The sequence below is a fragment of the Cenococcum geophilum genome (assembly GCF_001692895.1).
Source record: "Cenococcum geophilum 1.58 unplaced genomic scaffold K441scaffold_30, whole genome shotgun sequence".
NCBI classification, from domain to species: domain Eukaryota; kingdom Fungi; phylum Ascomycota; class Dothideomycetes; order Gloniales; family Gloniaceae; genus Cenococcum; species Cenococcum geophilum.
In genome coordinates, this window is record NW_027137588.1 from 753,513 (window position 1) to 870,581 (window position 117,069).

Below are 117,069 nucleotides of genomic sequence, written 5' to 3' on the forward strand. Positions count from 1 at the left end.
CAGATAAGACGGAGAACGAAATCAAAGAAAACACTAAGCCAGCCATACCTTCGATAGCAGCAGCTCCTACAGCACCTGCAACAGCTCCTGCAGCTCCTGCAGCACCAGCAGCAGCTCCTATAACTTCAGCAGTAACTCCAGCGTCTACTGGAACAGCTACACCTGGGTCATCGAGTCAACAAGGACAACAAACTCCGCAATCTCTAGAGACACAGAGAATGCTCTTCGAGCTCTACAAGCTCCAACGACAGGACTACATAAAATGGGAAGAGAAGCTCTACACCTTTACAGCACTGTTGCATGCCACCATAGGCACCAACTTCTCAGGATACCTTAAGAATCTCACCACACCACATTCGATACTAAGGCAGCTAAAAAAGGTAGCAAAGCTATCACAAGCTACGCTACAGCAAATGGTACTAGACGACCTTAAGAAACGGAAACAAGGGCCTAAACGTTAGACTCTAAAATCTTAGCTTTAGCTATATATTACCATTATACAGAACGGCGAAGAGCTAGAGGAAGGGTTAATAGAGGTAACGGAAGGTAGCGTTGTACAAGCCTTTGTCCAGGACTATAAGGAGATCTGTCCAGCTCTATATTATGCCTTTATCCAGAAGGTAGCAAAGAGGTTAGAGAAGCTCGAAATATCAACAATAATTAAGGAATTTAATCTCCTCTACAAGCATCTAAATACGGGACGTAACGCCTATACTATACTCTTAGGGCAGCCAGCTGCAGATCCTACAACGTCTACCACCCTAACACCTTCTCAATCACCTAAGGCAAAGTGCTTTACTTGTGGTTTACCCCATAAGTTAAAGAATTGCAAGCAACTATTTTAGTCTCTTTAAGGTCTAAACTTTATACCAAATAATAAATGTCTATAGAGGTATTAGGAATAGCTCAAGGTCCTAACAAACAAGCAGTATTACAACAGGAGGCTTAAGCAGATTAAGAGGGAAGGCCCTAGGTCAAGGACGTCTCCGTCAGCTTCGTCTACTGCCAAAAAGATCAAGGATCTGGACCAACCTCAAGCTATAGCGGCGGCTGTAAAAACATCCTTTTCATTATTAATATCATCAACATCATCGCAGGATCATCCGGATCTGTCTTTAATTAACGCCTGGGGGTATAACACTATGGCAGACACCTACTTCTACAACAATATCCGGTACTTCCATAACTTTAAGCTAAGCATGTCTACAGCAACGGCTGGAGATTCTAGAGCAGAAATCCATAGATACGGTAATATTAACTTGGCAATTAAGGTGGGAAAACAACGCCTAACTTAGTATCTAACATTAAGGAACGCAGCGTACGCTCCCTATTTTTATACTAATTTAATATCCACAGCAAAGCTCCGCAGAGTTAGAGTAATTATTAACCAGTCTATAAATCATCTACGGTACAAAGACAACGGAAGCCTATTCGCCAACCTCACAGAATACAGAGGTCTCTACCTTATCAACGCCATCGCCACCTTACCACCTACTCCTACTCCTACTGCCTACGCTATATCCACTAGATTCTTTACAACGTCCGCATATAATAAGGTATAGCATTAACGCCTACTACACTGTGATATGGAATTAGTAAAGCATCTGCCGACTACAGCGGATGGGGTCAAAGTGGTCAAGACAGACAGAGGAAGAACTCCGTACGGTGTACCACTTTATAAACCATATATTCTTAGAAAGATAACCTAGCAGATATCTCGCAGAATATCCGTAAAGGGAACCTACCCTTTTAAACGTGTTTACTTTAATATCATTATAGAAGAAGACGGGTTTAATAGAGACATATATATAGCTTACTTTTGGTATAACTATATAAAGTATTATTATGCTTTTCCTATTAAGAACTATAAGCAAGAGACACTACTCCCACTCTTTAAATCAATAATAGTATTTACGAAGAAATTTAATGCTTAAGGTATCCGTATTTAGCATATGGATAAGAAATAAGGTATAGGTAGTAAGATAAAGAATCTTATCTAGCTTAACGGAGGTACTATTAAGCAATCTATACTATATACCCCAGCTTAAAATAGACCTACACAGAGGTTAGGGAGAGCTATTTCTAAATAAGTAAGGACTGCAGTCATTAAAGCAAAGTTACCCGTAAATCTATAGCCTGAGTTCGTACTTCTAGTAATATTCCTACTTAATTGAACTCCTATTAAGTCCATCAACTAAAAGACCCCATTTAAGATACTATATAAAAGGAAACTATAGCTTATAGGCCTTTGCGTAGCTAGATCTTTAACCTATATACTTATTAAATATAATATCCTAAGAAAGGCAAAGTTTAAGCCATAAGCCTAAATAGGTTATCTTATCGGTATAGAAGCCTTAAATATCTATTAGGTATAGATACTTACCACTAACTATATCATCCAATCTTGTAATATACGAATAAATAAGTTAAAGAGATATCAATCTTCTAAAACACTAAAACACCTCATTATCTCGCAGACTTAAAAGGATCGTTTTTAATAAGTCTAAGACCTATTAGATAATCTTTAAGATAGCAGCAAGGACTAAATAGAGAACTTTAATAAAAAACTAGATATAAGACTGCCGCATTTAGCAAATATTAACGTTACTCCTACGTTAAAAAGCATTTAGATCTCAACAGAAGAACTCTATCAGCTACCTACCCCGGAGCCAACTCTAGAACCATTTATACTATCTACGTCTACAGCGCCTTAACAATTACTATCTACTATAGTATCTACGCCACAGACATTATCTGCCACTTAGTCATCTTCTAAAGTCACCGTACCACCGATCGTAGACCCTATAACTCATTCCGAACCTCAGACGACAGCAGGCTCATCATTAGGGGGTGAAAGATAATCTGGCCGTGAAAAGCGGCCTACGGCAAAAGGGAGAGATATGCTAAATCAGGATCTACGACGACGAGCCTTTGCGGTTCAAATTAATAACGGTAATGATATCATTAATCCAGATACGATACCATTGGCTTACGCTTTCTACACTACTGCGATAAAGATATACGGACACTGAGACAACTTTCTACCGCCACCAAAGTCATAAAAAGAGATGCTTAACCATAGGTACGCTACAGAGTTCAAAGCAGCTGCTTACACCGAGATGAAGGCTTTAATAGGAAAACACACCTAGGACGAGGTACGGCTAGTTAGGAAGGCTCACCGACTTCCTACTATGTGGGTCTTTACCTATAAGGAAGATTCGGATGGCTATATTATGAGATTTAAAGCTTATCTAGTTGTTTATAGAGACCTTTAAGCAGTCTCTTAAGAGGAGGTTAAAGCTATAACGGCAGCCTATCGAACCTTCCGTCTACTTTACACTCTTATTACTGGCTTTAACCTTAACGTTATATAAATTAACGCCGTTAATGCATTTGTTAATACCTTGGTTAATAATAAGGTCTATCTTATTCCCCCTAAGGGTATAGACCTACTACCTAGATTCTCTTTCCGCCTAAGAAAGGCAATATACGGACTACGGAAATCTCCTAAATTATGGTTCCTAGAGATGTCTACTACTCTATAGAGTATGGGTTTAAAAGCGGTACCAGATAAGCTATATCTCTACATTTACCCTACTAAGCCTATCTTTATATTCTTCTATATTAACAATATACTAATTATCAGACACCTAAGCTGTCGATAGTAGATAGAGGATATCCTAAAGTAGCTATAAGACTGATTTGAGATCCGCTAAATACCTTAGTTTATATTATTCCTAAATACTTATATTATGCGAGATTAATAAAAGGGAAAGCTCTAGCTCTATCTAGATTAATATCTTAAGAAGCTAGTCTTAATATACTATCTAAAATATCTAAAGCCATTAGCTATACCACTATTGGGCTAGGAATTAACGCCGTATAAGGGAGAAGCTACGCTAAATTAGATAAAAGGATATTAATGTCGTATAGGTTTTGCGACATATCTAGCATCTACTATATAACTAGACGTTGCTTTCTTAGTTAGTAGGCTAGCTAAGTTCTTATAAAATCTATTACTAGCTTATCTTACGGAGATTAATAGATTACTTACCTATCTTTATAATACTAGATACCTCGCTCTTAAGTTCTCTACTATTACGCTATATAAGATAAACTAGGTTCTAAAAGCTGCTTCTAATGCCAGCTTTACTAATAATACTCTAACACGTTAAAGCTCACAGGGCTTCTTAATAAGCTTATTTAATAGGCCTATAGCATAGTAGGTAACTAAATAAAAGGTAGTCACTAAGTCTACTACAGAGGTAGAACTCTTAGCTCTCTTATACGTCGGTAGAGAGGTTAAGCATATAGTATAGATCTTTAAAGCCATTAGATTTGATCCAGAATAGGACGTTATTATCAATTATAATAATTAGCAGTCAGTACGGATCGTTACGAAAGAGACTCCTACGGTATCTACTAAACTACAACACATAGATGTCTACCAATTCTGGCTTTGCCAAGAGGTCCAAAACGGAAGCTTTGTCGTACAATGGGTACCTACAAGCGAGATGGCTGTGGATGGACTAACTAAAGCTCTCTCAAAGCAAAATCATCAAAAATTCGTCGAAGTAGTAGGGCTCCGCGATATCAGATATCTGATAAATTAACAATCAAATCACAGCAAAAGCTCACCACCAGCTCGTCTATCCCGACTACCTAATCCAGTAATTCAGCTCTGCCGCTCTACGTCAGATCTAAGGGGGTGTGTTGGCCACGGAGGTAGCTTTACTGCTAAGGTGTCGGACTCCGAACGACTACGGACACCGAAGGTTGAACTAGGGTCAATTCCTTATGTATATTAGGGCTCTTAGAGCCACCTTGAATCAAGCAGATCAATCGTTCAATTCTGTGTCTCTATCTACCAGCTAGCTTATGTCATTCGTGATACCTGCCTGGCTGAAAATACGTAGAGCTTCGTGTAGAGCCTCCGTATACAGAGCTTCGTGCAGAGCTTTGGTAGAGCTCCGTGCGCGGCTCTTGTTCCGCAGAGCTCTTGAAAGCTTTATATCTATATAATATTACTTACCCTTAGGATATTTAGATAAAAGTGGTACCATTTTAAAGCGCTTTACAAGCTCTATAAATCTATACTAATAGAAAATTTATTTATTTAATATTGGGAGGTGCATTACAAGTGTAGGCATATTAAGGGGATTTTGCCAAGACTATCCGGAGACTATCCGGATAGTCTCCGGATACTATCAGCTGATAGGCCTATTATCCGAGAGGCCTATCCGGCCTATCCTCCGCAGGTCTGAATGAGAATCAGTTCCCACCATAGAATCTACATAGCTTCGCACCGCTCTGCAAAGAAGGACCTTATTAGCAGAAACACCTTAAATTAATCTAATCGCGATTAACTCAATAATATGGCATATTTAAGATTTATTATAATAATTTGGGGCCTTATATTAATGGAATCCGAACTTTAAGTTTGCTATATTTTGGTGTTCGCGCACGGGCCACATCTATTGGACGCCTATCTTGACAGCGTATGGGATAGAAAGACTCGTACGCCTCTTTAAGGGTCTTTAGAAGATGGATAAAGGAGCAGATGTAATTCGGGAGGAGTGGGATAAGATTGTATAAGAAGATTTATACCGACTTGTCGCATCTATGAGGCGACGTAATTGCAGCGGAAGGGGGCATGACTAAGTGGTAGATTTAGGTGAGAACTTGAAGGAAGGAATTGGACACTCGTTTGCTAATTTGACAATTGCTTGATTGCTCCTCCATAGAAATTAGTATATACGCAAAATCCCTTACAATCGTTTGATTTGAAAAGCTTCATTTAATTTTAATGTGGGTGTTTTTTTAAGCACGCCGATCTTTCGGAGATTAACCCCATTTTAACTAGTGGGGCGTGCGGCGTTCTCCGAACGATTGACTAAAATGGCGCTTTCAACCGGATGCGCCAAGGTGGTGAAAGCACGGATCAACGTCAGATTGAAAAAGCTCCAGATTGCAACCGAAGAAGCCCTTAGTAATCTAATAATATCAATCTCCATTTCTAAGTCCCTACATCCTAATTCCAGTAGCTCGTATAATACTTCTGTTATTCATCCTCTACAACACAGATTTATCGCTCGATTTTCATACAATGGCTGACTCTCAGAGCATTTGTAGCCCAAGGCTTTGAGGTAATCTAAGTAGTGCCTCACTCGTTCTGTGCTCCGGAACTAAAATTTCTGCAATGCATGTCTTATTAAGCATTTGGTAACGTAGGTAACGGGGTTTAACCGATCCCTGGGGTTTGACCGATTTGAAAATCAAAGTTCGTCAAAACGCCGACTCGCCGACAAACAACTAGTAAAACTTTAAATCGGTCAAAACCCAGGGATCGGTCAAAAACCCGTCGTCGCGAGGAACGAATCTATACTAGCGAGGCTATCAGGAACATCCGGTGGGCCGTTGGTGCGCATGTAAGCATACTGCTCCTTATCCAACGAATTCTCCACTAAGAGTCTGAGAGCTTATGGGCGTCGTTTTGGTACAAACTGAATGTTTTGAAAATTAAATTTTATATATTTCTACGAACGACGTCCTAACTATAAGAGTTATTATATATTTTATTAATATAATAGATTCTTTAGGTAATTATATTTATACATTTATAGATTGTAACCCTACTAAGAATACTAAGGGGCGAGATATATTATCGTAAAACGTAAGTTAGATTTTAAAACGCTGTGACAAGCTCCGCACCACCCAGCCACAGCACAAACCTATAAAAGGTAAGCGAGTGACTGAACAATATATATAGGCGAGGTGACTTCGTCACCTAATAAACGCATCTTTATAGATTTAGAACTAAAACCAACCGGCTGCCTATACCTAACTTCTTATAAAATAGAGCTACGATATTGTCGTAATATAGAGGCGATAGAGAAGATAAAGAGTTTTTAGCTCGTAGTATTTTAGAGATAATTAGACGTAAAGTACATAAGGTATAACAGTAAGGCAAAATTATAATAAAACTGTTGGTATACTCGCTTTATTAATATGCACAAATATTACTTATAGTGGTACGTATGCGGTATTAAAGTTAGTAGTTGATTGATATCTAGAAATAGGGGTTTGCTCTAAGGTTAGATTAGCTAGTCTTGCTTTATGGTCTTATAACCACGTTATATAACTAATATTCCAACACTAAAGCAACTCTAAGAAGAAGGCTAATCTATACTCTAAAGCTAAGTCTATTTTTAGACTATTTGTAGTATATACGCAATAGCTAAAGATCTAATTAATACGCAATAGTTTCCACGCTCCTTTTATAGGTCCGTAATTATATAACTAGTATTACGGCTTATACTAATACCTCTAAATAGAAGCTTGTAGAATACTATATTACGGGGATACTAAGCTAAGGAAAAGAAGGAGAAGGATTATTAGGGGTAGCAGGTTAATATATCGCGAGGGCCACTAAGGCGCTAGTGGTAAGCAAGCTAATAGCGATTTTCTATTCTAGGGATAGAAAATCCTAATTGGCTGGTTAAATTTAGGGTCCGCAGAATATGGCAGGTGGCGTACCCTAGCACCGTTATAACTCAAAAACCACCTTCTATTACTCCTTACGCTCCACTTAACCTATAGCCTATATATCGACCTAGTTTATGTTAATAAGTTGCTATAGGGCGACGTAAGGCTTCCCCTTAGTTATCGTGTCCGTAGGGTTAGCTTTACTATTAATCTATTTAACCTTTATAATCTGCCGACGTTTATAGGCTTATTATAGGCATATTATATTAATTATTAATTGCTTCTCTTATATGGTTCCAAGTCGTATAAAATAGTTATATAGCGACTTAGAATTGGTATAAAGTATAAGCGGGAGGTTAATCTGTAGGACCTTATCTACCGTAAACTTAATAGTAACGGCGATATTAAAGCCGTAAGCTATTTTGTAGAGTTTAGAAGCCAAAACGCTTTTAGTAACTCTTTTACACTTAATTAAGCTCTAATAGATAACGTTAGCCTTCTTAGTTGTGTTAGCTAGTATAATAATATAGCCAATTTATAAAGAGAGGTTCTTATTATTGGCAAAGGAAGTATCTATAAAGACTAAGAGCTATAGGGTCTTAGCCTTTAATTTAATAAACTTAAGACCTCTATATAAGTTCTAAATCTACTAACTTAGGCGCTTATTTAACTCCTTTATATCTACCTTTTTAGAATTAGTTACCTAGGCAGTAAAGGATAAATTAAATAAAGCTTTTAGTTAATAGACTAAGGCAATATAGGCTCCTTTGGCGCGTTAAGCGATATACTAGTCCTTTAGCATAAGTAAGCCGCGCGTAATTCCTCTAGAGCTAGTGCTGTCTATTAGCGTAGTGTTAACCACACTAAGGTTCTTATACTGGCGCTTTTGCGTTAGTGTAATACTTTCGTCTTATACTAATTAAATAAGTCCTCTATTGAACTTAACTGGTATATTAGTAGTTAGTTACTCTCGCTCCTTAGCTATAAATTTAGCCTTATATAGTTCGCTTTGTTTAGCCTTTATAAAGGTATTATCTGCAAGGAATAACGTATTATTAGTCTATAAGCCAACGATTCTAAAAGGTTTATTGCTATAAAGTAAGCAAGGGTCGTATATAGACTGGTCTATTTATAGCTAATTAACGTGGTATAAATAGTAGGTCTTAAACTAGTAGTTTCTAGCTTTAGGCACTCTATAAAGTGGCTTTACAACCTTTAGAACGGAGTCCTTATTAATTCCTAATTATTTATTCAGCTTATATAGTGGTCGTATATAGAACTCGCGGTTTAGGTTTATAGTAGACTAGATATAGGCTTATAAGATATCTCAAAGGTAGAGTTATATCTATAGTAGCGTAGTAGCGATATAGAGAATTAGCCGCTAGCTAACTCGTTAAATTATTAGTAACTAAGTAAGGACTAGCTCTTTCTCTAAATTATTATAGGCCTATATAATAAGTCGTGATTTCTTAAAGGCTTTATTAGTTCCTTTATTCTTAATCTTATTAATAAACTATAAATTAAAGAGTCTAACCCCCTTTGGTATATTATATAGCTTAATAATCTTAAAAACGCCTTTCTTAAGTAGGCCTATAACCTCCTTTTACCGTAAAGCGCTAAACTGGGTATTGCCATTGTTTTGTAAATAAATAGTAGTGTTAGCTATATCTACGGTATCGTTATCCTATAAGTAGATAGCGATATCAGCTATGTCTGCAATATTACCTATAAGGGCATCTATATCTATTATAGCATCCATAATAGCCGTATCTGCGACGGCTATAAGTAATAGGTATTTACGGGGGCAACCTCTACCTCGCTTTGGCGGTAGCTATGGTTTAGCTTTAGGTAATAATTAAGGTTTAGCTAGTGTAGGTACTAGTTTAGCTAATTTAATAGACTTTTATAGTTTAACTAAGTTTTATAGGTCTAGTAGGTAAGGTTTTATAACCGTAAAGCGGAAGGTTATAGGCCTATTTAGTAGCTTTACGGTATAGGTCTTACCGTTAACGGTAAGTAGCATATATAGCCTGTCCTAATAACCGCTTTAGCTAGTATTACCTTCTCTCTAGACTAAAACAGGCGAACTAGGTAGGAGGCTGTAAATAGCGTTAGTTCGTTATCTATTTCGCGTATTAAGAGTATTAGTAATCTATTATTCAGCTTAAAGCTTCTAAATTTCCACTATTACTTTCTTAATGGCCGCAGCTCGCTATACGACTAAAGGTGATAGTGCGTTTAATTTAACTATTTAGGGGTAGGCTCTAAAGACTAGGAGTGTAGGGACTAGGCCTTCTGGGCTAGCTATGTTATTAATAGCTTTAAAAGCCATTTATAGGGCTATCTCCTTACTAATTTTAGGGATTTTAGATGTAATAATTTAGTAGGCTTATTATAGTAGACTATAGTAGCGCTCTACCATTCTAATAGAATTATATAATTCGACTAGAACTAACTTTATAGTTACTCCTATAGTAGCAGTGTAGTGCTTAAACTCCTTACTAATAAAGTTCTTCCTAGTATCTATGGTAATTAAGTCTAGTAGTCCTAAATAGCTGTCGATCTAGTATATTTATAGAACGTCCTAAGTATACTTAGCGCTAATATCTTATAGCCATTTACTATTATAGCTTGTATAAATGCCTCTGAACCAAAGCTTGTAGAATACTGTATTATAAAGATACTAAGCTAAGGAGTAGAGAAGGTCGAGGAAAGAATACGTCTATATATAGGCGCCAAGTCTCCAAGTAAGCCCCTAACTAGGGTCTGTAACGGTACCGTAATATCACCCCCTCCTTTAAGAAAGCCTACCCTCAGGCTTTGTATAAGCCCCTTATTAGAAAAGAAAGAGAAAAAAAAGAAATTTAGTATCTAGGCGCTTAATCACAATGCCGGTTAACCTAGGACTTACAGCAGTCCTATAGCTCCTACTGCTATAGAGGTATATTACTATACCTAGTTAACGTGGGGCAGGCAGCCATCCTATAGCTCCTGCTGCTGCGAGAGGTATATCGCTAGGAGCCCTCCGTTGGTTGTTATTCCTCCTTTAAAACTCCAGTACCTCCTAGCTCTACTATCCCCCCTTTTATTATAGCGCGCCCTAAGCCATAAAAAAAGCCCCCCCTAATCCCCCTCTTATAAAAAGGTAGGTAAAAAAGTTTTAATAAGGGTAGGAGGGTTAGGGAGTTATAGCTCGCATACATATCGGCACGAGCTCTTGTCCGTTCGGTAGCAGTACAGTGCTAGCAACGGGTTATTTAGGTGGCAGTACAATGCCAGCAACGGGGTCGTATTCTAGGGAGCAAAGCTCTACCTAGTTATGTTCGGGTTGCAGGCGTATTAGCGCGACGGGTTATTAGGGTATAGTTCCGTAAGCATATCAGTACAATATCTTATCGGTGGTGGTTCGCAGGCGTATTAGCGCGGTAACTTATCGGGATTATAGTAGTACGGTGCCAGCAATAGGCCGTATTTTAGGGAGTAAAGCTCTACCTTATATATAGGTGTTACCGCAGGCAGAGTAGCAAAAGTCGGTCGGCTGCAGGCAGAGTAGTAAGGGTTAGCTAGCTGCTAATAAAGCAGCGAGGGTTAGTTGGCTATAGGTAGAGCAGTAAGGGTCTATTATAATAGCAGGCATATTAGCGCTATTATTCGGTCAGGTTTGCATTTAAATTACGTTTAGGTAGCATTTAAATCGTATTTAGGTTATAGGCGGATCGTAGGCGTAACGGCACAATCGGTCTATCGGTTAGACTATAGGCGTAGCAGCACAGTCGTTATTAGGTCGTGATAGTAGGCATATCAGCGCTATCGTTATCTAGTCAGTTAGCTGCAGGTAGAGCAGCAAGGTATTATCTGGTTAGGTAGTAGTACGGTACTAGCGTTAGGTAGTAATAGTAGGTCAAATATTCGGAGCTCGATCTATTAGTTGGCCAGTAGATCATAGGCATATTGGCACAATTAGTCGGTCGGGTATGCATTTAAATCACGTTTAGGTCGCATTTAAATCGTATTTAGATTACAGGCGTATCGGCGCAATTGTTTAATTAGTTGGCTACAGGCAGAGCAGCAAGGTGTCGGTTCTTATGGCAGTGCAGTGCCAGCATTAGGTGGTAATAGTAGGTTAAGTATAGAGCTCGTCTATTAATAGGTCATAGTTCCATAGGCGTATCGGCGCGAAGCTTATCAATTTGGGTAGCAGTACAGTGCTAGCGGCGGGGTCGTATTCCAAGGGGCAAAGCTCTACCTTATATACAGTTGTTACTGCAAGTAGGGCAGTAGGAGTCAGTTATAGTGCTGCAGGCAGAGCAGCGATGGTTAAATCGGGATCAGCTACAGGCAGAGCAGCAAGGGTCTATTCATTCAGCTGTAGGCGGAGCAGTAGAGGTTAAGTGTGGTACTACAGGCAGAGCAGTAGAAGTCAATTATGGTGCTATAGTAAGGCAGTAAGGTATTAGTTTTAGCTGCGAGAGGTATATCGCAGTAGAGGTCGGGTAATAGTACGGTATAAGCGGCAGGGTCGTATAAGGGGCAAAGCTCCACCTTATATACGGTTGTTACTGCAAGCGGAGCAGTAGAAGTCGGTTAGCTACAGGCAGGGCAGCAAGTAGTCAATTAGCTGCGGGCAGAGCAGCAAGGGTAGTCAGCTGCTAATAAAGCAGTAAGGGTTGGTTGGCTACAGGCAAAGCAGCGAAGGTCTATTATAATAGCAGTACAGTACAAGCGTCGGGTAGTAATAGTAGTTAGACATAGAGTTCAGTCTATTAGTTAGTCGGTAGATTATAGGCGTATTAGCACAATCGGTCTATCGGTTAGACTATAGGCGTAGCAGTATAGTTATTATTAGGTTAGCGTAGGGCATGCAGCCGTCCTACTACTATAAGAGGTATATCCTAGCTCTCTACCCCCTCCTTTAATATAGCGCGCCCCAAGCCATAAAAAAAAGAAATATAGCTTATATACATATTGGCACAAGCTCTTATCTATTTGGTAGCAGTACGGTACTAGCATTAGGGTTATATTTTAGGGAGCGAAGCTCTACCTTATATATAGTTATTACTGCAGGTAAAGTAGTAATAGTTAGTAGTAGTACTATAGGCAGAGCAGCAATAGTCAAATTAGGATTAGCTGTAGGTAGGGCAGCAAGAGTCAATTAGCTATAGTAAGGCAGTAAGGTATTAGTTTAGCTACAGGCGAAGCAGCAGAGGTTAAGTAGCAGTGCGGTGCTAGCGTCCAATGGTAGATAGCAGGCGTATCGGCGCTATTATTAGTTAATTAATCGCAGGCATAACGGCACAATTAGTTAATTAGTTTGCATTTAAATTGCGTTTAAATCGCATTCGGATCGCAGGCGTAACGGCGCAATCATTATCTAGTTTGTCCAAATTAATTTCGTTATTAAAGCTTATACAGCTTAGTATTAACCTCGTTGTCGAAGTGTACAAATGCCTAAGGTAAAGCTTATATAACTTAGTATTAACCGTAGTTGTTCCTTAGTATGCGTAGCTTAGTATTAGTTAAAAAGGATTACCGTAGGTAGAAAAGAAGACGATTAAATTAGTAAGGGAGGTAGTTAATTGTTAACGAACTTATACGGTCGTTATTAAAGTCATAGTTCGTGTCGCAGGCATATCAGCACAACGGTTAGTTAGGTTCGCGTTTAAATCGCATTTAGGTCGCGTTTAAATCGTATTTAGATCATAGGCGTAACGGCACAATCCGTCTATTGGTTTCTTAAGGTCTACTATTAATCAGTAGGTAGTTTAAGACGTTATTAGTTATTTAAAGGTACGCTATAGAGTCAACAGGCGTATTCAAATACTTAGATTTAATTAAGGATATCGCTATAAATAGCAAATATCTAGGATTAATTAAGAACTCGTAGGAATACCGTTATAACTTAGCATATTAAATTGTTATTAGAGGTATTAGAAGAGGTATTAAGAGGTATATATTAATATTTTAATTCTTATTAACAAGTTAAAGGTATTAAAGAAAGAGTGCGTTTTAATATTCGAGTATAATTATATAAGGGTAAGCTATTATATAGTGTTTAATTTAACAAGATGCTATTAGAGAGTAGATTCACATATTATCATTTAAGGAGGACTACTGTTAAGTAGTAGGTAGTTTAAGGGTAGTTAACAAATGGTATTAAGAGGGTACGTATTAAGGCGTATATATCAATATTTCAATTCTTATAGACAACTAGTAAGATATACTTTTATAATAGTAGGCTGTCTTATTTATAGAAGGTTATATAAATGGCTATTAAGAGAAACGCGTTAATAGTTTATAAGAGGTCGTAGAGATAAATAGGCTCATCTATAGAGTTATTAGAGAGTGCTATAAATCGGAATAATTCTCCTAATCTATTCTCCTAATTAAGAGTGCTATAAATTACTTAAATTCTCCCCAAATTCCTAGTACCCCTATATATAGGATATAGATATATTCGGCCGTAAGATTAAGGGACTACCTAGGTTAATAGTAAGGTTTAGGTTAATTACGTACGGTAGTTATTAATAAGAACTTAACGGGTATCTATAAGGCGTTTATAGACAGGTCGGAGAGTTATATTATAGGCATATTAGCGCAACAGGTTATTAGGTTTACTTTTAAATCGCGTTTAAATTACATTTGAATTGCATTTAGATCGCATTCGTATCGCAGGCATAACAGCGCAATTATTCGGTTAGTGGGACTATAGGTATATCGGCACAGTTAGTAATCAGGTTTTAGGGTTTAAGGTGGTAGTATAGTACTAGCAAGTCCTTCCTAGTCAATTTCGTCTCTCCTTATACGGCTTAGTATTAATTAGGGTGGTTATCGCAGTATAGTAGCTAGAGGATAACGGGTAGGATTTATTCTAGAGGACTTCGCGGATAATATACACCTACCGCCTAATAGTATAGCGCGGGTTATAAGTTAGCTTATCTTAGCCGTTAGCCCAAACCTAATGCATACTAGAGGACTTCGCGGACAATATATACCTACTACCTAATAGCACAGCTCGGGTTATATCTTAGCTTATCTTAGCCAATACTATAGAATTAGTTCTAGGCTTAGTAATAGGATTACTAATTTTGTTCCTTATAGCGTTAGGCTAAGTCTTAACTAAGGTCATCTCTACAGCTTATACAACTCCGTATTAGTTAAAAAGGTCGGGAGGGTTCTAGAGAGCCGCGCTCGATTTAGTAGGGTAGTAGTAGGCTGTAAGCCATTATATTCTTAGCTATTAATTATAACTATAGGAGACCTTCTAGCTGCTTAAATACCGGCTCCTGGTTCAATAATAGCGACTTAACGCGTCAATGACGCGCAGCTAGGGGTGTTTAACGCGTGTCCTCTTAGAATACGCGGAATAGGGGTGGGAGATTATTTAGGCCTTCCTAGGCGAGGTAAAGAGGGAGCTCCAAACAAATGAAGTCCCCCCTAGGTAGGTAAGCTTAGTATAATATTACGGCTTGTATAAATGCCTCTAAACCAAAGCTTGTAGAATACTATATTATAAAGATACTAAGCTAAGGAGCAGAGAAGGTTGAGGAAAGGACACATCTATATACAGGCGCCAAGTCTCCAAGCGAGCCCCTAACTAGGGTCTATAACGGTACCGTGACATTTACCAGTTTAAAATTAAGTTACTTCGTTAACTATATATAGTAGGGGGGAGCCGCTAATATACATAATGTTAACGATAATATTATAGTTAAAATTAACATCGTCTTGTAAAGTAAAGTGAAATCTACTTAAAGATCTACTAAACTTCTAGCAGTAGTAGCAGAGTCTAGTTAGCTCTTTAATAGCGGATCTATTAGTATTATAGCCGTAGCCAGTCTTATTAAAAAGCTTTTATAGTCTATTAACTAATAGGTAACTAAATTAACAGTATAGACGTTATAGCTCTACGTTAGTTAAGTAGCAAGGGTTTGCATTAAAGGACTTAACTAGATAAGACTATAAAGAGAAGCTCTATATAAGAAACGGGTGGCTAAATTATCTAACTACTAGCACCTTTTTAGTGCGAGTAATAATAATGTCCTTTAGGTTATTGTATTTAATATAGAGTTTATTTATATCTGCTAAGCAAAGTAGGAAAGGAGTATCTGCTTTAATAATATGGAATTATACCTTATCTATAGGGCTATTAATGTCTATAGTTTTAATAGACGTAAAGGCTCTAATCCCAAATTAGATAGTTACTTAGCCCTTAGTTAACGTATTAAAACTTATAGACTTATCTATAGCCTATAGGGCTTAGAATTAGCCGTAGCTAGCTATAGACTTACGCAAAGCACCTATATTAATTATAATTCCCATAAAGACCGTTAAGGTGTATTATAACGCTATAATTATGGTCGTATTATAGGCGAATAGGTTAGTCTCCGTGTAAGGTTTTATAGTAGACTCTGTAGTAAGTTCTAAAGCCGTAAATAGGTATATATAAGCCTTATTAGCTAGCTCTACGCTTATAAAGGTTACTTCCTCTATAGTAAGTGTTCTAAAGGTGGTAATATAGGCAGAACTATTGTTAGGTTCTCCGGCATTACTTCTAGAGTTATTAGCGTCTTATATATAGGCTTTAAAGTCTAAGTTATCCTCTTTATCTCTTTTATAGGCGGCAACGTATTATTTAAAGTGGTTATTAAAGTTGCCCTTATTGCGGCCCTTAATATTAATAAAACGTCTCTTATAATCGTCTCTGGATTAATTACGCTCCTCCTCTATATATTTCTATAAACGGTAGTCCTCCTTTTTATAGATATAGCACTTAGCCTTTAGTCCGCCGTTAGTTCTATAGGGGCGATTACTACTATAGCAATTAGTATTTCAGTCTTGATTTTAGTTATTTTAATAGTAACGTTAATCTATAAAAAAGGTTTAGTAAGATGATCTTATTAAGGCCTATAGGGGGTGTTCTTTTTCCTATATAATAATGGAGGATTATAGCTTACTAATTAACTAAGAGAGGTTTTCTAAGGGGTTAGAGACAGTAATACGGCATACTAGCACTCCCTAGTAAGTAGTAACTAACTTATTTATAAGAATATGGTTCGTATAAAAGTCTAGGTATAGTCTATAACGTTACTTTAGTAGTTTATTTATAAGCAGTTAGAAGTTTTAATAAATTAACTTATTAGGGTTCTCGTCTATAACTCCTTAGAGGGTTATACTATTCTACTTTGTAAGGTTCTTGCGGTAGTATTCTAGCCCTTTAAAAAACTATTATATATAGTTATAGGCTTCCATAAAAGGTCTTAACTCAAGATTACTATTATAGTAGTGGTCCTAAGTAAGCCCTTTTAGTATATTAGGGAATGCCACTATATAGCCTTTTAGTAGTAAGCCAGATCTCTTACAGATATTATAGAAAATAGTTAGCTTAAAGTCAAAGCTGTTATTGACTCCATTATACTTTTAGTTGTCTATATAGATCTTTATAATTATAGCTACCTTCTTACTATATCTAGGTCCTTACTCCGCACTAGGCATAGCTGGTTTAGGTAGTATATATATTTATAGCTACTGCGGCTACTGCTTTCTTAGCTATAGTAGTTAGTTAATAAGAGTGTAGATTTAGTTATAGTTAGAGGATTAAGGACTAGAAGGGGTAATAGAGGTAGCGGGGGTAGTAATTAGAGTAGCTGGCGGTGTAGCAACTAGAGTAGCTAGTAGTACGGCAGCTAGGATGGCTGGTGGAGTTAGTAAAGTAGCTAGTAGTGGGGCTAGAGGTATAGCAAGCTTATCTAAGGTTGAATTAAGTCGGTTTTATAGAGTTATTATAATTATTGGTTTTACCTCTATAAGGGCTATAATAAGCTCCTTATCCGTCCATTTATAAAACTCTTCTTTATTAGTAATATCCGTCAGTACCTTACTAAGGGAGTATCTCTTATTTTACTTAGCAATATATACTCCTCTCTTAATTAGGTATTAACGGATTCCTATTCTAGTATTAGATTATACTTATTTAAAGGTCTCTAGCGTAAAGTTCTTAAAGTCTTCCTAAAATACTGTCTATAGTGCAAAGTCTATAAGGTTGGATCGTATATATAGGTACATCTTGGTCTCTATATACTCCGTTAGGTCGTCATCTATAGCCGTCTCTAAGTTAATTCCGTAGCTATATTTAGTAATTCTTTTCTTCCAGTTAATTTCTATATTGTTATGTCTTTGTGTATAAGGGTAGGTATAAGGGTAGGTATAAGGGTAGTCGTCGGTTTAAAGAAGTTAAGGTTTAAAGTGAGGATATAAAGGTATGTACGTATCCTATCGACGAATCTATAGTTCTTAGAAACTATAGACGATTCTTAGTAAAGATATGGTCCTTTAGGCGATCTAACGCGTTAACAGTTAAGTTAATACGTGGTTTTAAGCTTTAAGGGTCCTTTAGGCGATCTAACGCGTTAATAGTTAAGCTGATGCGTGGTTTCGAGCTTTAAGGGTAATATAGCTCTCTTTAAGTAAAGGTACGATTCTCTAGGCAATCTAACGCATTAGTAAGCTAATACGTGGTCTTAAGCTTCGAGGGTAACATAGTTTTCTCCTTTAACTAAAATAGGGCGATAGCTCTGCGATCTAACGCGTTAGCAGTTAAGCTAATGCGTGGTTTTGAGCTTTGCTATTGCGTATTTCCTAATCTATACGTCTACTAATCAGTGTCGGTATACTCGCTTTATCAACGTGCACGAATATCACTTGTAGTGGTACGTATGCGGTGTTGAAGTTGGTAGTTGATTGATGTCTAGAAATAGGGGTTTGCTCCAAGGTCAGATTAGCTAGTCTCGCTTCGTGGTCTTGTAACCACGTCACATAACTAACATTCCGACAAAAACTTACGACCAAAATTAGCCGATAAGTTTTAGATCTGATACAACCGACTGCCCATATCTAATATTTTATATAATATAGCTATAACGTCGTTATTTAATATAATAGATAGAGAAGTTAAGGAGCTCCCACCTTATAGTATTTTCATAATAACTAGACGTTATAAAATTGTCGAGATACGGCAGTGAAAAGGGCAATTTTTCGTGCATTTTGACTATCCGTTATCACTAAAGCTAGGCCCATAAGCTCTCAGACTCTCGGGAGATTTAGTTGAGGTGATAAGGAGGAGTAGTATGCCCGCCCGTGCGCGTAGTACACATACGAACGGTCCACTAGGAGTCTGATTTATGAGATAAGGATGTCCAACATATTTCAAAGTCCAGAACTTAGGCAAGGAGATGAGCGAGGAGAAGATGTGATGAGCAATACAATGACGGTGTGGTGATATGAAAGATACCGGCAATTACCTGGGGATTATTTGGAATAAAATAGCGAATTATTTGGCATGCTACAATAATATTTATATGCGTATGTTATACTTGTGTGGTCAACACCACATTAACATCTGGCGACACGGCTGCAACGCTATTTTCGAACGCGGAACGGGATTCACTTTAAGGAGAAGACTCGGCGCTGAGGCAGCCCTTGTGGCTATTTCAAAACGAAATTGCGAGTATCTTTGAGCCCACCAAGCGTTAGTGGGTATATCTAACAATATCTGTTACGCTTTTAGTCTATCCTTTTCCTTCGTCCGTCGACCTGCCGAAGCGCCCAAAACTGCCCACGTCTCGGCGGAAGAACTTCCCAATGTTCTTCAGATTCTCGTTCAAATTTGTCGTTCCCGTGCTCTCGCCCGGCTGGGGCTGAGATGACCCGCCACTGGGTGCTCCGCTAGTGGTCGCTCCCAGGGCAGGACTGCCGAATCGGTCCACACCATCTCTTGCGGCGTTCATGATAGCGGAACCAAAGGTGGCCGGATCAAACCGGCCGCCAGCTAAGCTCGGTGTGCTGATTGAAGCAGCGTTACCCAAGGAACCAATACCCGAGCCTATATTGGCAGAGGAAACCTGCAAGGGCGTTAGGAGCGGCGAATTCTGCACGAGGTTTTCGTTGCTTGGCGCCGCGCGGAATGCGGCGAACAAGTCAACCAGAGCGGCTTGTTCGTGTTTCCTGATGCCTTTGAGATCAAGGATTTTTCGAAAATTGGTATCGGACCGGTCGGCAATGTGAATGAGATAGGCCTGGACAAGGGCTTCGGGAGGTGAGGGTCTGACTTGGAGCGTTTTAAGCAGGGGATCGATCTTGGCCATGCACTGATTTACACGTTTGATGAAGCTACGCGGTTAGGGTAAGCATACGATAAGACTATTGTGGTATATTCCGTACCTAGCCGATGGTTGAGTGCCTGGTTCATCGTTGATAGTTGCTATCTCGGTAAACCCCTTTTTCAGGACATACGAATCTAGTAACATCTGCTCTGCTCCGACCTCGGAGATTGGCCTGCTTTGCATGATATTCGCAATATACGTATTCGCCATCAAATCAACCAGATTGTCGCAGAAGGCCCTTGCGTATTGTTGTTTGTAGAGTAGCTTGAGGATTTCTGCAGATTTTCCCTTTACATGCCGCAGTAGTTCTGCAACGTATGTACTTTGGTCACCTACACTTTCTAGTTTACTCCATGGTGTATTCCGCATTTCTCTCCAGCTTGGCTCGCAGTCGACATCGACTTGTCGTACCAATATTCGGACAGCAGCGCTTGCTATGCCCATAAATGCATCTGCCTGGCTCTGAAGATCAACTTTTGCTCTGAACTCTTCATCGATGCGTGCTTTAATCTTCTCCTCAAGCTGATTACAAGTGAGGTAGCAGTAATCGGCGGTGTTCAAGATAAGGATAGCTTCTTCAACAGGTGGTCCTTGTGCACCATGACGGTCACTGAGGAAGTAAAAGAGTACTTGTTGGCCATATTGGTCAAGATATTTTGCAAAAGTTTTGGAAAGCTCAAGCAATCGGTTGCCTGTTGATAATTTGGCGCACTGAACAAGGGTTGAACGGTAGAAATGGAAGAGCTCGGTAGATGATGGGATAACGGCTTGAGGAGAAAACTCTTCATCAGGATTTCGGAGTGGTTCTTGCCGGTATTTTGGTATGAGAGTAGCCAGTTGCCTAGAAGTGTTAGTATTATCTAGAAATTACTTGTTGGGATGATATACTTACTTATCTTGAGACTCAACCCAGAGACTCATATAGGGCTCGAATGCTTCAGATATTGCCTGACTGAAAGCATGAGGCTTCTCATCTTTAGAGGCCATAGTGTCGATCGATGATCGGGACTACTCTCTATTAGTATGATGTCACTGCAATCATAGAGTATAAAACACAAACTTCGTTCGAGAAACGCCGCTCTAAGCTATGCTCAAAGTTTAGAGTTTCCTGAAGGCATGATAGGAGAAGGTTGACATCCAAGGTTTGTCCGTCAGTCCTCCGCATGGATCGTTGCAGAATTGCTTTGAAATCATCCCTTGTACCTTCACAAAAAGCGTTCGCTAGCATCTCGTTGACTTTCCAGTGAGAGGGAAATATCGCGGCGTGTTCGTTATCATACGTCTTGAGCATTCGGTTAAACCATGAATACCTCCTTGCGATGTTGTCCAAAGATCCTGCCTGAAGATTGATTAGCTACTGTGGCAGCGGGGCGAGTCGAGCGAAGCACATACCTCATCGTTGCCGCGGAATACCTGTCGATATTCTCGAAGCTGTGTGTTACAGTACCAATTCACGAGTCGTGATCTTGCATGGTCACCAAGAGCATCCATGACCAGGCAAGCTTCAGCAAGCATGGCTTTCCGCTGAGCGACCTCACCCTTGGCAAATATAACCTCAAAGTCTTCACAAACTTGCTCTAGAAGCTCTCTTTGCACTTCTGCTACATTTCGGCTAAGAGTAGCAATTTGGTCTATTGATCGATAGCTCTTGAAATGCGCAACAAGCTGTATGACTGCTTGTAAGAGCTGGGCGCATTCTCGGTATTGCCGTGATTTGCTTAGACTTCTCAGCTGCTCATACGCGGTTGTCAACATCTGTAATCTCTTCAATGCAGTCATTGAGAGAGTCAGATTTCGTTTTGTATTATCCAGTCTCTTGATGTCAGCCGTCATCTCCGTTATTGCCTGTTCCGTCTGAATAGCTCTCTCCCGCACATTCTCGATCTTCTTGAACAAGTCGGCGAGTTCGGCTTTAGCTACCTGGATTCTCTGGACACTGTCGGCATCGGAGGCTGTCTGGGTGGAGACAAACTTGGCGATGTCCTCGTCCAAGTCATCTTGGTAGTTGCGGAGTGCCTCAGATGTGACACCTACGGAGGAGAGAGTAATGGGATGTGAGAAGATGGCGTTTAGGTGATCAATGGGATCGTATTCAGCTAGCACTATTTGTCAGTATCGAGTTTGCCGTTTCATATGCACGAGACAGTTTACCAGAATCCAAAGAAGCTGAGGTTACAGACATGAAGTCAGTTTATGCCTGCATTGGCGCGCATTAGGGTCGCCGAGACCTTGCGAATATGAGACAGAGGGACTTGGGAGGCTACTGGACTGAGAACAAGGCTTGAATGATCAGCCGGAGACGCGTATCAGCAATAGGTTTTGTTCTATGCAGTGCTCCCCTGGCGTTGGAGTAATAGCTCGCAAACACCGAGAAGGCCCAAGCGCCTGAAGCGCCAAGGCGCCTGCAACCCTTGTTGAATGCCAGTATGATAAAGAATTGATATTCTACACTATGCATCAATGCCGCCGAATGCGGAAGACATGCGATAATACTTTTGCGAACTACCAGAACCACCCTTCCCAATGTTTTTGCAGCCTTGTGCGAATGCGCCACGCCATTAACCATATGCCTCCATAGATGTAGTCATGCCCGTTCTCAAAATAGTCATGAATGCAGCCCGATATACCCGTTATACGCCAGACTCCTAGAAAAATCACTCGCGTCGCCCGTGCCTGTCCAATAGAATAGACCCGCCAATCCGTTCTGCCTGGCGTAGTTGGCCTTCATCTTCACAGTCTGCGGGTTGTCGTAAGTGATGAAACCTCCGTCTCCTCCGATACAATAAGCCGCCCCAACATGCTCATCCACATGCTCTTGCGCGCCGGGTCTCGGCAGGTCCTTGAATTCAAAGGTACCTTCTTCGCCCGCATGCCCGGAGTATGGATGCCCAACGGCATGCGCGCCCAAGAAAGAACGTCCGTAGGCAGGAATGCCCAAAAGGATTTTATTGGGCGGAACGCCCTGCTTGATCATATAAGACACGGCGGAGTGGCAAGAAACAGTAGCGTCATCGTTGTGGGGTTGTTGCGGGGTGAACAATTGAGCGTGATGCCCACAAGTCTTGACCCAAGGACCGGAAAAGTCGTAGGACATTAGATTGACCAGATCGAGGTATGCAGTTGCATGAGCTAAGTTGATGTTCCTAAGGGCCCATTCTCCGGCAGGGAGAGCTGAAGTTAGAGTAAACCTGGGAGCCGGCAAGTATGTTCGCAGTCGTGCTAGAAGATGGACATAATCCACTCCCTGTTGTGGATTTGAGGGATGCTCCCAATCGACTGCAGACTCAGCAAACGAGCAATGGAAAATAGTTTGCAAGCAGCTTACTGTCAATACCGTCAAGATCGTACTGGATCACTAGCTCTCGGGCTGTCTGCGCAAACCTGTCTCTTGATGTGGGGTTTCGAGCGACTTCTGCGAAAGGTTCACTGCCTTTGCCACCACCGCCTACGGAAAGAATGACCCTTAAGACGGTGTATTTGCTTTTTAGGGCTGCAAAAGCGCTGAGGCAACCCTTCGTGCCGTCGACATCGATTTGAGAGTCGGCCCACTCATCGCTAAGCTATAAGATGTTAACCAGAACTGTTGAAAGTAAGAATGAGATGCGGTTATACGTAGACAGTGCCATCTAGCTTGACCCTTCAAAGGCAAGTGTCAGCTACTGGAGCGGACCACAGCTGTGAGAACGGCCTGAGGGTCACTTACCAAGCAAAAGCATAGAAGACGTGGGAGATGACATCGAGATTCAAAGACGACGGCGGCTGGTCTCGGTAGATTCTCCAGTTAGGGTAATAGACGCCATTGAAATACATATTGACTGGTGGTGGACAGGAAGGTGTGGGGGAATACGTCGGGCGGTGTCGGCCCATCATCTGCTGAGTGGACTGTATTAACCAATTAGGTCGGTGGGGACCAAAGATGCCAGCCATTGCTTGCTGCTTTGCTTCAGGTGCAGGAAAAAGGCCGGGGCAGAGGAGGGCGGGAAATTCCGAGTTCTTTCTCAACACATGTTGAAGGGGACGATTTTGAATATAAGTAGAGCCAAGTGACTGTATATATTTACCGCACTGAGCTATACCATATTAGCGTTGAGAGGCAATAAGAAGCATAAAAGAGGGTCGGGTCATGGAAGGCAGCCTTCTGCTACGACCGGTGGCTTCGTGTCTGTAGATTTGAGGAGCCGTTGGGACAGAAGGAAAATAATTGCCTGCGAGATCGGGTGTGCGTGTAAAGGACGGCTCCACCAGGACATTTAGCTCCGGTGTGGTTCCAGGCCGGGAAACGAAATGTATCTTACGTTTTTCCAACAGTTCACCTGCCCCTATGGCTGAAGGTCATGGTACAATGGGTGCGGCCGGGTGTCTGAGTCTGGGTAAATGACCACGATTGGCGTCCCTTAAGCTGGGAGGCAGCCCCAGATGCACTCCATCCTGGCTTGGGACGATGGTTGACGGCCGGGGTGGGTGGGCATTTGGTCACAGACCGATGAGGCTTATGAGCACTTGAGCAAAGGCTTATTCCGATCAGTTGGCTGACCCCATGCTAGCAAGGTCCAACAGCACATCTGGAGGATCTGCGCAAGCGGCTGTTTGGGGCTAGCTGGAGCCTTGGAGGTGATGGAGGGTGAAGGCGTGCATGGTGCAGCTCGCCTCTTCCATTTTTTGGGGTAGTGGAGCAGCCATGCAGCTCTTCTGGCCCAAGCAGGCCGGCTGTCAACAAGCAGGGCAAGCAGGGAAGGTGGGGAACGAATGGGATGCGTTCCTCACGCGTAAGATGCATGGCCGCCGGGGGAACAGGGAGCATGGAGAGCTGTGAGGGACGTGAGGGCCACCACGAGGGCTACGAGTGTTACAGTACGAGGCGGCGATGGGCGATGCGTTGGGGTCGGATCCATCATGGGGAAGGGACACGGCGAAGAGCACGGGGAAGGGCAGCTGGGCACGACGGAGGGAAAGCCTGCCAATAATAATGACGCCTCGGCGCAGAGGAGCGAAGCCGGAACGGGGCCAGAATTGCGAATTGTGATCACTCGCATCTGCCCTTCCTGCCATCCACTTCTGCTCTCCTGCCGGGCTGTTTCCATGTGAGTGGCAAATGAGCACGGCATCATCCCCACCAAGCAATGTCGTCGCGCATCATTGTAGCTGTTCTCAGGCTTTGCCGCCAGTCGTGCCAATAAGCCTTGGCAACACCGCTTAAGCCCCTCACCATGGTGCCTGTGGTGCGGGAGTAAGTCCGCCGAACCTTGCATGAACATGCTGAAAGATCGACCGCCAAAGTCCACCATCACTGCCCGCCATCACTGCCCATCAGTTGCCCCAAGCTGACCTCGTTCCACACCTGAGCTCGACGAGGGACATGGAAGACACCCAGACACCGAAACCATAAAAATTTACACCACCACCAGAACCACCAAGCTCGCCCCCCAGCCTCAAATCCTCATGCGTTTCAACCGTCCGGTCATCACCACTGCATACACTTGACGAGTACGAGCTACCTACATCACCATCGGGCCCCTTCCCTGGTCCACTTAGTGGAGCTGCTCTCTCACCGTTCCGCAAATCACCGTGGCTGCATCGCCGCCCAGATCGTGCATGCGCATCTTTGATCCCTCCACACCCAATCTCGAGTCTCCTAGGTAGCCACCGACTTCTGTTGCCGCCGTACAGTCGACCAGCGGCTCATCATGGCGGTAGATGTGCAGAGACCCGCTGCGATGGATCAGATCACCCAGCCAGCAACGCAGCCTGTCTACAATTTCAGCTTCAGCGATTTCCTTAGACGCGAGTATCGCTTTGGCCTGGATCCGAACCGGCCCTATTGCAAAGCGTACATGCAGGGCCATTGCCCCCTGGGCAACAACTGCCCAGACAAGCATCACGTTTCGTCCTCCTACAACAAGTATGTAACCAGTTGTTTTCTGCAGCCTTGGCCCCACCAACCCCTGCCGCATATCAGATTTTGCTAACCTGGATTCAAACATCTAGTCTCGTGTGTAAGCATTGGCTCCGTGGCCTATGCAAGAAAGGCGACGCATGCGAGTTCCTGCATGAATACAACCTGCGTCGAATGCCTGAATGCTCATACTACGCCCGCACCCTGACCTGTTCCAACGGTGATGACTGCCTATACCTGCATATAGACCCTGAATCGAAACGGCCACCATGCCCACATTACGATCGAGGCTTCTGTCCTCTCGGCCCGTACTGCGCAAACAAGCACGTGAAGAAAGACAAGTTATGTCCTTTCTACCTGGCAGGGTTCTGTCCGGAAGGCAAGACATGTAAGAACGGAGGACATCCTCGCTTTCCGCAAGATCTCAAGAAACCCGAGGTTCGCATTGAGAAGTCCAGGGAAGAGCTTGAGAGAGAGCGAGCGGCTAGGGAGTTGGAACGGGAGAGAGAAGAAGAGCGGGAGAGGGAGCGGGAGGAAAGGAACCCGAACACTGGCGGTCAGCAAAAGTTTCGGGGCGGTTGGCAAGGCGATCGGAAAAAGCGGAGAGGTGGCAGACATCGCCGGCAAGGCTATTGAGCGGTCAGGCGCGGCCTGCTCAAAATCTCCACCTTTCTCGTCCCATTGCTGGAATTTTCGTGTATTACTTTATTATTGCTAAGCGAGGGGCCCAGGATGGATTGCGCATATTGGCAGATCACAGCTGCAGCACGGCAGATTAACCTCTGTAGGGCTGATGATCGACGGCGTCCTTAATATCGCACCAGATCTTCGTATCTTCGCCCGGCGGCGAAACCTGGCCTAACGGGTGCCGGGCCGGACTTTCCGCGCGCAAGGATAGACTCTTCCATACGCCTCTTACATCTACAATTCCTATATAGGAAAACAATATCCATCTCCAAGAACCACCCGCTAGCGTGTTTTTCTAGTCATTGGAGCATATGTGCGCAAAGGCTGCATAATTACTGTTTTCAGCTTAGGACGGTGGTGGAACTGACCGAAGATTTGCCGGTTCCGTTACGAAATTGCTCTCGTCAGCAGAGCAATCCAGCGATGTCAGCCAGCATAACGCCGCTATTTCTAAGAAGAAGCCCCTTCCTTTGCGCGAGTCATTTCTCCCTTGTTAGTTCAACCGACTAATAGTTCAGCCTCTTATGCATGAGTCAGTCAACGGCCCTTGGCCTATTTGTTGGTCGGACGATAAACTCAAATCACCTGGAGACTTGGGATATTTTTGGTCCATTGCCGTATCATTTCAGACCATGTCTCCAATTTGCCGCACGTTGCTTTAAATTCTCCCCACTGCCGTGTGCTTGGGTTCTTTTCGACTTAAGAAATTTAATATATCCCTTCGAGCGGTGACGTCCATCTCTAAGTTGGTCCGTGCGGGAACAGTAGACTTCCTAAGCACGAACGATTTGATTTGGTTGATTTAATTGGCCAGTCCTTATCGATAACAGATGAACGCAATCACCGTGCGAAGGGATACGCCTTTTTTGTATGTATGTTGAGTTTAAGATACATCATGCAAAAAAACCTCAGTTACTCTCAAAGAAGCCACACCCCGTTGCCGGAGTACGGTCAGTCCGCCTCTGTCTAATTTCAAACCGATTTGACATTTATCTCTGATAAAGTAATGACTTTACGATAAGACTATCGAAATTCTATATGTCTTAACTTCCCTAATTGACTTTTTTATATAGATGTCTCGGGATACGAGGTCAGTCTTTTTAGTCTACGTACACCAACCCTTCCCTACTAATATATACTAAGTAACTTAGTAGTTAAGTCTAAAGATGTATTAGCTTATCTCTTAACCCGCCGGTACCCTGTGTGGCTAATTACTCTTAATAATACCTTCCAATCGTACTTCCAGTGATATAGACCTTGTTCAACCGACTCAATATAACGTTCAGCCGAATCGATGTGCTTAAAAACCACTACAGAAGCCATGGCCGCTGCCCGATTTTACTCCTACGACGATTCGATTTGGTTGACCTGATTGGCTAGTTCTTATCGATAACGGTAGGACGAATTCCGGTTAAGGGATATATTAATTTTATAGTGTCAGACTAGGCTGGCGAAAAATAGATATATGATGCTCTATGAGGAAAAATCTAAGGGACTCGATGGCCCGAAAAGATATGTACAAGGTAGCCCGCGTACTGTCACGTGACCTGTCACGTGCACGTCGCCGAGCTCAAAGAGACAGCCCAAGTACCCCTTACCAACATATAGTAATTTAATGTAGGTAATAGGGTTATAACGGTCAGTATAGTTATGACAGTTTAAAATATTAAAATACTGCTGAATATTCGATTACAAGCAAAAAGGCGACGGTGCCCTACCGTTATAACTATGGCGACCGTCATAACCCTATTACCTACGCTATAGATATCGCCAGCTTTGTATATCTGAGTACGGGCGCCGCTATCTAATTTAATTGGCTGGCCCTTATCGATAACCTGAGGACCGAATTGACGTTGCAAGGGAATTTCTGAACATATGAGACCATACCTTTGTAGGTTTAGTACAGCCAAGATACCACCCACACAACCGAAACTCCGGATTAGCCGCCTGACGACTCTCTATCAAGTCCCGCAGGATGCTTTACTCAGGCTTCACTTCCTAGCCTGCAATCGCCTTCCGGAGAAGTATTAGATCAGTAAACGCTGGGCTACATTTCGTAAGATTCCTTTTTAAGCATCTCCGTTAGAAACATTCAATCAAGAAATATCAGTGTCAGTCGAAGTTCTGATGCAGGCCCGGAACAGTTACAGGCAGCAATCGCATCACCAACAGGAAGTCTCCTCTACAGGTGGACCGCGGGAGGTGGCATCGAAGAGAAGGCGGGTGGTAGTTTCAAAGAGAATGATTAAGGTACTGTGGTGGCTAGTGGCGGTAGCCGCAGCCCTTGGTCTGGGTGCTTTCGTGTTACCTATTGCGGGCGGATTACGGCTATATACGTTAATCTTGAGTTTGATAACGTTCATTCTCTACGGTTACGACAAGGTACAGGCCTGCATTAATGGATGGCGAGTGAGTGAGAAAACTCTTCATGTGTTCGAGTTTTTCGGAGGCTGGCCTGGAGCTCTTATTGGTCAGCATTTCTTCAGGCACAAAACGGCGAAGCTATCATATCAGATCACGTTCTGGCTCATCTTTGTAGTGCACCGGCTTTTTTGGTGGGCTATATTCAGGAGTGGCTCTTGAATCCCTAAAAATATATACGAGAATACTTCGAATGCCTTACATTGATTCCAACGGAGTTGCGAAGGAGTCTTTTGGCGCCGATCGCTGCGAACACAAATATGTCGGATAGGTCTTGTAATTTCCTGGGGCACACTTCTTTTGGTCAAAAGAATTCTACCTATGTGCCCTGTCTCTACTCAGCGCCCATGCAAATCCTAATCAACAGTGCATCCACAAGAGATCAGTCGACAGGGCCAAAGCTGTGGGGTCACAAAGAAACTGCATTCGTCAAGAATCGTAGGTCTTCAATCCCCTAAAGTGCACTGCGAAGGCATCTGTTCCAACACCCTATTCAATCTTACATGAAATATGACAATCATTCCAGAACCAAACCAGACTCAAAAAACCACAACATCCATTAGTCGTGGCGATCGTTTCCATTAGGGTTTCCGAGCGCCGCGTATCTCCAATTGTGTTAACGTTCAGTTTCGTCCTCAGCATTCCACTAGGAGTACGTCTTTACCCGCTCCCAGACCCTGCCTACCATTGGCGATTCTCGTTAGCGACCAGTGAAGTCTTTTGTGAGATCATCTCCAAGGTCACCAGTCTTTTCGCCAATAGGATTATTCAGTCCTCCACCAATGACGTTGCCAAGGCCTTTCTTCAAGTCCTTAACATCTTTCTGGTCAGAAGCTGGCATCTTGCCGATTTGGTCTGGATAGCTGTTAGGAAATTTGGAAGCTTGGATACATCGAGGCTATACTGGCCTTTGACGAGATAGGAAGCTTTGTTCTCCCCCATGGTCTTCAAGGCTTGCTTTTCCATCTTCCGCTTGAGCTCCGGAGGGATGCCGAAGAAGTAGATGGCAATGGAAATGGCGGCAACAATGCCAGCGAAGGCAGTGAGAACGGATGTAGTAGTTGGCATTTTGTGGAGGTTCAGGCAGTCATGCGATAGCAAAAAGGGAATAAAGATGAAGGCTTGAGAGTTTACGAACAGTAGGCTAGGAATTTTTCCAATCGGTGCCTAGACGAGTTGGTATGATAGAGAAAGAAGGAATGATTGCCATGCATCGAGGATAAATATATTTTGTGCTTGAGCCATGACGTCTGTGAGGATGGTCGCTTCCTTGAAATGATCCCTTGCTGCAGCTCATGGTCGTTTAACGCGGTCCAATTGCTTGGCTGCAAAGACGTTTTCTTGAACGCAGCGCGCACCCAGTCGTGCCGCCAAACTCGAATGCGCTCTCTTGATGCTTTGCGGCATGCCAATTTCAGATCTCGAAATGCTGAGCTCATCACCAGAGATGCGCGCAAGGTGTGCAACAAGCGTCTCACTCAGCCGCAGCTCAGCCGCAGTAGGAGGCTTGTACGCCGGGAAGGAGCGATGAGCCCCCCACTTGACTCAACCCATCGACCTCAGTCCTGCTTGCAGGCTATTTATATCTGAAGCTTCTGCGCAATAGGACTGCACTAGTCTTTACAACTTCCCTGTTCCATTCTTCTCCCAATATTACCGAGGCCATTAGTGATATTATACCCTACTCTAGCAATCAAAGTTGTCCTTATCACCCCGCCTCCTCTGCAGCCTGATCTCGAAGGACAGCGCAGCATTAGGGCTCTGCTACTGAAACTTGTCCACAATGAGTCGTGAGTTTCTATTACCGACCCGATTGATGTCTGGATTTCTGACAATCCGTACCATATCAGTTACAAATATGCTCAACAAGCTGCACGGTCAGCCAGATAGCTACGACAAGAAGTTGGTCGCTCACGATTCCCCGATTATGACCAGTACGCTGAATATCAATATCGCAGATCAAAATATCAATTTGGGAAAACACTGGGGGCTGGAACCTATGGAATTGTTCGAGAAGCCAATTGTCCTGAGGGCAAGGTTGCCGTTAAGATAATCTTGAAGAAGAATGTCAAAGGCAACGAGCAGATGGTCTACGATGAGCTAGAGATGCTGCAGCGAATGAAGCACCCGCATATTGTCAAGTTCCATGACTGGTTTGAATCAAGGGTTAGTCTCTATACGGCATATCCCCGGTCTCACTAAAAGGCGCCGACAGGACAAATACTATATCGTCACTCAGCTTGCAACTGGCGGAGAACTGTTCGACAGGATTTGCGAGAAAGGAAAGTTCACAGAGAAGGACGCCGCTGAAACTATTCGACAAGTCCTGGATGCTGTCAACTACCTACATCACAACAACGTGGTGCATAGAGGTACAAATGTTCTGGCTGCGACAGTCTGAATGCACTGACTACTTGACAGACCTCAAACCCGAAAATCTCCTATACCTCACTCCCGACTCAAATTCCGCTCTTGTACTTGCCGACTTTGGTATCGCGAAGATGCTTGACTCCAAAAATGAGGTTCTGACGACTATGGCCGGCTCTTTTGGATACGCAGCTCCAGAGGTTATGCTGAAGAAGGGCCATGGCAAGCCTGTCGATATGTGGTCGATGGGTGTCATCACGTATACGCTTCTCTGCGGATACTCGCCGTTCCGATCTGAGAACTTATCCGACCTTATCGAGGAGTGCAAAAATGGCAGGGTCATCTTCCATGAGCGGTACTGGAAGGATGTCAGCAAAGATGCCAAAGAGTTCATCCTAGCACTCCTCCAGCCAGACCCCAATAAGAGACCATCCAGTGAGGTAATTCGCCTATCTCAGTAGCGTTTTCGTTTTCTTCTAAGCTGACTTTTTATAGTCTGCCCTTAAACACGTCTGGCTTAGCGGCAAGACTGCTTCTGACCACAACTTGCTGCCGGAGATCCGCGCATATGTGGCAAAGGCACGTCTCAGACGTGGCATCGAGCTAGTAAAGCTTGCCAACCGTATTGAAGCACTCAAGATGCAAGAGGACGAAGAAGAAGACGTCCCCGGGGAAGCGGACATGCCTGCAAATGCTCGCGAGGCAGCAGGTGAGGCCCTTGTGGCACACAGTGTCGACCGGACTCTGGCTACACCAGAGAATATCAGTGCTCCTTCCCAGAAGGGCCGGTTGAGCAAACTTGCTAAGGGCGCAATCTTCAGAGAAGTGGTTCTTGCCAAAGTACGCGAGATGAAGGAGCAGGAAGCACAGAAGGAGTTCGAGAAAAGCGCCACTGGGCTTTCGAAGAAGGAGTGAGCTTTCAAAGAAAGGATTCTACACATGAGTGTGGGTGGAGATTCGCATGGTGTTTCATGCTCTATTCGGCTCTATTCGGCTCTATTCGATTCTATTGTTATTGGATGAGGCGGTCCTCAGGTTGGAGCTAAGTTGGCCTCTGATTATTATTTTTGTTAGCGATGCCCTGTTGGAAGCCAATGCCAAAAGCAGGACCAATAGTTAGCTAGGTTCACCTGTATTTTTCATTTGGCGTCTCCTATCACGAGCCGTGGATGTTAGGCATTGTTGCTTTTGATGGTGTGCGGTGCATTTGCCCATCAGCCCAACCACCCGCACTGCTCCTTATCTCACAAATCAGACGCTTCGTGGAGAACAGGGGGAGCACGTGCGTACTGCTCCCTATTACCCCCTGGATTCTCTGCGAAGCGTCTGAGATCACAGTCGCAAAATCAACCACCAACCTTACTACACTACCAAATCACCGCCAAACCTTACTACCTATCAGACTACTGACTGGGCTGGCGGAAAAATATATATAAAAGGCTCTATGAGGGAGAATTTAAGGGGCTCGATGGCTAGAGAAAATATCTACAAGGTGGCCCGCGCACTGTCGCATCACCCTTCACGTGCACGTCACCGAACTCAAAGAGACTGCCCAAGTACCCCCTACCAACACTACCTTTTCTACGTCTAATTACTCCAAAATACTACAAGGAAAAAGCCCTTAAACCCCTCTATCTACTCCACGTGGTAGCTACATTGCAGCTATATTATATAAAAAGTTAAATATAGGTAGTCAGTTTAAAATCCACGAACATGCAGTTTAGAACCTAATTCGTTTTCTGTGACGATATATCTTATGCCTTAATATAACAGATATAGGGCTAATGTATATAGGGAGAAATAAATATTTAAAAGAACCCATATATTAACAACTAATATTGTAACTATCGTGGTTGGGCCGTAGTTTAATAAAAACGGATAAAATTTGATTTTTTTAAAACATTCAGTTACTTCGCTGCAGAATTCAAGGGGGTATCCCTACACGTCAAGGTCCTCAGAGTAAGTGGTCCGTGCGGAACACCGTTTTTAAAAAGACAACGCGTATATCTATATAGAATTCAATCATCAATTACACCGCCACCATGCTTTCCAATCGTACTGGAATTAATGTAGGTCTTGTTCAGAAGGCCTAATATAACCTTTGCCCAAATAAAATGGCGAAAACAGCTCCCCCCATACCCTAACCGTTGCCCGAATTCGAACCTCTATTAATAATTAGGACGACTATGACCTACTAAACCTTCCTTCTAACGTTAATATATATAACCCTTTCGAGTTATTCAGACTATTCTTCACGGATAAGATTATGGATAAGCTTATAGAGTGGACAAATAAGCACGCGGAGCTCTATCCGCTAGATAAGGAAGCAGAACACCTACGCGTATGGTAGCCAATATGCAGGCAGGAGCTCTACGCGTACTTCGGAGTGCTTATTTAGATATGAATTAATATAGAGCCGGCCATCAAAGACTACTGGAAGGACCCAAACACACATGGCAGCCTCTTATTCCTGAGTATAGGCACTAAATTTAGCTGATCTGACTGGTCGATCCTTATCGATAACCTGAGGACCCGAATTGACGTGTTAAGGGATAGGGAACGGTGCGCACGTGCTTTCCCCATTTTTCCATGAAGCGTCTGATTTATGAGATTAACTGCTCCCGCGATCCCACCGATTTTCACTGTTGTGGTCACAGCCATCCGACACGTGATTTCTTGGACGCACAGACCAATCTAGTGCCGTACAAACGCCAGGGTCGAAAGCGCAGGTTTGAAGTTGAGGCTCAATAGAAGCCGTTGCGCATCGCTGCAATTCGACCACCACATCTATCTTTCCGGAATCCCCTTATTTCTAGCTTGTCTAGTCCATGCGACCGTGTTCGCGACGAGATGGAGCGTGACGCCAAGCGGAAGGCGCCCGGTGCTGCGTCGCCAGAGAACGAGGGTCGCGCATCCAAGAGACTCAAGTTGCCGGTAAGTGCTATCAAATGCGCCCGTCGTGGTATTGTCGGTGGTGCATAGAAGACGGAGGCTTGATTGGGGTTGGGATTGGGCAAGATGCTCCTTGTCGAAAGAGCGCGACGCTTAGGTTCGACGAGCAACAGCATCTTTACCTGCGCCGCCCCTCTGCAACCTTTCGAAAACACCGTCGACAACTCCACTTACTTCCAGCACGCTGGAACTGCTAGATGCACTTTGACAGCATGACTGACACGATGCATTTTGGCTGTCTAGGGCGACGCCGAACCTACCATCGAAACCGTGGAAAGTACGACAGCCGTGGGCTTGAAGTTCGTCGAGTCTTTGAAGGCAGCCCGGGACAAGACGTAAGTGACCTCTACAACCATCTGTCGCATCTGACTTGCGCGAGTTCCGTCGCAATCTGCATTTCTAGCCTTTCTCACACCGCTGATTATCTCTTGCAGAGGCCGCCATATCGCTACTCACTTCCTCACTCTCCCAGACAAGGTAAGTCTCAAGGGACTCCTTCATCTGACACTGAGACTAACGTGAATTACTACTGCAGAATGAAATACCTGAATATTATCGAGAGATCCTCCTACCTATCGCAATTGATACCATCGAGGTACGCATATCATCTCCCCTTCAGCAATCCAGATACCTACACAATGAATATATTTCAATGTGCCCAATATTAAGCTAGAATAAAAACTTGCTTCCATAGCGCTAAATAACCCTTTCCCTCATACGTGATAAGAATACATAAAATATCATCCTACGATATCGAATTAGCAAATGCTAACACTTTGGGCTTATCCAGGCAAAGCTTAATCGCGGGGAGTACTCAACACTTGCTAGTGTTGAAAGCGACGTGAAACGACTGGTCAACAACGCGAAATCTTTTAACGACAAGAAATCGCTCATTTATGAAGACGCGGAACGAATTCGAAAGACAGCCTCCAACTTCATGGTCAAGCACAATCCCGCATATAGGGACCCATCATACGTCGCTGTTGCAACTCCTATACCAGGCGAAGGGTTGAATGGCACCTCTGGTGCTGTTCAAAAGCCAAGTGGTGCCATCCAGGAGAGTGGTGACAGACCGCGCCGAGCGGCTGCAACAGCGGCTACTCAACAACCCGTTCAGCCTACGCCAAAACTTAGTAGATCAGTTGGACGTCAATCTGCTGCTTCGGACCAGGCGGATGATGATCCAGACTTCACTGGCAAGACCTTCCAGCAGGCTCAGGATCAGATTATAAGGGGAATGATGACCTACACGGAAGAAGGGTAAGCAGACTTCATAATTCGGAGATGCTCTAAAGCTAATTTCGTGTAGGAGCAGCTTGCAGATATTCCAACCTTTCGTCAATCTTCCCCCTCGAGGACTAAAAGACTACTATCAACTCATCAAGAATCCGATATCTCTAACAGGCGTGCAGAAGAAGGTTAGGGGTGTACAGGGAAGGAACCCACCTACAGGTATCACTGAACTGAAAAGCTGGTCAGCTTTTGAAGAGGAAGTTAGCTGGATCTGGCGCAACGCACGCGAGTATAACGAGGACGGAAGTGACATTTATATCCTGGCGGGAGAATTTGAGGTAAGCTTTCCCGCACCTAGTTTTACTCTAGATATTGTGTCTCATATTTCATAGGAATACTTCAAACAGATATTGGAAGAAGCAAAGCAGAAGGTTGAAGAGCCTCCACAACCAAAACTCAAGATCAACATGTCAGCCCCGAAACCATCCATAAAGTTACGATTTGGTGGCCAAAAGGCTAGTCCCGCCCCTTCTTCGGCGCCAGATACGCCAGCTGGGCGCAGCTCAGGCACCCCAGGTGTTATTGTAGACAGCGGTGCTTTGGAGCGACAACAGCGTCATGTCCAAGCTGGTATGAACGGACAAAGACCACCCTCGTCCGGTACACCTTCCCAAACTCCTGCATCTCGTAATCCGTTTGGAGGATCCCGGCCTGGCTCAGCTTCTATACCCCCAATTGGCCAGGACAGAGACCAGAGCGTTGCAGCTGTCTCACCTCCTGCCGCAGTTAACGGCGTGAAAAGCGAGTCTCAGGCAACCCAGTCGCCGGCCCTCAATTCTATCCGCCTATCAAGCGGTGTCCCAGAAAACCCGAAAGAGAGCCAACGACTTAGTGTCCCTGCGCAAGTACCTCAGCTGGCCGGCTCAGCGATGCTACCACCACAGAATTCTACGCCCCGTCCCGCAAGTGGGAGCCCACATCCAAATCCCCCAGCAGGTCATCATAGCGGAACGCAGGGCCATCATCCACAGTCTTACTATGCGCCTCAGCCAGCAGGGTTCGAAAATTTTAGGAGAGTACCTGGAAAAAGTAGGTTGGGCATATGATCCTCGCAAGGCCGTCGTGATATTTGATTATTTTCCCTAAGAAAACCTTGCTAACAGATGTATAGCAGCAGCTGACTCTCTCATCCCTACAATCAACCTATCGACGCATCCAATGCTCAATCTCCCGCACCCCCTCAATTTTACCATCCCGGCTAGTAAGGATGTAACTCAGCAATCACTAACCATCACCCTCCCTTCAACGCACCACTACCTTCAGATCGTGCCGTACGTACCCGTTGCGCTTACTGGTCGGCTGTACCGCCTTTTTGTTACTGTTAATAACACGCGTATGCTCGAGATTACGAGGCCTGTGAATGGTGCACAGGGAGGTGAAGGTGTAAAGGAGAAAGGAAGGCCGCTTTTTGAGGGAAAGTTGAGTCCGGGGGTTAACAGGATTGAGGTAGAAGCGATTGCAGAGGTTCCGGCTAAGAAAGGCGGGAAGAAAGACGGAGGTGAAGTCGAAGGGGAGAAGTGTACTATTTTCGTGCATTTGATGAGGGGTTAATGTACATGAACTGGAAAGAAGTGGGAGGCGGGGAAGGGTTTAGGCCGTGCTGGCTTGGAGTCTGGTGGATCGGGTAAGGAGGAGAGTGCTTTTTCGTGCTTTTGTCTTTTTGCACGTAACGTTCTGCGACAAATGGCGAGCTGGCTGGCGTTCATAGGGAAGCAGTAGTTGCCATGATTAGCGGCTTTCGCTTCGGAAGGATTTTTATTATAAGGATTGAAGAGTCCTTTTTACGCTACGGCTGGGCTGAGTGGTGTTTGATAGTCTAGGATCGGACACGATTTGGGAGCTAACTTAGGCATAGCTATATCAATGACTATTTTAACACTTGAGATAGAATCGATAAATCATAACGTGCCAAATAAAATGGGCGCATGTTTTTTAGTGAAGCTTTGCTTCGTCAGCGCTTTTTCCAGAATATGAACTGCAGCCAAAATAGGATATTTAGATGGCAAGCCGTGAGATGCGCCAAGGCTGCTCGGAAAATCCGTCGGCGCGGTTCCCCTCGGGCATCGCGCTGTGATAAAGCTGTTCAAGAAGCTCAAAGACTATAGTCATAAAGGCGTCTGCTGCCTGCCTGCCACCTGTCACTCCTCCGCCGCACCGCCTATAATCCTCCACGATCCAAAACTCTTGCGCGACAACGCCCTTCCTTTTCCCTCGCCCAACGCACATTCCTATCGACCAGCCACATCGACCCAAGATCCAAAGCTCACATTCGCGCTACACCCTATCAGCTGCCATCCAGCTCACTTTTGAATAGCTCCAAGCGGTCTGGAGATGAGTGCGAGCCCACAGTCTGCGCAGAGGATTCGAGGCTAGCAGGCCCGCTCGGCGCCATGCCAGCCGTTACAGATCCAACGGAGACACCTCGTCCTGAGCCCGGCTTCACCGTTCTCTCCCAGAAGGTCGAGCTGGATATCGACCTTGCCTCGCGTACAGCACAGGGAAAGACTGAGATCACGATTCAACCGACTGTCAAGGATTTAAGAAACGTTCGACTCAACTGCCGGCAAAGCGTTCTCAAGCATGTCACCGTGGAAGGCAAAGTAGCTGGTCGCACTTACGGCGATCTTTACAAGCGTTTGCAGCTATATCCAACAACCGGGCTGTCACAATACCATTTTCCTAAAGCAAGGATTGAAGCGCTGAGGAACGGCGAGGAAGATGAGTTAGTGGTACATATCCCACGAAATGTTCAGATATTAGAGCTGGATCCATTCTCGGCGGCAGCACAAAACTCATTACTCGGACGCAGCGGTGGGGCAACAAGACGGGAAGGAGTTGATCCTGCTTCAGTGCTTGAAACCCCAACCATAAAATCGGCAGAAGAGCATGGCACTTTGTTCGCTCCCATCAGGATCAATATTGAATATTCCATAGATGAGTTCAGAGATGGTTTACAATTTGTTGGGACAAGGGAGGGGGATTCGAAGTATCCCCATGTCTACACCCGGAATTCTGCTTTTCCAGGCACCGCGTGCTGTCTATTTCCCTGCGTCGACGACTCTTCGTCACGATGCGTCTGGGAGATCCTGATCCGATGCCCACGAACTTTGGGAGACGTTTTTCGGAAACCTGGTCCTCTGGCACATGGCATCAATAGTCATAGTTCAAGCAATGGAGTAGTTGCGAATGGCTTGACTAACGGTATACAAAAGCACGACAGTGCGACGGGTAGTGATTGCGATGATGATTACATGGGTATGAGCGAAGAAGAGAAATCTCTTGACATATCTGTGGTCTGCTCTGGAGACATGACGGACGAGGTGGGTAGTCTTCCCGCGAATGCGAGGACTTTTCTAATAATTGTAGATTGTCAACCCGACAGATACTACCCGGAAAACCGTGTCTTTCGTCTGCGCCACCCCTGTTCTGCCTCAGCATATTGGATTTGCGGTCGGTCCTTTCGAGCACGTGGATCTGTCTGACTATAGAGAAAGCGATGACGATGAGAAACTGGGCCAAAATGCGACTAGGGTTCATGGTTTTTGCCTTCCAGGCAGATCAGATGAAGTTCGAAACAGTTGCATGTGTCTGGCTAAGGTTAGCTGTTGTAATTCTGTAAAGTCTTGTCAAATTTTAACTAACATTTTCAAGGCTATCGACCATTTTACAGTCAAATATAATACTTATCCTTTCACGAGTTACAAATTATGCTTTGTAGACGAACTAGCCAGCGATGTTGCCAACTCAGCTTCACTATCAATATGCAGTACTCGATTACTCTTTCCTGAGGATATATTGGATCCTTTGGACAACGTCACTCGGAGGTTAATACATGCTCTCGCCACTCAATGGATCGGAATTAACGTTATACCCAAAGATCCTTTAGATTGGTGGGTCATCGTCGGCAGTGCATATTTTATGACAGATTTATGCCTCCAGATGTTCTGCGGAAAGAACGATTACAAGTTTCGGCAGAAGTTAATGGCTGACAAAGTCGTGGAAATGGACGTCAACCGACCTGGCCTGTATCAACTCGGCCAAATCCTTGCTCTAGATCCTGGCGAAATGGAGTTTATGGAACTGAAGGCACCGCTGGTTCTTTCCATTCTACACCATCGCCTCATCAAACAGAGTGGAAAAACTGGGGTCGAACGTTGTATTTCGAGACTTTTGATGAATGCCAAAACCGGGGATTTGCACAACGGCTCCATTTCAACGCAAGGCTTTTTCCGGATTTGCGAAAAAGTAGGCCACCAGAAACTGGAAACATTCTTCAACCAATGGGTTTATGGAGCTGGTTGCCCGTCATTTCAATGTAATGCGAGGTTTAATAAGAAGAAACTGGTGGTTGAGATGATCATAAAGCAGGTTCAGGGTGACCCTACGCAGAAACAAGAAGAAAAATTCCTTGATTCGTCAGATTTCATGAGGGAGGTCAAGGAGCATTCACACAATATATTTGCGGGACTTGTTCAACCAGTTTTCATGGTAGGTGTTCGCATTACATGTAGCGTCGATTTACTAATGGCGACAGGGTCCCATGACAATTAGAATTCACGAAGCTGATGGCACGCCTTATGAACATATCGTCGATATCACTTCAAACTTTACCAAAGTTGAGATTCCTTACAATACCAAGTACAAGCGGCTAAAACGGAGTCGACGGCAAAAAGAGCGAGCTGCCGCCGCACAAGGCCTGGACATCTCTGGAGATGCTCAAGATGACGTCCTCCTCTACTGCTTGGGAGATGTGCTGCAGTCTGAGGAAGAAGTAGCAGAGTGGAGACTTACAGATTGGTCTAAAGAAGATGAGGAGAGAATGAACCAAGAGTCGTATGAGTGGATTCGCATTGACGCAGACTTTGAATGGATATGCAAGACAGCTCTCAACATGCCCTCCTACATGTATGTCTCTCAGTTACAACAAGACAAGGATATCGTAGCGCAGCTCCAGGTACGTATCGCTTTTCCTACTTAGGTCGCTCGTCTAACCGACTGTAGTCGATACAATATCTTTCTCAGAAGGCCGGACATCCACTTTTATCTAGCATTATGGTACGAACATTAATGGACGGCCGATACTTTCATGGAATTCGCACTTTTGCTGCATATGCGCTCGCGTCTTCGGCAAGGGACGAGCTTGGCTGGATTGGTCTCTTTCACCTCGAGAAGGCTTTTCAAGAATTGTTTTGTCTCCCAGGGTCCCCGATGACACGACCAAATAACTTCTCAAATAGGAGCGCATATATGATTCAGTGCACTATTCCCAGGGCTATTGCAAGGATCCGCGATAATAGTGGGAAAGCGCCTATGCCTGTGAAGAGATTCTTTATGGACAAGCTCAAGTTTAATGACAACCAGAATAATCAAGTAAGTGCTTCTGACAGGATTGTGCTCTCCCTGTTAATAGTTTCCAGTATTCCGATTGTCACTATGTCGCCATTCTCATGTCCTGTCTTGCTCAAACTATGACGACCGCAAATGGACCAAGCAGCTTCAATTTCAGCTTCGAAGACGAAGCAGACGAGGTGGAATTCCAGCGAAATGCACTTGCTGAGATACAGCGCTATCAACGTATTGACGAGTGGATACCCTCCTACCAGAACGTCTACACTGTTACAGCCTTGGATTGCCAACTTACGCTAATGAAAACCAAAGCCATCCCTCGTCGTATCCCAGAATTCATGCAATATGTTCGAGTAGGGAACTCCGACACCGTCCGCTTAAAAGCATGGAGCTGTCTGATGGACCTTGGGGTGCTCAAGAACTCTGCCATATTGAAGTTCATGCTCTACAGCATTGAGTGTGATCCATCACCATACTTCCAGGACCAGCTTCTCCGTATCTTTTGCCGTGGCCTTGGACAGATTGCTTTAGGAGAATTTAAACCTAACGAACGGGTCGAGGAACTGAATAATGGCTTGATTATTGAACGAGAGGAAGGTGTCTCGGATCGACAGGCTGAGCTGACTAGGAAGAAAAGCGTTGAAGGGGCAGTAGCTGCGCTCAAGGAGGAGATAGGGAACGATGTACACCTTCAGAGTGCCTTGGAGGATGCCTTGAGGTTGGTATCCTACTCCGCTCCTAGGAGATCGTTATATTTAGCTAACAATTGGGATTTCAGGTCTCGCAATACAAGTCTCAACGAAATCGAAGAACTTCTTGAGATCTGCTCAATCTTGTACGAGCCTGACGACAGCTTACCCATTACACTGCTCTATCCTCGCTACTGGGCAGCCAAGTATCTTGGAAAGGTGCCGTATTCTACACATCTTTTATTGCCTTGGCTAACTTCTCCTTCTAGGGCAACCTCAAGTTTTCACGCACCAAAAGAGTTCGTCTCACGCCTATCCCGCCTCTCGTTATGCCAAAGACGGAGATCTCTAAGTCTAACGCAAAATCCCACACCATTAACGTCAAACCGCCACACCCACACCCTGAGAAACCAAAACGTGTCCCCAGCTTAGCGCATCGGCACAGTCAAGGCCTTCAGGCTCAGGCTCAGGCTCAGGCTCAGGCTCAGGCTCAGGCTCAGGCTCAGGCTCAAGCTCCAGCTGTCGCTCTCCCCCCACCTCAACCGCTCGCTCAACGCCCACTCGGCCTCACCACCTCAACTCCATCTCCATCTCAATCCCAAGAGCCTCGGCCCACTCTCCGCCGCGCGCCTTCATCTTCATCACAAATGCTCCCTTCACCTAATCCCGCTCTTAGTTCCCCTCAACCCCCAGCTCCTGGACGCAAATCCCGTATCATCAAACTCAAGCTTCCAAAAGCAGCCCTACCAAAAATCACGAGCCGCAAGCCTTCCCCGACTATTCAAGTAGCCACACCATCGGCAGCGTCGCACAAATTCCCCGTACCGGCCATTCCACCCGTCCGGGCACCTAAACCCTCACCAACCCCTGCTCCCGCACTTCCTTCCCCCGCATCGCCGAGCACGCCCAGCATATCCGTCGCTGGGCTGGAAAAGAACCCGGAGAAGCAGAAACGGCCGCCCCTACCCGAGGCGGCGGCGGGGCCAGCAAGGGCAGCGGCCAAGCCGTCCCTCAAGCTCAAACTAAAGCTAGGCGGGACCAAGCGGCCTGCGGAGCCGTGAGCGGTTCCGTCCCTTGGCTCCTTTCTACCTACCTGCCCTTCTAGCACCACGAGAAGCGGTGGAAATCCGTCTTCTGATTTCATTCCTACCTTTTACTTTTTACCTTTTACTTGCGCTTTCTACACTGTACATTCCTCCATATTTTTTTATCCCGTTCGCAGTCCAGAAGGGCGGAAATATCCCCTCGCTCCCCCCTTTGGCTTCGTTTGGGAGTTCTTGTTGTCTTGTTGCCGGGCTTGGCTTGGTTTGGCGGGAATGGCTAGGCTAGGCTAGGCTAGGTGGGCTGCATCGAGCGTGGGCGTTTTTTTTTTCTCCCCATAGCTGACTGCACTGGGAGGTTTTAGTGAGGTTTGCGAGGAAAGCTCCCGGTTGAGTCTGCTGCTTCCCTTGGGCGGAACTGGGCTGGGCTGGGTTTGCGTGCTTGCTTTGTTGGCGTGCCTGGGGAGTGGTTGGGCGGGCTTGGGATGCGTGGAGTCGGGAGCGCGGGAGGGAGAGCGTGCAGGTGAGGCGGTGCTTAGGCTATCTGGCTGAGAGAAATAGTAGGAAGGAGGCGAGACTGTTTCGCGTTGAATGGATCATTCGTGCGCGTTTGGGGTTGTAGGAAACAGAATCAGAGATATGCTACTACGAAAATTCATTCCTGACATTGGTCAACCTGAACCATAGCATCTAGAGTAGAGTAGTTAGAAGGGTTGGGGTTGTTTAGAACTTGGAAATGCTCTAAAGCACTTCAACCTGTATCCTGAGAAGGGGACGGTCGTCTCTATGTAATATGGGGCTCAAAAGGCAGGATGCCATACCACTCTGATTCATTGTCGGTTAATATAATCGCAGATTTCTCTGATCTCCTAGCGTTACGTGGGGTTTTACGCCGTTTCCCAACCATGTAGCACTATAAGCATTAAAAGATATATGGTTGACAGAAACAGAGTGAGACAGACAATACTGGCTGCGTGGAAGTGAGGGATGGTAGTTTGTGTAGAACAGAAAATAAACTTCCTTTATGCAAGCATTGAAGTGAAACCAATTACATTAGCAGATGTGACAGGGTGTCTAGCAGATTAACGGATCAATCGAGACGCATCGCCTCTCTGTTAATCGCGCCGCGGCCTCTTGGAGTAGTTCAAAGAAGCCTGCTCAGAGCTTGTTTTGAGGAGCTTTGCAGTTAGTACTTTGTTGGGCCATATTCACTGGACTCTTGGATAGTGAATTGGACCATGTGAGGCCACAGTCTTTAAGGAATATTCAGCTTTGAGAGGTGAAAGATCGAAAAAGATTGATTGGTAATACACCCGGCCACTTGATAGAATGGCCGGATCAATTGCTAGGCACCATTAAAATGATATATAGATAGGGCACAAACTGACAGAGGTGACCAAAACCCACGCAGGGATCGATGACGCGTCCATAGAGTACAACCAACGAATCACGGAAGGTACGGGAAAAGCAACACAGAATATGTCAAGCCCATAGAATTAGATCATGCGGAGGTCCCCGATGCTCCATCTCTGATTTACAGTCGGAATTATAATGGTGGACCAGTGTGATCTGTTTAAAGGTGTATGATGTGAACAGGAAAATTAAGACCGTGCGCCCCAACCAACCATCATGCGTGACGAAAAGAAACCCCAAAAGGAATGACAATGCCCAAGATGCAAATGCTCCCATGCAAACCGCAACCCTAAATGCCGAATCCCATGCCATTTTGAGTAAAACCGTTTGTTGAGATCATTTCCAGCATAAGCAACCTAATCCCAAAACCGCTTCTATCGTACAATTCACTTTCAAGTCCACCGAACCATTTGTTTCGAGTCATCATTTGCACATATATAGATATCTTTCTCCTTCGCTCGACAACCTTCTGATTATAGACTACCGTCGAGACTGACCCTGTTGTTGTGCAAGTCTCGCTGCCTGTGCTTGATCCCACGACGCTCCATACGGCTGTGGTGGGGTATGTTGCTGTATTGGAGACTGCTGTACATAGCCATTAGCACCGTACTGTCCTACCGGTTGCTGTGGACTTTGCACATCCCACCCCTGGGGAGGGAAATAGCCCTGCTGCTGAAATCCCTGACCAGGAGTTGAGTAGGCGAGTGGCTGCGGGAAATTCCGTGGCATTCCCGTCGCGACTGGGCTAGGGTAGCTGCCCCGAGCCGAGCTCATCTGTTGCATCTGCATCTGCGTCTGCTGTCGCTTATTCTCCATCTTGCGCCTTTCAATTTCGGCTTGCACGGCGGCCGAAGTTACGTTTTGTTTTGCAAGCGCCCTTTGCTCATCCCGTTGCTCTACATACCCGAATAAACCCGCCGGCGGAGGACGTTGAGCATCTTTTGCGTTCTTGGTCAGATCTATCAAGGGGGTACCAGTCGCCCTGGCAATATTTTCTTGCTCCCGGGCTGACAGCGTGGTTGGTTTGTTTGTACCTAAAATCGGGCCTGCACCTCGGGACTGAGGACGGCTGAGGGGACGGCTGGGAGGACGACCCGGTGAGTCTAGAGTTGGTGTTCGCTGATGCTGAGCCTGAAATTGCGACCAGTCTCCAGAGACTTGGCGGCTTACGGGCGAAGTGTTGCTGGACTTGCTCCTTCCGTGAGCAGGTATTGGCGACGTTCGAGGCTGAGCGGCCATGGTAGCACGCTGCTGGACCCATTCCTCTGGGTCAAGCTTTGGTCGGCTCGATTGAGCCCCGACGGTAACACTCATTCCAGGCTGCCAGGCAACATTCCTACCATCTGTTCCTCTTGCAGACTCGGGAGAGTTAGGGCTAGCACCGCCGGATATTTGCGAGTCGCGCTTCCGATCACTAGAAACTTCCGCGAGTTCTGCGAGTCTCTCCCTGGACCTCGATGCTCTGTCGTGAATAACCTGTGTCATAGTGCCGCTTGTGCCGGGACGCGACCTTCCTTCGCGTGTTAAATCGTAAGTAGGTCCAAAGTCAATATCTGGAATGTCTGTGGAAGTCTCTTCTTTCTTTTGCTGCACCCCGTAATCGGGATTTCCCACTCTCCGCAAAACGCCACTTCGAGGGCGATCTTCACGTCTTACTGGTAACTTTTTGTTCCTAGATTCAGCGCTGTTCGTGCTAGCATAGTCAGGGGTCGAGGAAGAAGCAGTGTCATCGTCGTAATTACTGCTCGAATTGCTGAGGGCTCTCAGTAGTGATGGGTTGAGTAGTGATGGGTCGATGTAATCGAGGTTGTCGAGTGTCTCGGGATCGATTACATTCTTTCGTAAACTGCCGAGACTTGAGCTTGCTGGTGATGAAGGATTGTCATGNTCCTCTCGTGAGGGCGTTAAAGACCGGCCTGGCAATGGCTTACGATGTGTCTGACCGCTTCCATCTAAAGTGGGGTCCAGCTCGCCGTGTTGGCCGGTGTAATGCTGAGATTGGGGAATCTCGGCGTGTTCGGGGACTGGAGGGCCCGCTGGGGGAAACGATGCATTCGGGCCGGGGGAAAATTCGGGCTGTTCAACATACGGCGAGGCAGGGATGGTGGGTAGTCTATTGCCCGTTTGACCGGATCTAGGAACTATCCCTGGGTGATAAGCAGACTGGTCAGCTGGCAAGCCTCTGCTGTTAGCATCCATGTAAGAACCCCATTGATTCCTCTCTTCCATACGTCTCTCATACTCTCCACTCCGCCTACCATCATTCTTGAATGTGTCTTGGCCCCTCCATGCCGCAGCTGCTCCAGCGGCTGCTAGAGTAACAGGCAGTGGTGTGTGACTGGCATCTGCCAATTGATGGAGTGTAGCTGAGTCCATCTGTACGTTTGCTTTCAGTAATTCAAGGGGCTGGAATGGCTGCGTTGGGGGCTTTTGACCTGGTGCATGAGCGAAAGCGGGTGGTGACGCTACGGGTCCTCGAGGCCGAGCTGCAGAAGCCGAGGCTTGTAGATTAGGTAGGAAATGCGGTTCTGGAGTTCCACGTTCGTCGCCTTCTGAAGCTGTGTCGTAAGCCTCACGTTGTGGGCTGGCTAAATTCTCGCCATTTAGAACACGATGTTCTGGGGGAGGCGGTGGAATATCGTGTTGATCATTTGCGCCGATGCCGTACGCTAATCGAGACGGATTGTCCGACTGATACTGTTTGTAGCCATGGGCCTCTGAAACTGAACGTTGATGGCGAGGAAGTCCAGACGTGACGGGAGGCGCCGATTCAACGCGTCGAGGACCGTCCGTTTCTCCAGCGCGGGTTGGAGAGGTTCTGCGGGTAGACGGCTGTGAGCGAATGGATGCGCTTTCGTCAAATCTTAAGGTCCCGTTGCGCGATGGAGGTAAGCTCGTTCTGCTGACGGTGTTTCTCCGACTACTTGCTCTGCTTCTGTCACGGCTTGGGCCTGCAGTCATCCGCTTCGAGGTGAGGTCCTTCAGTTGCTTCCTCCATTGTCGCCCAGACCAAGTCTGGCTTCCCTCGGTGTGGATAAGACTGACGACGTCCCACATTTCAAGGTAACCGTAGCGTCTGTTTGTTGGCATGGCAAACATTAACCCTCGAGTGTCAAGAACGTCCGAGGCTAGTTTGTTGGGACGGCCATAGAGGGCAAAGGTGTCAAATACGGGAAACAGGAACCGTAGCATGATTTCAAACCCAGAGACAGCAGGATGAACTTCTGGCAGGACGAATACAAACCCCTCTGTGACAGACTCCGGCTGCGAGTGGATCGTAATCTTTCCTTCAATTTTAACGAGGGTGGATTGATCAATGAGAGGTTTTGATTGCGGATAAATAGCGAAAGCCGAATATGCTTCAGTAACTGTAGCAATGGGTCTCGTCCTTTTCGTGAATTTCTTGGTGTCATAAAATTTGACGTCGCCTTTTAGGATAACCGGAGAGCGATCGTACATGTTCTGCTTCCTAATTGTCCTTTGTAGCTTGGTGTATTCCTTTTCATCCGGGGGTGTTATGACACACCAACATCGTCTCCAAGGGGTTCCAGCTCCAAACCGAACACGGGCCCAATCTTCATGCTTTACTCTCGTTCGCTCTAGAATGGTGCGGATGTTGTTCAGGGTTTTGCCTTTGCCTGCAATCAAAGATCCTGTGTATGCTTCTTGCAGCGTTGTGTGTTCGTACATGGCAAGGCGGATGCCAGCAGTCCATTGCGTGAGTGAATTGAATGAATTGAAGTGAAATAGGTATTTGTTGCTCGCCGCCGTTGAGACGCTCAAAATGTTCTCTAGTTTCTGACCGTCGCCTAATTGCATCGAAGGCATCTTTTGGAAGTCAGTAACTAGCGAAAGCATGATAAATTAGGGAGAAGACATACCATGGTGATTGCGGCATCTGTAAGATTGATGAAGCTTGGGAGCACATTGGCATCCCTTCCGGCCTTGTCTAACTCACTGGCATCCCACAGGGACAGAACGGTGCCTACGAGTTGAGCAAAACACTCTTGCCAAACCCGGTCTGGCGCAGGCCGTCCACCTAGCAGCTGTGAGCACGATAAAATGATGATTAATGGCGTCATAACCTACGAGAATCGGTGTCATGAAACTTCAAGAAATAGCCTTCTTGGTATAGCTTGTTTGAATGGCTGTTCAAAAAGGTGAAGATACGCTGCAGCTCGGGTAGCGTGTCGTGACCCACCTCCATTACCGGTGGCTGGTATGTTTGGATCATGGATACTGGTCGTGACGAAGGCCTTGAATCAGATCTGTGGTGTTGTGCAGCAGTGGGCGAGGATCTGGAGTAGCTTTCAAGCTGGGATGTCGACGCGGAGGCATCGGTAGGAGCACTTTGTTGAACGGAGAAGCTGGCTTGCTTTGCCGGAGAAGTGGCAGGTGAGGGAGATTCAGCGGTAGTTGGAGATTTGCGAGGTGAGCCGCCCCATTCTGACATGAAGGAAAGAACTAAGGAGGAGCCAAGAAACACGTTAGCCAGGTGAAGCGGGTGAAGGGGGAATAAGGTAAAATATAGTCAAGGGCCGGATATCGTGCTTACCTCTTGGTCGAGGCATTCTGAAAGTTTACAATTGCCAAGCGAGTGGCCTCTCGCGCAACCAGGACGATGGTATTAAAGTGGTAACGCGGACAAGCCCAAGGTTTTTTAGAGCAGCTTTCGTTGGTTCAGCCGCGCAAGCCACAGGGCGGCGGATGACGCGGGATTTGGCAGGAGCAACAAAGGGGAATAATACGGGAGACAAAACGAGCGACAAGGCGAGCTGGAGTGCAGGAAGGGAGAATTCGAGGCCGGAAAGGGATGTTGAGGGACGGAGGAGTGAAGGAGCTGAGTAGTAGAGATGTGGACTAGCGATGGACGAGTTGGCGATGGTGGACGGGATTTTCTTTGGCGTTATGACGAAGCGGAAGCGAGTGCCTTTTGCTGGGCAGGGCACGGTAGGATCAATAGCGGGTGGTTTTAGCCTAGGGATCAGATACCAGGGTCCACCAGGGGTGCTGACGGAAGCGTCGTATTGCTTGATGTATTGGGAACAACTAGACGACTATTCTGCAAGAAGAAAGTAAAGCAAATCTTTCACAGGAATGTGGAGGGCTGTGGAGGGACCTGTGGAGAGAAGAGGAACTTAAAACCCCAAAAAAGGCGCCGGGACCTCGCGGCTTGAGTCTGGTGTCTGACGAGTTCCCAGTATTAGCTAGCTAGGCACGCAGCCATCCAGAGACCACTTTTGGCACCATGACGGACGCTGGGATGAGCCTACGACCAACCCACGGCCATCGAACCAGCCCACGACCAGCCCACACCAGCCCACAACCAGCGCGCAAAAACCCACCCGCCGTGTCCACTCGAGAGCGCTCGTATCTGCCCTAGCCAAGCGCCGACTGCTGGCCAGCTGCTGCTCTCGAGCCCGGCCCTGTCCACTGCTTTCGTCTAACTGCCATTGCTATTTTGGAGACACAGGGTATTTGGACGGACAGAACTCCCACAGCGCATATTTTTCCCCACGGCGGGTTTTCCCCGGAATATCACCGTGTTCTCGAAACATGGACCGGCTTCGGTGGCTTTGCGTTGCTGCTGCCCCTTCCCTGCACCTGCATAATCGCCCGGGAGCAAACGGATCAACGTGATGCCTTTGCCTGTGCCCGCAGCTCTCTGCCTCGCCTTTGCCTCTTTGAAATGCCCAGCTCCCCCCCCGCCGCAGCCTTGCCAATCGAAACATGCAAGTGACTTTTTCAGCCTTGCTGCAGTAAATTTAGCAGTAATTTAATATGATCGAGCCTCGCCGCTGTTAACCTGTTTGCCCCTCCGCTGTTTCTCCAGCTGCCCAAGAGTGCCTGACTGGGTACAAATCTCAATGTCGCTCCGTATCCCGTGACGAGCGTCACGGGTAGATAGGCCTTGGCATCGATGGCTTATGGAAAGTCTCCAAAAAGTGTCCAACGCGCTTGAGCGTGTTGAGCGTACTTTCACCTCCGCCACATCTTCACGCCTCGCTGCCATTACATGCCGCAATGCGCGTCGCTCTATAATCCTTCTATCGTCCTTCTATCGTTCCATCATCCATCGTCTCGTACTCACCACCTCTCATCCTCCTCGCCTGCTTTGAAGCCCCTCTTGCCCTCTCTCCGTCCGACAAACACCATCAACATTGCATCTTTGTCATCTGAGCCTGCGCCCGCACTCGCCTCAAAGCTAGCTTACCAACAGGTGGCAACTGCCGTATGGTACTAGCATTGAGGTCCACGCGCTACCCTGACCATTGACCCTTGTCTTGTTGTGAGTCTCCGCACAGTTCAAGGGACGTAACACGCTTCACGTCTGACTCTTGTATCCGAGCTACCAGCATTGCTTCTTGGCTATAACTTCATCGTCGAGCCCGTTTCGCCTCCTCGCTGCACCATGCCTCGTAAGAGCAAGACACCTCGTCGCTCCACATCTGCGCGGAAGGACTTCGAGTCAGAGTCAACTCCACAGACAAACGGGAATGGCGAGGTGCAGGATATCAAGCAGGAAGCCGAGGAACCTCAAAGACCACGAACGAATTGGGCCATGGTGGACCCCTCCAATTTCCCGGGGTTTACGATACAATACCACCCAAGTCTTACGGAAATCAAGAAGGAAAACAAGAAGAAGCGCAAACGCGATGAGGAGTCCGAGCGGATAATGCAGGAGAATCCATTCGATAAGAACCTCAGTACCATCTTCTCCGTCAAGCCTGCGGATTTTTGGGAGGATACAAGCCGGTACCGCAAGTTCACAAGTGAGTCGAGTTCTTCGTGCAGGTTTCTCTTTGCGTGACGTCAAATCTAACCCCTCAGTCATGAACGAAACTTTTGCCGTTAACGACACCGTCTTCATCAAATCCAGCGAAGACGAAGATCCTGATCCCGACGCTCCCATCAAAGGTTGGGTTGCGCGTGTGCTAGAAGTGCGCGCTGGTGACGAACAGCACGTTTACCTCCGTATATACTGGCTATACCGGCCCGAAGACTTGCCCGGCGGAAGGAGGGATTATCACGGCCGTAACGAGCTGATCGCAAGCAACGACATGCAGATCATCGACGCAATGACGGTGAATGCCAAGGCTAACGTGCGACACTGGGTTGAATTGGAGGACAAGTCGGAGGTCTTTCCTGGCGACCAACTTTTTTGGCGACAGACGTACAATCTGAGGCCAAAGGGCAGAGAGTCGCCTCTCTCGGTAAGTGTGGCCCGCCAATGCTACCTATCGTACTATTTGGAGGGGACTAATCCAATCATACTTAGTTTCTTACCCTTCACTGTATCGACGAGGAACCTTGCAACCCTGACCGCCTCTTAATTCAATGCAGTAACCCTGGGTGTAAGAAATGGCTACACGCGGCCTGCATTGAGTCCGCCGCTATCAAAGACGCTTATGAATCGCATGGTCTGGTGTATCCCGACGAAAAAGAAGAGACCGACCAGAAGACTCCTACCGCAAAAGGCACGCGCACAAGTGCGAGAACAAACGGTGCTTTCGGAACGCCAAAAGGCACGCCACTACACTTGACTCCAGTTTCCAAGAAGAAAGGAAGGAAGAAGAAGAACTCGGCTGTGAGCGTAGATATCGATGGGGATGGGTCGTCTTTACTCTTCAAAGCGGAGGTAATTGATGGATCAGAGGCCGAAGGGACAAAGACGAGGCTAGTGCTGACGGATTTGAGGGAAGGAGAGGAGAATAAGACATGGGAGGTCGATATGAAGTGTCTTATCTGTGGAATGCGTATCGAGGAAGTAGAGCAGGAGCAGGAGCAAGAGCAAGAGCAAGACGAGAAAGAAAAAGTGCTGAGTGAGATGGGCAGCGAGGAACACGAGGCAGAGGAGGCAAAACCTTCACTTTCAGGATCCTTCTTCTGAGAGGCGGCAAATCCGAGTTTCCAGGAAGACCAATGGACCAGGTCAAGTGAGTGAGCAGAAGCCCGAGCGGGAGCCTGAGTGGGGGTGGATTTTGACTTGTGTGCTGCATGGCGCTATACATGAGTTTCGACCAGTCAGTGGAAGTCAAGAAATCGGAAAAGACTTCGTTCATCGGCGCCGTGTCGCGGCAGGTAGAGATAGGTGTTTATGCGGTTCGGTTTATGCGTCAATTTTTGGGGCAGGAGAACTAAAGGCGTTTAACACATTATTAGTCTTGAGAGCAAGCGTTTAGGGAGCAAGTATTTGTTCAGAATGTACGGATATGGATGCAGACATCAATCTAGGAATTGAAGCAAAGTTACAAATATATGAGGCACGCAGATAGAGCCATTGCATATGTACGAGCGCCATAGCTAGACCACTTCCCAAGCACTGAGATTCGAAAGCTTAAGATGGTAGACGGATATACCTCACCTATAAAGGGGTAACATGTACGGGGCAGACGCCCTCCCTGCTAGTATGCTAGCAGAATAATACAGCCCAACCATTTCGCAAGGGCTTGCTTATTTTGAAAACATACTAGCAGGGAGGGCGTCTGCCCCGTTCGTGATACCCCCTTGTACATGATAAATCTCGGCTAAGAAGTCCTAGCAACCCCTAGTTGCCCCCCACCAAGCCATCTTGGCGTTTTAACTTCACTCCATCATCAAACGAAACACAGAACGAATGTAAAACGAAACGCAGGGCCAGACGAACCGCCCACGCCATTTTCCCACACTGTAGCTATGACGGTTGGCCTTCTTACTACCTACCCATTTCCTATCAGGCTCCGCTCTCTGGAATACAACTGCTCCGCTGTATTCGACACCCTGCCGGACTCTTAGACCTTCAAGGTCGTATCTCGTAGAACTTTCGAATGGGAACTCTACGTGTGCTCTCGAGTTACTTATCTGCCATTGGATAGTGCAATACAACTTCATTGTTGTGTTCTCATAGAACCTGCTTTGATGAAGCCGTCCGCTAGGTGCTGAAAATGACCTCCCTTCTCGATCTCCCGGACGACATTTTCCTCGAAATCTTTTCATATTTTGCTTTCTCTAAACGCGATCTCATTCGTATTTCAACACTATCTCGCCGTCTCAGCATTCTTTCTCGTGGTCAAATTTACCGGCATGTTCATCTGCTCGTTGTTCTCGTCCCCGCCACGCACCTTGAATGCGGAAGAAAACCTGGACGCGGGAATCCTCGAACCGGAAATTCGGAGCCTGACCATCGATCATTCTCTCTCTTCTTCCGCAGCATCAGCAACAATCCTTCCCTAGCTCCCCTCGTGCGGAGCCTCCGCCTGGAATGGAAGCCATACTCAGCAGGAGACGAGTCCACGTACGCCGTAATCAACGCGCTGCTCGCCCGCCTGTCGAACATCACCCGTCTCGAATTCACCGCCGACGACGACCGGGGAAACGGCTACGGCTCCTTCAATCCCACCTTCCTGGACGTCAACCCGATGCGCCGCCTCCGCACCATCGAGCTCGACGTCTTCTTCCTCTCCTCCACGGCACTCGCCCAGCTAATGCTCGTGCCGACCGTCGAATCCATCACCGCAACCCGCTTCCGCGACGCCGCCAAACCAGTCCTGCAGCCCGGGTCCATGCTCGCCGACTTCACGGCCCTGCCCCTCGCCTTCCCGACCCGCCTGCGCCACCTGAACCTGGGCATCTTCCGCATCCCGCTCCCGGTCCTGCACAGCATCCTCAAGCACGCCCCGCACCTGCGCCGCCTGGCCGCCACGCTGCCGGGCCGCGGCAACCCGACCGACGTGCGCGCTCCGCTCAACGCCCGCCGCCTGCGTCCCGCGGCCATCGTGCGCGCGCTCGACCCCGTGCGGCATGCGCTGCAGGAGCTTAGCCTCGTCAACGACCGCCACGAGTGGGCGGGGTCGGACGGCACGCGGGCTGATTTCAGCACGTTCAGGCAGCTGCGAAAGATGCGCGTCGCGCCGGGACTGTGGTTCTCGTGGGGCGCGTACGCGNAGGCCGTTAGCCACAAGGTGGACCAGGGGTTTTGCTGGTGCAAGGAGGTGCGGGAGGGCGTGTGGAAGATGCTGCCGCGGAGCTTGGAGGAGCTGGAGGTATGGGCTCCAATCTCTCTCCCTTGTCGTCTTTGTATCCCTTTTTCACGCATCCCCGTACCATTTTTGGCTATCCCCGTGTTATCTTTTCCCTTCGATATCTACATTTACTTTTTTTTTCCGGATCGTCAACCGGTGAATGTGCGAGTTACTGATATCCGCCCAGGTCTTCTTCCAATTCGACTCCGGCCTCTTCTGCGTCGGGCACTACTTCCTCGAAATGTTCGAGGGGCTCCCCGCGCTGCCGCCGCCCGCCTACGCCTGGATCCAGGAACTCGCGACCCACAAGGCGGCGTGTTTCCCGAAGCTCCACACCGTCAGGCTCGTCGAGCAGCTGTCCACGGGCAACAGCTTCTCCGGCATTTCGTTCGAGGAGCTGAGCTGGACGCCCCCGCGCGAGCTGGTCGAGACGTTCAAGGCGGCTGATATAGAGCTGAAGATCACGTTGAGGAGCAATAATCGGAAAGAGGAGAAGCAGCTGCTTTCCTGCTGCGTGGTGGCGCATGCGTATGGGCGGAAGTGTTGTGGCGACTGAGAGAAGCGGATAGGGTTGGTATCTAATCGAGGATTTTGGAAGAGTATTCGGGACCCTTTTCTCGTAATTTCTGTACCTCTGCCTTCTCCGAGAAGGCTGGGACTACACTCCTGTATTTATTCTGTCGCCTGAACATACTTGTATTCTCATATTGTCTAAAGTTAATCATAAGGCAATAATGTAAATGATCCCGATTTTTCATTTGGATTATCGTTCAAAATCTGGTGAGTTTTGTACATTGAAACCAACCTAGCTACATCTCAAATGAAATTTACGGAGAAAGACCGCTCAAAAGCACTACAAGAAACCATCTAAGTACGCCATGAACCATGCACCCGAGCCCGAAGCTTACCGATTGATTGAGAGAAAGAACTATGCCCATGCACCAACAAGAGCCATCAAAGCAGCACCGCCAGCAACGGCAGCACAGGCTTCAACCCGCCTCCTGCCTTTTAGCGTCTCATAGCTTTCATCGCTGAGAAAGTCCTCGGCCAGCAGTTCGACCAAGCCAGCAAAGAGGAGTAGCCCGCTGCTGATGGCGTTCATGACGCCGACAGTCAGTAAGCCTGTCTGAGAGGCTGGGTCATAGAGATTGTGGATAAGAAGTCCAATGGCTTGGCCAACTGGAGTCGTGGTTCCATAAGCGAGTGCCATGAGCCACGGCTTGGGAGATTTTGGTGCGAATCGTAGGGTGGCAATCCGGGATCCCAGTGCAAGGCCTTCGAAAGTTTGATGGAAGCTGATGGCAACAAGAAGTACGATGAAGGACGTTCCAGTAGCTACACTCAGGGCCATACCGATGAACACGCTGTGGAAGAGAATTCCAGCTTCTAATAATAAACACTGCAGGAGCATTTTCTTTTGTTGCTGCGGCGTTAGCTCGCTATCGTTTATTGGCCCTGAAGATTGGTTGTAGTGGCGATGATTCGGATGATGCTCACCCCTCCGTTTGGAGTTGCCATTGAGAAGTCTCGACTCATCTGCATGATCCGTGGTATCCAATTCCTCAAGGTCAAGATCTGAATCTTCCTCCTCTGTTTCATTCTTATTTTCCGCGCGCGGCAGCGGAGAGTGTGAAGGAGAGGAGGGGGAGCGTCCTACAATTAAGTTTTCGGCTGACCCGGGAATGTCATTGAGCGTGATATCCGGAGGAATCTCGTTCATTCCAAGTCTGCCCTGCCTGAACCTTCCGAAACTGTTGCTCTTTTTATGGACCGGCCTCGTGTTATTATTCATCCTGGTGTGATGCGTATCGTCCGCAGGAAGTACATCATAATCGCTAGAATGAACGTGTCCAGCACCTCTTGAAGCAAAAAACATCTCTATTCCAACTACTACCAGCACAGCAATCATAGCGATGAGGCCTGGCATAGCCGTGTAGCCTTGGCTCCAGAAATACGGAAGACATGGGTCGGTCAAGGATTGAAAAGCTGTCGGAAGAAGGTGTACAAAGGCAGTTGCGATGAGCACGCCGGTCCCGAAATGGCGAGATAGGAAAAGGACATGATGGGGGACTGGGAGGCGTGGAAAGCGACGGGCAATGATGGGAGAGGAGCATGCTACAGCCTATTATTAACATAGGCTATATAAAGCTCGGGTATACTGGACCCACCTAAGGTGCTAAGAAGAAGGATAATTATTAGAGCTGCGACATGGAGAGGGGTGTTGTAATATTCTTTGGCCCCTTTGCTGCCACAGGGAGGTGGGTCATCATTCGGCTGTCTTCGGTGGAGCTCAGCGCGAAGGAGGTGGGTCGGAATGTCAGACCATGACAGCCCTAAGGTCAAGAATGTCTCATTAATCTCCGTATACGATAATAGCGGTGTGGTGTTGATGTGCCGACTTGCCTTGAGCGGGAGGGAAGCCGTCATAAGCCGGCATGTTCTAGGTGCTGGAAGAGCCCAGAGAGGGGTGTGGAGGCGCTCGGTGGAGGTGGAGACAAACTCATCCTCTCTGGTGACAGAGAGGGGGGGTTGGCGAGAGGGTGGTGAGTGGTGAGCGGTGAGTGGTGAGTGGTGAGTGTTGAGGTTTTAATGCTGTCTTGCTTGTCTTCTGTACAATACCTACTTTAACTTTCATTCGGTTACGCGCAATACTGCTTGTGCCAAGGCTGCCAAGGCTGCCATTGCGGCGGTCTCGTCTACCGCACTCCCTCTACGGCAGGCCTTTTTTGTATATAGCGCCAATCTAGTATAGGTGCTCTTTTCCTTGCGCTCAGCGAGCCATAGCCAATGCCGCCCCCCAGATTTTACAAGCGTCGTCGATTACGGTAATTGCAATAAGCACTTTCCGTGGCCGCCATCTCTCAGTCAGCGGGACTTTCGTAAGTATAAGAAGGTGCGTCTATCCCGTCTGCTACGCGATTCATGTTGCTTAATGGACGCCGTTCCGAGGCAAGCTAGCATTGGCTCCGGAAAGCGGATTGTTTCAATATATCTCCTGCAAAGATCTCTGCTCATCAACTGCCGTCCTCCCCTTCTCGCTGGATTGCTGGCCGGTATTTGTGTTCCCAGGGACGAAACACAACCGCCGCAGCATCGGGGTCAGAGAGACAGATGCCCGGGCTGGGCTTTGCGCCTCACGCCCTAGCCGGAACAGGGCAAAGATAATAGTTTGCCCCTCCGACCGCCCAGCACTGACACAGCATCAACCAGCAAGACCAGCATAATGTTATCGGAGGAGTATCAAATAGGAAATCCTGGGCTACATTTCTTCAGGAAATCCATCTTGCATTTACCCTTTCCGAAAAACCTCACCCAGATACTTCGTGCGCTGAACGGCAGCCCGAGGGCCGCCGGTCCTGGGAACGAGAATGGAGCCCCAGAGTCAGGGTGATACTGCAGCGCCGGGGAAGCAGAAGGCCAGACAGCAGCAGGCCCATGTTCAGCAGGACTTTCTCTTTATCGATTCTTCGAAGCCTGCGCAGACTTCGCGCCAAGGTCGTCGAACGGCTCGATCGTTTGTTATGCAGAGAGCCAGAAGGGAGAGGCCATGGTCGACAAGTAAACACGCCGGCAAACAAGCTCCTTTCAGGAGGAGTCCTGATTCTGCGAGTGTGGGCACACCTGACGCATATCACACGCCCTTCACACAGCCGACGACGCCCACAACGCCCGGGGACGTTCCGCTCGCTGGAAATGTCGACCTTGCGCGCGTTGCAGACAACAACAGCTTCTTCCTGGCTAAGCCGATACTATGTAGAGAGTGCCACATTTTAGCTTGCCAGCCCGGCCAGCCCCTGTGCGCGCGCTGCCTTTCGCTTCCTCCATCCCACGCGTCATCGCTGCCGCCAGACAGTCTTGCCGTTGCGGAGGGCGCCATGGATCCGTTTGGGAGCTTCCCTATCGAGGTTGATTCGAGAGTCTCTGAGCTTTTAAATCACTGTGAGTCTGCCCCCTCGTGTCCACTTCCCTCTTTCTTTCCGCTTCCGCTTCCGCCCCTGCCCCTCCCCCCACTGCCGAGAAGTTGCCCGAGCCAAGCACTCCAAGCCGCCCTGCTTCGGGAGTCAAGATCTGCAAAAACGCGAAGCCTCTCATGTAGCCTCGTCGTTGGAAGACTGACTGACGAACCATCCCATGAAGCCCTCATGGTGGCGTCAGCGGCGAAGCGGCTGGCTTTCATAGTTTCAGCTCGTCAACATGCTTTTGTGTCTCCAAGGGCAACTTTAGACGTTTTGGTGGGCACTAACAGCGAGCCACAGTTCTCTCCGTCATGTCTCCTGGGACGATAGCAGTGGACATTCGTCACAAGTCGAATTTGATAAGGACGGATTGGTTTGGCACAGCCTTGAACAGTCGTGCCTTTATGCACAGTTTATTATGCGCTGCAGCCCTCCATCTGTATATTGTAGGCAAAGGTTCTTACTTCAGCATTGTATACCACAAGGCACAAGCTGTGACCGCGATAAATGCCGCGCTTTCAGACCCAGAGTTGGGCATTTCGGATGCAAACATAGGAGCAGTGTTCAATCTCTTGAGCGTCGAGGAAAGCCTCCTTCTACCCATTTTCCAAGAACAATTAGGGGAGGATGGGGAGGAGGAACCCAACCAACGTATGATCCATCTTAATGGCCTGAAGCGAATGGTTGAATTGCGGGGTGGTCTAGGAGCAATCAAATCAAACCGTTGTCTCCAGGCTTTTATTCTTTGGTGTGTAGATGAACCCGATCACTGCCCTGCCCAAAATGGTTGGCATCGCTGACTGAGCATATAGGCACAGCACGGCGCATGCCATCGCTTCTTTCGACCCCCCATATCTCTCCCCCTTGGGCTTGTCTACCAAGAAGCGCGAATCTATATATCCGCCTGGATACCGGCCGGTCGTTTCTGAAAACTTCATTGATCTCTGTCGCTCCGCCAGCATCAGCGAGTCTTTGATCGAGATTATCCAAGACCTGCTCACCTATACCTTTGACCTGAATGCTTGGTTCAGCACCGAAGGCTCTCCGCTTGACCCGCTCGACATCCAGAACCATGCCAGCATATTAGAGAGCTTGTTTCTGCAATGGCTGCGTGGCGACGATGCCCCCCAAATAATCCACACCGCTGTCGAAGAGTCTCTCTGCATCGCCCTTCTCGTCTTTGTGTTTCGCGCGGCCGAGTCAATTGGTGGCTGGGAAGAGCAGACCTACCTTCACTACACAGCGACCAAACGCTTACAAGAGGCTCTCAATGCAACCAGCCGGCGGGACTGGACTTCGTGTCCTGACCTTCTGCTCTGGATCCTAGCTGCTGGCGCCGTCTCTGCGCAAGGATCCACTGAATGCGCATGGCTTGAATTCCAACTCTCAGCAGCCTGCGCCGAGTTCGGTATCGAGTCCCTTGACAGCCTCATCGAACACCTACACCAGTGCGTCTGGGTCAACTACAAGCTCGACATGGCAGCCGAACGATTGTGGGACCAAATATCCCATCTCAGGTTAGAGGAATCAGAATACCTCCCCATCATCGCAAATACTCATACGTAACTGTTACAACAATTAGGCTCGAGCCGTCAATAATCGCACCGTACGCTTCCGGACCATTACAATTTCAGGTCTCTGAGCGTGACTATCGGGATTGGCAAACGAAGCGGTGGTTTAACACCGAAGAGGGATTCGTCGTCCCTAAATCGCCTTACCTCTCAAACGGAGCTCCTATATGGGTTGATGATGGCTTGTACGATGCCGGTTTATTCTATGTCCGTGTCACGCTCTAACCCAACTCTGAATCATCAAGAACTGTCCCTCCGTCCCCACGCAGTCGCAGCAGCTACAGCCTGATAAGCTGAGTTATAACGAGACGAACGGAGGTGCTGACGTCCACCACTCAGGTCATTTGCCACGACAAGCCGACACACACTCTAAACATGGCTTCTAAATAGGAGGTCGCGTTGGTATACTACGACATTAGTTCCACCCAGCCAAAACAGTTTAGGCCTGTGCCCGGTCCGGTCAATACCTGTGGATAGAGCACTGGGATTATGGAGCTCGGGGAACTTCGACCTTCCCTCACGGGCGCCTATTGAGCAAGTATTCTCACCTGGATGTAAAATCATCGCTGATCAGCAAGTATTTTATTCCGCGAAATACTCTCACCATCACGTTGGAGCACGACTCCCATATTCTGACACTTGTTATTCTCAATGCATCCTACGCCGTCTTTAGCAATTTGCAGTATTCAAAGGCATCCTGGCTCAGCACCCCTCCGATGCCTGCCCTAGTGAGTCTGCCATCGGCACCTACTTTGGCGTTTGGAAAGAATAACTCCTGGTTACAAAATACTTTTACAAGGCCAATAGGCTTGTCTTGCCTTACACATTCCATCTTGAAAAGCGTCCTAGCACGACTGCTCTTCCCATACGTATTAGTGAAGGAAGTGAATCAAATCAAATCATATTCGATCAGCGCTTAGATTCTGTTATAAAAATTATTAACTAAGGCTTTCGAACGGTACATCAGTGTTACCAATCTAGCAATGTCGCCAGTCTATCCTAATGACTTAGCAGGACGACCCTTACTTCTCCACCTCTTCTTGTTCCTCTGTACTGCCGACTTTATGCAAGCCCGATTCAACTTCTAGCTGCCCGAGCACCTCACTCCTGCTTGGACCCTTAGATTCGGAAACCTCTAGCTTCCGACATCGAGATGCCAAATCACTAATATGCCTATCTTCACTCTCGGCACTCAAATCTAATAGCGCCGTCTCCAGCATATACAAATATTCCTTGTTCTCCCCACTAGGGCCCCTACTCTTCAGGATATGTGCTGCTAATTCCTGCGGATCTTGCGGGCCAAGAAACTGTGGATTGGAGGGCAGCCCAATGTACACGAGGCACTTGATTGGTTCAGGATGGGACTTCGTGGCATTTGGTTGGTTCGAGGCAGGATGGAAGGGTGTGTATTGGATACTGTATCCATTTATCTCGCGGATATCGAGATAGGCTCGGACTTCAGGCACTTTCGGAGCGGGAATATGGTACGCGGCACCCCAAACCTTTTCAGTGGGGAGGGAGTCGTGCTAGAGCTTCTCAGCTTGGAGGGTAGTGGGATTGGGATCGGGGAGAAAGACGGTCGAAGAAGAGGAAGGATGAGGAGAGGGGTGAAAAAGAGAGAACCAACATGATCGACCAAAGTCTCCCAATGCGCCCTATCAATCAGAGTGACTACCCGCCCAGGGGCCTCGGGGGTGCCGCGATGGTCTTCGCTGTTCGGGTCTTAGACATGCTTTTTCACTCTTGGAATGAAAAAGGATATAGATAGCGTATTTACTATCCAATCCTAGCTGTAAATTCCAGCGCAACGTCGGGGTCGAAACTCACCTCGCCTGTACCACACTGCTTAGTTTTCCGTGCGCGATTCAAAACCAGCCTGCTGTCCCGCACGTACCTGCCAGAACCGCCGCACATAACCCTCGATGTAGCCGGGAACACGCTGGTCTTCCAACAATCACGCCCCATCAGCTCAGCCGCGCGCAAAACATCCACCGGGACAAAGGCAGGTAGAGAAAATGCGGAGAATGGCGGGGCAGGCTTCTAGTTACCGTAGTGGGGCGGAGGTTTCCATATTAAACTCCTGCGCACGCGGTTAACAGCAGTTTGGCGATCGATGCTGGCGCTGTTACTCACCCGTAGCCGAAAAGCCAGAAATCGCCGTTGTCGCCAAAGTCGGGCATAGCTGCGCGGTCGTGCTGTCGCTGTCAAACATGTTGTGTCGTTGGGCGTGGAAGTACTTTCCAACGTCGGTGCTTCCGATGTCGCAAGTTGCGGCGGCATTGAGGTCATTTGCATTAGAGCCCTTCTGCACCCCCAGCGAGGTTTGGCGCTGGTAGAAGCTGCTTAAAGGAATGCCATCCTGGGCTAACATCTCGGGAATATGGCGGAATACTCGGGAATCTGACTTGATAAATGCCCGAGGTTTTCAGCAGAAAAAATAGTGTTCAGGTTATCGGAGGGTTATATACGAGGATTTGGTTTCTATATATTCGCTTCGGTGATGGATTTGGACCCTCATCCAGTACCCGCTGCTCTCCGCATTAAAAACCCCTTGAGCGGGCCCATCATATCTACTGCTTTTAGACCTAAGCTTCGTAACGGCACAATTGGCCCTGATTCAACGCTGTATAACCGATGTAGCTTGTCGCATACTCCTAACAGAGCGTTGTTCTCTGCATATCTCTCACTATTGTATGATTCGAGAGAGAGTTGAGCTCCAATGTCTTGCCCATGTAAGACTGCCGACTCGATTGTTCGGACAAGAGACGCGGCATCAGCCTGGCCTTGGTTCAAACCTTGACCGGCTAAGGGGTGGATCGTGTGGGCTGCGTCGCTGCAGTTGAGGAACAGAGTTAGAAACTTGGATCAGACAAGAGGTAGATGGTAGCACTTACCCGACTAATGCGACTCGCTCCCCAGTATACGTATCCGCATGCCTCATCTTGAGCGGGAAACTGGCTACACTGCCCTCTTGCACGCCCACGACTTTCATTGGTACACTCCGCCTGTTAACAGGTGTATGCTCCTCTCGCCATGCAACCTCCTTTTGATGCCCTTCGGGTAACGTATGCAAGAACTCCAGGTCTACCGTGGAAAGCCTAAATGCCGCGTTCACCATTGCAACAAAATCTTCTGAAGACAGCGACTTCAACCTTAATGCTCGCTCCGGGACTGTTGACCATACAAGCGATGCCATGTTTCCGGGCAAAGGCAACATGGCTACAGGCCCAGTAGGTAGGAAGCGCTGGTATGCGATCTTGTGCCCATCTCCACCCCAGCCAGGCCCCTCGAGCCGCAATGTCGCAACCACGCCATGCCGATTGTAGTCAAATCCACGACTTGGAATACCTGCAAATACCCTCACTGGGCTGTTCGCTCCATCCGCCCCAACAAGTAATCGTGCCGCTAGAGTCTTCCCGTTGCTCAATGTAAGTATGGGCCAGGAGCTCAGATCAAGGCCCTCGGTTTCCCGTCCTAACTCAATGGATTCGACACGGGTAGGAGAGAATGTAGTAACTCCTCCAAGGACGGATAGACGAGATAATAGTGTAGTTGTAATATTTAAGTTCTCGATCATGTAGGCTATGGTGCTAGGTTGGGAGAGTTGGCGGGGCGCAAAGGGGTTTGTGGCCGAGGCCCAGTCGAAGGAGATGCGGGAGTCGCTGACACCGTCCCACACCTGCATCTCCTGGTAGGGTTGGACGCGGGCACTGTCAACATTGGGCCAAGCGCCAATTTCTGCGGCAGTCGAACTGAATCAGCATTTATGTGACCCTGCTAGATGTACAGAGCTGGTCATACCTTGTAGGTTCTTGACGGATGCCGGGGTTAGGGAGCTGCAGCGGTTGGAGAATGCATCCAATGTGGTATTACGTTGTCTGTTCTTCTGAAGATCCTGGCTTTCAACCAGGGCAATCTTGAGATTCGATGTTGCCTTCGAGGCGCCTTGAAGAAGTCAGCCCGCTTCCTGTGAGCTATGGATGGTTCGAAGCCGGCTCATACGTAGTCCAGTAAGCAGGCTTAGCCCCGCTGGTCCTCCACCTACGCATACTACATCATATATTTCTGGTGTTGAAGTCGAAGCGCAGCGTTGGTGAGCGTAGAGTTGTGTTCGGACAGTGAAAGTGAGAGAGAGAGCCCCATGCACCCGCAGAGGCAATCGGGGCGGCATCACAAGCCTAATTGAGAGTTATTCATGGAGGTGATATTAAAAGCTCGTCTGAAGAGGGCCTGGGGATGAATGGCTGGTAATGATGCGAAGCTCAAGGTCTCGACCCGCATTCGAAAGATGACGATGCTTGGCACATTTGTTCCGTTGGTTCTAAGGCTGTGATTCCTGAACCCTAAATAAATATCCATGCATTGAGGCTTCATTATGACTCATTGAATGATCATTGTCAATAGCGAGCCATCTAGATAATTCTACAAGATCACTTTAGTCAAGCATAGCATTATATCTCATTGCGTATCAGATCCATCTCGAGTTCGCTCCGTCCATCCTTGGCTTAGTCGTCTACCTGCGCTACTTTTATGGTCTCTGTTTCTTATACCCTATGATAGTTCTGAGGTTATTGGTTTCCCTGATTTAAGTCTTATCTATTATCGAGGGAAGATGTTGTTCGGCGAGACTTTTCCTGGGGAGCAATAGGTCACAAAATTGTCACCAACTTCAGTCCGAGTTAGGAATGACGGAGGCTTATTCATATCTCCTCATGCCCCTCACTGCCAGTGTATTAATACCTTTCTTCTTTATTCGAGAATGAAACAGGTTAAGCCACTTCTCCATTCTTCCTAAAGAATAACAAAGACGCTCTATCCCCTTATCTTTGTACATTCTCCTAAAATTTAGCAAACCTCTCAAATAGCTTCTCTTGGGTGAGTTCGTCGTTATCCTCCGGCTACAAATTTTTTCGTAGAAATCAACTCTATTCGACGAATGCGTCTGCCGCAGCTGTGGAATGTGACTCTCAGGAACTCGGCGTACTCGAACCTACATACACTGCAGTGTTGTGGAATTCTTACAGGGAGTTGGTTGATGATACCGGAAGAGAGTCCGAAAGAGGGCGGCTAGAGAAGTGGCCAAAGTCGGTCTCAAAAGGCTCACAGACGAAGAGTTCACTCCCCAAGCCTCGAAGTTCAAAAAAACACGATCAAGTTCTCAAGACCCATCATTCCTTCATCGGCTCAGCACGCAAGCCAAAATTTTGCTTGGCATTAAGATGCAAAAGCTCAAGTACCAAATACACACGTGCCGAATTCCCCGGATATCAATACCGACTGCGTTATAGAGGATCTAAGGAGCCGTGAACCTCAACCACCACTTTCTCCTCCACATCTAGCGTGTACTCAATCTCGTAGGCTCTTTTCATTCCCGGGTGCTATGAACGAAGGATCTGATCGTCGACGGCGATCTAATTTGGCAATCGTCTTATCGACTGTAAAGAAGATGTTTGCTCGAAAGGACTCTGCTTAAACTAGCCAAACTGCTCTTTATGCCTACTTATTAAAGCTCCCTAATACGGTTAAAATCCACTCTATATTCTATATGTTGGTCCTTTACCCTACCTAGATAAATATAGGACCCTCCCCTACCAGTTAAAGTAGATAGTAAGAACGAGCACTTTATTAAAAGAATTAATAATATTAAGTATAACAAACGGAAACGCTAATATATATACCTTATAAAATGGAGAGGCTTTATTAAGCCGTTATGGGAACCCGTTAACTCTATAGGACTTATATAAGTTATAAAAGACTTTTATAAACTCTACTTAAAACTACTATAACCCTATTTTATAGAAGCTTAAGTTTAAGGGGGGGTACTATTATAGGATACTCCCGTAATAACTTATTGTGAGGGGACTTTATAAATAGGGGACTATAAGGCACAATTGTAGGAATAGGATAGATTGGTAAGAAAGACGAATCCTTAAGGAGGTAAGGCCTCTAGAATTGTGGAGACTATATACTGCGGGCACGTGCCTCTAGTACGTGACCGGTAACTATTTAAGGGGCGTTTAGGGGTTATCCTAAGGGCAATTTAAGGTGTCCGCAATAATATCCCTTATATTACCCCCCCCCTTCTTATAGTTAGCCCCTAATTGCTATTACCTTATAATAGGGAGATTATAAAGGCTTATCCTAAAAGGGGTTTAGAGAAATATTAGAGAGATATTAGTATACTACTATATATTATCTATCTATCTATCCCCTACTTTAAACTCCTAAAAAACCTTAATAAGAAAAATATATAACTAGAGAAAAGATATAAGGATTACTATAAGACCTATTAAAAGCCTATTAAAAGTGTAATAGTAACTGCCTAGGCTAATATAGGGATTTTTATATAATCTTACTTCTAAGCCTTTATGCTAGTCTATAATTAATTATAAGTATTATAAGTAATTTAGTAGTTTAGTATAATTCTATAGAACCTTTTAGTATAGGATTTAATATATAAAGCCTTAGCTTACTATTGTCTTTAACTGCTAAGATATAGTCTATAATCCTTTTTTATAACCCTTTCTTTATAATCCCCTACGTTACTAATATATTACTTCTATATTTGCCCTTAGGCTATTAAATATAGTTAAGGTATTAATTAGTTAGTTAAAGAGACTTATTATTACGGTACTGGCAGAAAATGGCAGAACTTAGTTAGCAGAACTTGGCAGATCTTTTGTCACGGAACGAGGTCAGGAGGCTCTGTGAACGTCGTAGCATTGACTATGGTACACAACAGGATATTGCACGAAGGTGCAAAGAGGTGCGAAGGGACGAGCACTCTATATACTGTGGGGTGCCAAGGCTCGCTAAGGGCCGCCAGGCCGGAATCCGTGACATCTTTATACAGGCAAGTTGCCATAGATTACCGCATATTGCGGTCACGTGACGTAAAGATCTTATATAACATCGAGCGGCGCTGCTCTTCTTCACCTTTCCTTTCCCTAGCTTTAGATTCTCGTTTATAGATAATCCAATCGTATAGGCTTGCGCGTCCCTCTTACTATGCTTATACCTTAATTAACTAAGTCGCTAATATTATCTAAAGCTTATTCTACTCTCTCTTCCTAAAAAGGAACTTAAATATATTTATAAGACTATAAATAGGACAAGAATATAAAATAAGACCCTAAGGATATTACTAGAACTATAAGGATAGGACCTAAAAGGAAAAGAATAAAACCCTAAGGAAAGGACCTATAAGATATATATAGACCAGAACCCCCTAAAGAAATTACCCAGAATTACTTAATACCCCTACTACTATGCTATAAAATATAGTAGTAGGTAAAGCAGCTATAAGACTCTTAAATACCTTAGATAAAGAAAGAATTAATATTTTAACCCCCTAGGCGGAGCTTACAGCAGCTAATACTAAAATTAAACAACTATAAGAGCTACTTAAAGCTAGAGATACCCCTATATCTAATAATAAGTTATTATTAGATAACTAAAGACTTACTATAGTCTTTTAGGCCCTATTTTAGCGCCTTAGTAGATCTATTAAGGCCTATATAATACTAAAGCGGTTAGTAAAGGTTAGGGATCCCTTACTATTTACGGATAAAATAGACCTAATATTTAATAATTAGAAGCTTTAATTATGGGATAAGCTTAAAGTTAATACTAACTACTTTCCTACCCCCTAAGTTAAAATGGCCTATATTTTTAGCTGTACTAGCGGAGATACCTAGATGTATTTACGCCTGTAATATACTAAAGACTTAATAAACCCCTTTATCTTTAAAGAAGAAATAATTAAATACTTATTTTTTATTTATAAAGACCCTTTTAAAGTATAGAACGCTCGCCTTAGCTATAAAAGCCTAAATATAAAAACAACGGAGACCTTTTTAGCCTTCTAGACCCGCTTTTTATACTTAGCCAAATAGGCCTAGATCTCCTAAGAAGATTTACTACTAAACCTCTTTAATAAGCTTACCCTAAACCTATAGCGGGCCGTATTACTAGCTTATACTACGGTATAGATATTAAAGGAACTTATGGACTATTATCTAGCTATTAACTAAGGCCTCTATTAAATTAAGGCATGCGCTAATTAGCTAAAAACTAAAAACCTTATAAACTAAGCTATAAGTACTATAAGAGCGGCCTATAGTACCCTAGCACAATTAGCAACCCCTATAGTACTAGCCGCTTAGCCTATAGTTAACCTAGCAGCTAGCCGCGCAGCTACCCCTACTATAGGTTTAGTGTACACCCGGCCTATATATAGCGACCCCTATATATAGGCCCTTAGCGATTAAGGAGCTTATTTCTTATACAGTTAACCTAGTTACCCTATAAGAAACTACCTAATAAAAGCAAAGATAAATAAGGTCCTATTAATTTAGGAGGATAGTATAGAGTTAAAAAAAGAGGAACCTTAGGGGAAAACTCCTCCCTAGGGTTAAAAGGAATTAATATATTATATATTAATCTAGGTTAGCTAGTTAATAGAAAAAGCTGCACTATCCCTTATACTTTATTTCGTAATAGATAATAAGTTTTAACCTCTACTTTAGCTAACTTAGAAGTAAATATCTTTACTCTAATTAATATAAAGTAAGCTATAAAACTGGCTAACTTTTTAAATACGCCTCTAGAAGAACTGCCTAAGATAATTCCTATTTATAGGTATAACGGATAGGTAAGACTACCTATTATAACTATATTACGGATTTATCTTTATATTAATAAACAAAGGTAGTATAATATCCCCTTCCTTATTACAGACCTAGAAAGCTATAATATAATCTTAAGGAGAAAATAGCTAGCCTATTTAGGCTTATAGCTAAATATACGGAGTAGACGGCTTATATAGCCTAAAACCCTACCCCTAACTCTTTCCTTTATAAAAGAAATTAGTATTATAATAGAAAATCTTATACAGCCCTAGATTAATACTATTTACTAGGCCAATACTATACGTAGGGACTAGGCCTTTAAGAAAGATATATAGCTTAATCCGTAACAGATCTGTATACTACGCCGCCCCTAGACTACCTATATTACGCTACCCACATTAAAGACCTAGGAAGTTAGTAATAACCTAAAAAAAGCCCCCTATAGAGAGCTTAGGCCCTATATAGCTATAAAAATAGTAAAAAATATTAGATATTATACTAAACTAATAAACTAGAGGGATAACTTACGGAAGATAGAATAGGAGCTAAGAAAGATTATAAACCCTAGACTATAAAATACGGTCCAGTAAACGGCTATAAGGAAACCTATGGACCTCCCACTAGTTAATATCTACTATATTAGCGCTATAGGATTCTACCGGAACTTAGTTTAGCCTAATACTATTACTTTTATAACTAGCTAATACAAAATTAACTAAATATTTAAGGAAAAGGAAAGTAAGCTTAGTAGATAGGAAAGCGAGCTTATAGATAAGGAGCTAGTAGAATAGAAACTACCCTATTAATACTAAAAGTTTAAGGATATATTCTCTAAGGCAGCATCTAATATACTTCTACTATACTAACTATACAACTATAAAATCGAGATTAAGTCAGATAAGGAAAACGCCCTTAGCTATACCCCCCTTTATAAACAATCTATTGCTAAATTATAGGCTACTAAGTAGTACCTTATTAATAACCTAGTAAAGGGGTTTATTAAGCCTAGATAGGCCCCTTTTACCTCCTCTATTTTCTTTATAAAAAAGCTAAATAGAGGACTTTGTTTCTATATTAACTACTATAAACTTAATAATATAACCCGCAAAGACTGTTATCCGCTGCCCCTACTTAATAAGACACTAGCCTAAGTAAATAGAGCTAAGGTATTTATAAAGCTTAATATCTATTAGGCTTTCTACTAAATTAGAATAAACCCTAGATTTATATATTTTATTATATTTTAGACTTAATATAAATTGTATAAGTTTAAAGTACTTCCTTTTAGACTAACTAGCGGACTGGCTACGCATTAACAATATATAAACGATGTACTTTTTAACTACTTTAATAACTTCTATATGGCCTACCTAAATAATATTATAATTTACTTTAAGAACGAGTTAGAATACAAGGAGCACGTTTATAAGGTCCTATAATAACTCTATAAGGCTAGCCTTTAGGCTAATATTAAGAAGTTAAAATTTAGTATAAAGCGTATAAAGTACTTAGGGTTTATTATTAGTATAGATGGAATTAAGGCTAACCTAGAAAGGATAACCGTAATTAATTAGTGGGAACTACTATAGACCGTAAAAGGGATATAGTTATTCTTAGGCTTCTATAACTTCTACTAACGCTTTATTAAGAACTATAGTAGAATTACTTAGCCCCTTAGCCGCCTTACTATAAAGGACTAACCCTTTCACTTTAACACTATATATAAGTAGGCTTTTAATAAGCTTAAGAAACGACTGGTCTCCGCTCCCTTACTCGCCTACTTTAACCTAGAATAGCCCTTAATACTAGAAACAAATGCCTTAAATAGTATTATTACTGGCGTTTATTCCTAGAAGCAGACGGACGGAAAATAGCACCCTATTATTTACTACTTAAAGACTATAATAGATACTAAGCTAAACTACCTAATCCATAATAAAGAAATGTTAGCTATTATCTCTAGCTTTTAGCACTAGCGAGTATAGCTAAAAGTGACCCCTAAGCCTATTTAGGTAGTTTTAGATTATAAGGCCCTAGAATACTTTATAATAACTAAGGCCCTTACGGCCTAGTAAGCGCGCTAAGTAAACGTTTTATCCTAGTTTAACTTCCTAATTATATATAGACTAGGCGCTACTAATTGTATATATTACGGAGTAAGTATAAGTGGTGATAATATATAACGAAGTAGATATTATTAAGCTATATATATAAACTGTGTAATAAGGTCAAGACGTTACGTAAGGAGAGAAGGTAGGAGATTGGGAAGAAAGGGCATATATTGTTGACTTGGTTGCTTGGTTAATATATATATAAAGCAGAATAGGGTTTAGGTCGTGGTCCTAGCAGAACTTGGTAAAATTTAGTGGAACTTAGCAGAATATAGCAGAATGCCGTAGATTGCTGCTAGATTGCCGTTAGATTACCATTTTGCAGTTAGTCTCTAATTGCTAAGTTAGTAAAAATAGGTGGATGTGTATAAGGTGTTACGGGGGTGTCCCATAACAGTACCCCCCCTTTAAACTCGAGCTTCTGTGAGGTAGGGCTATGGTAGTTCTAGGTGGAGTTTGTAAAAGTCTTCTGCGGCTTATATAAGTCCTATAGAGTTAACGGGTTCCTATAAGGACTTAGTAAAGCCTCTCCATTTTATAAGATATATATATTAGCGTTTCCGTTTATCATACTTAATATTATTAATTCTTTTAATAAAGTACTCGTTCTTACTATTTACTTTAACTGGTAGGGGAGGGTCCTATATTTATCTAGGCAGGGCGTCTAATATAGGGGTAGTATAATGGAGGACTAACGTGTGAAATACGGGGTAGATTTTAACTATATTAGGGAGCTTTAATTAGTAGGAGTAAGAGGAGACGACCTTCTTAACCTTATAAGGGCCAGCGTTCTTCTAATTAAGTTTCTTAGCAGGTTGTTTTGTATTTAGATTTCTTATATCTAGCTAGACGAAGTTACTAACTTAATAGGCCGGTGCTGGGGTTTATTTCTTATTCGCTGCGGCTTTATAGACGGATTAAGCCTATATTATTTTATTAGTAAGGAACTATTATAGTTCCTCTATCTTTTTTACGAATTTATTTACTTCTATAACTTATAAGGCTTAATAAGCGGGGTAAGGAACGTTGCTAAAGGGTTTAAAGCCTATTTATGGATGCTAGCCGTAGTTAGCTAGGAATGGGGAGACCTTTATAGTTTCTAAGATGGAATTATTTGCCGTAAACTTGGCGAATGTAAGCTAGTTAATTTAGTTATCTTATAAGTATAATGTGTATATCTAAATATACTATTCCATTATAGCATTTACACGTTCTATTTAACCATCCGTTTCTAGGTAGTATGCTATAAATAACAGTGCTTTAATATAGAGTTGGGTAGTTAGTTTTCTCTAGAATGTAAAGATAAACTGGCTACCTCTATTAAAGATAATTATTTCGGGGAGTCTGTAGAGTTTCTATACGTAATCTAGGAATAGTTAAGCGACGGCAGGTGTTAATATATTAGGGTAGGCGATTAAGTGTCTTATTTTAGACAGTTGGTCTATAACTACTATAATATTTATACAGCCTTTACTTACGGGGAGATTAACAATAAAGTTAATTAAGATATCCTTTTATCTTCGGTCCAGAACAGGCAGTGGCTTTAGAAGGCCGTTATACGTCTCATGCGAAGCTTTAGCTCGTTAATAGATATAGTAGCTAGAGATATACCTTTATATTATATTATACATATTTAGCTAATAGTATTCTTATTAGAGCAGTTCTAGGGTTTTTCCTCAGCCTAGGTGGCTAGCTACTAGTAGATTATATACATGTTTAAGGAGCTTAAGCTTAAGTTTATCGTAATTAGGGATAACTAGACGGTTCTGGTAATATAAGCGGTTTCCGTAAGCTTTATATTTACTTAGAGAGATCTTCTTAGAGCGTCTAACGCCGTTGTGGATTAGCTTAAGCGTCTCTTAGATAAACTCGTTATTTGGGTATTTATTAATTATAATCTATTTAATTAATTAATTAGTTATTTTAAGGATATATACTATAAGATCTTTAGTAGGAGGGTTAAATAGTTTAGGGCGAAGCAGGGTTTAATTTTGGTAAGAGCGCGCTTCTTTTAGGGCTAGCGCGTCTTGTAAGCGTTAGGTTAGGGCATTAGGCTTCTAACTTTAGACGCCTAGGTAGTACGTAATTAAGAATTGGAAGTGTAATAGATATTCTGACCAGCGGGCCTAGCGATAACTTAGCTGTTTTGTAGTTATAAAGTACTATAGGTTCTTATAGTCGCTAAGGACCTTAATTAGAAATCCGGCGCCTTCTAGTTTAGGTCGCTATTGCTTAAAGTATTTAATAATAGCTAATAATTCCTTATCGTAGATCTCGTAGTTGTATTCGGCTAGGCTTAGTCGTTTTAAGAAGTATGCTATAGGGTGTAGTACTCTATCCTTGTTATATTGAGACAGGATGCCTCTAGTGACGTAGTTAGATGAGTTGGCTTCTATAATACTTATTTGGTTTAAGTCGAAGTATTAGAGTATAGGCGTAGTAGTAAATATAACCTTTAGATAGGCAAAGGCCTTCTTACATTCCTTATTAAAGGTAAAGACTTTATCCTTTTGGGTTAGAGCTATAAGGGGTAAAACTAGGGCGGAGAAGTTATTAATAAACTGTTAGTAAAAATTAGCGAATCCTATAAAGGCTCTTATGTCCTTAACATTCTCAGGTTTTTACTAGTTTATAATTGCTTTAACTTTTTTTAGGTCTATTTGTATACTATTTATAGAAATGAGGAGTCTAAGGTATAGGACTTCCGTTTTATAAAATCCGCATTTATCTATATCTAATTGTAGACTAGCTCCATGTAGGGCTTATAGGATAAAGTTAACGTATTTCCGATATTTGGTTAGGTTATTACTATATATTAGGATGTCGTTAATATAAGCAGTACAGAAGATATCCAGGTAGGGGCGTAGGGTATTATTTATATAATGTTAAAACGAGCTTAGAGCGTTTGTAAGGCTAAAGGGTGTTACTAAGTATTTAAATAGTCCATATTGGGTACGAAATGCAGTAAGCCATTTATCCCCTTTTATAATACAGAGATAGTTAAATATAGAGATAATATTAAGCTTTGTGTAGTAATAAGCCTTACTTAGTTAGTTTAGCGTCTCTTATATTAATGGGATCGGATATTAGTTTTTAATGGTAACGGCGTTAAGAGCTTAGTAGTCTATATAGAAGCGCAGACCGCCGCTAGGTTTCTTAACGAAGATTACTAGTACGGCTATAGGCGACGAACTTGCTCTAATAAATCCTTTACTTAGGTTCTTATCTAAATACTTTTATAATACTTAGAGTTTATTTTAGGACATCCTATATAAGGGTCTAAATCTGGGCTGCTTCCTTTTTTCGAGTATAATCTTATAGTTGTATAGTTGGTATTCTGGTAGCTTATTGGCTTCCTTTTATAAAAACGCATCTAGGTAATAATAATACTCTATTAGTACCTTCGTGGTAGGGTTAGTGTGCTTCCTTAGTACTAAGGCCTTCTTAATATCAGCTATTGTAATAGTAAAGATTGTATACTCGGGTTTCTTAGTAAGTTGCGCTAACGGGGTAGCTCCAATTATGCGGATATCTAGGGTACTAAGCTCGCTCGGATTGCTTATAGTTTCTTACTTAGGTTTAGGTTTAGTATTAGGTATAGAGTTAGTGTTAGATTTAGGTTTAGGTTCTTTAAAAATCCTTTTTATAGTAGAATACTAGTCCTTCTAGTATTTTTGTGTATTAAGCTTAAGCTTCTACTTAGCTTGGGGCGGTGTAGTACTTAGGGTCTATTTATAGAGTTTAGTGGAATTTTTAGATCCTTAATGGATATTGGTGGAAATCTTACGTCGGTAGAATTTAGTAGAATTCCTAGGTTAGTGGAATCTGGTAGATTTTTTAGGCGTAGGGTAGACAGTTGTGGAAATTTTAGACTGGTGGATCCTAGTGGATTTTTTAGATTTTAGTTCTAAGTCTAAGCAGCGAGTTATAAGGCACTTCTGCTTATAACAGGAGGCGGTAAATAGAAGCTTAAGGTTGTCCTAATTAATAGTTACCTTATATAGCTTTATCTAGGGTTATTTAAGGATTACTAAGTGACCTAGGGTAGTAATAAAAAGTTTGATTAATTCTTTGTGGTTTAGGTATTAGAGTCTTAGGAATACTACGTAGGTAATACAGCCTAAGATAGTGCGTTTACTATTAAATCTAAATACGTTAATGTGCCGGTTAAGGGGGGTTAGGGTAAAACTATTATCTTACGCAAAGATCTTATTAATAAATCCTATGCCGCTAGCTCCTATGTTAATTAGGATTTAAGCGTTAGCCTATTAACTATTCTACTAAAGACGGCAGTTAATGGTTATGCTACGGTCCTAAGAGTTGGAGTTTGTAACGTTAAATACGTTTAATAAAATCCTATAGTAGAGCTGTTCTAGAGAGCGACTTAGCTCTAAGACCTTCCTTTTAAAGGCGATCGGGGTAGGGTTCTTATAGGACGTCGGCTATAGCTTTATCTTTATAAATGGTGCTTATTAGACGCAGGGCTGGAACTAGGTAGAGATTGGGGACGGTAACTAGAAGATTGATGCGGTGAACGGCTGCTAGTATTGGCCGTTCATAAATTGTTTTGGGGCGTAGGTAAGGGGACAAGATAATATTTTAAGATATAGTCCTTACTTCCGTATTTAAAGTAGAGGCCTAGCTTAATACGTCTTTCTCGTTTAGAGGACCCTAGTAGGGCATACTCTAGGGTTTTAGTGTTAATATCCATGGCGTTAGGGTGCTTAGGCTAAGACGACTTAGTAGATATTCGCGGGGCTGTCGTATTATATTAAGGAGCGTGTTTTAGTGTTAGGCGTAGTATATTATTATACCGTTTGTTAATAACGTTTACGTAGGCGTTAAGGGCTCCTAGTAGGTCTACGCCTATTAGGGAGGTTTTTAGTTTAGGGCTTAAAGATTTAACGAGGCTGTTAATTAGTGCGGAGTTGTTCTAGCCTATTTCCCTTACGTAATGGTTAAATTCAGAGAAGTATACTAGGAAACTTTTTGTTTCTTAAGCTATGTAGTTTATCTTTCTTTAGGCAGTAGCTTAGCAGTTTAGGTTACCGTATAAGGCTTTAAGAAGTACAACTAGGCTTTATACTAAGGTTGGCTAAAGAGGTTTAATAAGGTCAGCTACCTCTCCTCCTAGTCAACTTAGGGCGTAATAGAGTTGGTTAGCTTCGGTTAGGTAACGGTTGGCGTTACCAGTTAACTTATTTTTTAGCTAGCTTAGAAATAATTAGAGCTCTTATTATTTACTAGTAAATACCAGGGGGTCGGGTAACCGCTTAGATTATTATAGTGTGGTAGTTAGTTTAGGGTAAATAGCTACTATAGGTTTGGGACTTACGTTTCGCGTATTTATCTCCGGAGATAGTATTTAGTTTTAGGGTTCTGGCGTAGGCATCTTAAGGGTATAGACTTCTTTTTAGAGGGCTTCCATTGTTTTCTAATGCCGTGCTTCTTATTTAGCTTATTATTAAGTTAGGGTAACTTGTTATTATTTAAGGGCCTCTATAAAGGACTTCTATATGCTTACTATTTGTTCTTAAAGGATAGATATAATATTGGTGGCCGTTACGGGGGCTTTAGGTGCGTTTTCCATTTCGGGTAGTAGTGTAAGTAGTTAACGCAACGTAGTGTTACGGAGTAAGTATAAGTAGTAATAATATATAACAAAGTAGATATTATTAAGCTATATATATAAACTATGTAATAAGGTTAAGACGTTGCGTAAGAAGAGAAGGTAATAGATTGGGAAGAAAGGGCATATATTGTTAACTTGGTTGCTTAGTCGACATATATATAGGGTAGAATAGGGTTTAGGTCATGGTCCTAGTAGAACTTAGCAGAATTTGGTAGAACTTGGCAGAATATAGCAGAATGCCGTAGATTGCCGCTAGATTGCCGTTAGATTGCCATTTTACGGTTGGTCTTTAATTGCTAAGTTAGTAGAAATAGGTAGACGTGTATAAGGTGTTATGGGGGTGTCCTATAACAGTACGGACGCTCTTATAAAACGTAAACAGGACCTAAATAACTAGATAGCCGTAAAGATCTTATTACAGACCTAGACGCTACTATAACTAGAATACCTTAACCTTTAAATACGAGAAGAACTAAGTACTAAATCTCTAAGCGCTGAGATATGTCCTATTAACCCTATGGAATTTAACCTTATTAATAAACTACTGCAAGTAAACTATACGGACCCTTCTCTATAGGAATACTGTAAAAAGGTAAAGGATATTACTAGCCTATAGTCTTTTAAAAATAGACTACTTAAGTACTAGAAACGGCTAGTAGTAGTAAAGGAATAGAACTTATAAACCTAGTTTATTACTAAAGCATATACCTAGGTCTCTATAGCCTACCCTAAAAAAAATAAGACCCGTAAGATTACTAGCAACCGTTAATACTAGCCCAGAATAGTTATAGATATTAACTATTATATACGGAACTACAATAACTGCCGTAGGTCTATAATTCCACGAGATAAAACCCTAGGATTATTAAAACCTCTCTAAATACCTAACCGCCCCTAGTAGTATATCTCTATAGACTTCTATAAGCTACCTATAGACCACGACGGATATAATATAGTTATAATTCTAATTAACCGCTTTAGTAAGCGCCTGTTTTTAATTCCCTATTATAAGAATATTAATATTAAGGAGGCGGCCTAACTGTATATCTACTACGTCTACCGCATTTACGGACTATTAGATACTATAGTATCCAATTACAGCCCGTAATTTATATTAGCTTTTTAGAATAAGTTTATCTAGATCCTAGGTATTAGGCTAAAGCTCTCTATAGTATACTACCCCTAGATAAACGGCTAGACGGAGATTATAAATTAATATTTAGATTAAAGACTTTAGCCTTTTATTAACTACTTCTAGAATAACTAGGGCGAACTACTACCCTTAATAGACTACGCCTAGGTAACCCTACCTTATAACTTTATAGGATTTGCACCTATCTAATTAGAAATAGGGTATTTACCCTAAATAAGCTTTAACTAGGATAGACTAAAAGGACTACGGACTGTATGCGAGAAACTATCTTATAAGGAAGCCTAATAGTACGCTAAGCGCTTAGAGGAAGCCTAAATAGTAGCCTATATAAATCTAAAAAAGGCCTAAAAATTAATAGTATAGTAGGTAAATAAGTATAAGCACGAACCTAACTTTACTATAGGTAATATAGTCTAGGTTATAATAAAGAACTAAAAGACGGAACGGCCTAGCTATAAGCTAGACTATTAAATAGCGGGACTATATAAGGTCCTTAAGAAGATAGATAACTTATATAAAGTAAAGCTCCTAGATTTAATTAAGGTTTACCTTATTTTCTTACCGGATAAGCTATAAAAAGCTATAAATAACCTATTACCTAAATAAAAGAACAAACCTCCCCTACTAATTTAAGTTAGTGGCGATAATAAATAGGAGATTAAAGAAGTACTAGCCTATAAACTAGTAAGGAAAATGCTAAAGTACCGTATTAGTTGGAAAGGCTATAACCTAAACCCTACCTAGTACCCTATATAAAACTTTATTAGTAGTCCCTATAAGCTTTAAAAATTCTATAGCCGTTACCCTAATAAATTAGGACCCTTAAAGTACCTAGATAAGTAAATAGAGTGCTAGTATAGTAAAGACAATAGGCTATTAGAAGAATATAAAGATAAAAACGCCCTATAGGAGTAATATGGATATATAAAGCCTAAGGGCAGGCTTTACTAAAGGGGGGGGGGGGTAATATTACGGCACTAGTAGAAAATGGCAGAACTTAGTTAGCAGAACTTAGTAGATCTTTATACTAGCAAGTTGCTACAGATTGCCGCATATTGCGGTTACGTAACGCGAAGATCTTATATAATATTAAGCGGCGCTACTCTTCTTCTCCTTTTCTTTTCTTAGCTTTAGATTCTTGTTTATAGACAATCCAATTATATAGGCTTGCGCGTCCCTCTTACCGTGCTTATGCCTTAATTAACTAAGTCGCTAACACTTTTTAGCTAACTTATCTGCTATTTCGTTTCTATGCTAAAGACCTTAGTTATATAGTTTAGTAGGGTCTAAGGTGGTTTCCTCTACGAATTAACGCTAGCTATTTCTATTCTCCTTCTATATTATCTTCTTAAGCCTATTTTTTAAGGCCTTATAGTGTGGTGGTGTAGATTAGACGTCGCCTACTGTCTTGGCATTTTCCTATACAGTAAAAACTGGTTAGTATGATACGGTTCGTACGGCCAAGCGTATCGTTATACCAATAGTATTGTTATACGAAGAGTCACGTATTTGGTTAATAAGTAATAAGAGGGGGGGCTTTATACTTAAAAAGGCTTAAGGCGTCTACCTTACTGGCTAAATTAGGCTCGTATAAGAGCATATATATTAGATCCCGCAAGAGTTATATAAGTTTGCAAGTACTCTCTATCTTTTTGGCTATATAGCGACGTGGAGCGGGACGTGTTACAACTCCCTCCCATATAAAATCTCTACTGGTTATAACGATTTTGGTAGGGGAGACTTAACGATATCATCAAAAGTCAGAATATCGTAATATTACACCAAAAATAATTTGATTGAGGGGTGTAGATCGTAATATAGAGTATATCGTTGTAATTAGATATCGTACTAACCAGTTTTTACTGTATTTATAAAGCCTTCGGCTTCCTTCCTTCTTCCCTCTATTAGATAGATATTACGACCTTACCAGTTACCGGAAATACACTCTTTTCTTTCTTTCTTACTAGCTGTTCTACTAACTGATTACAACTAACCGACCGACCAACCGACAGACCAACAGCACTGTGACTTTCCATCTTAGAGAGGTTATACCCTCCCATATATTTTATAGCATTCCACATAGGGACGATGGCAAGCTCTTTAGATTAGAAGTCTAGTGCTATATACACAGGAGACACGTAAGAACATACTACGACTATAGAAGAACGATTAGCTGCGGAAGAACGACCAGCTGTAAAAGAACCGCCAGCTAGATAGACGAGACAGCAGAAGTAGAGAACTAGGCAGTATTAAATAGCAAGGGGAATTAGGCAGTCCCGGAAAAGATAAAATAGCCAAACTTAACGCATAGGCCAAAGAGTGGCAATAAGAGGCAAAAGAGCATAAGTTAGATGGTCTTAGAAAGTTATATATAAGGACGTTAAGCGAACTAGCGAGCCAATTAGATAACTTTGACCGGTGGTTAGAATTACTAAGATCTACTACCGAGCATAGCCAGACCTTTATTAAAGACGTAGAGACGGGTAGCTAAAGGCCAATTATTTAGACGGAAATGAGATCTAAGATATCTGGCGGCGAAGGAAGTTAGTACTACCTTTTAAGAATGGAGATAATACCAAGCAAGGCCGTAAGCATATGAGATTAAATCTGTCCTTAAAAGCTTCCTATTCTAGCTTAGCTTTATTCTCTTTTAAGTTATCCGGATTATATTAGTAGCGGCTTTAGAGGCACTCCGTAAAGAACTACTACGCGGAATAATGGCAGACTAAAGCAGACGGACGTACTAAGACCTAGTAGTGGATAGTGAAGACACCATACTCTCTTAGGGAGACTCCCCCTTAGGCGTTAAGAAGCAGGTGCCTTCCGTTAGGGACATAGCTGTATAAGTAGACTAGCCACAGCATGTACCTATTAAGATCCCACTAGGATAGCTATCTGAAACACCCTCTGTTAAGACTATTGTAGGAGGGTACGACCACTCTCAGATAGGAAAGTCACAGTGCTGGCTGTCTGTCGGTCGGTCGGTCGGTCGGTCGTCAGTCATAATCAATCAGTAGGAAAGCAGTTAGTAAGAAAGAAAGAAAAGAGTGTATTGTGTGTCCGTCGTGCCTGTCCGAGTTGTTGAAGACTCTGAGGGCTCCAGACCGATCTATATAACTTGTGTAAGGCCTAGGCTCTCCCGAAGCTATACCTAATCTAGATGTTAAATCCAGGGGCCAAATCACACCACTACACTATAGCCATGCAAGCAGACCTACTATAGCGTTTATCCGTAACACCTAGGACTGATAACCCTTAGTAGATAAAGGATATAAGCCGTAAGGACCACCTATAAGCTCCTAAGGAAGCTCTAAATATACCTTATAGCTAGTAGTCGACGGCTTAAAATAAGGTCTATATTATAGTCTAGCCTATACTAGCCCTAGGAGCTATAGGAACTCCCTACTTCGCAGGATAGAACGTGTTGCAGTTTATTAAGTAGTATAAGCGGCTATACGTCTAATACTATATAATAAGTAAGGAGAAGCACTAGGGTCTTCTGGAGTACTGCGATTACTAAATAGGAATGTAGATCCGAAGTCTACCTAAATTTATAGCTGGCAATTAGACGGAGCTTATAAGAAGGCTTAGGGCAAAGTACTAAGAAAGTGACTAATTTCGGTAAATAGAAACAGTAGAATTCTTAGAAGCCTATATATAGTAGTATAGGGACAATCCGCCGAATAGTATACGCGAGTACTATAGACAGTTCGCACTAATTTCTTAAAAGGCTACTAAAGCTAGCAATTTGGACAACGGTTAGTGAGGATACTAGTTTGTAAAAGGACTTCCGCTTAAATATTAAAGATACGCTATAGCTAAAACGGGAGCTAATCTAGATAGACGAAAGTCCTTTAACTTCTATTAGTTACTAAGAGCCGTAAAGGACAGACTTAGTTTATATAAGGGCGCAGATTATTTACTAAAAATGGACCCTAAGGAGCAGAGCCTTTGTTAGCCAGTTAAACAGTTCTGTAATTAGTAGCCGGTTTAATGGGATAAGATTAGCTGTAGGAGAGAAGGAAGACTTTTTAACCTAGCTAGACCAGGTATACACGGAGGAGCTTTAATATAGCAGCAGTTACCTATTACGGATTAGGCTGTAGTTTAAAGCCTAGCATAAGGATATAGCCTAGCACTAAGATATAAAGACTAGTAGACTAGCACCTAACCTCCGCAAGACTCCTAATATCTATAAGACTGTTAATATCCATAAGATTTTACTGCTTTTAAATAGCCGCAGTAAGACGCATAGGGTTAGTAAGGTACGTAAGGATAAGGCTAGCAGACCTGTTTTAGATATGGAGGAAGTTACTATTTTACTAAGTACGAATGCTAAGGGCTAAAGGATCTTATTTAGTAAGGATTCGTATATATAAAATAAGGAAGGCTAGTAGCGGGGGTGCGCGATTGACCTAGACTAGTACTTTCGTGGCTCGGCAATAAAGGACAACTAAAAGGTATTAAGAACTGGCTTTATACGTACTAAGGAATAAACCTAAATAGATAGGTATATTAGAAAATAGAAGGATAAGGATAGACGTAGAAATAGGCCCCTATAAGATAAATAGATTTTACTACTTTTTATAACAGAGTAGTACTAAAGGACAGTGATAAAACACGTATAAACTGGGAGGACTACTATTAAGTACGGCCTACGGACTTAGTAACGCCTAGCCAGCAACGTCCGTAGACTTACTTAACTCTTAGAGATAGCCGTATAACTAGGATAACCGTTAAGTAACAGTAGGCATAGCTATAGGAAAGGAATGTATGACCGGGAGATTATATCCAAATTGGGTTATAGCCTATAGATAAGATAGCTAAAGCTAGGAAGAAGAATAAATTATCTAATCCTTAGAGATGGTCTTAGAGACGGACGCTTAATTAGGTCAGCCATTAACTATAGGCTTCGCAGCAGGCTCTATAGTAGGTATAGGATATTTAACTAGGGGACAGTTAAATTCTAAGGTAGGAGAGGGGATGTAGATAACGGCCGTATAAAAGATTTCTATTTGTCTGCTTAATTATAGTATTTCCTAAAGCTCCTTTCCTTGTTTATTTTCTTAATCGCAATATATTAAGACGCGTTAGTTGCGATAACCTACTGTAAAGATATTAGCTTAGCTTACCGCCTATTACCGAGCTAATAGCAATTTTTTATCCCGGGGATAAAAAATCCTAATTAGTCTATTTAGTAATAGAGCCGGTAGAACTCTACGCCGCCCCTAAAATTTAATAATATAGCTGCACGATAAAAACGGATACTAAGAGCCTTAGTTAATTATATAGATATAGAGCCGATTATATAATGCAGAGCTAAATATAGAGCTGCATGTAAAGCCTTAATTAATTAATAGTATGGAAGCCTTAATTAAATCGAGTGACTGTATAGAAGCCGCGACTGGTCGAGGAATTGAATTAAGCCAGAGCCTTAATATTAGTATGTCGCCGTTACTGAACCAAATCAGTTAAATGTTGTTAAATTAGAGCCTTTGACCAGGCCGACCTTATTCCTTATTTAAACGATAAATAATTACAGCACAACTATTACTGCCATCCGAATTTAGTACTATGCCAGCTATATAATAAGAACAGACACTATAGTAAGGAAGGGACCTATATAAAGGCAATAGCATAATATTAGTGATAAAGCACTATGGAAACGGTAGAGCAGTATATAAAAAGGCACTGTAAGAGATTATATATAAGGCATAGCTAACTACGTTAAGCCTAAGCTATTCTTATGCGACTAAAAACAGGACTAAGCTATATCTAGCTAAGCTAGTAAAGGACCTTATTAAGGATTATAAGGGGAATAGGAATTGGACGTGTAGGAGCTAGCACTTTTTAGGGATTGTCTTGACGAAAGGACTATATTATAGATATAAGGGCAAGGGATATACGACGGAGGTAGTTATAATAGTTAAGAAGCTGTTACTAGATGGCTTTAAAGATACTAAGGATAACTTAGATAAAGCGTAGAGCCAGCAGGACAATAATAAAGAGACTAAAAGTAAAAGATAACCCTAAGAAGGTTCTTAAGCTAGAAGAAGATTAAGGATATATAAGCGTACTGCTAGTAGCAGGGGCAAAGAAGTAGCCGTAAAAGCCTAGGGATATGCCAAAAGAGTTAAAAGTAAGGACAGCCTAAAAAGGAAAGAAAAGTAGCTGTAGAAGACGTCCTATAAAAGCGCCGGGCCTATAGTAGTAGTTTAGAGGAAGCTGCCGTTAGTGCTTGTAAAGGAGGAAGTCTTAGGATAGGTCTCTAGATTAGACGTTTAGTAGATACTAAGAGCCTTAAATAACTACGGATACAAAGCTCTAATTGATTAACTATATGGATATAAAGCTTTAATAGAATAACTACACAGCTAGAGTCTTAATTAATTGTCCGTAGATATAAAGCCTACGGATATAAAACCCAGGTCGTACGTATAGTAGAAAACACCTTAAGTTAAGCTAGAGCCTTAGTTAAATCCTAATTAGTTAAACGCCGCCTATATAAGTTAAGTTGTTAAATTAGAGCCTTTAGTCGGGCAGACCTAATACCCTATTTAAACGTCTGTTAATTATACGGTTACAGTTAAATCGAATTAGTTACCCGTCGCCGTTAGACATCTTTAATTAGTAGTTAAAGATCCTACAATAGCAGATACGCAGGCATGTAGGCATTAGGCCTAACTAGGAGATTAGTATACGGCCGGAAGAGCATTTTAGAGCCTCTGCGAGAGTCTCTTCCCTTAACTACCCCGTCTTATTAATTAACTACTGCCTGTCTTGACGCCTACGGACTAGTTAACTAGAACAATCGTTCCTATAAATATAGATATGGAGTCTTACACGAAGTCTATGGATATAGAGCATATAGGTATAGAGCCTTAATTAGATAATAGTACGGCAGCTTAACCGGACGCCTATATATATAAAGCCTTAATTAAACAGCAGATGCAAAGCCTTGACCAATTAGACGTCTACATAAAAGTTTTAATTAACTATCTCTAAATGCAAAGCCTTAGTTATATATGTAGTAGAAGACACCTTAAGTCAAGCCAGGGCCTTATTAAATCTTAATTAGTTAAACGCCGTCTCTGCATTTAAATCAGGACAATTAGAGCCTTTAATTGGGCCGACTTTTTACCCTAATTAAACGACCAAACGATTAGTTGCAGCACGTCGTCACCGACTAGTTAGATAGTCTTTAGCCAGTAGTTAAAGCACGCAGATACGCATATAGACACGGACGTAGAATATATAATGTAGAGCTACTAATGCATAGCTAGATGTATAGCCAGACGTATAGCTAGACGTACGGCTAGATATAAGGCCTAATATAAAGCCACGGACAGAGCCTTAATTAAGAGCTGCGTATAATGCAGACCGATATAGAGTCTTAACATTAAACGACCAACTAAATAATCAAATTAAGCCAGAGCCTCTGCTACCTTAATTGACTGCCCTACCGCTACCGCTGCTGCTATCTCTATTCCGCCCGGCCATTTTATCCCTACTGTTTTAACCAACTACTCTATCTCTATTGTTCTAGATCTATACCGTTGCTAGATCTATACCGCTGCTAGATTTACTAGATCTGTTATATTGTCTAACTATTCCGGCCGACCTGTTCTAGGCATAATGCTATTTTAACTATTCTACTATTGCTCTCCCGACCGCCATACTCTACCGTTTTAATCGCCCCGCCGCCTGTTCCGACTAGCCGCTTCTAACCGACTGCTACTAACTACTGCTATTAACCGTTTTATTACTACTACTATTGCTACTACTATATTAACCAACTGCTACTAACCAACTACTATTGACCGTTTGCCGCTACCGAGATTTTTACTACTAAAAGTTCCGCCGCCGAATATCCTACTACTTACTAACTATTACTAAGTTCTTCTACCAAGTATTCTACCACCAACTGTTCTATTTTATTTTATCGCGCTAACTGTCTGCTTTTGTTACTGCTTATGCCGCTATTACTTTACTGCTACTACTACTCTTACTACTGCTGTTATTATTTCTAGTTTACTGCTGTTCTAGTTACTACTAGTAGAAAGATTAGATCTTAGCTATGGGTAATAAAAGGACACCATAGAACAGTTCTATAGGAAGGCTAAGGATATATTTAACTGCGTTTGTTTAGGGATATACTTTCCTTTATCTATTTTACTTTTGCTATACTCCCGTTTTGCTATTCCTCTATATTATAGAACGTTAGGGGACAACGTTCTTAGTAGGGGAGGTATATAGTGGTGTAGATTGGACGTCGCCTACTGTCTTAGCATTTTCCTATATTTATAGAGCCTTTGGCTTCCTTCCTTCTTCCCTCTATTAGATAGATATCACGACCTTACTAGTTACCAGAAATACACTCTTTTCTTTCTTTCTTACTGGCTGTTTTACTAACTAATTATAACTAACCGACCGACCGACCGACCGACAGACTAACAGCACTATGACTTTCCATCTTAGAGAGGTCGTACCCTCCCACAATAGCTCTAATAGTAGTAGGCCTCGCCTATTACGCTATACTAATGCTTTACCCTCCTTATGCTTATAAGTAGCTATACCGCCTCTAGCGACTATTCCCGCCTAGCGTGCTTACTAGGTTACGCTTTTAGGCAGTACTCTTTTAAACAGTTGCTTATAATTCTCTAGATATCTACTAGCGTTACCTCCGGTATTACTGCTAGTCTATTAGTAATTTCTTAGGAGTATTTTTCCTAATTAAGTTTTTATATAGCGCGTCTCTAGCGGGTTTATTACGCTAGGGCGTTAACGTTAAAAGTAATCCGTATAGGTATATGGTCTGCAGTTATTACCTATATATTTTTTATTTTATAGAACGCTAGCCGGTCTCTAAGTGCTTCTTATATAAATATTAGGTCGATTATACTCTCTTAAATCCCCCTTTTCTAGGTAGGTTCGCTAATTAGAGTAGTTAGAACAAGGCCTTACGTTTCTAGTTCGTTAAGTAGGTAAGTCGCCTATACTTCTACTATAGCTTACTGGCCTCTATATACTATATAGTGCGCATTAAAGTCCCTTAGGACTATTATCTCGCCTTTTACTATGTTAATAGTATATTATAGTAGTCCCTATATAATTATCTAGGGCTTATTATTACTTAGGTTATAGACGTTAATTATACTAATTTAGCCCCTATCTATAACTATTTATACTTTAGCTATATTAGGGCTAATAGTCTAGTAGCTCTATACCTATATACTAATGTATTGGCTAATTAGGAAGTATACACGGGTAGCTAGGTCTAGTTTATATAAAAGGTAGTATCCTTTTAGTTTATATATTTTTTAGGTTTACTTATTACATACTAGTTCTTATAGGGCTATTATCTAGTATTCTTTTAGATTAAAGCTGTTAAATAAAGGGCGTATTACTTTATAGTTTAAGTGTCCGTAGTTATATTATACTATTAACCCTTTTATAACTTATTTAATGGCTTATAGATATCTTCCCTTTATATTTAGGGCGTCTTAGCTAGGACTGTTATAGTTAGGATTTTCTGCTAGGATAGGTCTCTAGCTATATTAGTGCTGCCTTATAGGCATCCTACGCTCCATTTTGCTACTAGTTAGGTAGATAGTACTCCTACTAGGGTAAGTACCCTAAATCTCTTCCGTTAAGCGACTATCTACCCACTTTTACTTACCCTACTTACCTCTTTTTCCTTATAAACGTTTCCTTATAGCGTAGCTATAAGCTAATATAGCTAGGCTTGTCTTGCTATAGTAACTTTTTAGTATACCTAGTAGGTTTTATAGGCCATCTTCTACTATACTCTATATTCTTTACCGCAATTTACGTATCTAGCTCCCTTATCTTTAGGGTAGTTCTTAGTGTAATAAGTGTTAGTATACTCTCTGTATCTTACTTACCTCCCATATACGCTTAAGATATACCCCTACTATTAGTATTAAAGTATCGTCTAACTTAGACTCCGTGGTGGTAGAGCCGGGCCTTATACTAAAGGCTATTTATAACTACTCCCTTATATACTAGTGCTGCCTATATCTCTTATATTAGTAGGCTAAGTATTAAGGTGCCGCGCGTTTTAACCTTTTAGAACCTTAGTAACTCCCTATATACGTTATATATTCTTTATTAAGCTATGCAACTCTAGTTATAGTAATTTCTAAGACTAGTTTTTTAGTAGCCTCCGTAATCCTCTAAATAAGCTATATATTTATAGCGCCTTACCCGCTTTCTACTTATATATTAAGGGGTATCCCTATTACCTTAACTGGGTAGTTCTATTAAAGGATCTTACACTTAGGGGTATTACCCTAAAAGATAACCTAATCTTCTATCTGCTAGTTAGGGAGCGTAACTTTAATATCGCCGCTATATAGTACCCTTACCGCTACTACCCTTAGTATATATATCTTAATTAATATAAGGATCTATTCTAGTTCCGCTCCTACTATCTCTAGTATTTTAACCCTAACTATAGCCCTAACCGGTGCTACGCTAAGTATATGCTAAAGGCGCGCCGGTCGGGCGCTTATAGCGATATTGGTCTATAATAGCTTTATTGCCTATGCTGTTAGAGCTTTATATAATTTTATAGCATCCTTAATAAGTTTAAGCCTGTCCTCTACCGCGTTTTAGTTCCTATTATGCCTTATCTAAAGTTCCTAGGTAATTTATCCTGCCTATTAGGCCGCACGCGCTACCCCTACACGTAGGTGTTTATCCTCTCCCTTCCCTAAATCTTCCTTAATGTCTTTTAGGATATTTACGAGTTTCTACCGTTTCTGGTCGTTGTCCTTTGGTTATTATAGTTAAGTCGCCCCCTATTAAGTTTGTTATGGTATCGCGTTTTTCTATATATTAGCCCACTTTTAAGTCTATAGCAACCCTCCTTTATTACGCAGGCTTTCCGGCTGTAATATATATATTAAATCTAAGGTATATTATACCGTAGATTTAATTAGAAGTGGTTATTTCTTTATTAAGTAAGTGGTGGGCGTATTCTGCTACTATAGCGGCTTTAGTAGCCTTATTACCTATCTTATTATAAAATAGGGGTTAAATCTAATACTCCTTTAGGTATAGAGCGTATACTATTTTACCTAAAGCTATATTTTTTAGAATATTTTTTAAACTTATTAGTAATATACGCCCTTCTAATTCCTTATTATTCTATTATTTATAGGCTTCTATCTTAAAGCGTATTTTTAAATCTACTTTTATAAGCTAAGGGTATTTAAAAATAAGATTATAATTTATAAAGTTGGCCGCCTAAAAGGGTTATAGGCTAACTACCTTAGTATAGGTATATATATTAGCTACTAATACTATAAGCTTATAGGCACTATATAGTTTAATCTAATACTTATCTAGGAAGCCTATAATAAGTTTCCGCTACCTTAACAATAGAATAAGTTTATACTCTTTTACTAAATTATATCGTATAAGATTAATTTCAGCGCCGCTATTATATAGTACTTAGAACTAACGCGTCTTACCTATAAGGAGTATTATTTTTAGCTTAATAGTAATACGGAAGGTCTTTCCTTCTATATATTACCCTAGTTATAGCTAGGAGACGTCTATAACTAGGGCTTTTCTTTTTTTAGATTATTAGTGCAATTATTACCTAACTTGTTTTTTTTAATAAGATTTACCTTTAGGGAAATTTCCTTTTAGCTTCTTAAAGTATTCCTATAAGGGTGCTAAATAGGTATTAGGTTAGCCTTAGGGGTCTTTTTTATTACTTAGGGCTCCTAACTTTAACCCTTTTAAAGTTCTCCTTAAGAACGGCTTCTTTAAAGCTTGGGTCTGCCCTATATTACTACTAGAATGCCTATACTTTTAGTTACCATTTAGCTTCCTATTAGAAGAGGTCTAGTTCCTTATTATATATTTAGCGTTTAAAACTGCTTATTTAAAATCCGTATATACAGTAATCCGCGGTAAGGCTCCTATATGCTTTATTTTATTATAAATTGCTAGCTTAATTCTAGCCTAGATAAATCTAATTATCTTCTTATAAATACTACCGTTCTTATTTTTAAAGGGCTCTAAATCCATTTATTAAATATAAGTTTTTATAAAGTTTATAAACTGGTAGAAGTCCTAATAGTCTAGCTACGTACTATTCTAGAATTATTCTGTATTATTATATTATATAATATATAGATCTTAGGTCTAACCCTTTAGGAAGGTCTGTGACTATAGCTATATAGTAATTTACTCTTTATTAAGTTAATTAAGCGCGATCTAGTTTAGTAATCGGTCTTTAATCTTATTAATAATTTAGCATATACGCTCTCTAGTATTATCTTATATTATTAGCATTTTAAAGAAGTTATCTACTTTATAAACCTAATTATTTAAATACTAGGCGTTAGGTTTATAACGAAGTTCTAAACTACTAATGGCCTTAGCTAGTTAGTTTATGCCCTGTTTCTATTTATTATAGGTACCTCTTTAAGTTTTTTTATACCTTTTTAGGTAAGTATTAGGTAACCCCTAGAAAGCCTTTAGCCTTAACTAGGTTATAAAAGAATTTACCTAGCTTAGATTAAACCCTACTAGATATATATTTACCCTTAAAGGGGTTTAATATATTTATTAATAGCTTCCTCCTATATGGCTTCTAAGAGCCTTATAATAGCTTCCTAATATCTATCTTAAAGGAGATTAGTATAAGGCTCTTAACCTTCCAAACTCGGGCTTAGGGAAGCTCCTATTATAAAGGTAGTATTAGTACTAGTAGCTAATACGGGTTTCTTAATAAGCCTTAGGTTTTAAAATAGTATTTAAGTTTAGTTTTCTAAAAAGGTAGGCCTGCTTAGCTTATAAGTAGTTTATATACTACTACTATACTAATTATAGGCTAGTAGTCTTCTAGGTGTCACGAACTTAGTTAATTAAGGCACGAGTATAGCATAACACGTATGCAACCTATATAATTGGATTGTCCTATAACGAGGATATTAAGCTGAGGAGCAGAAGGTGGAGGAGAGGACGTCTATATATGTGCGCTAAGTCCTTAAGTGAGCCCCTAACTAGATCCGTTACGGGTGCCGTAATATTACCCCCCCTTTAAAAAAGCCTGCCCTTAAGCTTTGCTTAAGCGCTATATTACGGACGCTTTAAGTATAATATTACGACTACTTAGAGAGGAGTTGGAAGAAGCTAGTTGGTTAATTTAAGTACGGTCTAGAATAGAGCCGATAGAACTATGTGTAACGGGACTAGCCCAGTTACAGTAGGAATGTCTTAGTGAAACACTTAATAGATAAATTCCGACGCTTTGACCAAAATTTACTAAATTAATTAAATTACCGAAGTCCGTCGAAGACCGCGTGTGCATATGCGTACGCATCGACTACTAAGCCCCAACTATTTAATTATATAATTCTCGTGTATATTACTATATTCCTTTCTCTTCTTTACACAACGTCTTGTTCTTAGCGAGAGCTATATACCCTTAGATTTAGATAGAATTTATATTATTCCTTTAAATCTTCCCTAAAGTCTCTCCGCGCCCTTATATTACGTTACGTTAATACTAATACCCTTAAAATGGCAAATAAACTTAAATCCGCCACGTTAACTATTATAGCCCTAGTTAGGGAATAAATGACTATAATGCAATAGTCCTTTATAGATGCCTTGGCCTAGTAATAAACTATACTAGAAGCTTAGTATTAGTAATTAATTAAAGTAATATATAAAGAACTCTATAACGCTAAAGTACTTGCGTTAGAAACCCTAATAGTAACACCTATAAATAAAATTAAAATAACCGTATGTAAACCTAACCTATTAAATACGAACCCTAAACTAGTAATAATAGCTTAACCTATACCTATAATAAACCTAGTACTTACTATGAAATCTAAAAAGCTCCTAACCCTCTAATATTTAATAAAAATTAAAATAACCTACGTCCCTTTATAACTAAGCTCCATCTTAAATTTTTAATAAACTATAACTAATACCCTACTAAAGCTAGCAAGATTAGCTATAGAATGTCTTATTTAAATAAAGACGCTGTATAAACTATAGACCTATTCTTCTATAATAGCACCTTTATTAATTTTAAAATCTTTATTTCTCTACTAGAATAAATATATAATAACGCTAGCCGCGAATATATAGCTGTTACTAAACTTAAAAACCTATAATAATGGAACCGAGACTTTACTAGTTTCTTTTTAGAATTTTTAGGCCTTATTAGTAAACTAGATTGGAATAAAGCTACTAGAGTTACTACTTTCCGCTAAGCTATTTTAGATAAAATTAGAGTATAGTTAGTAGGTAGAGAACTGCTAAAGGACTTACCCGAATTTGCTATAATATATTAACAAATTAATAAGGACCTTTAATATAATAAATAGACTTATTCCCTAAAGCTAACTATACCTTATATTTAAAACTTTACGAAACTAGTATATACCCTAAAATATAATCCGTCTCTAAGACCTAAAAGCCTTATATATAACCCTATAGACCTTAATACTACCCAATCCTATATACCCTTAGGAACTAATAAATAAAAAATATAAGCTATAAATGGAGAATGTTTTACATATAGAAAAAAGGGATATATTTAAAGGGATTACCAAACTTACCCTTTTAAAAAGGTCCGCCGTAGCTTCTCTTAGTCCTTAAGTTATACTTATTCTATAAATTATACTTAGTTGCTATAAAGTATTTTACCTTTAGTTAACTTAGAAAACGAATTATCCTAGGGCTAAATTATACCTTAAGATAAAAAGTGGAAGAGTATAAGTATCTAGGCTCTTCTAGCGCTAATATATAATATAACTCCCTTAATATACTTAGCGAAATTTAAATACTTAAAAAATAGAAGGAAGTATAAATCCTTATAGATAGCGGAGCTACTAGTATAGGCTTTATTAATATAAACTACGCGAAAACTTAACGCTTAAATTTAAAGAAATTTAATAAGCCCTAAGGCCTATAAGGCTTTAATAGTAAGCCTTTAATATATAGCGAACTAACGTACTACGCTTTTATAAAGATATAGATGGGCGAATACCTTAAATACGTTTCTCTATTTATAATACCCTTAAAGCATTATAAGGTAATACTTAGACACGGATAGCTGAAATAACACGACCCTTTAATTAGCTAGGTTAAAGAAATACTAAAATTCCGTATAACCTACTGCTAAAGTTATTACTTAAAACACTACTTACTCTATAAATATATATACGACTATTTGAATTTAATATAATATAAATTGCCCTTACTATAAACCTTAAACTAATATAATAAAGTTATAACTACCGATTACAGTAAAGAATGCGAAGATAATATATTAAAACCTCTTAAAATTTGTATAATATAAGCCGTACCCTTTTATTTATTAGTAAGAAAACGAGACTATAAGATCTTTGCTATAACACTAGAAGATATTAAGAAGGCGTTAAAACTAAAGTAATATATTAACCCCCAACCTTTTATACCTAAAGAATATTATAATTTAATTAATACGTTTAAGAAATAATTTATAAACTAACTACCCCCGTATTAAGACGAGTACGATTTTAAGATAAAACTTAAACCTAGTATAACGCTAAAGTTTAGCCCGTTATACGGTATATCGCAAGAAGAGCTGCTTGTAATATAATAATACCTTAAAGAGCACCTAAAGAAAGGATTTATTTGCCCTAGTTAATTACTATTTATCTTATTTATACTATTTATTAAGAAACCTAGAGGAGGCTTAAGATTCTATATTAATTATTAAGCCCTAAATGCGATTATAATTCGAAACCGATATCTAATTCCTCTACTTTAAGAAACGCTTAACTATTTAGTAAAAGTATAATACTTTATAAAGCTTAACGTAGTTACTGCCTTTAATCGAATCCGTATTTATAAAGGAGATAAGAAGTATATAGCTTTTTGTATATAATAGGGACTTTTTAAATACCTAGTAATGCCGTTTGGCGCAAAGAACGGTTTTAGTACGTTTTAGTAATATATTAATAATACGCTTTACGAATTCCTTAATATATTTATTACCGCGTATATTAATAATATTTTAATTTATTTGTTTTTACTTTTTAAGTATTAAAGGCACATCTAAATAGTCCTTAAACGCCTACGAGACGCGGGCTTATAATGCGATATTAAGAAATGTAAGTTCTATACATCTAAAGTTACGTACTTAGGCCTAATTATATCCCGCGATGGAATTAAAATAGACCTTAAGAAAATCGCTATAATTATAAACTAGGAAAGTTCTAGTAGTGTATAAGATATTTAAGGATTTCTAGGATTTGCAAATTTCTACTATTAATTTATTAATTACTTCTTAAAAATTGTTTAGCTATTAGTAAACTTAATAAGGAAGAATATAAGATTTAAATGGACTACTAAATGTAAATAAGCTTTTAATGACCTAAAATATTATTTTACAACTACTTTAATTCTTACCTACTTTAATCTGGACCTTAAATGCATTATTAAAATAGACTTATCTAATTATGTACTAGGAGGAGTATTATCGCAGTATAATAAGAACGGCGAGCTGCGCCTAGTAGCCTTTCTCTTCTAAAAACTTACCTCTACTAAATTAAACTATAAGATATATAATAAGGAACTACTTATAATTATTAGATGCTTTAAATAATGGCGCCTAAAACTTAAAGGATTGTTATTTCTAATACGCGTATTAACGGACTATAAAAACCTATAGTACTTTATAACTATAAAATAATTAACATAGCGCTAAATTTATTAGGCTGAATACCTTTTATAATTTAACTTTAAGATTATATACTAACCTAGTAAACTTAATTAGAAGCCTAACTTATTAATATAATAATTATAGGACTTACCTATAAACGCCTTTAACGAATGGATTATAAATTAATTACGAATTCTACTGCCCCCTAAATACTTTAAGAAACTATACCCTATATTTCTAGACGCGGAGCTTAATAAGAATAAATTAGAAATTAATAAGTGGGATATAAAAATTAATAAATTAATAGAGCACGAATATAAGAATAACCCCTAGATAGTAGATAAAATAAAAGTAATTTAAATAGGGAAACGGTAATATAAGGATATTATACTCGCTAAATGTAAAATCCGTAATAATTAGTTGTACTATTAATAGAAGATAGTAATCCCAAATTCCGAACCCTTATAATTTAAGATACTTAAATTTATATACAATTCCCCTATAATAGGGCATCCTAGCTATATAAAGACCTATAAGATTATCTAATAAGTATACTACTAGCCTATAATACACAACTATATAAGAAAATACGTTTAAGTATATAGAATATGCGTGTGTAGGAAGACCTCTTATATAAAGAAATAAGGAGTACTTTAACCGTTATTAATTCTAATATAAAGATAGCGAGATATCTTAATTAACTTTATAGTTAATCTACCTAATAGTAATAGGTTTACGAATGTTATAGTAGTTATTAACCGTCTTATAAAAATGCAATATATAATTCCTATAGACTTAATTAATACAATATTAGTAGCCAAATATTTTATTAAGTACGTCTTTAAGCTACATAGACTTTCTAATTTAATAATATCCGACTGTAGAAGCCAGTTTGTTTTAGACTTCTAGTAAGCCCTATATAAATAATTAAGTATATAAATACAACTCTTAACTATATTTTATCTAGAGATAGATAGTTAAACTAAAATTGCGAACGCGATTATAAAACAATACCTATAAATATACTACTCCTCCCTATAAGACGACTGGGAAAAATGGCTACTATTAGCTAAGTTTACTATAAATAATATAAGAAACGAATTAATAGGCGTAACGCCGTTCTACGCAACCTACAGATAAAACCCTTAACTTAGATTTAAACTATAACCCGAAATTAATATAATAGGACCTATAATTAAGAGGATTTAACTAATTAACGTATATAACTTCGCTAATTAAATAAAGTAATTAACGGAACTATTATAAAGTAAATTAGCGTACGCTTAAATAGTATAGGAATAGTATATAAATAAAGGACGAGCTCCCGCGTGGGACTTTAAGGAAGGTAACATAGTTTACCTAAATATATAAAACCTAAAGACTTAACGACCTTTAAAGAAACTAGACTAGAAGTTTGTGGGCCTATACTAAGTTAAGAAGAAACTAAGCCCGTACGCTTATAAACTTAAACTGCTAACTAAAATAAAAATAGATCTAACATTTTACGTAAACTTGCTATAACCCTTAAAGGGTAAACCTATAACTCACGAAGTACTACCACTACCTCTTGTAATTGTTAATAACGGTAACGGTTCTTACTTTATTAACTTAATTAATAATATATAATAGAAGATATAATCTAAATAATTTAAACTTCTTATTAAATGGGAAGGATATAAAATATAAACTTAGGAAACCTATAACTAGATTAAGACTAATACACCTCCCCTGGTAAAAGAATTCTATAAGGACTATCCTTCGCGGCCTACTCTAGCTAGATAGATATAATATAAAAATAAATAATTGCTACCTAATATAAATATATAAAACACAATAGCAGGAAGCTTAAAATTAAAAAAGACTTAAAATACGTTACAACGTTTATAATATAATTATATAATACACAAGATATTAAGGAACTTTAACCGCCGGTTAAAGTTATCTAATTAGTTAAATCTGCCTCGCTAAGACCTACTACAAAGATATTAGTTCTGCTTACCGCCTTAACTAAGCCAATAGCGATTTTCTATTTTAGGGATGGAAAATCCTAATTAGTCTATTTAACGATAGAATTGGTAAAACTCTATACCGCTACCTAACGCGAAAATACAAAACGCAATAAGTTATAAGTCTTAACTAAAATTAAATTATTTGGACCTTCGGCTAAAAGGGGGGGTACTATAACGGGACTAGCCTAGTTATAGTAGGAATATCTTAGTGAAATACTCGACAGATAAATTTTAATGCTTTGACTAAAATCTGCTAGATTAATTAAATTACTAAAGTCTATTAAAGACCGCGTGCGTATATACGCACGCATTAACCACTAAGCCCCCAACTATTTAATTATATAATTCTTATGCATATTACTATATTTCTTTCTCTTCTTTATATAACGTCTTGTTCTTAGCGAAAGCTATATACCCTTAGATTTAGATAGAATTTATATTATTCCTTTAAATCTTCCCTAAAGTCTCTCCGCGCCTTTATACTATATAATAAGGAATAGTAACCGAGGTTATATAATATAATCTATATAATTTATAGGATCTATAAGATCCGTAATAGAGTAAATAAAGTATACGTATACTATGTATAAGGAGGATTTTATAGGAGTACAGTTATATATTTAAGGACCCTTAATCCCTACCTAGATAGTTCCTTCCTTATAGTAATTCTTAGAATATAATTAGAGTTAATCTATTAGGCAACTACTCCACTAATTAATATTATATTGTTAACTTTAATTTGTATTACTTATATACCTAGCCTAATAATAAGCCTACCGTAGTACCTACTATAAGGTTCCGTTATATAATTACTACCTAGTTACGGTATTAAATATAGAAAGTTAAATAATATACCACTAAAAGCAGCCACCACAATACTATTAATGGCGGCAACTACTTTAAGGTTAGAAGGTGATACTAGTATAGTAGATACTAACTTATAGCAACCTATAACAGTCGGATAACTATAAGAGATAGTTAACTAGTTAATAATAAATAATGCAGTGCTAAAAGAAAGGGTTAATAGAATAGGAGCAGTAAAGATTAAGTTACTATTAATTAAGAGGTATTTAGGAGAAAGATTAAAGCTTAAAGGATTCCTTATATAGATACACTTTAAGGTTATATAAGAAGGAGTAAAACTGCTAATACCTATAAATCGAATAGCCTATATAGGACTATTCTTATTAGAAAGAGTATTTAAGTAGTTTAAGCCTTACCTTATAGAAATATAGGTAAACGGAATAATAACCACTAACTAAAAGGTGTAATTTATATTCTTAAGCTAGAAAGGGTTTATAGAGCGACTTATACAAATATTTAAAGACCTAGAGGCAGTAACCACGGCGGAAAAAAAACTTTAAGACATTACGCAGTAGACCTTAGTAATTAAGTATATAATATAGTTCTAGACGTTAGCTATATAAGTTAAGTAGAATAATAGGGCGCTTATAGTATAGTATAAGTAAGGACTTAAGGCTAAAGTCTAGGATATAATTATCCTAATAGAAGATATAGATACCCTAAGGGATTTAATAAATTAAGCAATTAAGATTAATAATTAGATCTACTAAAGGGAGCAGGCTAAGCGAGGCTAGAATAGAGTTATATAGTTATATAAGGCGTAAAGTACACAATAACTAAAGCTAAGTTAAAAACTATAGTATGGCGTAGAGCTAATAGACCTAAGTAGTACTAAAGAAGCCTATAAGAGATAGAGTAAGAAACTATAAAAATCTAAAGGTTAGGGATTTAGTAATTATAGGACTAAGGAGTAGAGGCTAAACTAGGGATCTTAGTAGTAGAAGATATTTAGGTGGACTCTATAGCAAAGTTAATAGTTTAAAGATAGAGCTTATATAAATTATAGGAAATAAGGTCATTTTATAAGGGATTATAAGAATAGTTAGAATTACTATATAATAAAGGGAACTAGACTAATAGTAGAGGATATATACGTATAGAGGGATAATAATAGTATACTACAAGGAATAAAAGAATATTTAATTAGAAGTTTTACGTTTTGTTATAATAACACATACCGAATTTATAAAGACGCTAAGTACGGTATAAGCTATTAGCTATAGGAGCTAAAATCCTTAAAATATAGGGGAACTAACAAACTAGTTTATAAATTGGATATTAAAGATAATAAATTTAATATAGGTAAAATATTTTATAATAATAAGGTAATAAAGGTAGCTTACTAGGAGTATATAGACCTTAGAAATGTTATATAAGAGGTAAAAGATAATTCTACTATAAAATAGGGAATATTAGTAGGGATTAAGACCCCACTAGATATAATATCTATTACTTTATAAAATATAAGAGAAGTAAGATAGTGAACTACTTTAGTACTTAATAAAGGCAGGAAGCTAAAGGCTTAAGATTTTTAAAATAAGATAAAAAATAACTAAGATTTTTAAGACAAGATAAGGTATACCTAAGGACCTATAATAGACAGCAACTAATAGAGTAGGGTAATAGCTTAGTTTAAGAATATATAAATAAGCTTAGGACAGAGTTTCCTATAGGTATAAGACTTTTAAAACAAGATAAGTAAGATTTAAGACTTTTAAGATAAGATAAGAATACCTAAGCCTAGTTAGATTAAGGTAGAAGTAAAGCTTAAGTTAAAAGTAAGCTTAAGATTAAGAATCCTATAAAACTAAGATTTCGAGATATAAATAAGGACTATTAATAAGATTAAGAAGTAAAAAGACTTTAAGGATCTACTTATAAGGCGAAAACTAAAAGAAACTATAGAAGAATTTAAAGTAAGAATTATTATATAGCAAGAATAGAAACTAGATAAAAGATTTAGTATACTAGGACGTACTAAGGATAGAGCGCCTATTACTAATAGGCCTAGGGTAGGTATACTAAGAGCTAAATAGCTTACTAAACTAGAAAATAAAGAAAATCTAGGGATTTTAACTAGGTTTAAAGAATAATATACTAAAGGCTATTATAATATAGTAATAAAAAGATACTTCCTTACGGATAAGCCGTATATACTTTAATAGTTATACTAAAAGTGGTATAAATAAAGGCATAATAACGAGTGGGAAGATTTCTATATATAGTTAGATAAGAAAGTTATCTAAAACTACCCTATTATGGAAAAGGTAATAAGTTATATTAAAGGAGCCTTAATTATAATATTAAAGGATTTAGAGGAATAATTAGAGGACTAGAGAAGTAAAAGGCGTATTTTAGTATTTGCGAATAAAGTTATAACGTTTAGATTAATATAATAGAGGTTTAAATTTAAGAATAAAAATAAGTTAAAAGTTAACCTAAAGCATTAAGTATATTATATGTTGGTATAGATTATATATATAAATAATACGTGCAATATATATAGAGCACTAAAAGATAAGTATTAAAAATACCCTATAAGAATATATTAGATAGTAGAAGAATAGAAGTATTAGAATGCTAAATATATATATAGCTAGTATCTAATAAAAGTCTAGGAGTTAGGTAACTTAATACTTTAGCTAAAAAGATTCCTTATAGAAGAATGCCTAGATAGATAATAGTAGTAGAAATACCTAAAGAATATATATTTATAGTATATTAAAGATAAAAAGCAAACTAAGTATTAGCTAAAAGTGGACTAAGTATAATTAGAATTAAGTAGCTAATAGTTAGAAAAAGTAGAGGCCTATAGAATTAGAGGGAACTAGTAGTAGAACTTTAAACCCTTAAAGAAATTTAAGAATGGTATCTAAATTTATAAGTTAAATAGCAAAATTAACAGTTTAAAGTATTAATAGATAGTAGAGTAATAAGAAACTATATCTTACTAATAGTAGTTAAAAGAATAGGATTACTATATAGAAAGAAGGAGTGTCCTTATTTATTAGTAATAAATTTAGAAGATCTAATAGCTTACAGCAAAGGCATTATTAATCTTAAAATAGGACCTATTTAGTTAACTATTAAAGGAAGATAGATTAAGATGTCTTTTAATATACTACTATTACAAAATAATAAGGTAGTACTAGGAATGCCTTAGTTATAGAAATATAATTTAAAGATTAATTAGGTTATAGGTTAACTTAATATTAGAGATACTTAATAATATATAATATAATAATAAGCTAAGTTGGTATAGTACTAAATAAAAGCAACCTATAAAGAAATAGAGAAAGGACTAAGTTATATACTAAAGAGATACTATAAGTACGGCAAGAAATTATAGTTACTAGAGAGTAAAAAGCTATTAGAGTATATAGTATAGGACTATAAAATAGAGTTAGAACTAGAAATAAATCTAAGGTTCTTTTTAACCTATAAGCTTACTAAAGAAGAAAGTAGAGTATTAAAAGAGTTTATTTAAGAAAACTTATAAAAGGGATATATTAAACTATTATAGTTATTAGCAGGTTATCCAGTATTATTTATATTAAAGAAGAATAGTAAACTAAGACTATATATCAACTATAGATAGTTAAATAGCATTACTAGAAAGGATAGGTATTCTTTACCCTTAATTAGTAAGATTTAGGATAGGATAAATAATATATAAATCTTTAGAAAGATAGATCTAAGATAGGCGTATTATTAGATTAGGATTAAGGAAGGTAATAAATAAAAGGCAGCCTTTAGGTTAAAGGAGGGACTATATAAACTATTAGTTATATAATTTAGGCTTATAAACGCATTAGTAATATTCTAAAAGCATATTAACAATATATTAAGAAAGCACTTAGATAAATTTATTATAGTATACCTTAATATTATTATTATCTACTTAATAACTAAGGAAGAATATAGGGAATACGTTAAATAGGTTTTAAAGAGACTATAAGAGGAATAGATGCTAGTAGTAATTAAAAAATGCAAATTCTTTACTAAAAGGACCAATTTTATTAAATTTATTATTAAACTAGGCTAACTTAGTATAGATTTAAAGAAGATTAAGGCTATAGTAAATTAGTAAAAACTAGAGAACATTATGTAGTTAAGATTGTTTTTAGGGTTTTATAATTACTATAGAAGGTTTATAGCGCAGTAGTTAAAGGATATTAAACTATTTACATAACTAATAAAGAAAGAAAAACTATAGGTATAGGGAGAGGAATAGTAAAAATTATTTAAAAAAGTTAAAGAGTTATTTACCTAAGAGCTAGTTCTTAAAATCTATTAACTAGAACTAAAGACGGTTATAGAAATAGATATATTAGACTATATACTAAGGGCATACTTTATATAAAAATATTAAGATAAATAGCACCTAGTAGTATACTATAGTTAGAAGATAACACTACCGGAGTTAAACTATAATATTTATAATAAAGAGTTATTAGGAATAGTTGCAGTACTAAAGAAATAAAGAGCATTCTTATAAGGTATAGAAAAACTATTTATAGTTAAAATAGATTATAAAAACCTAATGGGATTTCTAATAATAAAGGAACTTAACTAAAGATAGGTTAGATAGGCAGAGATACTTACAGAATATTATTTTAAGATTTAGTATACTAAGGGTATAGATAATATATAAGCAGATACTTTAAGTTAGAAAACTAAACTATAAAATAATAAAAAGCCATTAGGGGCTTTACTACAAAAAGATATAGATAGATTAATTAGGTATAATTACCTAAAAATTATAGTAACCTAGAAGGACAATAAACTAAAAAGAGTTTATAAGATACTAGAGAGCTTTTAAGTATAAAGAATCCTTAAGGCATAACTAAAAGAGTAGTTAAAATACTTAAAAGAGGAAATATTGTATAAATATAGAGAGATAAAGTATATCCTAAGAAGCATAGCGAAGTATTTTATAGAAGATTTCTATAAGGGAACGACTTAAGGATATAATAGAGCTAGAGGCTTAGTATTAAGACTTTAAGAGGAGTATATTATTAATATAATCTAGGGCTTAGCGCGGAAAGTTATAAAGAAATATCTAAATTATTAAAGAAATAAACTAATAAGGCATAAGCCGTATAAAGGGCTATAACCTATTAAAATACTAGAAAGACTATAAGAGGTTATATTATAGGACTTTATTATAAAGCTACTAAAGTTAAAAAAATCTATTACCGGATAAGATTATAACGTAATTTTAGTAATAGTAGACAAGCTTATAAAGTAGGGATACTTCTTAGTGTATATAGAAGAAATATTAGCAGAAGATGTCGCTAGAATCTATATTAAGGAAGTATTTATAAAATATAGAGTATTAAGTAAAATTATATTAGATAAAGATTTAAGATTTATAGCAGTATTTTAGGAGGTATTCTTAGCGGAATAAGAAGTTAAAGTAGTAACTTTTACCGTATATTATCCGTAGACAGACAGTTAAATAAAAAGATTAAATTAGACACTAGAGCAGTATTTAAGGCACTATATTAATTATGTATAGAATAATTAGGTATTACTATTACTAGTTATATAGTTTATATATAATATAACATCACAGAAAGAAATAGGTATATTACTATTTAAGGCAAATTACGGATATAAGCTAAAAATATTATTATTACTATAATAAGTAAAGAAAACTAGTAGTATAGCTAAAGAGAGAATAAAGATGTTAATAAATTTTTATATAGACCTTATAGAATTAGTAAAGGGAGTATAAGAAAGAATAAAGAAGTATTATAATACTAAGAGATTTAAGGGACTAGATCTTAAGGAGGGAGATAAAGTATAGCTACTATATAAAAATTTTAAGAGTTAATAACTAAGTAAGAAGTTAAACTATATTAGACTAGGACCTTTTAAAATTATATAAAGGATTTCACCGGTTACGTTTAAGTTAAATTTATTAGCTAAGATAAAGATCTACCCTATTGTTCGTACTAACTTAATAGCATAAGTGAGTCGTATCCAGGGGCACGAAATACGTGTAGTATTGTATGCTCGTTTGGATAGTGACTGTCGATTGTATAAAGTAGACTATGTAGTCTATATACTGATGCGCCTCCCCCCTAATTAGTTAGTGCTTTAGGAGTGCACTAGACGCGTAAGCGGGTGGTTGGCACACCGAACGCGTAAGCACGCAGTTAGTACGACAGGTGCTGTAATTATATACTGGCGGTACTTGGAAAATGAAATCACTTGTATATAGCCTCTGTAATTGTCTTAATAGAACTATAAAACGCATAAGAAAATACATAGGAAATCCCTCCTAAGGTGCCTTCTGGGTTGCCTTCCAAATGGTGCTCCAAGCTGCCCGTAAGTCCTGCTTACGGTCCGTAAAATAAACTATACGGCCTTTTAACGGGCCGTAACTAAACCGTAAATGCTCCGTTAGTCTCGCTCTACCTATTCTATAACCTTTAGGTTAAGCTTCTTTGTATTAATTAGGGTTTTAAGAGCTTAACACGGCTTTGCCTTAGTCATGGCGTCTACTAGGTTATCTCCGCTGCTAATCCATTTGACCTCCGTAATCTTACGTCGTTCGTAGGCCTAATATAAGCACATTAGGTCGACCATGAGCCTCTTCTCCTATGTTGTGCCTAGTTTGACTAGGCAGTTATAGAGGGACTTTAAATTAGTGTATAAAACTAGGGGTAGCTACTCTAATTATAGGATCTTCTGGATCGTTGATTAGATTACGGCTGCTATATTAAAGCCATAGGCTAGTGTATATAGTTTAGAAGCTAGTACACTGCGGGTTACTTATTTGCATTTAATTAAAGACCAATACAGTATATTTGCGTCTTAATTATAGTCCGTAAGTACAATTACAAAGCCGATTTGCGATAATAGGTCCCTATTATTGGTAAAGAAGGCGTCTATAAATACCATTACGCTAATAAAATTTAGGTCTAGCGGTACAAAAGTAAGTCCTCTTATCACGTTGTTAATTTGCTATTAAATACGCTTATTAAGCTGCTTAACATTTTCTTCTTATAGATCTACTGCCTCGGCTATAAAGGACAAGTCGTAGGTAGATTTGGGTTGGTAGACTATAGCAACATAGGCACCTCTTACACACTATGCAGCGTATTAGTCCTTTATATTTACGGTCTTATAGGTCTCTCTATAGGAACTAGTAAGGTCCGTAGGCTTTACTATAATAAGCTTTAGGTTTTAAGCTTGGCGTTTTTGGGTTAGCTAAATTAAGTTGCCCTTTTATGTAATTAAGCCTCTGTTAAACTTAATTGGAGTCTACTTAGTTAACTACTCTCGCGGCTTTACTAGGAACTTAGCTTCTTATAGTTTAGTCTCTTTAGCGTCCGTAAAGGTCTAGTCTGCTAGAAATAGGGTATTGTTTATTTAAAGTCCAATAATACTAAAGCCGTTTAATAGGGTATATAGGAGGCAAGGGTTATAGGTTAACTACTCTATCTTAAGTTTACGGACGTGATGCTGGTAATACGTCTTAAACTAGTAGTTTTTAGCTTCCGGCACTCTATAAAGTAGTTTTATAACCTATAAAATTGTTCCTAGTTATAGGTTAAGCTTACAGGGTAGTCGTATAAAGATATCCCTACTTAGGTAGGTATTAGACTGTATATAGGCTTATAAGATATCCCATAAGTAGAGGATTACGGGTTTTATTTACTGTAGTCCCGGTATAAGCACAAGTATAATCCGTTAACTAACCCGTTAAATTATAGGCAATTACGTAAGGACTAAGTCTTTTCCTTAGTTGTTATAAGCTTATATAATAAGCCTTAATTTTTTAAAGGCTTTATTAATACCGGGGTGCTTAATTTTATTAATAAAGTGTAAGTTAAATATACGGACGCCTTACGGAACGTCTCTCTCCATTATAACTACAAAGATACCCTTTTTAAGTAGTCCGTTAATCTCTTTACGTTATAAGTCCGTAAATGGGGTTTCCTATACTAGAACTAATATATCCGCAGGCGGAGATTGCCTTGCGGATATTCCTACGGAGGTTAGGTAATTCTCTATTACGGAGTTCTTAGTTATAGGGTGCTTTTAGGGGTGTCCTCAACCACGCTTTATAGGAGGTTTAATAGGTTTAGTAGGTTTCTAGAGGACCTTTAGGGTAGGTAAGGGTGCTTCTAGTTTATCTAATTTGGTAGGTGCTTTTAGTTTATCCGGTTTAATGGGTACTTCTAGTTTATCTAATTCGGTAGGTGCTTCTAGTTCGTCTAGCTCGACGTTATGGGTGTTTTTAGGCCGAAAGTAGGGTTTTACGGACGTGCTTCTAAAGCTAGTTGGCCCGCTAGGGAGTTATATATAGCACGTTTTGTTTTCTACCGCTAGTAGGCAATAAGGTCCATTCTAATTGCCGCTTTCACGCCATATAAGGACTTTAGAGTTAAGCGGGAGGCCGTATACTAGGGTTGTATTAGGTCCGTTGCGGTAATATAGGGCGTTATTAACAGTTTGTTTGGCCCGTAGCTTAACTATCTCGGCTATTGCCTTCCGTATTACGGCTGCTCGTTCCGTAATAGACAGGGTAGAAGAATCTAGTTTGCTTATCCTTAGGTAGGCTCTATAGACCAAGAGGGTAGGTACTAGTCCGTCCAGGCTAGTAGTGTTATTAACGGCTTTTACAGCCATCTGTAGAGCTAGTTCCTTTTAGATATCCTTATATTCGTCCGTAATAATCTAGTAAGCTCTCTATAAGGCTAGGTAAGCTTACTTAATAAGCCTAACGGACTAATACGCCTTAACTAGAACGGCTTTTGTTAATATAGCTATAGCTATAGCATACTACTGGAATTCCTTACTAATAAAGTTCCTACCGGCGTTGTAGGTAATATACTTAAGAGGTCTAACGTACGTATTAATCTAGTAGGTCTATAAAATATCCTAAGTATACTTTATAGATATATTTTATAACTAATGGGTAGCTTAGTAGTGGGTTGCCTTATTAATTATATATAGTACTAGGCTGCCGTTAATGTATATAATGTCTACATACACTAAATAGTTGAAGTTAAGATCCTTATAAAGGGTGAACTTAAATCGGCCTGGGGAACGTCTGTATTTCTAGCAGTAGGAGCAGTATTTGGTTAGGTGGTTAATTGCCTTCCTATTAACATTATCGTGTTTAGAGCATTTAAGGACTCTATATAGCTTTTCGGCTAACAGGTAGCTAAAGCGGCGGTGTAGGCGGTGGATCTTAGTACTGGTAAGGTAGTATAGGTTATAGTTAAAAGACTCTTAAATGTAGGTCCGTAAAGTCTCTCCCCATATAAGGAACGGGTGTCTAAATCGTCATATAATTGGTAGGGTAATATACTTACTTCCTAGGGCAGTTATAGGGCCAATTAAGGTATCTGTAACGTTGTTATAGTAGACCTATAACCTATTTATATCCGTAAGGCAGAGTAGGAAGGGGGTATCCGCTTTTACTATATGGAAGTTAACTAAGCTAATTAGAGTCTTAACTGCAACTGATCCAATTAATGCGGTTAAGCCAATACTAAATTAAACGTTTACGGCCACAGTTTGCGTAGTATCAATATCCGTATTATTATTTGTGGTGGTCTTATATATAAGGTATTATCCGTAACCTATAGTAGACTTCTTAAAGGCACCTATATCAATTATAACGCCGTAGAATTCTTTAGGGGTATAGCGTTCTGTAGTAATATATGCAAATAGGTCCTGTTCGCGGTCCGTAATGTCCGTAATAGGTCTAATAGGTATGCTTACGGGCCGGTTTTCGGGTGCGATTAAGTGTATAAAGGAACGGTCGGCTAATACAGTCGTAATATTAAAGGCTTAGTTGTCCATAAAAGGTCTATAAGTAGTTAGAAACGTCTCTAAGGTCTTCTATTCCTAAGTATTTAAGTTAAAGTTAATTATAAGGGCTTCTATTAACTCGTTAAGAGACTCCTCCGCTTCCTCTCCTTTATAGTTTAAGATAAACTGGTTAATCCGATTATTAAATCTCTTCTTAGACCTATTACGTTCTTCCTAGGTATACCTTATAGACTAATATCCTTCCTTACTATATATAAAGCACCTCTAATTAGTTTGTTTGCGGGGGTATACTTTTATATAGGAATTGCTATAGGGGTTACAGGTAGGACCTAGTCGATGCGGGTGCTGCTAGCGGTAGCAGCGGTCCGTAAAGTAGGCATCTAAGTTAGTTTACGGATTTTATAGGTCTATAATAAAGGCTTAAGTACTACCTAGTGGGTTTAAGGCTTTGTACGTTGCAATAGAGGACCATAAATTGTTAATAAGGCCAGCTACGGTGTCTATAGGCTTATAATAGGCGTATTTACATAGTTCTATTTCCTAGCAAGCCGTAATAAGTTTATTATACAGGAAGTCGTCTATTTAAAGCTTAATATTAAAACCATGCTATAGATAGCGGAGGTCTTTAATAAGGATTTACAGGCACTCTATAGTTAATTTTTTAGTATTCTTGTCCATTACGGTCCGTAACTTAGTTGCATTCTATTAGGTAAGGATATTACGCTTATATTTTAGTCCTTTAAAGTAATTACGTATGGCTTCGCATAGCTTATTAAAGGGAACACTAAGGGGGTTACTCTTAAGGTTGGTGTAGTAGTGGTTAAGTGCTAGGCCGCGTAGTATGGTAGAGTAGGCTTGGCTAAACTCCTGTTTAGGAATATTAGCCTTCTAACAGAGGTTCGTAAAGATAGTTAGTTTAAAGTTAAAGTTATCATTTTCACTACTATACTTAGATTCGTCGGTATAGAGCTTAGCTAGGTTAGCTAGCTCCTTTCTATAGGTCTTTACTTAGGTAGTTTGCGGATTTATAACTTAGGTGTAACGGTACTATCGTATATTACCTGCCAAATTCTGCCATATTCTGCCGACCTGCGATTGGCCCGCCTAAAGCTAGCGCCTTAGCGGCTTACCCTATATATTTGTTTACATCGGTCCTAGCGACCCCTTTTCCTTCTCTTTAGCTTAGTATCTTAGTAATATAGTATTCGTTTAAGCTTCGGTTTAAAGGCATTTATTTAAGCCGTAACATTATACTAAGCTCTCCCTACCTTGCCTAGGAAGGCCTTAATAATATCCCACCCTAAAGAAACTTCGTCTACAATAACGCATTAACACACTATACTTAGACACCAAAACAACTCTACATTGCCTGGAAAGGCCTGGATAATATCCCACCTTACGAGCTAGAAAGGACTAGACCTATACCCCCGGAATTAAAACTAAAGCGTATAATACTAACAAACCTTAGAAAGCTAATAATGGCACCTAAAGTAAGCTTATCTAAGAGAGCTGCCTTTACCTAAGAGGAACCTAAGATCCAATTAGGATTAGAAATTAAAGATAATGATAATATTATAGATATACGCGAGTAGATTCGCGCCTTTGCAGCCAGCTAGGAAGCTAATTATCTTAAAGTGAGAAATATACAAGAGACCCTATAAGAGATCCTAGAAAGCCTTACGGCCCTATAAAATAGCCTAGCTTCCCCTTCTTAAAGCCCTAGTTAACCTATTCACTCTACTAAATATAATACACTAGGGAGTACGGATATAATAATAAAGCAATTAAAGTCCATTAAGCTCCTTAACCCCCTACTACTATCCGACGGGATAAACCCTACCTTTAAGAATTAGAGGATTTAAGTACAAGGAAAGCTCTGCGTTAACTATAACTATTTCCTTTCTAAAGAAGCCAAAATACTCTACCTCTTTAGTTAAACCACTAGGGACGCCTAACAGCACCTTTAAGCCAAGTTTAAGGACGACTCCCCTATCCGATTTATATCTGTTAATAAGATAATATAGCACCTAGCGGCTATCTATATTAACCCGAATAAAGTATAGGATGCCTATTATAACTATAATTACCTAATAATAAAACCAAACTAACCCTTTGCCGAATTCCAGACTTAATTCCTATACCTTATAGGAGAAGGCCAGGTTCCCCTTAAGAACTACTAATTAGACCTATATAATAAGCTAATAATCCAGCTACAAAAAAAGATCGCTATAACCTTAGATAACCTACTAACCCACAAAAGACTCGCAGCTTATTACCTATTATTAGACTTAGAACTAAAGCGGATTAATGCCCGCCCTAATTAGTAGAAGCAACTCTATAATGATCGGAACTCGTTAGCTACACTTATAGGAGCTAGAGTAGGAAGATAAGTTATAACTACTCTTATACTAAAGGCGGTTATAGCTATATACTAGCGAGCCTTACCCAACCAGCTATATACCACGCTATTAACTAGTATTTGCCGTAATACTCCAATCAACCCTACCTCGGCTACGTACTTTAACTACAATAAGTAAGGTTACTTTACCTTATCCTGCCCGGAGCTAAAGGATATAGGCGATATTAAGGAGATAGAGGAAGGAGAAACGTCTAATAAGTTGGGAAAAGAAGAACCCTAGGGAAAGACTCCCCCTTAGGGTACCCTATTAATCTTAAAGAGATTAATCTTAGTTAGTTAATAGGTGGAAAGTATTTNANNNTTCTATATATAGNATCTTAAAATNGATATAGAGTTAATATAACNGCCCTTATTAANACTANAGNAAATAGCTTCGCCTTTATAAATACTGCCTATATAAATAATATTGCCAAGTTTCTAAATATAGAAGCCATTTAATTAGAGAAGCCTGTCTAGGTAAAGGGCTATAACAGCCAAGCCGGTCAGCCCGTTACCCACGTCTTAAAGTTATATATTACTTTTAACGGATAACGCTAATATAGCATCCCCTTTTACATCCTAGACCTAGGGTCCTATAATATAATCCTCAGACAAAAATAGATATCCTATTTTAATATTTAGTTAAATATATAAAAAAGACGGTTTATCTGGCCGGAGGATAGACTAAGGTTACCCTCCTTTATTAGGGAGATCTGAACTAACCGCAAGACACTAGCCGTAAGGGCTAACCCTACCTACTAGTAGGATGTCCGGGCCCGTGACCTAGCCTTTACCCAAAAGGACGCCCGCCGCGAAGCTAGAAAGAACTCCATACTAATAAAGATACTCTCCCAAAGCGCTACATTTAAAGAGGACTTTACATATAGAAGCGGGATAGATAATAACGTAGATAATATCTAAATCGCATAGATTTAACCGTTATAGAAAAGAACGTATTAATAGGATATAAGGGATAACCTTTAAAAGATACAACAGGAGCTAAAAGGAGTAATAATGACGTTAGTACCCTAGAAGTCCCTAAAGTCACATACGCCCCTATTATTAGTTAACCCCCCTACTATAGATATTACCGTAATTAGCGCTATAATATTCCACTTTAATATATACCGGAAGAACAATAAGGTCTTTATAACAAGCCTATATAAAATTAACCGAATTATTAATAATAGAGAGGAAAGGCTAGATAAGGAAACCAATAAGGAACTAGTTAAACGCCTCCTTTTTACTATTTATATAGGCTATAAGGATACATTCTTAAAGGCGGCCTTAAATAAGTTACCCCCCCACCAGACATATAATTATAAGATTTAATTAAAGGCCCATAACTCGCTAGGCTATAGCCCCCTTTACTATTAATTAATAGATAAGCTAAAAGCAATAAAGCAGTACTTAATTAACAACCTAGATAAAGGGTTTATTAAGCCAAGTTAAGCCCCTTTTACTTCCCCTATCCTATTTATAAAAAAGCCTAATAAAGGCCTTTATTTTTATATTAACTATTAAAAGCTAAACGCTATTACTTAAAAGGACCAGTATTCTATTCCTTTAATTAATAAAACCCTTATATATCTAAGCCAGGCAAAGATTTTTACTAAACTTAATATCTGCTAAGCTTTCTACCAAATTAGGATAAACCCTATATCTAAAGATTTAATAACATTCCGTACCCGCTATAGTTCCTATAAATATAAAGTTCTTCCTTTTAGACTAATAAACGGACCGGCTACGTATTAAAGGTATATAAATAACGTTCTTTTTAATTACCTTAACAAATTCTATACGGTATACCTAGACGACATTCTTATATACTTAGATAACAAACTTAAGCATTAAGTTTATATTAAGAAGGTCCTAGAGAGACTATAAAACGCGGGCTTATAAGTTAATATTAAGAAATATAAGTTTGGGGTAAAACGTATAAAATACCTCGGGTTTATTATAACTATAAAAGGAATTAAGGTTAACCCTAAGAAGGTAGAGGCAATCTATAACTGGAAGCCCCCTTATACAATAAAAGGAATCCAGTCCTTCCTTAGTTTTTATAATTTCTACCACTAGTTTATCCGTAACTACGGAATTATAGTAAAACCTCTTATATAACTAACTAAGAAGGACACGCCTTTTGTCTTTAACGATAGCTATATAAAGGCCTTTAAAGAGGTAAAAGATCGGCTTATCTCTTCCCTAATCCTTTATTATTATAATCTAGACCTTAAATCAATGCTAGAAACAGACGCCTCTAATAGAGTTATAGCGGGAATCCTATTATAGTTACATCTAGACAGTAAATAGTACCCTATAGCTTTCTTCTTAAAGATAATAGATCTAACTAAGTATAACTATAAAGTATATGATAAAGAAATACTAGCTATTATTTAATTACTCTCCTAATAGCGCGTAGAGCTTAAAGGTACGAACTCCCGGATTAAGATATATACAGATTATAAAGCCCTAGAGTACTTTATAACTATAAAGCAGCTTACAGGGCAATAAGCCTAGTGGGCTAAAATACTCTCCTAATTCTTCTTTATAATTATATATTGTTCTAGCAAGTAAAACTTTAAGGCTAATGCCCTAACCTAAAGAGAACAAGATATAGGACCCTAGGATAAGCTAAAGACCTAATATCGGACGCGCGCCCTCCTCTATCTAGAACAGCTTGACCTACAGATCCTTAAGGAGCTAGACTCCTAGTAAAACAAGCTAGCACCAATAAAGGAGTCCTTAGATAAGCTAATAGGGCTAATTAACCGCCTCCTAACTATAAACCGCATAGCTAACGCCTTAAGGGCCCTCCGCGAATAAGCCGTAAAAGGAGACCCCGATTTTAAGACGGAGGAAGGATTGCTCCTATACTAGGAGCGGCTTATAGTCCCTAACATCAATAATCTACGGACCGAACTAATCCGCAAAGCTTATTGCTAAGTCTCTATGGTATACCCTAGCAAGAACAAGACCTGTAAAATTATTAACTGCCGCTACTACTGGCCGAGAATGGTTATAGATATCGATTAATATATATAGAACTGCGAAGACTGCCAAAGAGCTATAATCCCACAGGATAAGACCCTAGGACTACTTTAGCCACTTCTAATACTAGAGCGCCCTTAGCAGCATATCTCTATAGACTTCTATAAACTACCTAGGGACCGTAACGGATACGATATAGTTATAGTTATAGTTAACCGCTTTAGTAAACGCCCGTTCTTAATTCCATATCACAAGAATATTAATGCTAAAGAGGTAGCCCAGCTATATATCTATTACGTCTACCAAATCTATAGACTACTAGATACTATTATATCCGATTATAAGCCGCAGTTTATATTAGCCTTCTAAAATAAGTTTACCCGGATCCTAGGCATTAAGCTAAAGCTTTCTACAGCTTATTACCCCCAGATAGACGGTTAGATAGAGATTATAAATTAGTACCTAGACCAGAGGCTTAGGCCCTTTATTAACTATTTCCAGGACAACTAGTCTAAACTACTACCCTTAATAGACTACGCGCAAGCAACCCTACCCTATAACTCTATAGGGTTTGCCCTAATTTAGCTAGAAATGGGATACTTACCCCATATAAGCTTTAACTGGAAAAGGCCAGAAAAACCCCAGACTATATAAGAGAAGCTATCCTATACTAAGGCCCAACAGTACGCCAAACGATTGGAGAAGGCCTGGACGGTAGCCCGCGAGAACCTGGAAAAAGCTTAGAGGTTAATAGAACAGTAGGCGAACAAACACCGTTAAGAGCCCGATTTCGCCCCTGGCGATATAGTCTAGGTTATAATAAGGAATTAAAGGACCGAACGACTTAGCTATAAGCTAGACTACTAGATAGCAGGACTGTATAAGGTTCTTAAGAAGATAGGTAACTCGTATAAGATAAAGCTCCTAGACTTAATTAGGGTTCACCTTATCTTCTCGCCAGATAAGTTATAGAAAGCTGCGAACGACCTATTACCTAGATAAAAGAACGAGCCTCCCCTACTAGTTTAAGTAAACGGTAACAACGAATAGGAGGTTAACGAAATACTAGCCTATAAGATAGTATAGGGAGCGCTAAAATACCATATCTAATAGAAGGGCTACGATCCTAACCTAACCTAGTACCCTGTATGGAACTTTATAGGCTGCCCCTAGAAGCTTAAAGAATTCCATAACTAATACCCTAATACGCCTAGACCCCCGAAGTACCTAGACGAATAGATAGAATGCTAGTATAATAAAGACGATAAGTTACTAGAAGAATATAGGGACAAAAACGCCCTAAAGCCCTAATATAGCTGTCTGCCAAATTCTGCTATATTCTGCCAAATTCTGCCAGTACCGTAAAATTTCAGATATCTAGGAACTTCGACCGCCGGTTAAAGTTGTCTAATTAGTTAGATCCGTGCTAAGACTTTTAGCGGCTACTCTTTCTAGCCTAGTGCTTCCACTTAGCCTATAATCGCCCTTTGTACTTAGTCAGGACGGACTTATATCCCCTTTTGTCTCCTTATCTTATATTTTTATAATCCTACGTTTATAAGCCTAGTGCTACCCTATTTTTTCTAACTAAGCCTAAAGGCAGGCTTTCTTTTAAAGAGGGGGGTGATATAACGGCGCTATCGCACATTACCTGCTAAATTCTGCCATATTCTACCGACCTGCAATTGGCCCGCCTAAAGCTAGCGCCTTGGCGGCTTACCCTATATATTTGTTTACATCGGTCCTAGCGACCCCTTTTCCTTCTCTTTAGCTTAGTATCTTGGTAATACAGCATTCGTTCAAGCTTCGGTTTAGAGGCATTTATTTAAGCTATGACATTAGGTAGGTTGCGGGTCTATAGCTTAGGCGACGGGAGGGTTTTAGTCCATATTTTGGTTTATAGGGGTATTATAGTCCATAACTTAAGTACTAGGTATTCTTTAGCCCGTAAGATTAATTTTAAAATCACTTAGGTTTATAGGACGAATTTGGTTAAGTAGGTTAGGTATAAGGTTAGTAATGCTATTAAGTTTAGGAAAAGTAAAGAGTTTATTAGTGGCTTTGACCTAGTCTAGGATTTCTTCTTTAGTCTATTCCGTTTAGTTCTCCTTCTATATTGTGTTGTATAAGGACCGTGCAATAGTAACTTATTTTTCTTTTTTAACCCATATACCTTAGTGACGTAAAAGGGTTTGTAGGTTATAGATAGTAGTAGGGTTATAAGCCTTAAGAATAGCTTCCGTAAAGTCCATAAAGTCTTCCTTATATTGCTCCCATAGGTCGTCGTTTAAAAGCTTATAGTGTCCGTATTTAAGGATTTTAAAATTAATATAGTCGTTAACGCCGTCTGTAGACGTAAGGTCGACTCCTTAGCTCCACTTCTTTTAGCCTTCGCTGACTTGCTTGCTAATATCTGCTATACTATATAGTGTAGTGTAGTACGAAGCGGGTGGTAAAGGTCTTATAGGGTCCGTAAAAGCGGTTAGTAGGTCCGTAACGGTTTATAGGAGGGTAGGGGGTTTTTGTAAAGGGGTTTGACAGGTCCGTAGTAGTTTAAGGTTCGAGGGGGTTAAGGATAGGGGGTTCTGTAAAGGTCTATATTCGCGTTTATAACTTCTAGTAAACCGTACTAAGACTTAAATAAGTATATAGAGTTGGAGATAATCTGTAATCCCCGACTTCTGACCTTCTAGTAGGTTATACTAGGAGTCTAAACGGGTAGTCGCTATCGAGTATCGCTTGGGGGGGGGGGTGTTAAGTGATTGCTAATCTGTGCGCGCTTACTAATCAGTGTTTATACTAACTTAATAGCACGAGTAAGTCGTATCCAGGGGCACGAAATACGTATAGTATTGTATGCTCGTTTGGATGGTGACTGTCGATTGTATAAAGCAGACTATATAGTCTATATACTGATACGCCTCCCCCCTAATTAGTTAGTGCTTTAGGAGTGCACTAGACGCGTAAGCGGGTGGTTGGTGCACCGAACGCGTAAGCACGCGGTTGGTACGACAGGTGCTGTAATTATACACCTATATAGTATATTACGATATTAGAACTAGTATATAGGAGTATTAAGCCACTAGTTTCTAAAGTAGACACGTATAAAGGATAAGAAGAAGATAAATAGTAAGTTTTAAAGATTATTAGTTATAAGAACATTAATAATAAAATATAGTACGAAGTAAAGTAAATAGGCTATAGTGAGACTACCTAGAAACTACTAGAGAACTTAAAAAACGCTATAAGAAAGGTAGAGGAGTATTAGAAGAAATTAGATTAGGTAATAATAGTAAAGAAGGATTACTAAAAAATAAGTTATCTAAGGGGGACCTAAGAAGAGCAGTTGCTAAACTACTTAGATTTATTTTCCTCTTAACTAAAAAAGAGTCTATTTTTTTATTATTAAGTTCTTACAGACCCTATTCTATAAGTTTTTACTCCTTAAAATAGACCTTCTTATAAACCTTCTTAAGATAGATTAACTAAGCGGACGCTATAAGACGAGACTTAAGGGCCTATTACTAAGTATTAGCAGCCTCCCGTTTAGCGTTTTAAGAACGGCGCAACTCCGCTAAAGTAATAGACAGTTTATTATCTAGCCGCGTAGTAGTAGATTAAATATAAGACCCTAAAATAAATTAATTAGGGAACTAGATAACTATTTAGAATAATAGGTTATATATATTTAGTATTAGAGACAGAGCGAACGTTATAAGACAAATAAATATTTGCTTTAGTGCACTCTAAGTAAGAAGACGGTTATTAAGAAGATAGGTTTACTAATATAATATAAACTAATTTCTTTTTTAAGTAATAAGAATATAAAGATGGCATAATCTTACTAAGAGATAGTATTATAGCAATAGTGCGAGTATAACGAGTAGTTAAAGACGAAGGAATTGCTTTAGGTATAATAAGTAATAATATTAACTAAATTAATTAGATAGATATTATACCTTTAGTAAATAACTTAGAGATATTTAGAATCTTTAAGGATAAAAATAAAAAGGAGGGAGATAGTATTATGGACGCTTTAAGTATAATATTATAACTACTTAGAGAGGAGTTAAAAGAAGCTAGTTAGTTAATTTAAGTATAGTCTAGAATAGAGCCGATAGAACTATGTAATAAGGAATAATAACTAAGGTTATATAATATAATCTATATAATTTATAGAATCTATAGGATTTGTAATAAAGTAAATAGAGTATATATATATTACGTATAAGGAGGATTTTATAGGAGTACGGTTATATATTTAAGGACCCTTAGTCTCTACCTAGATAGTTCCTTTTTTATAGTGATTTTTAAAACACAATTAAAGTTAATCTGTTAGGTAACTACTCTACTAATTGATATTATATTATTAACTTTAATTTATATTACCTATATACCTAGCCTAATAACAAGCCTACCGTAGTACTTACTATAAGGTTCCGTTATATAATTACTACCTAGTTATAGTATTAAATATAAAAAGTTAAATAATATACCACTAAAAGTAGCTACTATGACGCTATTAACGGCGGCAACTACTTTAAGGTTGGGAGGTAATACTAGTATAGTAAATACTAACTTATAGCAACCTATAACGGTTAGATAACTATAAGAGATAGTTAATTAGTTAATAATAAACAATATAGCGCTAAAAGAAAGGGTTAATAGAATAAAAGTAGTAAAGATTAAGTTATTATTAATTAAGAGGTACTTAGGAGAAAGATTAAAGCTTAAAGGATTCCTTATGCAGATATACTTTAAGGTTATATAAAAAGGAGCGAAATTGCTAACACTTATGGATTAAATAGCCTATGCGGGACTATTCTTATTAGAAATAGCACTTAAGTAGTTTAAGCCTTACCTTATAGAAATATAGGTAAATAGAATAACAACTACTAACTAAAAGGTGTAATTTATGTTCTTAAGCTGGGAAGGGTTTATGGAGCGACTTATATAAATATTTGGAGACCTAAAGGCAGTAACTACGGCAGAAAGAAAACTCTAAGACATTACATAGTAGACCTTAGCGATTAAGTATATAATATAGTTCCAGATATTAGCTATATAAGTTAAGTAAAATAATAGGGTGCTTATGGTATAGTATAAGTAAGGATTTAAGGCTAAAGTTTAGGATATAATTATCCTAATAGAAGATATAGATACCCTAAGGGATTTAATAAATTAAGCGATTAAGATTAATAATTAGATCTATTAAAGGGAGTAGGCTAAGCGAGGTTAAGATAGAGTTCTATAGTTATATAAGGCGTAGAGTATATAATAACTAAAGCTAGGTTAAAAACTATAGTATAGCGTAGAGCTAATAGACCTAAGTGGTACTAAAGAAGCCTATAAGAGATAAAGTAAGAAACTATAAAAACCTAGAGGTTAGGGATCTAGTAATTATAGGACTAAAGAATAAAGGCTAAATTAGGGATCTTAGTAGTAGAAGATATTTAGCCGAACTCTATAGCAAAGTTAATAGTTTAAAGATAGAGCTTATATAAAT

The 117,069-nt window shown here is 40.8% G+C and overlaps 15 protein-coding genes across 15 annotated transcripts; 8 read left to right on the plus strand and 7 right to left on the minus strand.

Annotated features, from left to right (window-relative positions):
- Window positions 1-19,049: 19,049 nt before the first annotated feature.
- Window positions 19,050-21,825, minus strand: K441DRAFT_688121 (uncharacterized protein; the record flags this gene model as incomplete). Its single annotated transcript, XM_067652153.1, has 6 exons — window positions 19,050-19,650; window positions 19,702-20,484; window positions 20,536-20,651; window positions 20,704-20,982; window positions 21,036-21,739; window positions 21,795-21,825. The coding sequence occupies 6 exons, from the start codon at window positions 21,823-21,825 to the stop codon at window positions 19,050-19,052; spliced, it is 2,514 nt and encodes an 837-aa protein (XP_067502323.1).
- A 423-nt stretch (window positions 21,826-22,248) lies between these two features.
- On the minus strand, window positions 22,249-23,453 carry K441DRAFT_568909 (glycoside hydrolase family 18 protein; the record flags this gene model as incomplete). The annotated part of the gene is made up of 4 exons (XM_067643844.1): window positions 22,249-22,919; window positions 22,969-23,203; window positions 23,256-23,280; window positions 23,347-23,453. The coding sequence occupies 4 exons, from the start codon at window positions 23,451-23,453 to the stop codon at window positions 22,249-22,251; spliced, it is 1,038 nt and encodes a 345-aa protein (XP_067502324.1).
- An 811-nt stretch (window positions 23,454-24,264) lies between these two features.
- K441DRAFT_697558 (uncharacterized protein) lies at window positions 24,265-24,728 on the plus strand (the record flags this gene model as incomplete). The annotated part of the gene is made up of 2 exons (XM_067652990.1): window positions 24,265-24,409; window positions 24,496-24,728. Exons 1-2 carry the CDS (start codon window positions 24,277-24,279, stop codon window positions 24,726-24,728), a joined length of 366 nt encoding a protein of 121 aa, XP_067502325.1. The 5' UTR covers window positions 24,265-24,276.
- Window positions 24,729-25,327: 599 nt separating this feature from the next.
- K441DRAFT_678652 (uncharacterized protein) lies at window positions 25,328-26,172 on the plus strand (the record flags this gene model as incomplete). The annotated part of the gene is made up of 2 exons (XM_067651175.1): window positions 25,328-25,542; window positions 25,629-26,172. The coding sequence occupies 2 exons, from the start codon at window positions 25,328-25,330 to the stop codon at window positions 26,170-26,172; spliced, it is 759 nt and encodes a 252-aa protein (XP_067502326.1).
- Window positions 26,173-28,551: 2,379 nt separating this feature from the next.
- K441DRAFT_421129 (DUF1294-domain-containing protein) lies at window positions 28,552-28,800 on the plus strand (the record flags this gene model as incomplete). Its single annotated transcript, XM_067641543.1, has 1 exon — window positions 28,552-28,800. A coding segment is annotated over one exon (249 nt), but the record flags the coding sequence as incomplete, so codon positions are not given.
- Window positions 28,801-29,344: 544 nt separating this feature from the next.
- K441DRAFT_639294 (uncharacterized protein) lies at window positions 29,345-29,862 on the minus strand (the record flags this gene model as incomplete). Its single annotated transcript, XM_067646573.1, has 2 exons — window positions 29,549-29,862; window positions 29,345-29,507 (listed from the first exon to the last, which is right to left on the minus strand). The coding sequence occupies exons 1-2, from the start codon at window positions 29,710-29,712 to the stop codon at window positions 29,345-29,347; spliced, it is 327 nt and encodes a 108-aa protein (XP_067502328.1). The 5' UTR covers window positions 29,713-29,862.
- A 466-nt stretch (window positions 29,863-30,328) lies between these two features.
- Window positions 30,329-32,243, plus strand: K441DRAFT_662453 (calcium/calmodulin-dependent protein kinase-like protein). Its single transcript, XM_067649045.1, has 6 exons — window positions 30,329-30,434; window positions 30,495-30,546; window positions 30,603-30,810; window positions 30,860-31,016; window positions 31,066-31,451; window positions 31,507-32,243. Exons 1-6 carry the CDS (start codon window positions 30,428-30,430, stop codon window positions 31,924-31,926), a joined length of 1,230 nt encoding a protein of 409 aa, XP_067502329.1. The 5' UTR covers window positions 30,329-30,427; the 3' UTR covers window positions 31,927-32,243.
- Window positions 32,244-33,665: 1,422 nt separating this feature from the next.
- Window positions 33,666-37,166, plus strand: K441DRAFT_662455 (Bromodomain-containing protein). The gene is made up of 8 exons (XM_067649046.1): window positions 33,666-33,945; window positions 34,207-34,298; window positions 34,398-34,440; window positions 34,499-34,558; window positions 34,754-35,223; window positions 35,273-35,534; window positions 35,589-36,285; window positions 36,368-37,166. Exons 1-8 carry the CDS (start codon window positions 33,862-33,864, stop codon window positions 36,805-36,807), a joined length of 2,148 nt encoding a protein of 715 aa, XP_067502330.1. The 5' UTR covers window positions 33,666-33,861; the 3' UTR covers window positions 36,808-37,166.
- A 480-nt stretch (window positions 37,167-37,646) lies between these two features.
- On the plus strand, window positions 37,647-42,352 carry K441DRAFT_678656 (uncharacterized protein; the record flags this gene model as incomplete). Its single annotated transcript, XM_067651176.1, has 8 exons — window positions 37,647-38,576; window positions 38,623-38,853; window positions 38,908-39,744; window positions 39,791-40,210; window positions 40,258-40,626; window positions 40,674-41,320; window positions 41,381-41,510; window positions 41,561-42,352. The coding sequence occupies 8 exons, from the start codon at window positions 37,647-37,649 to the stop codon at window positions 42,350-42,352; spliced, it is 4,356 nt and encodes a 1,451-aa protein (XP_067502331.1).
- Window positions 42,353-44,140: 1,788 nt separating this feature from the next.
- K441DRAFT_171338 (uncharacterized protein) lies at window positions 44,141-48,462 on the minus strand. The gene is made up of 4 exons (XM_067640320.1): window positions 48,300-48,462; window positions 47,834-48,208; window positions 47,626-47,783; window positions 44,141-47,572 (listed from the first exon to the last, which is right to left on the minus strand). The coding sequence occupies exons 1-4, from the start codon at window positions 48,313-48,315 to the stop codon at window positions 44,225-44,227; spliced, it is 3,897 nt and encodes a 1,298-aa protein (XP_067502332.1). The 5' UTR covers window positions 48,316-48,462; the 3' UTR covers window positions 44,141-44,224.
- Window positions 48,463-50,306: 1,844 nt separating this feature from the next.
- On the plus strand, window positions 50,307-51,635 carry K441DRAFT_568939 (uncharacterized protein; the record flags this gene model as incomplete). Its single annotated transcript, XM_067643845.1, has 3 exons — window positions 50,307-50,517; window positions 50,576-50,958; window positions 51,024-51,635. The coding sequence occupies 3 exons, from the start codon at window positions 50,307-50,309 to the stop codon at window positions 51,633-51,635; spliced, it is 1,206 nt and encodes a 401-aa protein (XP_067502333.1).
- Window positions 51,636-54,673: 3,038 nt separating this feature from the next.
- Window positions 54,674-56,172, minus strand: K441DRAFT_568436 (Zinc/iron permease; the record flags this gene model as incomplete). Its single annotated transcript, XM_067643830.1, has 2 exons — window positions 54,674-55,860; window positions 55,914-56,172. The coding sequence occupies 2 exons, from the start codon at window positions 56,170-56,172 to the stop codon at window positions 54,674-54,676; spliced, it is 1,446 nt and encodes a 481-aa protein (XP_067502334.1).
- Window positions 56,173-57,113: 941 nt separating this feature from the next.
- On the plus strand, window positions 57,114-59,497 carry K441DRAFT_688131 (uncharacterized protein; the record flags this gene model as incomplete). The annotated part of the gene is made up of 4 exons (XM_067652154.1): window positions 57,114-57,684; window positions 58,002-58,449; window positions 58,514-59,218; window positions 59,284-59,497. The coding sequence occupies 4 exons, from the start codon at window positions 57,114-57,116 to the stop codon at window positions 59,495-59,497; spliced, it is 1,938 nt and encodes a 645-aa protein (XP_067502335.1).
- A 568-nt stretch (window positions 59,498-60,065) lies between these two features.
- Window positions 60,066-61,705, minus strand: K441DRAFT_171426 (ChaC-like protein). Its single transcript, XM_067640321.1, has 6 exons — window positions 61,406-61,705; window positions 61,321-61,352; window positions 61,167-61,216; window positions 61,100-61,104; window positions 60,900-60,984; window positions 60,066-60,798 (listed from the first exon to the last, which is right to left on the minus strand). Exons 1-6 carry the CDS (start codon window positions 61,450-61,452, stop codon window positions 60,295-60,297), a joined length of 723 nt encoding a protein of 240 aa, XP_067502336.1. The 5' UTR covers window positions 61,453-61,705; the 3' UTR covers window positions 60,066-60,294.
- Window positions 61,321-63,577, minus strand: K441DRAFT_706498 (ubiquinone biosynthesis hydrox). Its single transcript, XM_067653664.1, has 5 exons — window positions 63,275-63,577; window positions 63,074-63,217; window positions 62,167-63,010; window positions 61,406-62,105; window positions 61,321-61,352 (listed from the first exon to the last, which is right to left on the minus strand). The coding sequence occupies exons 1-4, from the start codon at window positions 63,441-63,443 to the stop codon at window positions 61,787-61,789; spliced, it is 1,476 nt and encodes a 491-aa protein (XP_067502337.1). The 5' UTR covers window positions 63,444-63,577; the 3' UTR covers window positions 61,321-61,352; window positions 61,406-61,786.
- Window positions 63,578-117,069: the final 53,492 nt, after the last annotated feature.

Excerpts from the sequence above, each read along its gene's own strand:
- K441DRAFT_662453 (XM_067649045.1), top strand. Across the intron at positions 31,017-31,065 it reads CAACAACGTGGTGCATAGAG|ACCTCAAACCCGAAAATCTC; the intron begins GTACAAATGTTC and ends ACTACTTGACAG. Across the intron at positions 31,452-31,506 it reads ATAAGAGACCATCCAGTGAG|TCTGCCCTTAAACACGTCTG; the intron begins GTAATTCGCCTA and ends GACTTTTTATAG.
- K441DRAFT_662455 (XM_067649046.1), top strand. The coding sequence starts at position 33,862 with ATGGAGCGTGACGCCAAGCGGAAGGCGCCCGGTGCTGCGTCGCCAGAG. Across the intron at positions 33,946-34,206 it reads CCAAGAGACTCAAGTTGCCG|GGCGACGCCGAACCTACCAT; the intron begins GTAAGTGCTATC and ends TTGGCTGTCTAG. Across the intron at positions 36,286-36,367 it reads TAGGAGAGTACCTGGAAAAA|CAGCAGCTGACTCTCTCATC; the intron begins GTAGGTTGGGCA and ends ACAGATGTATAG.
- K441DRAFT_171426 (XM_067640321.1), bottom strand. The coding sequence starts at position 61,452 with ATGCCCGACTTTGGCGACAACGGCGATTTCTGGCTTTTCGGCTACGG. Across the intron at positions 61,353-61,405 it reads TTCTGGCTTTTCGGCTACGG|GAGTTTAATATGGAAACCTC; the intron begins GTGAGTAACAGC and ends CCGCGTGCGCAG. Across the intron at positions 61,217-61,320 it reads GAAACCTCCGCCCCACTACG|ACCAGCGTGTTCCCGGCTAC; the intron begins GTAACTAGAAGC and ends GATTGTTGGAAG.
- K441DRAFT_706498 (XM_067653664.1), bottom strand. The coding sequence starts at position 63,443 with ATGCCGCCCCGATTGCCTCTGCGGGTGCATGGGGCTCTCTCTCTCACT. Across the intron at positions 63,218-63,274 it reads AAGCCTGCTTACTGGACTAC|GCGCCTCGAAGGCAACATCG; the intron begins GTATGAGCCGGC and ends GACTTCTTCAAG. Across the intron at positions 62,106-62,166 it reads GAGCGAGTCGCATTAGTCGG|CGACGCAGCCCACACGATCC; the intron begins GTAAGTGCTACC and ends CCTCAACTGCAG.